We start from the raw sequence: 134,958 nt of genomic DNA, 5'->3' as shown, positions 1-134,958 counted from the left end.
TTAACACGGGCATTCTTCAAGATACTGAGAGTTTGATTTCAGTAAAATGTAATAAAGTGATTCTAGCAATAAAACAAATCACATGAATATTTTGCTTTCATAAGTTCTTATAAAAATTGTAAGCGTATTGTACTTTTTGTGACCTATAACGTAATGGTGTTCTTCCGATTTCGTGTTCTTTGTACCATTCGTTGGAGTAACAATTTCCTTCAAGAACTTTACCTTTGCTCAGACAACAGTGCAGTCTCTCTCAATCAACCGACCTAAATTTCTATTTGCGTTCGATATGCTTTTCTTTTTTCGTAAGGTCGCTATCAAACCTTGGGATTTAAAATAGACACATGGAGTTCTTTATTTCAGTTAAGAAGACAGTTGTTGATAACAAATCTATTTTTAATATAATAATAATAAACTTTAATATGTAATTTTAATATAATAATTCTTAACAGGAAATTTCCAATATTATGAGAATTAAAAATTTATTAAATATGTAAAATTTTTATAAATACCGTAATATTTTGCTGAAAGAAAAGATAAACTTGTGACACTATCAAGTTAAACAATAGGTCAGTTTAAAGAATTTTTCACTAAATGAAGAAATTTAATTCAATTACATTTACTGGACTGAAATTTACCTAAAACTGTAATGTTTCGAAAAAGTCAGATTTCTGGGGGTTATCAACATAATCAATAAACACTAATGTGCTTATTGCTTATGTTGTTATCTTCAAAGTGTTTTTCTTAATTAAAAAACACTTTTTTTCAGATTATTGCAGTTTTCCATTTATTACCTAAAATATACAAAGTGGTTTTCGTAATAGAAAAACACCTTATAGATTTGAATGAAGTTGTCGATATAAACACAAGGCTGAAACCCGGAGACAGAAACTGATACCATATTTCATGTCGGCACTTATTATTGCTAATCTGAATATCAGTTTCTGAAGTCCTTGAAAATTTCGATGAAAAATCACAGAAATTGTATAAAATCAACAGAAGATAATGAGTAGAAATAAATACTCTAATGGAATTTGAGTTTGAAATCCTACGCATTAAATTTTAAAGTGCTGTAAAAATTATAATTATGACAAAATAGTACATTTATGTATCTAGCAGAGTAACGCGATATTTAAGTTATTGGTTAAATTATTATTACAAATGCATTAAAAACCGACAGCTAAAGGTCTTAATTAATTGAAAATTAATTACATGGTATTTTCATATCCAATAGTTTATACCTCTATATTTTTTCAAAAGCTCCTTGATGTCAAGTCCACTTTCCAATTAGAAATTCCTTAAAATGAAGGAAAAAATTTTATAAAGGAAATTCCAGTACTGTGCTCGGGAAATATTAAAACAAAATCCAATTTTTTCAGTGGTTATTGCAAAGGATAGATTCCCCTTGATAAAACAATCACTTTGGTTAGTATCAGGAAGTTCCTTACTTTTCCACGAAACGTTCATGAAGGTATTTAAGCATCAATTTACGAATTATGTCACTTTTCTAAGCCACTTTAATTCAAATTAAAAATATTTAAGAACAGATTTATCTGGAACAATTTCAACTCAAATTCAAAATTTTTTAGAAAGCAACTGCAAAATGAAAGTTATTGTTTTGGAGACTAATATTTGAGTCTTGGACATAACAACAACCGTTATTAAATTCATAACAGATCTCATGAAAAAAATCTCGAAAGTTTGCATATACAGGTGCAGCAGTTTTTACTGTTAATTAATGAGTATGTTACTAATAATAACGACTATTTTATAAACTGGAAAGAAGGAGACTATAGAAAAAGCTGAACTTTCTTTTACTAATCATTTCCAACCACCGTGTTGAATCCGTTTTTATAAAATTATCTAAATTATTATGAGAACATTTATTACTGGAATTGCATATATTGAGTCAATATTATAACATATCGGTAGTGTAGCGTGTTAACAGACATAGTTATATAAGCAAAAGGCAACATTTTTGAACAACGGGTATCAGACATCATTAATGGCATACACCATATTTATGTGTACAAACCAAGAAGTTTTAATGAATTTTTTACAACTTAAGTTTAGGAGTCAGCTTATATACGAGTTCAAAATTATTTACAAAGTATGTGATCCCAAAAATGATACAATAAGTTAAATAATTGAAAAATATTGCTTTTATTTTATTTAATTCTAATGTACATGAATCACATTTCTTAATATTCATATACGACGGGGAAGTTTCCAGCAGTTTTCCAATGTGTCTACTTAATGCAACTCAAGACGAATCTCATCGTCCTCCATTTCATTATGAATATCATCCAGCTCATAGATAGTACTGTCTTCAGTTCTGTCTATGCCACTCCTTAGCAAATGGGGTAACATTTAATTTAAAGTAATAAAAAAAGTCCTTTTTTCTCCAAACATCTTTGACTACATAGCAAAAGTACATAACTGTATTTTACTAGTAAAAGCAAGAACGCAGCTAAGGAGCAAAAATCTTGTGATTGCGTGAGAATGATTACCTGAGAATCAAATTAAATATCATCACACTATTACCAGAGTGCTAAATGAAGTGCATGCTTAGAAGTTGGAAGAACTGAGAAAGACGAACTGTTGGCTCCATAAGAGTCTTTTTAACAAGGCTCACATCCTTATTTTTCGAATGGGAGCTGAAAATGAATTATCACTTACTTTCAGCTCGTCTGACAAGTCTACTTAAGTTAGATGATAAATTATTTTCATTTTCGGGGTACAGATAGTTGGATTTATAAGGTATATATATAACTGTTAGATAACAAATGAAATCGCATATACATGAAACGAAGTTACCTTTCCCAGAAATAATAAAGACAGACTCGCAGTTAAGACATGCAGTATTAAAATATAAATTCAATACATATTTTTTCTTTATAAGAAAAAAAGTTCAAAACTGTTTCCGTTAATTATTCCTCTTAAAAATGATATTATCCATTCATATCGTAAGATTCATATCATATTCTTTTTAGGTTAAAAAATATTAAATGCAATAGATATTGACGGTCAGGAATATTCTTAGAAATAAATATAACTTAACATTGAATGCTAGATCACTGCAGAATTCATTCATAAGAAAGAAAGCATAGCTACATACATTGATAAAAGTGAAAGATAATTTTATGTAACCTAAGAATAAAAACCAAACTAACATTTTTTCAACAGGAGGAAAAAAAAATAACATAGCAAAGGAGCATTTATCTCTATCTCATTTGACGACATGACTTTATTATTAATATTCCCCAAAGACGAAAGATTTTACCATTGATTAATACAATTTCTTATACTTCCCTAAAAATGAAAAACGGTTCATTTGTTACAATGGAATACTTTTATGAAAGCTGTGATATTTCAAAAGATAAGAGGTCATATAAAAAGCAACGCATATCTTTCAGAAAGGATTGATATCATTTAAAATTATCATGGAAGTAAAGAGTGATCAATTATTTAACAACTTCTGCAAATAAATTCAGAACTTTTACGAATTAATCCTCGATAATCTGGGCTAGTAAATCCATAATTACAGTTTTTGCAAACGAATCTACAGTTATATTCCTACATTTACATATTATAATCCGGAATACTAATTTTTAATGCATATATAAGTTTTGTATTTTAGTGTATTCGAATATTTAAAATAGTTTAATAATATTAGGTATAACATTATTAGAATAATTTAATAGAACTAAATATTTGACACTCCCTTGTTAAAGCGACCACCACGCTTAGCTGTAAAACATGGCAAACCTAATCGCAAAATCTGTAATGTGCAGATTTCAGATGTCTCCAATGGCTTACGCACTGGCCGTTTTAACGAGGAAATACTGAATACTTCACCAAAAAAGCAATGTTCCCTAAACCCAACAACAATAGTCTGATGATTTGGGGTCACTGATGGGAGTTCGGTGTCTTGAAATGCATAAAATCTAAAATCTGATGTATTATGGCACATGTAACATTAAAAAGAATGTTATTATGCCATTAAGCTGAAGAGTTAAATAAAAAACGTCTTTCGTGAATAAGAAAATAATGAATTTTTGTGCATTGTACAGGTTAAATCCAAGAAGAACCATCTCATTACAAATGATTATAATAATTTAATTGGGTCATATTTCCTTATCATATATTAAATTAAAATGTGACTGTACAAAATTTCTTATCCCCCATTACACATGTTTTATATCAGATCCTTTTGTCTCGTGACTCATATTAACTGCATTCAAATAATTTCAATCCGCAAACTGTGAAGCATATCGGATGTCACTAACGCGAGTGACGACGTAGATAATGCGTATTTTAAGTTCGTCGTGGTCAAATAGCAATGTCGGCACACAAATAGTACCTTTAACGTAACCTTACAGAAAAAAAAAAAGTTGTTTCTTAAATTATTCGCCAGTTTGGAACGCAGCTTTGAGCAATGTTCATTAAAACTTTCCACAAGCAGAAAATCAAAATCGCACTAAAAGTTTATTATAGAAAAAAAAGGAAACAAAAGAAACTCAGGAGCATGCTAGATTTCTAAATGCAAATTTAAACTTCAACATAGATTTCGTAAAACACAGTTAGATGTTCGCAGTAATTAATACTTGGGGGGGGGGAAGCCTTCTATGTTAACTATTGCATTAATTGAATTTATTGATACATTAGCTATGTTTGGAATTAATAACCTATCTATACACATTATGTTGCAGTGCGAAGAATGTAGTTATATAATACATAATGCAATAACATATTATTGGACACCTGTTGTTCGTGCATGATCTCTTGAATAAGCAAACTGCTAAAGAGTAAAACAATTATTTATTGGACATCCAAAGCAATCACGCAATATAATCAATGAAGAAAAACAGGTATGACTTCAATATCGCCAAAGATAGTCTCGTAAAGTCTGTCGATCAAAAAATATGAAGTCCTAGAATACATTTCCAGAACCGGAAGCATACTAAAAACGAAGTCGAATGTCAAAGGTTACATGAAAATCGCAAATTCTTTTTCGTTTATCCTAGAAATAGTTTGATTCACAGTTCAGTAAATATACTGAGATATAATATAGTAATGCGTTTCGATCGCATAATAGAGCGAATCTTTTTAGACTAGTTACAATAATGCTTTAAATTTTTTTTCATTCAAAATTTAAGTATTTAATTAAATATTTAGTTATACGATTTGGTACTTTTCAGTTTCGCCGGCGCGAATCTCACCAAGCAGACTTTATTGGCGACAACACACCGTATATACATAAAACATTTTAACAAATGTTAGCTCTAAGAAATTTTTATTTTGAAGGCATGAACATTTTAATATCGTTTAAAATTTTGTAAAAAGACAATAAATTTGTAAAAAGACATTAATTTAAGAATTTACTATACTTTCAAGGTACAACATTGGCAGTTTCTTATCACGTGACCCCAAGTGATCTCATCTCACGTAAACTACGCTACAAAAATCTAATTCTCTCAGTAATTATCTACATTAATGTCAAGTTAAATCGTAATTTGGAATATAAGTTTAAATGCAAGAATTATTTCAATTCGTACGAATAGCTTACTCCAAAATTATGCAAGACCGCAGTGCTTTACTTCGCTAGTGCATTCTCATAAGAATTGGTGAATTTAACCCTGGACTTTGCCTTTTCTATATTTTCGCCTTCGGGTGAGCGGTGTGATTGTATCCTAATTGATTTGATTACCGCGAATGGCTTTAGAGTATAAAATTGAACTATCTAGGTAAACATTCTAAGTAATTGTATACAAGTATTGAAAGAAACAGTCAATCTGATAAAAAATGGCTGGGACTTGTTTTGAAAATGAGTCGTCAGACATTATCAGCGAGGATAATTCGTTTGGTATCGGTTGTACCATTTTTGGCGACTTTATCACTTGCGCCGGCAAAATGGAAAAGTACTCACTATTTTCTATTTTAAATACGATCGTAGAAACTGAATTGCAATGAATTCCTTATAATTGTTGGATTTAAAAAAAAAAAAAAACTGCCAGCTAACAATAGAACTTCCGAGCTAAGCGTTCACCAACGCTCTAACCACTTCTCACTTTAAAATACAAGGGCTGATTTTTTGTGCATAATTATTATGAATCATTTAACAACTTTAAAGACATGGCATTAAATATTACACAAAATTACATAGCTGAAACAACTTTAGTACTTGCTGGTCCACTTTTGAGATACTTATATTTTAGTTTATGGTTTTCATTCCCCAATAGTTACGAAATTCTGCATATATGAATTCTTAGAATTCATCTCCTAAAATAAGCCATAAACTGAAATTGCTTTTAACGCTACTATTCAAGTTCTAAAACTTCTAGAGATTTAGATTTTATTTTTATTTATTGTTTGTTTCTTGTTGTTGTAAGGAATTCTTTAAAGGGGGAAAAAAAGAGTTCGTTTGGCCGCGGCAGTACAAGCCAAAGTATCTACACGATTAAATACTACTTATATTTCCAGAACAGAAACAGTTATCTATATCACACGAAAAAGCTCTTTGAATGTATCTAATTTCATTAAAAAAAAATCCTTGTCTTGCAGTTTGGGTTAAACGACGTTAAGTGCAAGAGGATGTAAATCGAAACAGCTTAGACTTACTGCATTGAATCCGTACGAGACAAGAATTTACCTGCCCACGTTAAAATCAATAGCAGAACAATGATGAAGTAATTTGAAATTTCAGGTGCTGCCATCTACTAGGCACGAAAATACTGAAGCGCACGCCATTTAAAAATACTTAGTAGAAATTGCTAAACAAATTCAATATAAGTATTCATTTCATTTAATAAATGCATAATGTAAAATTCACTTTATTACCATACACGTATTTATTAATTTGTTTAATCAAAGTTGAAGGAAATTTTTAATAGAATTATTCAATAAAATTTTAAATTAATGTTTTTAGTTTCGTGTTTTAATTTTCAAGCGATACATTTTTTTTCACTTCGCGTATTATGAATTCAACAATACGGTGATACTCCAGATACGTTTTTATTCATTTTTATTACATAATAATCATAGATAATTAATTTTTTGATTCCAAAGTGTATAAAACTACTGCCGCTTATATTTTCCGTTACCTATTTGTTATCTATCTGTCTATCTATATGTATACACGAAATTTAAAAGATTCAGCATCTCTTCCCCAAAACTGCATTTTTTAATACTATACAAACCTAGAAAAGTAAATTATAATTATATTTATTGCTGCCATCTGTATCAAAATACACTCGTGATTAAAAAAAATAACCAACAAACGATAAAAGAAAAGATATGAATGTAAAAACGGGAATTAAAACCCACAATCTACATATGAGGTAGAGGTTGCATCCCCAAATGGAAATAGGCAACTAAAATTAGCATAAAACGCAACCCCGCAGTCACACCACAACGGCTTTAAAAGGCGCATGCAAGAACTATGCGTCAATTGGTGGAGCGAAGGTTGCATACTGAGGTGCCGAGGATTCACTATTTTCGTGTGTGTTGGGCTCTGTTAAGTGCTGAAGAGTTTTTCCTGTGCGGAGTTTCCTGGTTTCCTTCAACGAATATTGACTTCAGTGAGCTGTTTCAGTTATCTGACTTTGCTGTTTGTTGCCTTAACTTCGTCTCATGTGGCCTACAAGGCGTAGGACCCTGCTGTGCTTATTTTCCTGCTTGTGGCTGCTGCTTCATGTTCCATGATAGAGCGTTTGATCAACTATATAGCGACGGAAATCACAAACCTCGAGTTACAGGCTGAGGTTTACAACAACCTTCCTGAAAACGATGCTCGCGACCTGTCCTTTGGACGAAAGTTCAGATTCGGAGAACGGTCCGAAATGGGACACTACGAAAGGTACTCGGAAACCTATTCGGAAGACTACCTCTCACATTCCACCTCCTGAGCATTCTGATTCACCGACTGCTGATCCAGCTGCTGCTGCATTCAAACTTAACGCTATGGATACCATTCCAAATGTTCAATCTGCACCGACGACACCTTCAATTAATCAGAACACCTTAGGACGAAAACCACCACCTATTTATGATGAAAGATTTACCTTCTCTCACATTAAAGCTCTGTTAATTGGATATAATCTGCAAGCTGAATGTGATTATTGGGGACAGTTAATTCAAGGTGGTTTCAAAATTAAATCAAAAACGCCTACATTATACAGAAAAATAATAAGAGCTCACAGGTGCAGGATTTCGGTACCATTGCTTTAAACTACCTGAAAACAAGCGCATTAAAACGGTAATCAAGAGTTTACCTGCTTATACACCAATTGATGAAATTACAGATGAACTTGTTGCTAAAGGATATAGTGTTACAAGAGATAATCAATTAAAATGCAGACGCAATAATGAAGTGATAAATATTCTCCTCTTTTTAGTGACGCTAGAAAGGAAAGGAAAAATGTTATGACATATTTTATGAAAAATATATGAATGGTATGAGAATTACTGTGGAGTGTTACAATGGACATGCTGGGCCCCTGCAGTGTTCCCACTGCCAGGAGTTTAACCATGCGCAATCGCAATGCAATCACGATCCGAGGTGTGTTCGATGTGGCGACTCACATGAGTCGTATAACTGCGACAAGGACAGAAATACCCCTCCTAAGTGCGCCCGACTGTCAGCAAGTGGGACAGCAGTCTGGTTTTCCTCATCTTCAAACAGCTCGCTCAAGATATGAAAAATGCATCTCAGGACGCTGCAAAAGCCAATAATAGATAAATCTTCAAAACTGAAAATTGAATATGTTTTACGATATGGATCTCACACGGGCTCCAAAATAAGAAGCAGGAACTGCAAGAATTTTTGTACGATCATGGTATAGACATAGCGATCATAATTGAATCGCACGCACAACAGCGTCATCGACTTTAACATCCCAAATTTTCATATTTATCGCTGTGATAGGACTTTCCATCGTGTCAGAGGTGTTATTGTTTATGTTAAAAAATTTACCTTCGTGCCTCGTAAAAGCATGCAGTGACTTTGGCTGTGAATTTGTGACTGTATGTATTACCCTCCCGGTGTATAAAGACTTGTATTCTAGTGCCTTTTGTAATCCAGCACAAAATAACTCTACTGGATCTACTTTTACCTCCGGATATACCTACAATACTTGCAGGCGATTTAAATGCAAAATGTATTGCTTGAAACTGTCTTCGTGGCAATTCTAATGGCAAAATTCTTCAAAATTACATTTTAAATCGTCCTGTAGCAATTTATACACCTGACGAGTATACCTATCGCCCTAGTAGAATAGAACGCTCCGATATTTTGGACATTGCTTTGTCCACAACTACAATAGCTATCACGCTAGAAGTTGTTCACGAACTTTCGTCTGATCATCTTCCATTCATCGCAACTCTGTATCTTAAAAAATGACTTCACTTCCACAAGAAAAATTACATATTGGCTTTTTTACGAAAACATCATTAATAACTCTGCTATTGATTTAAGTGATTTAAATAGTGTTAATGGCATCGACTCTGCTGTTTCATCTATCACTGATCAAATACAAAATGCTGTAGAAAAAGCAAGTGATACTATGAACAAAACATGAAGTGCTTTTTCGACTTCCCAGAAATATTCAGCAAATGATGAGACAGCGAAACTGTCTAAGAAACGTTTATCACCTCACGTGGGATCCGGTTTCCGAAAAAGCGATAAATCGCCTCAACAAGGATATCCAAAAAAGCCGCGAAACTGCATAAGGAAGAGATGTGGAACTAAAACATTTAACAACTAAGCATTCCAGATGGTTCTCTTTGGACTCTAATTAAAATCCTTAAATTAAATTATTTCTCAAATCGCCCCCTCTATCACAATCGAAAAGTACCTACTTCAAATAATGATAAAGCAGACATATTCGCCACACACATAGAAACACAATTTACGCTAAATGAATGGCCAGTTGATAGAGACTTTGAGCTTTTCACATTACTACGTGTATGTGACTGGTTTAATTTACTTTCTGTTAAAAATATTTCAAAATTTGCTTTTCCTTCTGAAGTTTCACAAATAATTAAAAAGTTGAAGCCGCATAAAGCACCGGGAAACAATGGAATAACAAACACTGCAATCAAGAACCTGCGTCCTAATATTGTTTGTAAATTGACAACCATTTTAAATTCATGTATGTTTCATTCCTACTTTGCAAAGAAATGGAAAAGGGCTAAAGTGATTCTAATCTCAAAGCCTGGTAAAGATTACACGAAATATGACGGTTATCTCCCAATGTTAAAAATAGCAGAAAAATTAGGTGTTTTACTTTTATTAACTTTAACTCATCTGACTCATGGTGCTGGACAAAACTCAACTAAAATTAAATAATCATATGAACATTGTTGTGAGGCAAGACCCGCAAGGGGTCAAGCCCCCACACTCTTTTTCTCCTTTTCCTTTTAGCTCAAAATTTCAGAGTCCGAATGAATCTAACAAGGTGCAAGCCTCCCAAAAAATATCGCTTTCTCTGCCTCTGTAAGTTCATAGGCCTACAAAAAATTCATCAAATTAAATCTTAAAAATCCCAGAATTTTACTTTATCTTTAACTGAGAAATTCCACCCCCACGACGAATCAAAAAACAGAAAAATCTGACAATGAAGCCAAACATCTGTACTTCAGAAAAAATGAGTGAACTAAACCCCCCAACTAATAAGGGGTAACTAGCGATAAGAAAGTCCAATTACCTAAGCTTACTGAAAGAAACATTGCAAATACAACAAAGCGAAAAGAAGACGATTTTCGTTACGACGCTACCAGCGAAGCAAAAGACAACAACGTAACTGCTCTCACTGTTAGTAAAAAGGCCATAAACCAATAAACTATATGGCTTTGCAATTGTTTCCTGTCTTTGTTACACTACAGTCTCAAGAACTATCAGCTAAATAAGGCTTTAACAATTTAAGAAAACTCTTTTTACTAGATTAAAATACACATGAGTACAAATAAAAACACTAGAATAATGATAACTTAAAACACATATTAATATAATTAAAGTTGGCGACATAACACTCATTAGTTTATTACCAATGCTTGGAAAAATTTCTGAAATGTTATTACTTTCCCGTGTGCAACCTTATCTTACGTCTTTACCACCGAAGCAATTTGGATTAAGAACCGAACTTTCGACTACTACACAACTAGTGAGAATTACGGTAGTTTACCGGATCTGCACTCCACAATAAATAAACAGTGTGTTGCTCTCCTCATGTTAGATATGGCGAAAGCTTTCGACCGCGTTTGGCATGAGGGGCTTATTTCTAAACTCATCTCCTGTCACTTTGACAGAGAACTGCTACTTAGGATTCACTCGTTCATCACTAACAGAACATTCAGTATTTGTGTGAACGGTGCAAACTCCTCCGAAAGATTTACTTTAAGCGATATTCCATAAGGCTCGGTCCTAGAACGAACTTTTTGTCTATTTTATGCCGCGGATTTCCCTCAAATTCAGCAAAATAATTCTATTTTAGCCTGCTATGAGGATGACACTGCCGGCGAAATCCGCAAATGTGAATCTTGCTGTCGGCAAACTTCAAAACTTCATTCCCCACATTGAAAAAGGTGTGCACAGTGGAAAGTTCAAATCAACGCGCCCAAATCACAGTTTCTGATTATTCGGAAAGAAAGGAAAGTTCCACTCAAAAACGGACTTTTTGAGCAAACAAAAACAAAAAGGAAAGTTCCGCTCAAAAACGTTTTTTAAATGAACCTATTTCTGTCGTCTATGAGCAAAATACCTTTGAATATTGTTTAACGATCGTCTCACATGGACTTACCACATTAATAACGTGCGAGACAGGACTCTAAATATCATTAAATGTCTTTATCCTATCACTGAAAAATACTCGTTTACTAGGTTTCGATAAGAGGAGACTCATTTATTTTTCTGTTATTAGGCCAATAATGACCTACGCTTCACCGGTCTGGACAACAATCAATTACCAGAAACTTAATAAATTAGAAGTGGTGCAGAACAGATACCTGCGTATCATCACGGATGCCCACTATTTTGTAAGGAGTAAGTGTCTTCATGATGACCTCAAAGTAGAAACCCTAGCGAAGTTATTACGAAAAATTAATAAGCAATTCTATCAAAATGCACAAGATTGCAGCATTATGGATCATTTCAATCTCTTCAGCTATGAAATTCTGCAAGAAGATCGGCACTGCGCCCTTTCGCAGCTTTTATATTAAACAAAAACTTAAATTTCCCTACATAAGATTTAAAATTGTTATTATAACTCCATAATGTGCGGGCATTCTAAGTTTTTTCTATTTTTTGTAGTACTTCCTGCTTTTTTAGCATGGCATATACTTGTAAATATTATGTAAATAGTGGTCTGTTTTCTGAGGAAGATATGTATTTTATGTTTTATGTACTGCCTAATTCTGTAAAATGTGTTTTTCACATCCCTCACGTGACAAAGGAATCCTCAACTTTCATCCTGTTCTCTGGACCCACTCAAGCATTTTTGTACTTGCATCGCTTCTTGAAGCACCTATGTTACGATAGCCGGTATACAGCTTATATACTTAGGAAGCTAGACGTGACGACAGCGGCAACTGGAACTGGTATGCGTCAGTTCCCCAAACACTTCGATAAACTGATTCACAACATTCAGAGTTTTCTCTCAAGCCTTGAGCACTGGCTCATTACTCGGAAAATCAAAATTAATGCCGCTAAATGTGCTGCCATGATATTCACACTCTCCCGACTCCCGTACGCTTCCATTAATTTAAAGTTCTTTGACAACTGTATTTCTTGCTCAAACTTATATAAGTATCTATAATACGTGATTCAAAATTACTCTGACATTTTCACATTTGGAATACTCTCAAAAGAAGCGAAGAGCGTCAGATCCCAACTTTAACCCCCTATTAGCTCGAAAGAGCCATCTGTCTATCAGAAACCAAACTCTTCCCTATACTTCAATTATTAGACCATTTATTATGCACGCATGTACCATTTGGGGTGCGGTTGAGAAGACTCACATAAAAAATTTAAAAGTCTTTCAAAGTAAAACCCTACGGTTAATCCTTAGTGCAGTCTGGTACGTCCATACTGATGTGATTCACTCAGACCTTAACATTAAACCAATTGATGTCGTTATTACAAAACGTAGTCAAAATTTGTTCTTCAAAATTGAGTAGATTGCTAACTGAGCACTTCAACATTTTCCTATCTACGATCCTGGTATTCCAAGTTAAAAAATTTAATGAGAGCCATCATGGGCCGAGACTACGGCATCTATCCTCCTGAAAAGAGGCGGAGACATGCCTCTCCTCTTCAGTTCTAGCCCCTCCGACGTGAAGGACAGGCGTCTCCATCTTCTAAAATTGGTATTCCTCATTGACTATGCCAAATTGCTATCTTCTACTCAAGTTCTACTAAAACTACATGGCTTAGAACCTTAGGCGTACTGCGAAATACTTAATCATTGGCATTGGCATGCGTCAGCTCCCAAGAAGCGATAGTTCCGTATAATCTGAGGTAGCCAAAGCGGATAGATGAGCCGAAGACATCATTTCCAGAAAGAAATGCGTTCGAGGGCTTTCGGGATGTTACAAGCTTTTGCAAGACAATCCACTTTTGCGAAAGAGCTGAATGTGCATAAACAGGCTGTGAAATCGTTACCAAAGATATCAAAACCCCTGTAAGAAGACTTAGGTCTGGACGTCGAGGGATTACCACAACGGCAGACAATCGTTTCCTATTTCTATCTGAAAGGCGCCGTAGATAACTAACAGCGTAACAGCTGACGTCGCATTTTTCGTTTGCTGCAGCACGGCCCATATCCCGCCAACTGTCTCGCTTGACTGCATGAAAATGGATTGTACGCCCGACGACCTATAGCTTGTGTTCCTTTGTCCCCATCGCATCTCAAAGTACGATTTAATTTCGCCCGGGAACATCACAGATGGAAACCAGAGCAGTGGGGCAATGTAATCTTTACGGATGAGTCTCTATTTAACATCCAGAACGATTCCCGAAGGGCAATGATATGGTGAGAGTCAAGGACACGTTATCGGGCGCCAAACACGGTCAAAAGAGAGCATTACAGAGGAGAAGGCTTACTTGTATGGACTGGGATAGCAACGAACGGCCTCTACGTGATTTCTGGTGGTTACATCACAGTCATCCGATATCGCGACAAAATTCTACACCCTCTTGTGCCTTTCATCGCTGCAATGGGTACCGACGCGATATGGACGATAACAGCCGCACACATAGAGCTGGAGTGATGCGGAGTTATTTGGATTCTGAAGCCATTCCACATCTGAAGTAACCTGCCAGGACCACCGAACTTGAATCTCATACAGCATGTGTGGGACATTTTGGGGCGACGAATAGTAGGTCGTAATGTGCCGCCAGGCATCCATCACAAGCTCCGATATGCATTACTACAGAAATGAGAGCTACTCGGATAACAAGCAATTAACGATTCTAATGCCAGCTTGCCTCGCCGTTGTCAAGCATGCGGAGGGTATCACACCCGTTATTAGCGTGATATTTTCATTGCACAATCTTCGGACCCATTTGGTCTTTCGCGATGTGATGGTCGTAATACGCATGTTTTTTATGTCTTTGCTTTATTGTTTGCTATGGGGTCTAGTAAATCCATACCAACTTCTTGGATCAATTTCACCGCATATCCATTAAATAGTTTTTGTGTTATTCCGTGTTTTGCTTTTGTTCCTTATTTTTTGTTCAGGAGTGCTTTATAAATTATCAGGGTAATATTCCATGCCAAATGGAGAACTCGTTTTCTTATCCCCGCTAATCATGCTACTATATATCATGCTAATCATGCTCATTGGTAAATTAATTAGTAAAATAACAAAAGGAATTGCAAAATAATAATAATAAAAAAAAGAAACGGCAACATTCGACCTGAAAATGCCGGATTAATCTATCAGCTTCAAAACGAATTCACTATTACAAATTTTTGTCATTTAATTTATCATTACATTTTTAAATAGTTTGTTTCATTTTTTTAATTAATTCCTTTAATTAAAACATTATACAAATATTTTATGTTTCTCTTAAATAAAATATCTGCTATTAATTAATACAATATCTTTTTATAAGAGTTGTGTGATTTCTGGTCATTATATCAAGAATAAAAAGGAGTAGATATCGCTCAATTAAGCATAGAATTACTTTGCATAAGAGAATGTGTAAATGAAGCAGAACTCACAATCAGAGTGATCGCTGAGTGTTCACATAAGGCAAATTATTATTGCCACTTACAAAAACTCTGTGATTATCGATATAGTTATTGAACTTCTTTCTCATCATGCCGTAAAAGAATGAATAAATATGTAATAAATACATAAATACACACACATATATATATAAACACAACACTAAGAGTAGCGTCTGTTTTGAAACACAAACAAATTACGAAAATTCTCAAATAGTTCATTACTTTTAACAATTAATTTAACAATTTGCTTTGCAACTAGTAAGTTGGACTAAGGCTCAGTTTTAATAGATGTATTTGTCTTGTTATATGTTGTACAAGATATAAAAACCTTTTCAAATGTAAAAGTTTACACAGTAAATGAATGCATTTACAGGTGACAGATAACAAACCATACAGCACTTGCTCCATACAACAAGCAGTTTATTATTCCAATGATCTGGAAAAATAAATAAATAAAATTAAATCATACAATAAACAAATGTAAAGTAAAATTCAGAAATATAAAAGATGATCTTGAGATTCAAATTTTATAAATTCTAGCTCTTTCACTAACAAATTAAGATAAACATATAACTCTGGAATGCATAACGTGTGTTTATAAAAACTGAAATTCAGTTTATGAACAAGAAACATTTATGCGTATTTACGTACGATATGCCTTCAATTTTTAGAAATTATGAGACTTCGTATCTTTCGCACATGACTGGATTTTTAAACGACAAGATTTTCCATTTGGGAATTTCTAAATCTCTTTTTCCCTCTCCTAGACCTTTCTTTGGTACCCTAACTACGTCCCTCTTGACACTCACTATCTTATCTCGAATTCCTGCTGTTTATAGAAAAGAGATTTTGAGCTCCTTTAATCAGGCTTTTAGCTATTCTTTTTGTTTCACATCTTACCATAATGCTGAAATTCCACGAAAGGCAAATAAATGAAATTTCGGAAGCTTCAATTTCAATTTTTCCTGAAGATTTTCTGAGCTTGAATTAATATTTTAATAATGTTACTTTCTGAAATTATTTTCTATAGCTAATGAGACACTAAATTACCATTTCTGTCAGTAATAAGTTACATAAACAAATAAAAGACCTAACGTAAATAAATGAAGAGTCATAAAATGGAATGAGAGTATTTTTTATGTATTCATATACGACTTAGCTTGCTTCTTTCCTGGAATCATACGCATGGGCAATTGAAATACATCAATGGTTAAATTGCTTTGCAATGTGGCAAAAATAGACATGTGATTTTTTTTTTTTTTTTTTTTTTTTTTTTTTTTTTTTTTTTGTTAATTAAAAGGCGCTACGTAATACAAGTGGACTGCTTTTTCTTCTTCCCGATTTGTAAGTACTCTGCCTATTGTCAATATGTATAGTAGATATACAGTCAGCACATATATTATGGAACGAAAATTAAGGTTCGATTTTTATCCAAATGAGAGGTATGTATATACTTATAGTGTTCTGAAAAAAATTATATGACATTGTTTCGCAAGCGCATTATTTTATACTCAACTTCAAACCAATAATCTTCATTACAGTTGTAGAGACATTTGGATAATTGGAACAGCCGGGAAGATTTAGAATGAGCAATCGCCTTCGCCGGGAATCGAACCACGGACCTCTGGAATACCGGCCCAGCGTGCATAACCACTATACCACGAAGGCACGCTAGGAAGGTTGGAGAAATACCTTATACAGTTATTTTTCCTATGCATCTCCAGCCCAAAACATTAATGATAAAGTGAAATTTAAAAGCTTGCGGGTACTTAAAAATAATTCTTGAATTCCTGCATTAAACCAAGTATATCTTGCACGATCTAAAGAAAAAGCACATAGACTATCCGGAGCTGGAAGCTCCGGATATCAAATTTTAGTGTATGTAACTATGAGCTAATTGCTATTGAGCATATTCTTATTTTTTAGCTGATTGTAAGATTTACTAAGGTCAGATTTCATAATTTTTACTAGCCTAGAAGGGCTATTAATTTCCTTTTGGCATTTTGCGTCGGTTCACTTTTCAAATTGTTGCCACAAAATATTAGAGCCCTGAGTTATATTTAAAGAAATTAAATAATGAAGAATCTGCATAAATGTATGTATGATTCTCGCATTATGATAAAACAACGGTACCTAGAGCCATCGAATTTTGAATAAGGTACGTCTAGACCCGAATATGGGCATCTGAAAACCCTAATTTGGAATCCGAAATTCGTTTTATTATCGATTTCATATATTGTTACACTTTAATGAATTTCTGATTAACAAACTCAACGATTTCAAAGCGAGCAATGGCAACCCTGTACGGGGAAAAAAAATTGTTTCTAGAGCGCGAGACTGTTTATCGGAAATTCTAAAGATATGCCCTTTTTAAAATTATTTTTTGATATTGCTGTTGAATTGAATTTTATGGTTTAAGAGCGAATAACAGGATATTTAATAAATAAAGATAACACGCAAAACGTTAAAAAAACGCAATGTAAAATCTGAGTGCTTTGAGATTTTATTTTATTTTATTTATTTTTGGGTGATGGGAGGTGATCTGTGATTTAATGTACTGAAACTATTTTTGAATTTTACTATGCTTATTTCTGCGTCTTGCAATAAATGTGTAAGAACACGCTCTTTAAGCATGTAGACACTTAAGAATTGTGATGAATTAATAACACTGAATCTTTTTCAAAGAGATGGTGTGATCACGTTTTCTAATAAATCGCAGACTTAGTCCATAATTCGCCAATATGTATGACCATTCACAGCTGGACTACAAAATAAAAATATATTCAAATACCAATAACTGATAATATGGAAATTCAGGGAGGGGAGAGTTCATTGAACTGCATTGTTTTCTCGGTCTATTTCTATTAAACATAGAAATCTTAAATCTGCTCAAGTAATTCTCACTTCAGAAAAATAGTTTATGGAATTTACGCTAATTTATTATCAGCACTTTTTGCCTTAAACCTGATAAAAGAAGCATAAAGTATCTTTATGAGCAAAGCCGTGCTTATATTGTAGGGTTTATATTTATTTTAACTAACATTTATTTTAAGTTTAAACTATCTTTCCTGTCAAGCCTTACTTTCCCCTGGAATAGCCATTGCCAGAGTATGTAAATTTTAGTCGAGCGCGCAAAGTATTCAAATTGTCAGCGGAAGTAATTTGAGTTAAATAGAGAGAAACGAGTTCGAAAGTGTGCTTTCTTGCTTCACGAGCGTGGAGGTGGCTAGGTAGTAATTGAAGAGCCGCGCGTTTCGGCCTGTGTGCTTGCCTCGGCAGACAGTTGAATCTTTCAACTTAATATTCAGAAGTTTGCTGAAATATCAGCGGTATCTTAGAACGCGGTTAGGTTAGTTACGTTTAGAGAGCCTCGTAGGTAGTAACTTGTTATTATTCAATTTTAGTTTCTTATTTTTATTTTATCGCCGGGTCGGCGTAGTTTGTGAGCGTCAAGAGCACGCATCTGTAATTTCTAAAGTTGAATAAAAAGGGATTTAAACGCTTCTCAAGACTTTGTGAACTTTCCAGTTCACAGCAGTCACCACTATTGTTGCGTGCAGGTTGGGGCCGCGCAACATTACATTGGTGCCCGACACTTGTCGAACTGAAATGGCCGAAAATTGGATGGAAGCTTCTGGACAACAACAAGAAATGGCAAGCCAATTGGAAGGATTTGGATACCTGGTCCAGACGATGAGAGGGTCAATCAAGCCAAACGTCAATTTCGATGGAAAAAATTCGGTGGCGATATTTCTAGAAGGCCTCGAAAACCACTTCCAGCTCCACCCTGTGCCTGAAAGACAAAAAGTTGCCATTGCCACATCTGCACTAAGAGGACAGGCCGCGCTATGGGGAAAGAATATAGATAAATTTTTATTAGGGGAATTCGGAGGCCAAACATATACATTTGAAAAGTTCAAAAAATCGTTATTAAAGGCCTTTCCCATAGTGAAAGACCAAGCAAGGCTAGAAGCCGAACTATATAGTTTTTATCAACGGAATATAGAAGAGTTGACGGACTTTATTCTGCGAAAAATTAAACTGACGGATATGCTGTATGGGAAGAAACCCGACGCGGAGATTATTGAAATAATCTTACCAAGATTGCTACCTGCTGTTCAAGATTACTTCCAAATTAGAAACCCAAGCACATTGCAGGAACTCTTCGAATTGGCGGTCAAGTTCCAAAATCGCAGAATAGCGGAAAATGTTAGAGGGGCATCGTATTCTCAAAGTATCCGAAGGCAATCTTCATATGAGCAGACCAGAAATGGGGGAAAGAGCTATCAAGCTAACTCATCGAAGCTCGAAGGTCAAGGCCCAAAAAGGAAATTTGAAAACAACCGTTCACGTACCCAGAAGGCAGAAGTTGAAAGGAAACCTTTAAACGAGTAGAGGGGCCTGTAAAAGCGAGGGTCCAGACCCCGGAAGTTTTGAAAAAACCCTCAAGAAGATACTTAAATAAGGTCGTCGTAAAAAACGCACAATTACCGATTATACAAGTCCTGGTTGGCGATGTACCAGTAGAAGCCCTCATCGATACAGGAGCAGAAGGTAAATTTTATGAGTGATATTTTTTTAAGAATTTTAATAGGTTACGATTATTTGAAAATAAAAACACAGAAATCATAGCAGCGCAAGGACAAACTTGTCAGTGTATTGGAAAATTATCTTTAAAAATACAGGTTCAAAACGAAAGCCTTAAAGTATTAATTTTTGTAGTAAAAAACTTGCAAAGTCCACTTATTTTAGATATGGAGATTTTAAAAGCCGCAAACGGCCTGGTAGTTGTCAAATTGTTACGCATGATATTCAGTTAACTGCCGACAAACCCTGTAGGACTAAACCTTACCGCTATGATAAACAGAAAGAAGAAATCATCGAAGAACACATTCAGGAAATGTTAAAGAACCAGATAATAACGCCCTTAAATAGTGAGTACGCGAGTCCAGCCGTACTATGTAGGAAAAAGAACGAGTTTCCTCCTTCAGATAAAAGGGCTTGGAGGTTTGCTATCGATTACAGAAAACTTAATAGTGTTACTAAATTCCCAGTTTACCCTTTGCCGGTTATAGAGGAAATTATTAGACAGATTAAGTCTACGAGATACATGACTACGTTGGACTTAACGTCTGGCTACTATCAAATAGCTATGAGACCCGAAGACATACATAAAACCGCGTTTATAACAAAATCGGGCACTTATGCATTTTTACGCATGCCCTTTGGGTTGTGTGGGGCCCCGTCAAAATTCCAGAGAGCTATGGACATTGTTCTAAAGCCTGTCCTAGGAAAATCGACTTTAATCTATCTAGATGATATAATTATAACGAGTAGTACGTTGGAACATCATGTTAAAGACCTAGAAGAAGTTTTTAAATTATTAAAAGAGGCCGGTCTTACAATTAACGCCTCAAAATGCAAGTTCGCAACTAAAGAACTTAAATATCTGGGTTATAAAATTTCGCAAAAGGGTATAGAAACACAAGATTCAAAAATAAAAGCCATCAAGAATTCCCCACCTCCCAACACCGCCAAGAAACTTTCTTTTTTATTTGGGTTATGTTCTTATTATCGGTCATTCATAAAAGATTTTGCTAATATTGTTGAAACCCTGTTAGTAATTAAAAGAAAGAAAAGTAAATTCACGTGGACAGCAGAAGCAAATACCGCATTTGGAAGTTTAAAAGAAGCGCTCATCAATGCCCCTGTTTTGAAATTCCCGGAGGGGGACGAAAACCTGGAAATTGCAGCAGATGCGTCGGACTATGCTGTAGGTGCTGTTCTCATGCAAAATGGCCATCCTTTGGCATTTTTTAGTAAAACGTTGAACCCTACACAAAGGAATTATACAGCTACAGAGAGAGAAACATTAGCCGTATTAGTGGCTGTACGCAAATTTCGAGTTTATTTCGGCAAAGCGCCAGTAACAGTCTTTTCGGATCATGCGGCTGTTGGTAGACTTTACTCGGGGAAAAACCTATCGCCCAGGTTAATAAGATGGACTTTGAAACTTCAAGAATATAATCTCATAATTAAATATAAACCGGGTAAGGAAAACAATGTAGCTGACGCACTTATCGTATAAAACTGGACGATGAAGGCAATGAACTCAAATGCGCTATGTTGACTTCAAAAATTTTAGATTCTAGAGAAACAATTATTGCTGAATTGAAAGCTGATCCTGAATTTGGAAGTATCTATGCATATTTGAAAGACCCCGAAAGCTTTGAGCACACAGATATCGATGCGATAAGAAATAGAGCAGAAAACTATGAAATAATAGATAATTTATTATTTTATACGAAAACAACAAACGAAAATCTCGAGTACAAACCAGTCATCTCAGCCTCGCTTCGATTAAGCATTTTGAAGGAATTACACGACGCGTAAGCAGCGGGTCATTTAGGGGTCTGAAAGACTTTAAAAAGGGTACGCGAGGCGGTATATTTCCCGCAATTATACAAAATAGTAACTGCGTATGTCAGGTCCTGCAATCAATGTCAGTTAATAAATGATATTAATTACAGCCCGGCCGGGTAATTAAATAGCACTCGCGCTACATTTCCGAATGAAATTTTAGGCATAGATCTTCTTGGACCTTTCCCCCAGAGTGAGTTAAATAAAATTCGTTTTCTTTTAGTAATTGTAGATCATTTTTCAAAATGGACAGAAATTGTTCCACTTAAACGCGCGTCAGCCAAAACAGTCGCAGATGCATTCTTACACAGATACATTTTAAAATACGGTGCAGCGATAAAAGTCATTAGCGATAACGGTAAACAATTCATTAGCCAAATATTTGAAAACATATGCACTGGACTTGGCGTACGCCGTATCAAAATGGTTCCGTATAGACCACAGGCAAATATAGCAGAAAGAGTTAATAAAAACATTGTAAAAATAATTCGAAGTTATGTTAGCACACATCACAAGCGCTGGGATGGCTACATAAATGAGTTAGCTTATGCTTTAAGAACGGCAAATCACGATACTACGGGAAAAACCCCAGCAGAATTATTTTTAGGACGGAAGTTAATTACGCCATTAGATAAATTATTCTTTGTGCAACAAAGAGCGGAAGAATTTAAACAGAAAGATGTTCAAACACTTATTGACCAGGCGGTTAAAAGCTCGGATACGGCAAGAAATAGACAAAAGTTATATTATGATAGAAAACGCCGTGAAGCAGATTTTAAAGTTGGGGATAAAGTGTTGAAGCGGAAATTTTCTTTATCAAGTGCCCCAGACAATTTTACTGCAAAGTTAGCTCCAAAATTTGAAGGCGCCTATGTAATTCAGGAAATCAAGGGAGTCGTATTGTACCTTAAGAACGAGAGAAGGGAAATCTGTAAAGCAAGTCCCGATCAGGTGAAAAAATATTATAATCAAAATGATTTTGAAATCCTTAAACGTTTCTTGCAGGACTCAAGCGTAAAAGAAGTGGAAGGTCAAGAAGTAACGTCACCCGCTCCACCACCCAAGACGCAGAGAACTGAAGAGAAACCTAGCCCTTCTACAAGTCATGCGACGGTACCGAAAAGAAGAAATGAAAACGTTCAGAATCCAGCATTTAAGAAATACAAGAAAGCAACGCCGCCGTGTAAAGAATCTTTGGTAAAGAGGAAAAGACCAGTTACAACGTATCGCAGTAGAAATTCTGCATCGAGGAAAACACTTCCAGGGCCAGATAGTAAGGAGCAAACAAGGCCGCCGTTCCCGAGAACGAAAAGACAGCAGGAGGAACGAAAAGACCCCCACCAACAGAAGAAATTCAAGCACGATTCCAGACCGGAAGACACCAAGACCAGCTGTCCAGGGGCAAAACGGGAAAGACAGCAACCCGACGACTACCACTCCAAAAGGCCGGCATTCAGAGGGCGAAAAAGAAAAATCAACATGGACGAAACTCGAAGGACACAAAGGAGACGACTGACTTCGATGAATTCCATATCGTGGGAGCAGTTCTGCCAGAAGAGGATGTCGGAGTTCCAATCATCGAAAACTCAGAGATAAGTTAAAACCTTCTATAAATTTTTCTTTTGTTCCGAAATGTTATGCGTAAATACGAAGTTCTATGTTTTGACGGAAGTCAATTTGTCTCGGTTGAGACTTAGTTTTGTTTTACTTTATTTAGCTAAGGCAAAAGTATTATTTTCTTTAAGTACAAAATCTAAGAACAAGCATTTTCTGTTGGTCGAAAGACTAATTCTGTTATGTTAAAGCCAAAATTTGGCCGAAGATAAAAATAACTTCGTATTCTTGTATTAATAAGAAATTTAGTTTCAGTGCCGCCAGCTTGGCGAAGAATGCGTGAAGTAAAAATTTATTTTCTCTTATTCATTTTATGGTAAATTGTAAAAATCATATGTATAAAAATTTTGTAAATATACGTAAATACTTGAAAGTTATGTAAAAGTAGAATTTAGTCTAGAAGCATAAAATTTTAGATGCTAAAGTAAATGCTCAAAAGAAATGAATTCAAATTTAAGTATTAAACTGTACATAAAATCATGCTTTAGAGCGAAAGCCTGCATGTCTAAAGATGAATGGGGAATTTAGAATGAATGTGTTTTGTAGGGTTCTCCACCTACACTTGAATTTTAAGAATGTTAAAACAGCTCATCGAGTTTTAGAATGTCGAGTAAGGTGTGTCTATTTGGTCGTTGAATTCTAACAAATTATTGTGGTTAGGGAAAGTGTTGCAATACTAAAACACGAATATTCCCGTTTGACACCACACATGGTGGAGAGCCAGGGTAAAGTTAAATTCATGTTTGAATACTTGAATGAATGTGAATTAAGCAGTAACTAAGGAAAATAAATCGATCAAAAACAAAAAATTATTCAGTGTCAAGAAAGTGTAAATTATAATGTATTTAGAAAGATACTGATACTTATTCCTTCCAGATGCTGGAAGGAAGAGAACAGAATGATTGCTGAAGTCCAGGAAAGGTTGCTGTAAGAAGAGAGGGTAAAATAATTGTCTACAGAAATTTATTCTAACTTTTGTGAGAAAACAGTTTTTTTTTTTTTTTTTTATGTAAACGAGGCTCTTAAATTTTAGTTCAGAATTATGGAAACTCTTCAACAGGTCGTTTCTAGGACCTGCTTCCAAGTTTACCAAATTCTGGCAGCGGCAAATGTAGGGTTTATATTTATTTTAACTAACATTTATTTTAAGTTTAAACTATCTTTCCTGTCAAGCCTTACTTTCCCCTGGAATTGCTAGTGTCAGAGTATGTAAATTTTAGTAGAACGCGCAAAGTATTCAAATTGTCAGCGGAAGTAATTTGGCTTAAATAGAAGGAAAACGAATTCGAAAGTGTGCTTTCTTGCTTCACGAGCGTGGAGGTGGCTAGGTAGTAATTGAAGAACCGCGCGTTTCGGCCTGTGTGCTTGCCTCGGCAGATAGTTGAATCTTTCAACTTAATATTCAGAAGTTTGCTGAAATATCAGCGGTATCTTAGAACGCGGTTAGGTTAGTTACGTTTAGAGAGCCTCGTAGGTAGTAACTTGTTATTATTCATTTTTAGTTTCTTATTTCTATTTTACCGCCGGGTCGGCGTAGTTTGTGAGCGTCAAGAGCACGCATCTGTAATTTCTAAAGTTGAATAAAAAGGGATTTAAACCCTTCTCAAGACTTTGTGTACTTTCCAGTTCATAGCAGTCACCAATATTGTTGCGTGCAGGTTGGGGCCGCGCAACATTACAATATAATTTTTCATCTGAGGAAAAGAGGAAAACGCGTGCCGCTATATACAGTGGAATTATCTAGAAGTGTAATGAACCTTTTATGATGACCGCTTCCCTCAGATTAGTCTCTGTGAAACTGGTCACTACTTCTTGGAACATAAATAATAAATATCATTACTGAACATAGCCTTTCTAAAGTTATTAGCTCTACAGATGACATCAATCATCTGGAACTATCGGTGATCATCTTAAAGAGGGTCCACAGAATATGAATATATTGTAAATTACCCAAAGACAACTATTTTAAATTATAAATGTTATAATAATTTTTATTAGCAACTTCATATATTCAGAAAAATTGTGTATGATTCTTAAAAATAAATAAAATGTGTAAAAATAACTTTTTTGTTAAATGATAACGATACCAACTGTTGACTTATCCTGATGTTTATTACCTTTTTTTTCTATTTTAATGCATTTCTTTGTTTGTTTAAATCAGTAAACAAAAAGGAATACGAGAGTTGTCTTCCTAAAGAAAAAAGCCTTTTTAGAGAAAATTGCAAAACAAACAAGTTCGTATTTACATTACACATGGAGAAAACTACGAAGACATCCATGTAGCCAATCCATTCATCGAGATTCGGGCCGAGGTTAATCCCTCTAGTAAGTAGACAATTACAATTTTTGATTGAAAGACTTCATTTACGCCTTTCGCTTTTTAAAGTATTAAATTCCATGCAGCTAGTTATAGGTAAAACTTTAAAACGGGTTTGCTTCAGGATACTATTATTTCCTGCCAATTGCAATGATTTAGCTTTCGACACTTTGATGCAATGTATATTAAAGTTAATATAAAATACATATTTATTAAATATTGAGTAATAATATAACGAATCAAAAATTATATAAAATATGCGATATTGGTTTTAATGTCTCATTTAATTTATATTTCATTTGATCTCGTTAAATGATTAAAACAAAAACGAAGGTAATCTTCCTATAGAAAGGAAGACTTTCGAAGATGAACTAATTCATTTTTGCGTTACATGTGAATTAATTTTGTTTATCAGATTATGGCAAAGGACACTAGGCTTTGTGCCTGGGGGGAGAGATGCGGTCTTACAGGAATCTCTGAGGGGAACTGTTTCGTAGTCCTAATGTAGATAAGGAAAATCACAAAACCTTTCTAGCTGGCCAACCTGCTAGCAGGATTTGAACGCATGTCAACTACCAATATTCGAGCATTTTATCCACTCGGGCGCTGGTGGATAAATAGGTATAAATATTTAATAAATAATAGAACTAATAAATAACGGTTGGCAAATAAGTTACAATTTTATTTCCTAAAAACCTTTCCTATTGCCGAGTAGTACCGACGGTAATACTAAACGTACTTTTTAAACGTAAGTTATATTTTAATAAAAATTGTTAATAAAGAAAATCCTTTGTTTTTATTATAGTGATGCCTCTAGAATAATGTTTATTTGGATCTACTGTTATCAGCAATTTTATCCAATATTAGGAATGCTTTTTCGCGATATCTTTGGTATTAACGAAAATCAGCATTGCTGCAGCTTTTTATATCACTTATAATAGAATTAGTATGAGGGGCTTGTTTTAATTCTCCCACAATAAAATTCAGAATTTTAAACCTTCCTTTTTATTTTTTTGCTATTAGTCAAGTCATTTTATTATAATAATGTAAACACTAGAACGCTTTGAAAAGGAGAATCATGCTTACCTACTCTCTTTACTATCCAGTCATCGCAAAAAATAAAACTGAGATGCCGGTTTCTAGTAATAAGTGCAGCTATTTCGAGAATAACCGTTATTGAAATAAATTACGAAGCTCTGAGACAAAATGAACGTGAATACAACAGGGTGAAAACCCTAAGAAAAATGTCCAGTTCAACGACAGACTTTATGACAAAAAATAGATAAAAACTCTTAATGAGATATATTTCATTTTCAAAAAACTTTATTTAATCTCCTGATGCAATTCTCATGATATTTAATACATTAGATCTTGCTGAAGTAAACTCTAAGGCAGCGTCACGCCATTCTGAGCTCAGTTTGGGGAGTTAGAAAACATGTTATGGCAAAATTGTTCTAGCTTTCGCTTAATGGGATTTCTTGCAGTGAAAACTTCAGTAAAAGTTAGAAGTAAATAGCAGCACTGAAATGGGTGGCATTTCCGAGGTTTCTGTCTGGATTTTTAAAGCATTCGTGTATCTGTAAAGCATTCGTGTAAGCGATCTGTGTATTTCATTAAACATAAACCAATGTCAGTACGTTTGTTTTATTAATAAATTTTAACATTAGAATATAGGGTGTACATCTCTATAAAACCCAGATCTGAGAATAAACAAATTCATTAGTTCTTCTCAGAAAGTTTTACTGAGCTATTTATAATACAAAAGTTTTCTTGACATTTTGTCATGAATTTATGAAAACAATCGAAAGAAAAATATCTATTATAGAAATCAGCCTTCATTAAAGTCAAAAAGTTAGTTCATGTTGAACATGATTTTGTTGCTTATTACGTTGACACTATGCTGCGTCAAGAGATGCTATCCTGATTTAGATGACTGCGAAAAATGAGTTTAGAAATGGAACATTCAGCTACATAGCAAGACAATGAATGTAGTATCAATAATATACTTTTTTCAACTATCGTAAATAGTCTTAATGAAGTTTTTTGGCTGTTGTTGCTTGTTTGAAACGTACTATTTTGAAACAGTGCTTCTTAATGCGTTTCAATGCTGTGTGTTTTAATGAAATTCAAACATTTCTAGCTAATTTGTCTCCCTTTTTAGCAATTCACCTCAGGCAATCAGCCTCCCCCTTGTCTCGGCTTTGTTTATGAGATTATTTATGTTGTCTGCTGTTGTATGTAAGGGTGAAACTTTTTATCACAATATACTGCTAATAACAGAACTGAAGGGAACACCACCAGCGGAATATTAAAACAATACCTACCTCACACGTTCACGGCATTTCCCAGGCTGCACTTCAATTATTTCAAATCATCTAAATCAAAGGCAATTTAACAATGCATTTACTTAATGACAATTTAATATTTATGCATGCAATGAAAAGGGCTCCATTGCGGTTAAAAGCAAATGAATGGAACCTCCTTATTTGTCTGGTCGGTCGTATTCTTCCACAGACTATAAAGCGCATATTTATACATAGAAATAAGAATACTGAAAACTCAAACTCACTAATTTATTACAATTATTAACAATGGACACTAATTTATTATGTGCATTCCAAATATATGCTTAAGACAACACAGTTACCCTTTGTTTTTTATTTATTAATGTATTGTGCTAGAGCTTTCAGTCATTATAAATTTTCCTGCATTTCCAGGAACTTTAGTAGTCTTAATAACTTATGATTCATTGCATTGGAAACAAATATCAGTGACTACAGATAGATATTTTAGCGATATAGCAAGTTGCATTTTTCATGCATTTTTATATCAATCACAGTCCTGTGTTAACACTATTGTAATTTTTCGATATTATTAACAACATTATATTATTCCAGTTAATTTTTCAATCTTGTATTGCAAAAGCCAGTGAAGTCAGTGAACATTATCATTTCGCAAATTTTATTACTCAAGTTTCTTAACACTGTCTGTACTGTGTATTTATTCTGTTACTGTATTAATGTATTAGAGTAGCGATTCTCAACCTTTTGACTAACGCGTACCATCTAAGCAAAAATTGAAAACCTTTAGTACCACCACTACAAAGTACTACTACCACCACCTCTCTTGAGCAAAGCTCAGATCGCATAAATTTACTTGTGTTAGAGAAAAGAACTCAATCAGGATGTTGGGCTTTTTTAATTTTTGAATTTAATAGTTAAAAATACTTTACTTCTTTGCGCACCACGTATTTTTCTCTTGTGTACCACCGGTTGAGAACCTCTGTATTAGAGAATTAAATGCATTGGTGTACTCAGCATTAATATCATTAATATTATAATATTAGATTATTAATTTTATACTCACATGTTAAGGACATATTTCATTTCCAGTTACACAGTTAAGGCAAGAGACTTATTTTGAATTATTAGGTCCCTTGTATTTTTTAATTATTTCTAGTGTATCTTTTTATCGTAAGTATATCCAAGATTTAGTATTTCCATATTGCAAACTGTAACACTCATGCATTTAATATTTTATTATCGTATTGTGAGAACTGTAACTGTAACTAAGATTATGTAAGTGCGCCATGTAGATTAGGGTGTGGTCAGATGAGATGAGACGTGAACGATAGTGAGGACAGGCGTGTCCGAAGTGTTTTGACGATTATTCTTTTTACTTTTCTTTTCATTCTAATGTAAATAAATAAATCCTAGTTTAACTTCACGAGTTGCAGTTATGCTTATCATCAATCCTTCCCCATATTTTGGTGTCAGAAGTTTCGATTCCATGCTCATAGTTGGATTGTGCCATCTGGATTAGTAAAGTTCACCTAAAAGGATCACAGGTGAGCAATTAACATTTATCAATTTCATTTTAACTGTATAATTGTTTCCAAGTAATAAAAATGTCTTCAGAAGAAAATTTTGAAAAATTAAAACGAAAGCGTAGTATTGAAAGAAGCAGTACTACGAAACTAATTTCAAGAATCGATGTTGCCTTAGCAGATGAAAATGTTACATGTGATATCTTAGACGAATATCTAGAAGTTTTAATAGAGAAAATGAATAAACTTAAGTCCTTAGATAGTCAAATTAAACATTTCATTGATGTAAACTTAATTGAGGAAGAAGTAAACACTAGTACTGATTACCAAGAAAAATGTCTCAGGTATACTAACAAACTTAAACGCTTATTGAAACAGAGTCTTTTTCTAACTCGTCGACATCTGAAAAACTGTTAAGTACTCCGAATTTACCCTCTTCAATTAAACTTCCTAAGTTAACAATCAAATCGTATTCAGAAGATCCGAAATTGTAGAATGAATTCTGGAATTCGTTCGAAACCACTATCGATCGAAATGATTCACTTTCGAAAATTGAAAGGCTTGCCTATTTAAAAACATACTTGACTGGATGAGCTTTAAGTGTAGTATCTGGTTTTCAGCTAACTGATAAAAATTACGAAAACTGTGTTACTTAAAGATCGTTTTGGTCAAAAACGATCATCATTGATTCTTTTCTGAGTAAACTTTTAAACTTGCAAAGTATTAAAAAATCTTCAAATGTTCCAACTTTGAGAAAGTTATATGATGAGCTCGATATCGCTATACGAAATTTAGATTCACTGCAAGAGCATTCAAAATCCTATGGTCCACTTTTGATTTCAATTGCTCTAAATTTATTGCCAGAAAATATTGTTTTAGATTTTAAGCAAAACACATATTCAAAATGCGATGTAACAATTTAACTTTACGTGACAGAAAAGATTTATCAGCAAATTCCAGTAATTACCAGTCATCTAAATGTTATAATTGTAATGGATTTGGTCATTTATCTAAATTTTGTCCCGACCAACACCACGAACTTAAATGTTTATCTTGTGGAAATATCGGTCATAAATCCTTTACCTGTGTTAAGAAAACTCCGAAGCAAATTGACAAAAACAACAGTCCAATATCTGAAAAAACGAATGCTCTGTCACACCAATCAACTTTCATGCGCCGAACCTACTCCATAAAGTAATAAAAATTAATGGTATATCACTCACCGCTATCATTGATACAGGAAGCGAAGCAACGGTTCTGTCTACCGACTTTTATAAACAAATCGGGAATTCCTTTTTAAGTGTGTTTCATAATATGTTCACTGGCTTTGGTAATGACAAAATTAAACCAATGGGTTATTAATTGGGCTGACATTTTAATAGATACGGAATTATTTACGACTAATGCTCATGTAGTAGACAGTAATGTAATGCCATTTGACGCTATAATTGGCATGGATATTCTTAAACAGTGTGAAGTTAACATAAACAAAGATGGTGTTCATATTTCTAAGCATGTTGTTAAACAAAATGTTCCGGAAGATGTGTACATCAATAACATTTCCCTTAATCAAACATTTGAACTAGAAATAGGTCCTACTGCTACAAAAGAACAAGTTAGAATTATTAAAAATTTTGTATCCGATTACAGATCTCTTAAAACCAAAACTACGAACAATGCGATGACTATTCAAGTAAAAGATAAAACACCTATTTTTCACAGACCTCGACGATTACCTTTTGTCGAAAGACACATTTAGACAAGCAAATTCAAACTTGGTTAACCGACGGCATAATTGAACCTTGTTCTTCGGAATATTCTAGTCAAGTTGTAGTATTATGGGGAAAAAAAAAAAAAACACGGCAACCCTAGAGTTTGTATTGACTATCGGAAATTAAACAAGAAAATAATTAAAGATCGGTATCCCTTACCCTTAATAGAAGACTTATTGGATAAACTACAAGATGCTCGTACATTCACGACAATTGATTTAAAAAATGCTTTCTTCCAGGTTAATGTCGACAAAAACAGCCGACATTACACTTCGTTTGTCACACATAATGAACAATATCAGTTTCTACGTGTACCTTTCAGTCTGTACTTCTCCTTCTGTATTTCAAAGATTTGTAAATTCCGTTTTCAAGGAGTTAATCTTGCAAGGTCATGTTTTACTGTATCTTGATGATATCATAATTCCTGCTAAAGATGAAGATGAAGGGATTCAGCGTTTGAAATCCGTTTTCTCAGTTGCATCTGCTTATGGACTCGAAATTAATTTTAAGAAATCTAAATTTTAAATTTTTAAGTCGTAGAATTGAATTTCTTGGTCATGTCATCGAAAATGGTCAACTGTTCCCATCTCCTCTTAAAACAGCCGCTGTTATTAATTATCCTGAACCTAAAAGTCACAAAGACTTACAAAGTTTCCTTGGTCTTGCCGGATGTTTCCGTAAATTTATTCTCAATTTTTCCATAATTGCTCAACCATTAACTGATCTCCTTAAAAAGGATAACGACTTCCACTTTGGTGACAACGAAAGAAAAGCTTTCAATCTTTTGAAACAACGTTTATGTGGAAAACCCGTACTCAACATCTATAATCAGCACAGCGATACTGAAATACACACTGATGCCAGTATCAATGGTTATGGTTGTATACTCATGCAAAGGTCTATAATTGATAATTGCCTACATCCTGTTTATTACATGAACAAAAAGACATCTGACGCGGAAAAGAAATTTACCAGTTACGAACTTGAGATATTGGGTGTAATTCAAATTGAGAGTTTATCTTTTAGGAAAACACTTCAAAATTATTACTGACTGTAATGCATTCAAAATGACGATGAACGCATCAAACAAAAATTTTATATTCCTAAACTTAAAAATAAAATTGACAACTGTATTGCTAATTGTGTTCCTTGCATACTAATTAATCGTGAATGTGGTAAACAAGAAGGTGTGTTGCATTCCATATCCAAACAAGATGTACCATTTCACACATATCACATTGATCATTTAGGACCACTCAAGAGTACTTATAAAAATTACAAGTATATATTTGCTGTTATTGACTCTTTCACAAAGTTTGTATGGCTTTACCCGACAAAATCTACTGATAGCGCCGAAGTAATATCTAAACTGGAAAATCAAAAATTTGTCTTTGGAAATCCTTCGCGTATAATTTCAGATAAAGGCTCAGTATTTACATCAAAAGATTTTCAAGATTATTGTTCAACCAACAATGTACAGCACATTCTAATTGCTACAGGACTTCTTCGTGCAGATGGACAAACTGAGAGATTGAATTCTGTCATAATTTGTGTTCTTTCCAAATTATCGATTCAAAATCCGTCAAAATGATATACACACGTCGGTGAAGTTTAGCAAGTGATAAACTCAACATACCAACGGAGTATCAATACAACCCCATTCGAACTCATATTTGGAACTAAAATGAAATCTGCTAATCATGATAAAACTACAGAGCTGTTAAATGCAGAGATCCAGTCAGATTTCGTCAACGCTCGTGACGATCTTCGCAAGGAAGCTAAACAACAGATTTTGAAAATCCAGGCTGAAAATCGTAAAACTTAGAATCTGCGACGCAAACCATCCCGTAAATTCCAGCTTCATGATCTAGTGGCAATCAAGCGTACACAATATGAACCTGGTCTTAAACTGAAACCCAAGTTTCTTGGACCCTATAAAATCGTGAAAATCAAACCAAATGACACTTATGATGTTGAAACATGTGGTTCCTTCGATGGACCCTTGAAAACTAGTACTTGCGCCGAATTTATGAAACCTTGTACTTCATCAGAACATATTACTTAAACTTTAGTGTTTTATGGACAGTTACTCATATGAACTACTCTACATCTTTGGACTTTAAATCCTATCCATATTTTCTTTGATTATGATTACTAACCATTATTTTTTTATTTTTCTAGGTGCTGTTATTAGAAAATCCAGATAGAATATTATTTCCATTTATCTGTATTAATTTAGTATTTTCATTTATAGTTTAACAGTATTAGTATTTTTTCTTTTTACTTTTTACTTTTCTTAATTAGTAACTAAGTTCTTTTAAAGTCTTTTGCAATTACATACTTAACCGTGTAATATTAAGTATATCTGTATAATCATGTAACATTTTTAACTGCTATGCAATTGAACAATCGCCAAATACCTCATCAAAAATCTATTCAGTTTAGATAAACAAATACTGTCCGCATTGGTAGTCCGTCTCTAACAGGAGTTTAGGAATTACTAGATATGCTCGGTGGAGAGAGCTAAAAACATGCTTTGTTCACATCCGTGGTCATGAACTATCTTCATTGTTTGCTATTACTACATTTTAAATGCAAGTAGACGAATTTTATCTTGGACTCAAAACAAGGAAATAATTTATCTTAGTAACACACTTTTTTTATTATAAGTATTTATAGGAACATAGAAACAACCAACCATTCCAACCATTTATAGAAATAACCAACCATTTCGTGCATCTTGGAGCAGGAGAAGAAAGAGGTAAGCCATTTTGCCATATCTGAAAAATGCTGCGAAATGTTCGTTTTCTAAAAATAGTAGTTATCTGGCTTCACCAGTTAATGCAATCTTCGCAACCTATCGAAGCTACAGAGCAAACACTTGTACTCCTGTCGCAATTTCAAACAACTGTTTATCTATGAATTTTATTTGGGATTAACTACGTTAAGAATTTACATTTGCTAAATCATTTGCGAGTGTTGTAATACAACGAATCAGTCAATAAATGAATGAAGTATTTTCTGACATAACTGAAAGCAAACCTAAAAATTGTAATTTTTTGACTGGTCAATATTAGGAAAAATTGATAAAAAGACGAGCTTTTTAACAGTAGTGCAATATAAAAAAATAAAAGAAATTTTACTCTATTGGTTACATTTTATTTTAAAATTTGCGAAAAGATAATTTCTATATAACACATATTTTATAAGAAAGCTACTTATGAAAGGGAAACACATCAACCATCTTTGTATGAAAATAGTCCACATGTATATTAAATGAGTATATAAAACATTACTTACTCCTCCAGCTAATGTTGTCGTATAATGAGGCTCGAGAGTAACATGTCCTTTATTCCTGTTAATCACATTGGAAACTAGGCCTACCCCAGAAGCGAAATAAAGCACACAGTACACAGCATAATAGCCTATTTCCTACAAATTTGTAAACTGAAGTATAATTACAACACATAACGCATTTACGTACTAATTTAATCTAAAAAGTAAAATATATATGAAATTTTAGGCCATGCACTTTTATTAAATGCATAAAAGATAAACACATTTTTTTAGTTGCCATAATAATCTTTGTTATTTGTGACTGAAACATAAAACCGTGGGCTACTAACAGTCGCAAATTTTAAATTAAAATTATCAAGGTCAATTGAATGAAATCATTCTTATAAACGTTATGTCTGTTCTAATCTGTTAATTCTGAAAATTCTATTAATGTCTAATTCAATTTATACAGCACCCAATCATTTTATTTTTAATCACATGAACAAAAATATGATGGTTAAAAAATTATTTTATAACTTTTAGCATATTTAAAAATGGTTTAACCCCAAACTTTTTTATGTATTTTATTTTACGCTGTTTAGAAAATGCAGAAAAGTAATAATTAAAGAAAATCACCTGCTTTGAATGTAGGAAAATTATTCCTTCTAATGATAATAGCGAAGAAGTAAGCGCATCGTTTATTCAAGGTATTCCGATAGCGGAGCTTTACATTCAATTGATTCAAATTTCTGTATGCTTTAAGAATCATATCTCATTGTCACTTAGAGTACAATTAACAATCAAGTTTAAAATCATTTCATTTAAAAATCCATCACTGTGAGCAGCTGCATGATAATTAAAAAATTAGAATAATTACTGGGAATTCAACTAATTACTAGTCTGAAAAATTGCTTTAGAAATTGAGGATATTTAAAACTTAGTACATTTTTTAGAAATTTCTAAAATTTCCATTTAGAAGTAGATTGTTTTTCGATCAATTCGTAAAAAATGGAAATTCTACAGTTAAACGTTTGATCGTTAAAATGAGAATATCGAAACATCCAACGCTAAATAAATAAATAATAAAAAAAATTTAACTAATTTTGAAAACATTCCTCAGTAATCTTCTACTGTCATCGCAAAAAGCTTTGAAGAGAATTATGTCGGTAGATGAAGATCAAATTTTATTTTTAAGATTTGACCCAAACGAAAAAAACGGAGAAAAAACAAATAAAGCTGAGTAAAAAAGCAGTGGTTAAGCTAAGTGCTCATTTATGATTTTAGTTGCTCTGTATCTTAAAAATGGAAATGCACACTGCTTTAAAAAAAAAAAAAAAAAAAAAAAAAAAAGGACAGTTCTATATCTTTCGGGTACTTTTCCGTTTTGCCGGCGCAAGCGATAAAATCGCCAATAATGGGACAACCGATGCCAAACGGAATGTTCTCGCTGGTAACCTTTTACGCCTCATTTTCAAAACAAGTCGCAGCTTTTTCTTATCAGACTGATTGTTTCTTTCAATACTGGCATATCATTACATAGAATTTTTATCAGATAGTTCAGTTTTATGTCTAAGGCAATTTTCGGTAATTAAGTCAATTAGGATGCAATCACAGCGTTTACCCGAAGCCGAAAATATAGAAAAGGTAATGTCAAGGGTTAAATTCATCAATTCTAATGAGAATGCATTAGCGAAGTAAAGCACTGCAGTTTTACATAATTTCTGAGTAAGTTATTCGTACGAAATTGAAATATTTCTTGCATTCCAAATTAAGATTTAACAGGAAATTAATGTAGATAATTACTGAGAGCATTAGATTTTTGTAGAGTAGTTTACGTGACATGAGATCGCTTTGGGTCACGTGATATGAACCGGCGAATCAGGATGTTGAACCATGAAAGCATAGTAAATTCTTAAATTAATGTCTTTTTACAAATTTCTTGTCTTTATTTATTGGCTTTTTATAAAATTTTAAGCGATATTAAAATGTTTATGCCTTCTTTTTTAAAAAGAATTCTTAGAACTAACATTTTTTAAATATTTTTTACGTGTATACTGTATGTTGTCGCCAATAAAGTCTGCTTGGCGAGATTTGCGCCGGCGAAACGGAAAAGTACCATCTTTCGTTATACTGGGCTGATTGACAAAATTCAAATTGCGTTTTTCATGTTCCTAAAGCGCGACTTAGGATATATATTAGATATATATATATAGCATTCTTCTAACATAGGTATTTTGACACAAAATCGGACTTTTTCTGAAATAACATACCAATTTTTGGTACTATTCCGTTTTGAGGACCGTAAAAAATTGCAGCGAAAATATATGCGCAAAAGCGCCAAATCTAGCAAACGCGCCCATTTAACAGCGCGCCAAATCTAGCGTACCCGCTGATTTCAGATTGCGTAAGTTTATATAGTTCTATATTTCTTAAGACGCCATTGAAATACTAGTTTAATTTTTAAATCCTTTTTTTTTTTATTTTAAATCCTTTTTTAATATCTTATGGATTTAACAATTTGGGAATTGCCCATGACGAAAAGTCGGCAATAGAATTTTGGGCAAAGTGCAGAATCACCCACTGTTTGACGCGTTTTTAAGAATTGCACATACTCGGTATCCATGTACACATCAACCTATTTTCACTTAAAAAAAACATCCCAGAATTGCACAAAAATGGCATTGTGCATTCCTTTGACTTTATCCATGTACACATCGACCTATTTTCACTTGAAATGTCAAAGAAAATTGACAAAAATCCAATTGTTTTTAGCCTTGTAAAAAGCGGCAAACAAATAAGTGGGCGATTCTGCACTTTAACGAGAATATTTTCAAAGAAAAGGCATTATTCATCATAGAGAATTACGTTTGAAAAACCAACGAGATGAAATTATGCTTTAGCGATAAGTCGGTAGCGAAATAGCGATGCAGACATTCATTCAGTTATGTTTAGCAATTCTTATATAAATTATAAATAAATTATAATAATGATCTGAAATAGTTATTTACACTTTTGCTTCCATTCAGTCATGTTTAGCCTTTTTTATATAAATTATAATAACAAAAAAGTATTATATAAAATTAACCTTTCATTCTAAATTAAAACATCAATCTTAGATAGTTATTTACTATTATACTTCCTTTCTTGCCGCAATTATTTTTGGCAGCTTTGGCATCAACAATAGTTTGGCGATTTTTACGGCCCTCGAAACCGAATAGTACCCAATATTTTTCCATATTTCGATTCTACGACTCAAATTATGCCTAGATATTAAATTTTGTAAAATTTGGTGTGAAACTTACGGAAAAATTAAAAATTTACATTGGCGCAATTTTTTCAGTTTGCGCCAAGAATAATTCACTTGGCGCACTTTTTAATATATGGCAACCAATTTTCCTTTCTCTTCCATTATGCCGGAGCGGAAAAAAAGGCAGTTCGTTTCTACCTTTTTGCATTGTGCATGAGCGGAAGTCACATCGTTCTTAATTTACAATAATGTCTAAACCCCATTTGATGTTTTATCACTTTCAACAAATATGCCAAATTTCAAAATGTGCTAATATATAAATTCACGTATATCTTCGGAAATTTTGAGTAAAAAAAACTTTAATTTTTTGCAAGTATGCTTAGAAATACGACTACTTTAGGATAATGGTAAAAATTTTATAGATTATAATTCAAAATTTTTTTCAGAAAAGTTTTTTAAATTATTAAAAATACGAATCTTAAAAATAAATCATAAAAAATGGGTAAATTTTATTTGGAATGAACCTAAATTCCAAAATGTGAAAGGAAGAGTCAAATAACTTTAATAAAAAAGAGAGATTATTAAATATATATCAAACTCAATTAACACTGAGGAGCTAAAATTTTAAGAGCTAATTTCTTAAGAACTACTCGTGCGATTTTTACAAAACTTGGTAGTTTGGCGTAATTTGAGTCGTAGAATCGAAATAGGGAAAACAATTGATATGTTATTTCAGAAAAAGTCCGATTTTGAGTCAAAATACCTATACGAGAACAATGCTATATATAAATCTAATACATATCCTAAGTCGCGCTTTCGAGGCATGACTACTGGGCCGATTGAATTTCGTCAATCGGCTCAGTAGAAGAGCAGATATAGAACTGTCCCCCCTTTTTTTCGCGGTGTATAGTAATACAATTTTCGGTATTGATGTAGTATGCGTTCTACAGATTTATTTAACTATTTGTTCCTTAGATGCTATTTTTAAATGGGAAAATTAGTATAAATATTTAAGAATGCATAAATGAAAATAATTCCATTAACTGATTTAATAACTCATTTAATTTTTAAATCATTTAAATTTAAATTTTAGCGGCTTCAAAACTCAATAATAACAGCTATATAAAACAAAAATTCATTAGCTTTCATATTCGAATGCTCAATAAAAGGTGGCGGAAAAACTGATGAAAACTACAATTAATTTTTTAGGAGCCATTTAAGCAATAAATAACTAACTAAAAGCGGTAAATCGCACACTATATCAATAACTAATGTTTTCAACAAAAGGTTATATTGAAAACATAGTTAGTTTTACCAAAACTTTTCTAGGTATGTTGGAAAGAATTATACGTCATAAAACGGATTAAAATTTATTAATGTTAAGTAAAAAACTGATTTTTAATACTTATGTATTAAGTGATACTCATATTATGCCAATTGTCACTGACGACAAATTTTCTTTAAATATATGTCTCACTGGCGTTTGGTTATGAATATTCCAATGAAACTTCGATAGATTCAGGAAAGCAATTTAAAATAATTCAAGACTTTCTTCATAAAACAATGATTTCGCATGATAGTAATAATACTAATAAGAAGAGATATTTATACTTTAAAACTATTACTTACATATGATGTATTATAGAGCACTTGGTTGGTTTTGCTTGATAGCACACAACAAAAGACGAGAAGAGTAGCATTAGTAAAGGAACTACAAGCGACAACAAACAGGAATGTATCCGCCGGATAACACAAGAAATATTCTGGTAACTTTCGAGTTGTATACAACTGGCAGGCAACAGAGATCATTATAAGAATTATTAGATTTAATACCTAAAGAAGAAAAAAATTGATGAAATAATATAATCATTCTGTTACAGTCAACTTGGCTACTAAATGCCGGCCAGAAATGACTGATTTTAATAACTGAAAATATTGCTCAACTCTTAATGGTAACTATTATGCTACCGGTGCTTCTCTACTTACATCTTTTCAAATCAACAGCCTTCAGATTTATGAACAAACTTTTCTGCACGGTCAAGTTACGAAAACTACACTAATTCAGAGAAATAACTTCTCCTGGCTTTCTAAGTTTAGTAGAAACTCACGTATATTACTGACATCGGTCATGCAAAGTAGTGACAAGATATTTCTTCTTCAGTTGGCAAAATGCTAAATTCATGCCCCTGTAGGAAGTGGAAGTTAATTAAGTCTGAAACTTTCATATCCAACAGCAGTAATTACAGTCACCTTCAGATTAACCAGCTGAGGATTAACCAAATGCGGAGCCTTTTCTAAAAAATTCTGATGTGGACATCCTATGACTTCCTTTCACGGCCTATTAAATATTCTTTTTAGAACAATAATAAACTGGGATTAAATATTGTTAGATTTTTTACAGCAATAATCTGATATTAAGTAGTGTTAGACTAGCTAAATATATTGTATCATTAAATATATGTTTTCGTTCTTTGCCAAAATACGAGTATAATATATTTCTGGATATATATATTTCTGGATAGCCGTTATTTGCCAAAATATAATATGTTTTCGTTATTTGGCAAATTTTTTTTTTTAATTTGACGTTGCCAAATTATGAATATTTTCGGCATTTAAAACACTAATACAATCGGAAGCGTATGCCTAGGACCAACGAATGCAAAAATAAAGGACATTTAAGCTAAGTAAGGGGTTATATATATATATATATATATATCTGGGTACTTTTCCGTTTCGCCGGCGCAAACCTCGCCATTTCCCTTTCTCCGGCGCAAATCTCGCCAAGCAGACTTTATTGGCGACAACACACAGTATACACATAAAAAAATGTTAACAAATGTTAATTCTAAGAATTTTTTTATTATTTTTTTATTTTGGAGGCATAAATATTTTAATATCGTTTAGAATTTTTTCAAATGGGTCTTTTGTGTCCTTTCGCCACATAAATTCGGCGAGGTAACTTTCCAGATGATGCCGAGCAGTTCTTCTGTGTTTCTTATTCCGCCATTTTGCCTTCCCCATAGTCTTTCAATTTTTTGCGTGTGCGTCAAAGTTTCCGGATCTACAAAATTGATTCTCTTTCCTCTTCCTAATATTTTTCAGTGCAATATTATTTCCATAAATCGGAATACATTGTAGTTCCTTTTTCGATGTTTTCATTTATTGCCTCTGATACTCATGGATCTCATACTCATGGATCAGTTTGGAACCATCACAAGGAAACATTCGTTTGTTTCACGACAAACTCCACCAAAGATCCACTGTTGTGGTAAAATCCGTCCCGTGTTGTTTTTGCGCTTCGTGAACATACTTTCATTCACTTCAACGATCATACCAGGTCCTCCTATTTTGCGTTGTTGACGTTTAACTAAAGAATCCACACAAACCTCTCGCATGTAGTTATTCCAATCCACAGCTGTTCCTTGACTGATTTCCAACTGCTTTTCACACCATTTAACTGAAGTTAATTCTTCACTCCAACCATAAATGAATCTTAAACACTTCAAGAAACTCAATCTCGATGATTCAAACCATGTGCCTTTCCGTATACTTCTTTTACTGCGGCAAGTTAAAAGGTTGCAACGCCATTGAATTTTGTCTCCGAAATATAATTTCATTTCATGATTATTTTCACAAATAAGCAATGTTAGGCAAAACGCCTTTCGCTTGAAAGAATCTGACGGATTCTTCCTCTGTCCTGGGCAAATCCCGAATTTTCATTGGTTTTTCATCCATTTTTGACATATTTGTAAAAGACGTTAATTTAAGAATTTAAAGACGTTAAATTAGATTTACTATGCTTTCATGGTATAACCTCTTGATTCGCCGGTTAATATCACGTGATCCCAAACGATCTCATCTCACGTAAAATACGCTACAAAAATCTGATTCTCTCAGGAATTATCTACATTAATTTCAAGTTAAATCTCAGTATGGAATACGAGTTTAAATGCAAGAATTATTTCAATATTATAATTAAAAAAATTCTATGTAATTGTATGTCAATATTGAAAAAAAAAAAAGGTAAATCTGATAATAAATCTCAGCGACTTGTTTTGAAAAAGTGCCGCGAAAGGTTATCAGCGAAGATATTCGCTCTGGCATCAGTTCTACCATTTTCGGCGACTTTATCGCTTGCGCCGGCGGAATGGGAAATTGCGCCGGCCAAACGGAAAAGTACCTATATCTGTGTGTGTACTGTAAAGAAATATAAGAAAATATACATATATATTATAAAGAAATATAAGAATATATATATTATAAAGAAATATAAGAATAAAACACCTTCAAAATTTTAAAGGAATTTCAAAATTTTTACAATTTATTACACTTTTACTATCTATCTATCTATCTATCTATACATATATATATGTTACTGTGAAAGAACGAAACTGGAGACTGTCAGCATATGCCAAATACGTCGGTGAAAGACCGAACATTTGGTTATATTCTTATACATTCGGACCATCACAGATATACTGTGGTGGAGATTGAAAAGATAAATCGAGTTCAACAGAGGGGCGATTGTCTGCCGCCAAATGCTTTGCTCTGCTGCGATTGAAGTTATGTAGCATGTACGAGTACTATTTGTTACACTCTGGAACACTGTTTGTCAGTCTTATGCTAGGTTTGATGGTACGCGCAACGTTTTCTTCTTCTTCTTCTTCTTTTTAATCCAATACCCTAATTTATGTTGAATGGATACTGCAGTGAATCATGAACTTTTCCTTGAAAAGTTAAATGCATTAATTGCGAGTAAACGCGAAGCCAACTGTTTTTATTTTTCAAACACATCTCTTCTCCTCACCGGGATTGATTACTCCTTATGAAACTATGTTTGGCATTAAACCAAGAGGCATAGCATTTTTTTTTCTTGGCGAACAAATTGCAAATATTGAAACCGAAGAACAACTCTTAATAAATTGCTAACACTTTTGAAACCGAAGAACAGCTTGAAGAAACTGTTAATACTTTTGAAGAAAATCTGAGCAGTGGCCATACCGAAAACCATATTTCAAAGAAAAATATTGAGGAGGACCTGCAACCTACCACATCTTCGTATCAAGCCTGGACTGAACAACACGAGTTAATTTCTATAAAAATATCGGCCGCGAAAGAGAATCTTTTACTGCAAGCAAGCAAAATGTTACAAACCTCAAAAAAATTTTTCTCCAGCTCAAATTGGTGATTCTGTACGAATACAAGTCTCTGATTTCGACCGTGGTCGTACAGATGGCCGAAATGTGTTGGCAGTTGTTGATGGAATAAGACTCCGGCTTTTATAAACTAGATAATAAAAATGACATCTTCAAGCAGCTTTATACCCGTAATTTGTAAAGAAAGTTACTTTCCGTAGATGAGATTCCTTCTCAAGTAATGTCGCTGAGAGAAGCAGCTGCAGCTAATTCTAGAAGTAGAAGGCAAGGCTACACACGCTGTCACTGCAAAAGAAAGTGTTCCACAACTAAATGCAGTTGTAAAAGCAAGGGACTCTTGTGCAATTTAAAATGCCATAAAAGTTTATGATGTTGCCATAAATAAGATTTCAGTCACATAATTACGAGGGGTGATCCAAAAAAGGTTTACAAGGCAAATGAAAAAGTATTTATTAATAATAGAAACAAGATACAAATTGGAATCAAGAGACACATCTGGCCTTCACTTTTCCACATAGTCGCCAAACCTGTTTAGGCATTTGTCAGAACGTTCGACCAACTTGTTTATCCCGTCTTGGTAGTAATCAGGGCCCTGCTCATTGAGCTATTTCTCGGCAGCTGTTTTCACTGCATCGTCTGAGGTGAACCGTGTTCTGGATAAGTATCGCTTCAACGCCAGAAAAATGAAATAGTCACTTGGAGCCAAATGGGGCTGTATGGGGTGTGATTCCAGACCTCCCACCTGAACCTTTGCAGCAATTCCTGAGTCTGGTGAGCTGTATGGGGCCTGGCATTGTCATGCAGAAGAATAACGCCTTTGCTCAGTAATCCAGGCCGTTTGCGTCGGATGGCAATTTCGTTAAGATGGCACAATAACGATCGGCCTTAATGGTATGGCCACGCTCCAAATACTCGATTAGGATAACACCAGTCGTATCCCAGAAAACGGTTGCCATCACTTTACCGGCAGAGGGTGTGACCTTAAACTTCTTCCTCGTCGGTGATCCAGCGTGTTTCCACTCCATCGTGGCTCTTTTGGATGTGGGGGTGAAGTGATGAAGCCATGTTTCATCACCGCTAACGATGCGATCAATGAAGTGTTGGCAGTCTGAATGGTATCGCTGAAGAAATGTGAGGCTGCACATCATTCGAGTGGCCTTATGCTCCGCGGACAACGCACGTGGTGCCCAGCGGGCACAAACTTTGGAATATTGCAACTCATCGGTTACGATACGCTGAACGTTACCATAGCTCAGGTCCATCTCACGCAGGGTTACTTGTCGATCCCTTTGGATGATTTCTTCAACACGTGCCGTGTTGATATCCGTCCTTGAAGAACTTGGACGGCCGCTCGCTTCCATATTGCGGTTTTCCACATGCTCCCTGCCCACTTGATAAGAACGACACCATTTTGCTACTTGTTGTCCAGTCATTGGTTTGTCCCCGTATACCTCAACGATTTGTCTGTGAATTTCGGATGCGGCCACATTCTTGGCCCATAAGAATCGAATTGCGGCTCGCACCTCTATGCGAGACCAGTTTTCTAGACTTCGCGCCATTACTGTCGCTCTTAAATGTCTGCGTACTGACGCTACTTACTCGTAGAACCGCTGTAGGACAACTAGCGCCATCTGTCTACCACCCTGGGTGGAAACATTCGCTTTAGAATTATTACGTTTCAAATGCTTCTGCTTGTAAACCTTTTTTGGATCAGCCTTCGTAAGTTTTATTTTGTATTATTTTCTTTTCTCATTTAGAATGTATTGTTCAAAAGTTTATTTACATGTGCTGTTACTTAAGCTTTTTCATATTTTGACATATACGGTATAAATGCAAAAGTAAAAAAAAAGTTCTTTATTGACTAAATCTAAAACTAAATGCTTAACATTTATCCAAGCACGACTGCTGTCATTAAGAAGACAAGTAATATCGAGTAGCCCTTCTCGCGTTAGAATCAAAAGCGACATGTCACGCAGTGAAAACGCCTCTATATAGTTACAAACAACTCTTCTCACCAGGGACTGGTTACTCCTCTCAGCAAGACAGGCGAAAACGTTACGTCACCCTCGAAGTTTTATGGCGCCTGAAATACGGAGAACAAAATTGAAATTTCAATTAGTATTCAACATTCACCATTAGTGCATGGTGAATGTCGGTTATGTCAGAAATAAGGATATTTGGTAAATATTTTGGACATGCACCGAGCGACTATGTGAATGTTGACAATCACCGGTGAATGTCGGCATTCTCCAAATCTCGGTCTTTCATAGTACCATGTATATACATATATATATATATATATATATAAACACACCTTTAATGCCTATTATATATACGTTTGGTACTGCTGATTGCAATAAAAAAGGAGGAGCACAACTAGAGGTTATAGTCTCATATACAAAATTTCAATGTTCTACGACTAATCGCTTTTAAGTTATGCGAGATACATGCATATATACGTACACTGAGCCAAAAAAAGGGGGGATAGTTCTATATATCTCGTTTATTAGGCGATTGACGAAATTCAAATTGCGTTTTTCATGTCTCGAAAGCGCGACTTAGGATATATATTAGATTTATATATAGCATCATTCAAACTTGGGTATTTTGACGTAAAATCGGACTTTTTCTGAAATGACATGCAGTTGTTTTCCATATTTCGGTTCTACGATTCAACTTATGCCTAAATATTAAATTTTGTAAAATTTTGTGCGGAATTTACGGAGAAATTCCAAAATTTATCTTGGCGTATTTTTTCAGTTTTCGCCAAGAAATATTTACTTGGTGAACTTTTAATTTATAGCAAACTATTTTCCCTTAATTTTTTTTTCATTGTAGACGAGCGGAAAAAAGCCATCGTTCATCTTTGCAAGTAATTGTAACAAAGTGCGTATTATCGTTTGACGTTACTATCGCTCAAAAAAAAAAAAAAATGCCAAATTTCAAAACCCTCCAGTATGTAAATTCATGTGTATCTTAGAACATTTTAAGTAAAAAAGTATAATTTTTGGCAGATGTACCTAGAAATACATCTACTTTAAGATGATGTTAAAAATTTTATAAGTTATAATACAAAATGTTTTTCGAAAAATTTATAAAAATATTTAAAAATAAATCATAAAAAATATGCGAATTAAATTTGGATTAAGCCTAAGTTTCGAATTCTGGAAGAAGGAATCAAGTAAGTTTAGTATAAAAGAGATATTAACAAATATATATCAAATTGAATTAACATTGAGGAGCTAAAATTTTGAGAGCTAATTTTTTTTAAAATCTACTCGTGCGATTTGTACAAAACTTGGCAGTTTGGCGTAATCTGAGTCGTACAAACCAAATATAGGAAAAAATTGGCATGTCATTTCAGGATAAGTCCGATTTTGTGTCAAAATACCTATATTAGAACAAGGCTATACATAAATCTAATACATATACTAAGTCGCGCTTTCGAGACATGAAAAACGCAATTTGAATTTTGTCAATTGGCTCAATGGAATGGGAGATATAGAACTGCCCCCCTTTTTTCGCCCAGTGTACGTACGTTCGTAAGTACTTAAAAGACGTCACAAAAGTCCCTTTTAAATACGCCCACCAGCAGCCGAGCGGTAACTTCGCTGAACACTGGTACTTCGGTCCGAGGTTCGAATCCTCATACATACATAATCCTATATACATACATAATAAGAGTTTATATGTAAGGTTTTACTTCAATTTTATAATAGTTATTTTTATTTTGGAACCAGCCTTTCCTTTAGCTTCTATTTTTATACCTAGGTTTCATTGTCAGAATAGGTTTTCAGGATTACGATTTAGGCAAATAGGGCAGAAACGAGTATTTAAGTTGAAGTCTGTGTTACTTCAGCAGGACAGCGTGTTCTACCTTTCGGCCACGTTACTGCTATTAGATTAAGCTTGCTATTCCACGGCCGTACATTAAACATGCCTGCTAGTATACGCCGGTAATCCTTTAATAAGCGCCAACTACGCGAGTTGATTCTGTGCCGCTTGTGCTGATTAATTTTATTTAGATGTAGATTAGTTTATATTTTTTATTTTGAGCTAGGCTTCTTTTACGCCCGACAGGGGCAAATTGTTAATTCATTTTGAGTTAGAATAAAGAGTATTTCAACCCTTGTTGGACATGTTACTTACGGTACAAGAACTCAGGGAATAGTTGCTACATAGTTTGTGAATATTCTATCTTCCAGAGAACTCTAGTCTAGCTAGGATACTACACACATATATATATAATTAGTCTAACAATAAATATCTGACAATATTTAATATCAGTTTATTGCTGTTCTAAAAAGAATATTTAATAGGCTGTACAAAGCAGTTTTGTGGTGTTTACACTTTTATATCTAAAAATGATAAAGGTTTATAATTCCGAAATCAAAAACCTAAAAATTATTTTTAATTATAATTATTTCAATTATTTTTAATAATTTCGTTAATTAAGAAGATATAAAATTAATAAGTCAGAGAAATGAATAATAAGAGCTTTTTCAACTCGATTATCATTAGCCATTTCTGTAAGAAAAAACAACAATAAAAGTAATCATGCAATGTAAATTGAAAGGCTCAATGGGGAAAAAAACTCCACAAATTTATGAGAGAATGAAATGCATGAAAATCTCCTTCTCGGCTAGAATATTGATGCCTCACAGTAATTATTAAAAGTCACTTAAAATTATATTACATTCCTGAGTGCAGTGTTTAAATAGTAGAGATAAATGATCGAAAGTCAGTAAATGTTGGCAATAAATGTTAGCGAAAATAATACGTATAAACGAAGTTAGGGTGTATATCGTTTAGGCGCCTAACATATCTATGGAAAAATACTTCAAGAATCCGAGTTAAATTCAGTATTAAAAATAGTTGTATATAAATGTTGCTTGATTGGGAAGTCATCAGTTTTTCCTAATGTTTTTACATTACAAAGGATATATGGATTTTAACTGGGAGACATGTTGGGAATTTTCATTCTGCCCTAGTGTGCGTGCAACTTGTATCTATTTTGCGTCTTTTGTTTATTTTTAGGGAATGAGATTATACTATGATTGAAATTCTAATAATAGATGTTCCAAACTGCGTCATTGTGTAACACAGTTTAAAAACCTAGAACATAAGAATATACCATCGTTTACACTGGCCCTTGAACTATTATATTTCAATAACCTGTTCAACACATTTCAAGACCACGGAATTTTAAACTTTGTAGCTGAAGATATTGGAAAATATAAATGTTGTTTCAGAACTATTATTCAGAAATGTCCATCAAAGTCCGGAACATGATAACAGGAAATAATCATACAGGAACATACGGACGCATGCGCAAACCCGACTCGTAAGAAGGCCTGAATGTCAGAGCTGAACTATTTTTTTTTCGGAGGCTACATGAAAATCCTAGTACACGAAAACTTTGTGGAATCGAATATGAACTTAGTGGCACATACCAGTGCTAAAAACGCTAATGTTGTTGACTCGTCTAGCATACTTAGAAACGTTCATCGATCGATGTCCCTTCGTTGAGAAGCGATACCTGTATCTATCAAGAGGAGCGATACATTACATCTGCAGGCCTCAGCTTCGGATACCTGCTTTAACAATTGGTTTCAATCAATATGTTTTGCATATACTTCTTTGCGTAATAAATCCTCTTTATTTATGACATGTTTTGCGTCTTTGTGAGAGTGTAGCACGTCGGAATTGCACATACGCCCCTATGTTTCTATATGATTATTGCCTGTTTTCTGTTCCAGACCTCACGCACATTTTTGAACAATAATTTTCAAACACTTTGTGTTAGATAGAACATATTCGAGATTAAAAAAACCTACCGAATACCTCTACAACATTATAAAATGGAAGATCGACATCAAAGTTTGCACCAGAGAATGAAGGGGGAAGAGGTTTGAAGCCTAAATAGGCCTTGTGTCCATTTCCACATTCAAATGACCTAAGTCTAGCAATGCTAGCTGTTATAGCGTTGGGTCTGGGTTCGAATCCTCAACTATTGTTCAGAAGGTATATATATATATATATATGTTTGCAAATGCAAAGTGCCTGCACGACAGCTACTTAAAATACTGGAGACCTGAAATTCTCTTCAAATAGTTTGGTGGTAGGAGAAGAAGAGTGGAAAACTCTTGGATCCGTCTATCGGGGTATTCGCCATCAGAACTGGTGTAGATTTAGTTCGGTGGGTCTATTCCTGTACGACTAGTGATAACATTTTGGTGTCCCAAACCCTACTAAGTCTACCTGTAACTTATACTCTTCTATGAATTTTAAACTATAGTGTTGTTTAAAAATGCATCTTACTGATTTTAAGGAACATTGCTTATTTGGTCCCATTATCAAGACTTGAAGTTACAAATTGTACCTTTTAAGTAGTGCACACGATAAGAGAATGCCGTTTCTAATATTATCGATTTTTAACCTGTCATGTTTGTAATAATTGTCATCAACCTGCATACTTCCCCGAAACGTTTATATCTACTCATTATTAGTTCATTGAATAATAGGTATAGAGATCTGAGTTCCTTTCAAAAGAGTGAAAGCAATTATTATATTTATATTAGAGATTTAAGAAGCTTGAAGGAAAAATAACATTTTGATGTTTTCTACTCTTATACTTTTCTCAACTGCAGCATCAGTTTTAGAAGCATAACTAATCTTCGCATCTGAATCTCAAATGAAAATACAATTACTTTATAATTAAAACTATAAGAACAAGTTATGGTCATAATAAACAAGTTATGAACAATCATTTGTTAGCGTGATTGCATTTAATTTAATAAAGAATGATGAACTTCAAGTTATTGCCTCGAGTAAGAGGTTGGGATAACATTTCTTACGAGAGTTATAACGTTGATGATTCCTCGTGTATGTTTGAAGTAATTCGGATTCCAGTCAAAAAGATCTCTAACTGACAAGGTAGATTCCAGTTCGTTGTTTTCAAGCCCGGATGGACCTGTATTTGCAGATTCAGCATCACTACGTCTCTCTGAGTATTTACTGCTCGATTCCTGCTTGTTTTCTGATGCCGTATCTTCTGCCATGGCTAAAGTTTAAGTCTTCATGTCAGATCTAGAAGAAAGAGAATCAGATCTTTACACACTCTACATTACACAAACCATTACTTTACACATCATACTCTTTACACAAAAGAGAAAGAAAGTTTAAAAAGAAAGAAAATTTGAATTATTCCAGAATAAATTGAACTCGTTAAAACAGCAAATATCATGTAATGTTCTTCGTCATAAATTCGTAAAGGTATTAACATATAAAAAATCCCTCCGTAGTTTGGTAATAAAGTATATATATATATAAGATAAATGTTTTTAATAGAAATATTTTATATAGTAGATCACTTATGTAACTTGACTTATTATAGTCTTGGCTACGATTTCATTTCTTCCAATTATTTTTAGGCATTGAGATATATAAATAACTATTTAAAAATGACTCAAATGTTGATATTTTTAAATTACAGCAATACTGCCGTTTAGAAATATTTATGAAATTTCTGGTGTTAAAGCCATTTTATTACTAATCATCTTGTTAACGAGAATTATGAATATTTTGTTGCACTTATAAACAACATGCTATTAGAATTTGTAAATTGAAGATTCCACTAAAGTGGTAATGGATCTTTCATTTTCGTTACCACCTTCTCCTCTTCCATGATGGAAAAATTTATAGTGATGATTTTAAACTAAGCATTTTATATATTAGCTATTTATATAAGTTCGTGAATTAGATCTATAGAACTTCGTTTCTGAAGAGCAAAAACATGAAATTTACACTATTATCTGTTGCATAACTGCATTCGCATTCGCAGTGGACATGACGAGAAGTGCATACCAGAATCTGTACGCAATCGTTTACAAATCTGAAAGAGAACGATTTTTTAAAATTTCATTTAAGTGAAATTACAGTTCTGAAGGACATTAATCTGGATGTTTAACCGTTTAAGTTAATTTCTATCTTTACAACTTACTTCAGGCTTAAGGTTTGTATGTATTTTAAGGTGTTACTGGTATTTGCTTAATATCGCGGCTCTTTTATGTGAACTTACTTACGTTACTTGTGCATATATACGTAAGTTATAAAATGTGTAAGTCAAAATTATAAGTTAAAAAATATGTAAATCAAATTTATAATTTAAATTAGCAACAGTCCTTAATTCCCCCTCTCTATTCTTAAAATCGTAACAACTTTGTTGGACTACGTCATTTCTAGATCATTCCATCTCGTATGGCTTGTGTAATGTCAATGACGTAGCTAATTCAGAACCTAATACAAAATTTCGAGAACTGAAACCTTTCTCTTAATAAACAACCTAAACCAAAACTTACTCTTGGTGAGCTTCCATACTGGATAACTACGCACTTTAGCTTCAGCTATCTTGCATTCGAAACGCTATTTTCCTCGCTGACGTTACGCTCAACCTCTGCTAGCTATTGTTCATGGTTCTAAAAATATAACCTGTATAAAACTGTGGGGTGTATAGCGCACCCCACAATGATGATGTGCAATGAAAAGAATATGCATCCTAAGAATTAGTTATCAAGGAATAAAATTACGTATGGAATTTATGGCTACGGCTGTCTTCGAGTGTCATCTTTCTAATTACGCAGCCTCTACAAGTTATAACCGCAGAGAACCGTCACCAGTCCGTGCAGCTTTCTTTAAGTCATCTTATTACATATCTACATATGTGTGTGTGTAATAATTTTGCGAAGATTCAGAAGAAAATTTAGACACATAACATGACATAACAGTGACATACTTGGCCGAAACAACACATTAATTTATTCTTGGACATTCTTGATAATGCATAAACATGTTCACACATCGTTTTGAGTCCTATAAGCAACCTCCATAATTTTATATAACTGATCACATCGCTAGATTATGTAAAAAATGCGCGTTAGCACAGCGAGATGAATGCAGATGCAAAGTCAATGCGCATTTCAGCAAGGGGTATTTATAATAGAGTTGGCTTCTTTGCTTAAATTTCAGACTGTGAATGAATAAGAGCTATCCGCATTTCAGGATTAATACGATAATATAATGCGGATTAGTATTCCTGATGACCCACTTTAGATTCCAGGAAGGGCACATAGCCACAAATGAGGAGTCAAGGACCATAAATGAGAATAAAATAAGGAATTAAATGATTGTTGCTAAATTAACGATACTAGTTTTCTTTCATATTTTATATCTTACATATCTCCCCTTCAAAGAGAAAAAAGTTTGGTTATAGAAAAACCTTTCTAGAAATAAGCATTAGAGAGTTAGCAAATGAAGACAAATTTTGTGCTATATATACGTATTCTCGTATATATAGGATATGTTTTTCTTTAACGAGAAAGGAAATGATCTTCTCCAATGATACAACCTGTATGTTTACTGTGTTCCGTCATTTTGTTCCTGAACTTTCTCATATTTTAGCATACAAAACGGCACATAAAAATGTAATTCGAAAATATTTAAAAACAAAACCCTATATAATATCCAGATTAAATGCACAGTCCAATTTTAAAAGTTTGTAACTCCTTTTCTCTAAAAATATCTAAGTTTTTAATATTCTTAAAATTTTCTTTCCAAGTATTATAAAAAATTTTCTAAATTCGAATTTTTTTAAGATATAATCGTGAAAATTCACAGTTCTTGAAAATCTTTGTTAGAGTGTCATTAATATAATTTTCACAGTCCTTGTCGTGAAAGTCTTCTATAAAAAACCGTTATAGTCAATATACACCCAATATATTTCCTTTACAATATTCATGAAATTTTATTAAAATGAATTTATTCCTTAGATAGAATTCCACATTTTCTAATCATAAAGCGATGAAAATTCAGCTGTAGACATTTATAAACATACAAAAGTAACAGAATACTATACAAACAATAAAATAATCTTTGATGAAAAATGGGCAGGTACTCTACAAGCGAATCAGCGTAATTACTTGCTGATAGCTGTGGGATGTTTGCGGAATAATATGAATATAATACTTTTTAGTAGAATTTTAATAGTTTAAACTACTGACCATATCAACAGATAACAATCAAAAGGTTTACTTACAGATGGGGGTACTTGTATTAAACTAAATCTCTTTTGTTTACTTTTCTTATTAAATTGACATACTTCACAATGTTTACGATCATGTCTAATATCTTGTATTACTCCAGCTCAATAGTATTGGGATTAATGATAATATTGAAGAGGTAACAAATTTAGCACTTAGGCTGCACCAATATAACCAGTATTCGGTATGAGCTTCTTCAAGTAATTTAGTACGAAGAGATATTGGTGCTACAATTTTATAAAATCTTTCTTTCTTTATAGTAAACACATTATTAATTTTCTTAAACTTGGGGCTATAAACTTTATCCAAGTTTTGATGGTTTTCAATTTCTTTTATTGATAATAAATTAGTCTGAACACACAAATGTTAACAAACAGGATTTTTAGTTAATATATCAGCTTCAACATTAGTAGAACCTTTCTTGTGTTTTGTATCAAAGTCATACATATATAATTTTAAAGACCATCGGAATAATCTACCTATAAGACTTTTTATATTCTTAAGCCAAACTAAAATAGCATGGTCAGTATGTACAGTAAAATGACCTCCATGTAAATAATAATAAAATTATCTATAGTATCTACAATGGTTAAACATTCCAATTCAGTAATTGCATAATTTTTCTCATAAGATCTTAATTTTCGAGAATGGTGAGCTATATGGTGTAAATTCCCATACTCTTGTTTCAAAACTACATCTACAGCTTCTCTAGATGCGTCTACAAATACGACACGGATATTTTGAATTAAATAGTGTTAAAATTGGTCTGGAAATTAAAGCATCTATTAAATTTTGAAATATTGTCTAACGTTTAGTTGCCCATTTAGACTAAGACTGGTGGTCCATTTAGACTAATTTTAAAGACTAAAACTGGTTGTAAATGCAATTGTTTTAATATTTTTTTCATTTAATTTTATAAGCCAATAACCAGATGCTAGATCTAACGCACAAAAAATTTTGCATTCGTTATTTGGTTTGTACTGCATCTCTTCTAGGTCTACTATTTTTGAGTAAATTTATTAGAGGGGTTCTAATTTTTGCATAATTTGGAACAAATTTATAATGCACATTAATGTTTCCAAGAAAGCTTTGTGATTCTTTAACATTTTTAAGGGGTTGTAATTTTTTAATAACTTGGGAAGATTTCTGTCTTTTAATTTACAGCTAAATTGAGGATAGCTTTAGTTCAGTATACAGAGAACAGAACTAGAGAAGTCTTAAATACCCTTTATTATTATTTCCAATTCCTTATTTAAAGTTCACAGACAATTCGTTTTTGAAGTTTTACAATAAAGCCTCCACTCAGGAAACTTTAAAATAAAGTTTAACTAATCTTAACTAAAAATGATATAGTAGAAGCTATCAAGATTCTAACAGAGTTGGCCCCTTAACACTAACTAACGGCGAAGCTATTTTCTTTTCCATATATGTCAAATATTATTTTAAGATGTTCTAAATGCTCCTCGAGATAGTGATTAGTGACTCTGACTGCCGTACCGAAGGGTCCGGGCTCGAATTCCGGAGAAAGCACGGATGTTTGTAAATGTTTAGTGTCTGTGCGTGTGTGACATGGGGACACTCAAACTATGGAGCGAGCCGAAAGCACTCTCGATAGGCTGGTGGTAAGGGAATAGGGGTGGGAGAACCTCCTTCAAAATGTGGGGAGAGAAAGTGAGCAAAGTCGTACTCACACTTGTACCGTGTTTAAGGCTCTTGCCAAAGGCAGACGCAATCTTGTCTCCTTGCCATGATAAATTTCGCGGCATTGTTCCGATATCAGACAAGAGGGATTAGTCACAACAACAACAAATGTTGTTGAAAATTTTCAAAAGATACTGCGATGTCATCCAAATAATTTAAAGCAAGCTGAATTTGATATTTATTTAAAATTTGCCTAAGAGCTCTTTGAAAAACAGCTGGGGAGTTTCTCCAGGCATGAATTTTAAAGACTAAAACTGGTTTTAAATGCAATTGTTTCAGTATTTTTTTTTTCATTTAACTTTATAAGCCAATAACCAGATATTAGATCTAACGCACAAAACATTTTGCATTCGTTATTTGGTTTGTAGTGCATCTCTTCTAGGTATCGGTTCGAAATCTGTTTAACTAATTGTATAAAGTTTCCTGTAATCATTACATAACTTAGTTTTAGCCTTTTCATCTCTTTGATGGGCTAAAGCTACACGAGCAGTGTACAGGTTAGATGGTGTGTTTATGATACCTGCAATAATTGTATTTGTTTTCTAATTTGATCATTATCTTTAGGGTATAGTCTGTATGGTCAATAAATTACACGAAGTTCTGAAGTCAGTAATACTCTTGGATTTTTAATACACCGCCATAATGCTTACTTTTTGTAAATATATGACTTTAATTATTTAATAATTCTTTCAGCTGGCTATTTACGGAAGAATTTCCACTCAGCATTTTCTATGAAAATAGTTCTTTCATTCTCAGTATTTTCACATAACTTTCAGAAATAGCTCTTAAAAAGTATACTTAGACATATATATTTGTTTATACTTCTATAAAACTGATAAACCTCATAATCAGTGAAACTCAGTTGCAATGTAAACAAACGAACAAGGGATGATGACAATGATAAATAATTTAAATGAGAATTTACAACATTAAATTTAAAATGTTACATCTTTTTACTCTTCCAGTCTTGCATGACAATTTAATTTATTTAGTGACAGGAAACCCTCTAAATAGGTAATAGCTTTCTTGAGTTTCAAACCCGAGAGTTTCAAAATTGTCAAGACAACTTAAAGTACTTTCAGAAATTACATTTCAGACTACATGTATCTATAACAGCAAGGGAGTCTTTATTCCCTACCTTAACATTAATTTTAAAATATTGTTGAATATATGAGACAGAAAATATATAAATCAAAAAATTATAATATAAATTAGAAATAACCCTTTTATTCTTCATTTTAGTTGCAGGACTTCCCCTCTCTATTCTAAAAATAGTGATATATTTTTCTTGACTGCGTCACATCTAGATTAATCAATATCATACAGTATCATATGAGTTTTACATAGCGATGATGATGTAGCTAATTCGGAACTCAAAATTCCGGGAACCGAAACCTTTCACTTAATAAGCTTCCACATTTGATAACAACGCACTTTACTTCTATCTCTGTCGCCGCTAACACACTGCCGCACTGTTTTCATCCTATCTCAATCATATCAAAAATGTAAATATTCTAGAAATAGTTACCATTAGAGAGCCAAGTAAACTGCGGCCAACCAGAATATTAGCCAACCAATTTGATTCATTTCATCTTCTGAGCTACCATTAAGGTTAAAATGCGGTTTAGCCCACTGGTTGGCGATTGTTTTTCAATGGGCAATAAACGCGCCAACATGGCTAACCCGATGTTTTGAAGCTGTGTTGTTATTCTGTTGCCACTAAATGTTATCGCCCTGTGTTATATTTAAAGAAATTAAATATTAAAAAATCTGCATAAATGTTTCTCGCATTGTGATAAAACAACGGTACCTAGAGCCATCAAATTTTGAATAACATACGTTTCCAACCTAATATGGGCATCTGGAAGCCCAAACTTGGAATTTTTTTAATTATCTGATTGATATTTTGTAAAACTTGAACGAAATTTTTATTAGCAAACTGAAAGATTTCAAAGCGAGCAACTGCAACACAGTACGGGAAAAAAAAAAAAAAAAATTACGTGCAGAGCGCAAAACTGTGTATCAGAAATTCTAAAGATATGCTCATTTTAAAATTATTTTACGATATTGCTGTTGAACTGAATTTTATGGTTTAAGTGTAAAAAACATTATATGATAAAGAAATGTAACACGCAAAACGTTAAAAAAACGCCCTTTGGGCGTAATGTAAAATCTAAAAGCTTTCATTTCTTTATTTTATTTATTTATTTATTTATTTACTTGTTAATTCTGTTGCGTTTTGAATGTTCTTATGTGGTTTCTTTTTTTAATCGAGTGTTTCCCCCCCTGTGGGTTTTAGCATTTCTTCTGCATATATTACGGAAACGGCGTATAAACGTTTGTAAATTTATTTAAAGATGAGGGGGGATCCAAAAGGGTTTCCCCCTGATATAAATTCATATATAAAACCCCTCAAAAAGACTTTACATTTTTCTTGAAAAGTAAGTGAAAAAATTTTTCTTGTATGTTTCGTTTTAAAGTTGCTTATTTTAATATTTTGTATTTCTTTTTGGCTCAATCCTAGAAGATTGGAAAAGCTAACGTTGTGCAATTCTCTGATTTTTTTTAATGAAAATAGATCGATATGTACATGGGCAAAGCCAATGCAGTGCGCAATGCCGACGTTGTGCGCGATGCCGAGTTTGTGCAATTCTGGGATTTTTTTTAAGTGAAAATAGATCGATGTGCACATGGGCAAAGCCAATGTGGTGCGCAATGCCGAGTTTGTGCAATTCTGGGATTTTTTTAAGTGAAAATAGATCGATGTGCACATGGGCAAAGCCAATGTGGTGCGCAATGCCGAGGTTGTGCGCAATGCCGAGTTTGTGCAATTATGAGATTTTTTGAAGTGAAAATAGATCGATGTGCACATGGGCAAAGCCAATGTGGTGCGCTATGACGAGTTTGAGCAATTCTGGGATGTTTTTTAAGTGCAAATAGATCGATGTGTACATGGGAAAAGCCGATGTAGCCAATGTTTCAAATTGTGGCCAACAAATATTATCGCCCTGTATTATATTTAAAGGAATTAAACGATTAAAAATCTTCATAAATGTATGTATGTTTCCCGCATTTTGATAAAACAACGGTACCTAGAAACATCAAATTTAGAATAACGTCATCCTCCTGCGAATATGGGCATCTGGCAGCCAAATTTGAAATTTGGAATTTGTTTTATTATCGTTTTCATATTTTGTAAAATTTTAACGAATTTTTGATTAACATACTGAGGAATTTTAAAGCAAGCAATGACAATGCTCTACAGATAAAAACATTTTTATCTCCAGCGCGCGAGACTGTGTATCGGAAAATCTAAAGATATGGTTATTTTAAAATTATTTTGTGATATTGCTGTTGAACTGAATTTTACGGTTTAAGTGCGAAGGACATGGTATTTAATTAATAAAGGTAACACGCAAAGTTTTAAAAAAACGCACCTTTGGGGCGTAATGTAAAATCTTAAATTTCAGATTTTATTTTGTTTTTTAATTTCATTATATTTGTTGTCTTTTTTATAATTTCCTATCGTTGACAATATTACCTATCGTAGCTTTAGATATCGAAAAGCCATGGCTTTCACAGCGTTTTTTAATAACTAGATACGAATAAATTTCTTCGGAAAGAGCACAAATGTCCGAAGACAAATTGTCAAGTAGCAGACGATAATTTATGCTTTCCAAACTATACTTGTAGTTAAAAAGAATTTCCAAGCAGACGATTTCTTTTGGAATTTTTACTTCGTAATTTCAGCAGTTAATTCATTTGCCGTTTGAATGTTCTTATGTGGTAGTTATCAATCGAGTGGATTTATCTGTGTGTTTTTGCCATTTTTCTGCATATATTTCGTTAAATAAATAATCGCTATGGATTTATCTGTGATGCTGAGAGAGGTGAGTGAATGTACATGTAAATTTATTACTTTATTAGAAATGCAAGGGAAACGTGCCGTCATTGTCAAAAAGACTTTTTATTTTCCTGAAAAGGGTAAGTGAAAATATTTTTTCTTTTTAAAATTGCTTATTTTTAATATTTTCTTATTTTCTTTCATTGTGAGAAATTAGATATTTAAATTTATTATTGTGTAGAATTCTAATACGAAAGTATAGAACGTGGTTTAGGAATTTAAGAAACATGGAAATGAAAGCTGTGTTTGATGTTGATATTCAATAATAAATATTTTTCCTTTTTTTATTAATATAAAGCTTAAAAATTTTTAGAAAATTATGAAGATTGTTTACTTACTAGTATGTAAGAGATGGTGTCGTTACGTAGCAATAAGGTAATTTTGTAAAGATGATAAAGTTAAAATGTTCCGCAATATGAAATTAAAATTTAAAAATATCTGTTTTTATTTGTATAAATACTAAAGCTTAAAAATATTCGCACTGTATGAGAGACTGCGACGTTGTTTACAGTTTTAATAACTGTTACAATTAACTTACCGTATTTAATAGTTTGAAATACAAAAAATTTAGTATACTTATTTCTACATCTGTAGAGAATACATTGTGACGTCACAATCTTAGTCCCACCCATTTATGAACGTCACATAGCTCCGCCTTCGCAACTTTGTTTATACAACGTTTACTGGCGATTTTCAAAAAATCGCCAAGCAGTGGGCTAAAGCACATTTTCACCGAAATTAAATTATAAGGTATTTTTTCCCTCCTTCCAGTATGCCTTTGTGATGTAACGGTAGCACACTCAGCCTGTGTTCGGGGAGGTCCAAGTTTCAGTTTCGTCGAGGGCATTTCTCAGTTTTCATGTACTGCTTGCAGCTCAAAAAACCTAATGGCTCTACAAAATATTTGGAAGAAATTATCTGGGAAAGGTAATCATACAATCTATGGTTAACCTAAAGAAATTATTAAATACACTACGTTATGATTTTGCATAACTTTAGTTTCGTAAATCATTCATAGCTGAAAACAAATCATTGTTTATTTTGCTCTAATAAAATTTTTTGATTCAGCTCTTGACACAGATTTTAAGAAAAAGTTAGTGAATATAAATATTTATAGACAGTAAGTGAAAGAACACATTTCTTACCTATAATAGTATCGGTTTTCTGTGCATTCTAACATCAGTTAAATATTAAAAACCCGTCAAAATATAAATACCTCGTTTTACGTATCATGTTTGCAAACACAGTGATATAACATTTACATTCGAAACCGATTTATTTGGTTTTTTGTAAGCAAATCCCTTAAACATAGTTCAAATAAAACCTGGAAAACTCTGCGTTGCAGCAACTTCACATGCATCCACGTGACTTTGTTTATACTCGTGTTTCTCAAACAAAATTTTAAAATATGTGGCTATATCGTGGATATTGTAATACTAACAGATGGAGCGTGTTAACCTGTCCAAGCATATATTTTTGATTCCAATAAATGTCTGTGGCATTTAGTAAATTGAAATAAATGTGTACTTTCTAATTATCTGCTCCACGGTTTCAACATTCGTCGGAACTCCTCTATTTTTTATGTATTTTCGTGTTTAAAACCTGCATATTAAGTCAGGAAGTTAAGAAATTAGAGTTAAGGAGTAGTTGAGTTTCCGTCTTTCCTCCATGGTACACAAGAGACTACAGACAACCCCAGACGCGCCTACCTTACACGTATCTGAATGCATATACAATTGTATGCTTTATATTTAACTGCACAATATCTACCACTGTAAAAATACAAATATCCGGCGTAGAATTATTTTGAATCAAGCTTAATTTTTTATATTAAGGTCAACTGTGAATTAGAGTTAAGGAGTAGTTGAGTTTCCGTCTTTCCTCCATGGTACACAAGAGACTACAGACAACCCCAGACGCGCCTACCTTACACGTATCTGAATGCATATACAATTGTATGCTTTATATTTAACTGCACAATATCTACCACTGTAAAAATACAAATATCCGGCGTAGAATTATTTTGAATCAAGCTTAATTTTTTATATTAAGGTCAACTGTGATGTACATAAAAAAATTCTTGTTATTTTTTCTGTATGATAAACAAACAATTTTTAAACAATATACTGATAGTCAGTATGAGCCGGAAACATTGCGTAAAAGCAGCAATATGCTGGCAATATTGATGATGATGATGACTTAATTTTTTATAAAATTATTTTCATTATTTATGAATAAAATATAAATTATACGACGTAAAGATAGCTCAACAAATATTTCTTACTAATTCATAAAGTCGCCAATGAAATGAAAACGTTTCGTGGGGCGCAAGAAATTAGGCAATGCCATTAAAGGTATAAGAATTATCTGAAATTTCTTTAAATTTGGAATTTAAAGAAATCTCAAAATTATAATTTAAACTAGTACTAGCCCTTAATTCCCCCTCTCTATTATAAAAATAATAACAACTTTCCTGGACTGAGCCATTTATAGATCAGTCTGTGTCACATGACTTTCGTAACGCTTATGACGTAGCTAATTCGGAACCTGAACGCAAAATTTTGAGAACTGAAACTTTCTCTCAATAAGCAACCTAAACCAAAATCTTCTTTTGGCGAGCTTTCCTGTTAGATAACTGCGCACTTCTACTTCAGCTCTCTTCCCGTAACGATGTTATTTCACTCCTTTAGCCTCTGCTATTAATTGTCCTTTGTTCTAAAATTATAATTTGTATAAAATTGTGGGAAACATAGCGCAGTTATCAAGGAATAAAATTATGTGTACAATTTACGGCTACGTCTGTCTTCGAATGTCATCTTTCAAACTAAACAGTAAAGCCTCTATAAGCTGTAACGCAGAGAACTATTGCCAATCTGTTAAAGTTTTCTCTACTTATAATATTGCATATATATATATATATATGCAAATATATATATATATAAAGCAAGATAAATAATGCGTTTTAGGAAAAGAGAAAATAAGAACAAGGAGGCAAAATATGCTAAAACAAAAAATGATATAAGAAATATATATCTCTTTTGTTGCATCGTCATCAGGGATTATAAATCCTAGAATTTCTTCTAAGATTATAATGTCTCCAAAAATAACTGCCATAAAATTAAATTCAAGTTAATCCATGTTATTTGATGTTTTTTCCTTCCATTTTTACTACATTATACTTTATAAAATCAGTTTAAAATACTTAATTTTATTAAATCAGTTTAAAATTCGTAGTTTATCTAAATTTATTACTTTGCGTATTTTAAGCTTAGCAGCAGTATTTGCTACTAACAGGTCGAATATATTTTTTCTTTCAAAATTTTTATTACTCTCATGTCACAGACTTTAAGCATTCTCTTTTTATTTATTATTATTTTATTGTTTTTATTTTATACTTGTTAGGTCGAGTTTTCATTTATTACTTTTTTATGTGTTGGATTACTTCTGTTTTACGTGTTTTTTGGACTCCTAGTTTAACTGAAAAATTTTAGATTTTTAAACTGTACTGCTTGCTTATGATTTTGATCCTTTAATTTTTTTTTAATTTGTCCCAGCCGGTACAGGACGAAGTAAGCAGTGTAAAATTTGATCAAAAAAATTCCAACTCATTTTTCTTTTTATTTTTTTCACGTATTGGATTGCTTCTATTTGCATGTTTGGTTTTTTCGACTCGGTCTTCTCAAAATAATATTTTTATATATATTTTTAATTTGTTTATATTTTTATGCTATAATTTTATTTTTACACTGCTTCAGCCTGTAGTGGTTGGTTTGGTAAATATTCAAATTACTTTGATAGTTTTCCTGAGATCATTATTTTAAGTTTTAAACTTAAGTTTGTGTCCTTGTTGATTCAGAAACAAACTGATTTATTTATTTATTTTGTTGCACAAACCTCCTGATGACGACGCAGCGAAAGATGTAAAATTTTCATATCATTTTTGACTTTGGTATATTTTGGCACCTTTTTCTTATAAGATATTTCTCTCGCCTTCTTGGCATGCCTTCGTGACGTGATGGTCTGCACGCCGGGCGCGTATTCAAGAGGTCCGTGGCTCGATTCCCGGCGAGGGCATTGCTCATTCTTCACGTCTCTTGCTTTGAAATAACCTAATGTCACTACACTGGCGCCCGAACTAAAAGGGTGGTGGATGATGAATCTCCACACCCAGGAGTTGGCGTTTGGGTCCCCTAAAACCCCAGTCGCATTTTATAAGGTTACAGCCGAAAACATCGCGGACGAAAACGTCGCGGAGAAAACAACCCAAGGCGAAAACGTCGTGCTACAAAACATCGTGGGAGAAAACATCGTAAAGAGAAAACATCGTGGTACAAAATATCGTCGTCTAAAATAAAGCGATTCAAAAACTTCGCAGTTTAAAAACATTTTCGTCGAAAATATCATGGTAAAAAAAAAAGTATCTATAAATGATCGCATGACGGTAACATCGCAGACACCCTTTTTTCAGGTTTAATAACTGTAAATGGATATTCCCATAATGATTTGTGAGCACAAGATGGAAAGAAGAATAATTTTATTTTCATATTTTTATTAACTAATAAATTTTTGCTGATAAAGTAAGAAGGAAACTTTAAAAAAAATTAATTCAACTTATAGCACTTAATGGAATTTTAAACCGACATAGTTAACTAACAAAGGCCAGTAATAAATCGTTTTTTATAAAGTTTTTACTGGTAATTTTTCTTAAAAAGTACAATCTAAAAAAGATTAGAGAAAAGAAGGCAAATAACTACATGACTTTATCTATAAAAAAAATTGCTTCTGTAAAAAATAAAAAAAATTTATAAGCAAAAATTTATTAGTTAATAATAAATATATATGAAAAAAAATTATCCTTCTTTCCATCTTGTTCACACAAATTATTATGGGAATATCCATTTACAATTATTAAAGCCTGAAAAAAGCCACTTGTCTGCGATGTTATCGTCCTGCGATGATTTGTAGATATTTTATTTTTTACCACGATATTTTCGACGACGATGTTTTTAAACTGCGAAGTTTTTGAACCGATTTATTTTCGACGACGATATTTTGAACCATGATGTTTTAGAAGTGCGATGTTTTCATCCACGATGTTTTGTAGCACGACGTTTTCGCTTTGCGTTGTTTTCTCCGCGACGTTTTCGTCCGCGAATTTTTTGCCGCGATGTTATCGGCGGATACCAATATATAAGGTATTTCTCCCGCCTTCTTGGCATGCCTTCGTGTTGTGGTAGTATGCACGCTGGGTGAGAATTTCAGAGGTCCGCGGTTCAATTCCCGGCGAAGGCGTTGCTAATTTTTCTTCTTGCCTGCTTCCAAAAAATACCAAATGTCTCTACATTCCTGAGTTTGTCACTGTGCTGCTGGCTTTTCATTATTGCATATGGTTTATTCCGACCTGAATATGGGATGAATTTTAAATGTATTTATTTTATATTATTGCCATCACTTGTTGATGCTTCCAGCTCGCAAATGGATTAGGTTTTAGACTAATTTTTACTGTATTTATTTTCTATCTTACCACACGCACACATATATATATGTGTATGAATATTTAAGATAAAAATATGTAAAATATTATAACTTAAATTAGAAAAAGCTCCTTAATTCTTCCTTTTAGTTGGGGTATTTCCCCTCCCTTTTCTGAGAATATTAATAATTTTTTCTGGACTGCGTCATTTCTATAATTTTCCATATCATATGTCTTTTATATAACGATGATGACGTAGCTAATTCGGAACTTAAACCCAACCTTTCTTTTAATGATTGCAGCCGAAAACATCGCAGACAAAAACGTCGGGGAGAAAACAACACAAGGCGAAAAGTCGTCGTACAAAACATCGTGGCAGAAAAAAAAGCCCCCCCCCCAAAAAAAAAATCGTAGTTGTAAAACATTGTGGTACAAAATTTTACCCTAGCCAAAAAAAAATGGTTCAAAAACTTCGCAGTTTAAAACCATCATCATCGAAAATATAGTGGTAAAAAATAAAGCAGTTACAAATTCTCGTATGACAATAAAACGTCGCAGACGTGCGTTTTCCAGGTTTCAAAAGTTGCAAATGCATATTTACAACTTTAAATAAAGAAACTGTTACGATTTTAAATTTTATAAAGGAGCATGAGTTTGCCTTACTGAAAACTGAAATATAAGTCTACATTTTAGCAATCACCAAACTGTCAAATAATAAATTCAGTTTGCTTTATCATTTACAAAATATTTTTATTATGCGTTTTTGAAGACAATAAAAAAATATCCGCAGTAATAATTTGATTTCTGAAAGTGCCATAATGCAATAGCAAGAACGTGGCAATAATATGGCAAAGTACCGAACAGGAAAATTATATATATATATATATATATACAAATTTCCCACTGATAATTCCCGTATGCTTTGCTTAATTAAGCCACCAAGGAGTCAGTTAAATTTACAGAAATTTTCTTGCTCCCATTTATTTTTAATTAAATCTTTTGAAAATGTACTATTTTATTAAATACATTATGTTACAAAATTTGCTTTAATTTTCCTTAGATATTTAATTTATACTGATTACGAAAAACAAAATACGTTCCTTTTTTAAATTTTAAACTGAATATTTCATTGCCTCTTATACTATTTGAAATAGCAATAAAGATATAATTATTTTATAAACATGTATGCTTACCTGAAAAATATCCAGTAGTCCTTTTACAATCAATGTAAAAATTGCTTGTAAACTTTTTCTAGCGTTAACGAAACGTCCCATAAGAAAACCTACAGTATGAATCTCGCGTCAACATAGTTAAGTCGAGATATCTTCAAAATTCAGGTTACATTTCTATTTCCGTTAACCAAGGATGTGACTTGATTCACGTGACCTTGGGAGTGGCTAAAGTAAAACTTTTATCATATTCCAGATACATAAATGCTGTTGTTGTTGTTTACTCTGAATCATTGAAAGCAGACTATCGTAAATAATAATGACAGGGAAGAGAGTACATCTATTTTGCTCTCATATCTTGAGTGATATAAGTTTTGTACAAATCCATCTAAATTCTGATAGAGAATAATATGGAGGACAGAAAGTCTAGTATTCTTCTCTGCCACTGATCTCCCAAGAAACTTTCAGAAAGACTAATTTTATGCTTTCGTATGCTGTACAGATTAGGGGTTCTTTGCCTCATGCTAACGTTTCGCCACTGCTAAACGTTAACCCCGTCCTTGTTTCCAGAATTCTAAAAATACATATACATTTATGATAAATATCAAAATCCTAATATAAGTAGTTTTATATTCTTAACTAAAACTAAATATAAAAGGCTGACTACATTTCCTTCTTATAAGCTATTAAATTAAACCCATGAGGGAGTTCTCCCCTCCTGGTTGAAAACTCTTGGTATAGACAATAGTATAGTCACAAAAAGCTTTAACTGTATTTCATACATAAAACCCTTAAAGGGGGAAGCTGCACTGGTTGATCACTAGACGAATTAGAGAACAAAAATGCCATAAATGATATGAAAGCTGGATCAAGAATATTGTTGCTGAGGCTTAATACTATAGGTTACCTAGAACCTAAAATTTCATGCAATTAACAACTAGCCAAAAATTGCGATTAAAGTAGAAGTATTAGCTGCATGGATTATTGTCTATTTATAAGAAATTATCACCTTTTCCCCGACATCCTTTCGTAGTATAATTGGTAACACTTCTAAATTGCATCGGAAGAATCGTGGTGGAAATCCCAGATAGTTGATTTTTCACGTTACTCCGAATAACCTAATAGCTCTAGTAGACGGAGAGTTCAAGTAGTTTCATATCTAAAGCATTGAATTCTGCTCTTAATTCTAGTGAAATATATGGAATACCCTCAAGAGAGCTGAAGCTTTTTACCGTAAAGCACATATTTCTTAAAGAAAAATATTTCCTGTTTATAATTCATTTTCCTTGAAACAAAATGATCCATTCATCGTTTTGATAATTTTTATATATATTCTGACTTTCATTTTACATGCAAAATTCTTGCCATCAGTTCTACTTCATAAAATCCACAAGTGCCTGAGTGGATAAAACCATTTGGCACTTGCATTTGGTATTCAGCGAAAGGGTTGCTAATATCGAATTCCAGTGGATTTCTCCGCGTGTAATGCGAATATGAAAATCTTCCACAAAGACATCCTTCCTAAGCTAAATAGACCACCCTACCCGTGTTTTCCCATAATTACAATCACGCAACTTTCTGAAATGCGTATGGTTTATACTGAAATGCATTTTTAAGCATAGCATCTATGTGATACATGTGACTTTTCGTAAAGTTTCATTGCCAGAAAGTTGATTCAGTCTGCTATGCATTCATTTCTGTTTACGTTTGATTATTTTTAAAGCTTCTTTGCTATTAATAGGAAACAAGAAAAAACCTACAGAGAACGGCGGGACAAAATTAAGAGGCGAAAGGTGTTTTTTACAGTCATAAAAAGATGACATTTTATATGTGTATTTTTCCCTCTATTGGATTATGCTGAGAAATGCGAAGAATAAGCAAGATTTTTTATGTATAAACGTTATTCAAACAAAATGCCAGTAAAATTGCTAAAAATAATAACTGCATAAGAAATAATTTAAATAACATTTGGACAGGGAAACTATTAGATTATTTGCTTCACTAATAAACGATGCAAAGCTGTTTCTGTATGTTAATGTCCAAAATAAAAAAATCTGTTGTGGACACCACAAGACTTCTTTTATACGGCCTATTAAACTATGCAATTTTTTCCCACACTTCATTTAAACTTATTTCCTCGAATTTTTCTAACTTAACTAACCGAACCGATCCCTCAAGGCAAATTGAAAGTGATATAAAAAATTGCAAAGTTTGAAATTGAATATCATGGTTAATATTTTCATAAAGGGAAGTCCACAAATAGATGTTATAGCAATCCCATATATGTACTTTCAGCGTTCTACGGATAATCATTTTTCTGTTATGTGAGATACATACATACATTCATAAGTAGAGACTTCACGCAAAAGAATCGTCCAAATGGATTCGGGAATGGTAAAAATAAGTATTTCCATTGTAATATGATACCCGAAATTTTTCGCGATTACAGTACTTCTTTTGCTCCGTACAAGGTAGTAAAAATGAAATTTAAATATTACTTAAAATATTTATTATGCAGCAGAAACAAAATTGTCCTGGATTTGAGATCTAATTTTGTTGCTGCTGTCATGAGAAGAAAAAAAAACTTGAACTGTATCTGAGGATTCTCTAAAATTTAACCCAATAACTTAAAAAGCAAAGTAATTAAGTTAAAATTAAATAAAATCATGCCTGGAAAATGTTTTACAGAAATATTTATTAATAATGTGTGTTTCTTCGGTAACTATATTCTTTTATTTCATTTTTACTTACACACAAGTAAAAAGACACTTTAGTGGAAATATTCTCGGTTTACATTGACCCCTTTTATAAATTTAAAATAATGACCAAATGATAAATTTTATAAATTTAAAATAATGACCAAATGATAAATTTTATAAATTTAAAATAATGACCAAATGATACACTGCTTATAAATCATATTTTATTTCAAAATAAATTCATCATTGACAAGTTTTCAAGCTCTGACAGAGATGAAAGAATTCTACTTCCATGGATCAGTCATGTCTGATAAATAAGCTCCAAGGTTCTAACAAAATATTTTATTTTAAAGCACATTAGTTACATGGGTTCTCATATAACTGATCGAAATATGGCTTCAAATAATAGTGTTGATAAGCATACTTGAATTACGTACTTGGAAATTCTAAATGAACGTTATAAATTTCCTAACAAACCAAAACATAAAAATTTAATTCAATTTCTTTTATAAATATATAATTTTATATCTCAATCGCATAGTTCTTGTATAATACTGAAATGAAACTGTTAATAGAAAAGCACAATTAAGTACATCGAAATTCTAAAAACATTTAAGTTCACAAAAATGATAGATCATAATGGAAGTATAAAAATTACATTCATAAATAAATCTGAATATAATAACGATTTTTATAAATTATGATATATGAGGTTTAAGTACGCTAAGCATTATTGCGTAAGCAAAATGAAGAAATGAAGGTTTCAGAGAAAATTAAAAGAAATAGAACTTTGGGTGAATATCTTAACAGAAAAATATAGTATATACATTTGAGAAATTATAACATTTATTGAATATTCTTTCACAATATCAAATGCTAATAGTCCTTGTGAAAAGAAATCCTCAACAATCACAGTACATTTAACTCTGGAAACGATTAACACTTCTTAGGCCATCTGCTTCTGAGACTGATATGAAAAATAAGTACTAACGCCATACAAGATACTGTTTATCAAACCCATTACCTGAAAAAGAAACAGTTTAGGTGAGAAAAAACAATCACGTTCAATAGAAGAAATTAAGTGTTGCATAGCATCAAAATAACTACAATTTCTGCATAATCTTCCTGTAAAAAAATTGGAAGGAAAGTCTATTTTCAAATAATAATAACAATAATAATTAATTAATTAATTAATTTAATTTAATTTCAAAAATAATTAAATTAATAAACATACGATCAGAGAATTCTGTAATTGCCAACAGTAGTGACATGGTTACAGAACAAGACAAAAACTAATACAGAAAACTCATCACAACACATATATAACATCTTCTTATAATATAAAATAAATTATAACTGATTATTCATTTCTGCAAACACATCCAAAACAAGGGAGATTAAACTTCGTCTCCAGAATCTAAAGAAGGAATCTAAATTCATACGAAATGTAGACCATGCAAATTCAACTAACACAAGTCATACAGCACTAATACATGTCCTCTAGGCTGCATTCATACAATAGTATAAGTATTACAAATGCAGGAAATGAAATAGGCAAAATTTCGTTGTTAAGCAACTAAATGGAGTTGGACCATAAACTGATTAGGTTATTTGAATATGGCAATAGTAGGTTATTTGAGTGCAAATATATATGGATTCGTCTGGAATCGAACCCTGGTCGAACTATCAAAAATCCCCGATCTTAGCCACTCGGCCAATAATGAGACCAATGTGATTAAACTTAACGGCGCAAGAATTCAAAATTTTCAAATTTATTCCTCTTATGGCAAGAACTGGCATAATTTAGGTAGGTTCAACCAATTACGATGAAGACTAACTTCACTTTTGAAAAGAACGAAATATTTTCGGAAATTGATGCATTAAGTTTGCCAAATTTCGAAGCTTTTTAAAATGCAGCCTAGAATCTTTACATTTTTAGTCCAAAGGAAGGATTTTGAATAACATTCTTTTGAGAGCACAAGAAGTTCTAGATTTTGTCTCCAGTTGGGCGATTTCTCATAAACTCACTTTCAATCCTTCAAAAAGTAAAGCTATGTTTGTTCCCAGTACGTTTGATGAACAAAATGTTGCTTTTTGATGCTCGATAATTCTGCGTTGGAATTTGTAGAAAATGTTAAATATCTTGGTGTCATTCTTGACCAAAAATTAACATGAAAAAAGCACATTGAATTTCTTTCTGCTAAATGTGAAAAAATTATTAATGGCTTTCACCGAATTGCCAAAAATACTTTTGGAGTAAGCTACTAGGTTAAGAAACTCAAGTATAAGCAGTTTATTGTACCTTTCATTTCGTACGGCTGTCATGCTTGGGGACATGTTCTTGCCAAGAAGGTTAACAAAAGAAATTTAAGAAAGATTCAACAGAGAATTCTTCTTGCATTATTAGTGGTTATAGAACCTTAAGCTATGAGGCTACTTTTGTTCTTGCAGGAGTTCCGCCTATTGATTTTGAAATTGCATATAAGAATAATATTTTTGAGTCATTGGCAACTCATGCTGCGGAAGACTGTATTAATGGAAGTGTCCCCTTCACTGATCTTCCTCATCCCGCTTCTTTAGAACCCATAAATTTCTGCGATTATAAAGAAACTGCTGAAATAAGTTTTCATATGGTTTTCTTTACAGATGGCAACAAGATGAACAACAAGGTTGGCCTTGCATTTGTTCTTTTTGAAGGCCATTCCGAGATTTGTTTTCTTAGACACCGTATACGGAATGAATGTACAGTTTTTCAAGCAGAACTTCTGTGCATTTATATTGCCGTCAAATGGATCCAGGATCATAGGACAACATCCTCAAAGTACCTTATTTGTTCTGATTCTCTTTCTTCTCTTCAACTTTTGAATAGTATTACCAGCTGCGATAAATTAGTTATCGAAACCCTAGTAACTGTTAGTTCACTTAGAATTAGAGGTATTGATATCTGCTTTGCTTATGTGCGTGCTCATCATGGTTTCTACGGAAATGAAAGAGCTGATTTCTTAGCTAAAGATGCCTTAAATTTACCCATTGATATCAACATTAGCATTCCAAAGAGTTATTGGAAGTCCTTTCATTATAAAAAGCTTTTAGCTATGTGGAATGAGGAATACATTTCATCTTGTAATGCTGAAGTCACCAAAAGGTTCCTTCCTTCTATTTACCATAGACTGAATTCGAGTCTTTCCTCTCGTTAAATTTTAAAGTGTCTCAGTTTTTATCTGGTCACGGTAAATTTGCAAGTTATCTGTTTCGTTTTAATCTACGATCAAACAATTTATGTGAATGTTCAAAAAGAGTTCCTCAGGATGTGGAACATTTGATATTCTCGTGTCCTACATTTGATGGCCCTAGATTATGCTTACAGAACGATTTGAAAATGTTCGGAGTGACTTGGCCAGTGAACTTATCTGTTTTCGTGAAGTCCAGACTGCTGTTCTCTGCTTTTGTTCGCTTAATTTATGCATGTAATTTTTAATGTTTATTTATACATGTAACCTTTAATATTCTAGTTAACTTACTTCTGTAAGCCCCGTGTTGTACATATGTGGTGCACGGGGAGTCTGTATGTTCTCAAAAGGAAAAAAAAAAGGGGGGGCTTTATCCCTGAAGGACTATTGTTTTCGTTTTGCTATTTTGCGTTGGTTCCCTATTAATGTCCGTTTCACTTTTCAAACTGTTTCAACCAACTGTTAGAGTCCTGCATTATATTTGAAGAAATTATTAATGAAAAATCTGCATAAATGTAAGTATAGTTCTCGCATTGTGATAAAACAACGGTACATAGAGCCATCGAATTTTGAATAACGTAATAATACTGCGAATATGGGCATGTGGAAGCCCAAATTTGAAATTCGAAATTTGTTTTATTATCGATTTCCTATTTTGTAAAACTTTAACGAATTTTTGGTTAACAAATTCAAGGATTTCAAAGCGAGCAATGACAACGTTGTACAGAAATAAACATTTTCATCTCCAGCGCGCGAGTGTATATCGGAAATTCTAAAGATATGCTCAATTTAAAACTATTTTTCGATATTGCTCTTGAATTTCATTTTATGGTTTAAGTGCGAAGAACGTGATATTTAATAAATAAAGGTAACAGAAAAATGGTAAAAAAACGCACCTTTGGACGTAATTTAAAATTTGAAACCTTTCAGATCTTCTTCTTTCTTTTTTTTTTTTTTTTTTACTTTCTTTTAATCTCTATTATTAAAAATGAAGAATCTATTGGTGAATTCGTCGCATTGCTGAAAGTTGATGGCATCTAGAGGCCCCAAATTTTAAAAGCACCTGCATCTTGTGTGTGTGTGTGTGTGATTATGGCAAAGCCTCGAGGTCTATCTGCCTAAAGAGAGGAATGTCTTCGTTGAGGACTTTCTAAGGAAAACTGGCTATATACGTTACACATGGGAAAACCACGAAAACTCCCATGCAGACAGCCCGTTTGCGGGATTCGAACCTCGGACCGAACTACCAATGTTCAGCGATTTTACCGCTCGGCCGCTGCTAGGCACCTGCATCTTGAAGCCAAAATTTTGAAATTGTTATTCATTTATTTTACGTTCTAGGCGAGTTTAGTGAATTTGTGATAAACCAATTCAGTAATTTATAAACTAATGCATTGGCACTGCTCAAAATAAAACCTTTCTCTCTTCCTCACACCAGTGTGTTGCATTAAAAAAATCGTTAAGATATATATCCTTCATATTTAATTAACGAATTTAATGACTTTAAAGCAATGTGTTGCCACTGCTCAAATAAAATATTTTTGCTTTCCCCGAGCCACTGAGTTGCCATTCAGCAAAGCGTAAGATGTTTAATTTATCTGTTTCTGATTAACAAATTAAGTTATTTAAATGCAATAAACGCAGTTAATAATATTTTAAAACGTTTCTAATAAAGTATTTGAGTTATTTACATAAAATGCATGATGTTTGTGATATACATAATTAGTAATTTTTACGAAAATTTTGCAGTGGGATTTTTTTAATTTATAGCAGAATTTTTAAGGCCACGTGATATGCAATTCATACAAAATACTCTCTTTTATATTTAATTCGTTTAGTCTATCATTTATCTTATGATAATAACATTAAGCTTTATCTTAATTTTTGCCGATGTCCTTTTGAAAAGGATTCACCAGATTTCTTCGCGTAGACACAAAAAAGGAATTCCACTACATAAATATTATATATCCTGATTGCTAGAGAAAGAATATTGTGTCCCTTGTCACATAAATCTTCAATAATAACAACAGAGGCAGAAAAGTTAGCATTAAAATTGTTAATATTTACAAAAAAGTGCAATAATATATCAAAAATATCATATCTTATTAATTCACGTAATTTTTCCTCTTTTTTTACCAATTGTTGTATGAAAGGCGAGAGGGGAAAATTATGCGAATAAGCTAACTTCAGAAGGATGCGGTTACAATAAGAATATAAAAAATCTGATGTGTACACCACATGACTTCCTAACTTAAACCTATTGGATTTAATTATATCTACTTCGCCGACAGCGCATAAACCACAATAGAATAAGTGCATTCTTTAAAATTCACTCTATTTGTTTACCATAGCGACACTCTGGCGCTAGGTTCACTTAACAGTATTATATTTCCTTCATAGTATAACTCAGAATACACAAAATTTGTATCATTTAAAGAATTATCTAATCGTTGCCCCATGTTCTGTTCAAGTACTATAATAAAGCTAGAACGATGTATAAAAGAAATTAAGCAAACAAAACAAAAAAGAAACAGTTTTTCACAGACGATTGAGTATTTCTCATTCAATTAATTCAGTTCTCACTTCGCGACAAGGCAAAAATACATAAAAACTCAAAATATGTCTACTAAAAATTACTAATTATTAAAAATTAAGTAAATCTTAAACACTTATTTCCTCGAAAAAATTCCAGAAAGGATTAAGCATGATTTAAATCGCAATAATAAATGAAGGCGTTTATCTTTGTTGTTGCGAAGCTACGTTTCTCTAGATTGGCAACAAATTCACTACTCAGCTGTTTCAAATGTAAACAAGCAATGGCCGCCATCAAAATAGGCTTAGCGGCACTTAAACAACTTTCAAATTGTTTATAATTCTAAACGTATTGCATATAGATTTACTAAAGGCATAAAACCCTTAACAGGAAGATAAAAACAACATAATTCAATCATTTTTAAAGAACAAAATGTACAATTTACAAACATATAAGAGTAAAGAAACTGAGATCACTGAGCAGAGTAACAGAGTGCTTATATTTATAAATATATTTATATACGTTTGGCGCGGCCGATTGAAACCAAAATACGAGGTGCACATCTACATGTTATAGTAGTCCTATATACAAAATTTCAACGTTCTGAGGTTACTCGTTTTTGAGTTATGCGAGATACGTACGTACGTTCGTACGCACGTACGTACATACATTCGTACAGACGCCACGAAAAATTCTCTTCAGAATTCATTTTAAAGCAGCTTTTTAGTTTTTTACAGATATCACGCAAAAACATCGTTAAATTGCTTTCGAATGCGGTCAAAGTGGATATTTTCGTTGAAATATGCTGCCTGAAGCTTTTCGCGATTACAATACTTCCTTTTTACTTCGTACAAGGAAGTAAAAATGAAAAGTATTTAGTGAAAAACTACTGGTAATTATCATAATATTATTTCTTTAAAAGAAATTTACATTCCAATAAGAATGGATAGTGGTATTGACATTACAATGTCTAATAAGCTACTTTTATTTCTACTTCTTTGTATGTTGAATCTTGCCCACTATTATTGTTGTCCCTTGTTACTTCCTAGGCCTTAAATTATTCGATGCTGCTGTCAGTGTCGTCTACTGTATCTTACAAGTCGTTGCCATCTTCATTGTTGTTAATATCTTTGTCAACGTTCAGTCCGTTTTCCTCTGAGGCAATGTTTTTCAGAACTATCAAGACATCCCTATTTTCTTGAAGCTTCTCCCTATAGTTTTTTCATCAGTCGAAACCTATACACCTCAAATCTGCGAGAAATCAATTAGACGAAAACAGCCATTTCGTGGACAAATCCATTAGCCTTGAGGAAAGGCGAAATTACGTTCAGATTTCAAAAATTTTCAGAACCTTTAGCTAAAACGCTAGTGTGAAAAGTACATGAGTAAATACAGTAAATATAGTTAAGAAGACCTGACAGAAATAAACTCGTTGATCATATTCTGTATTTCATTGATGAATAATAAGACGCTCTTATCCACTGAAAAATAAAATATTTTATTTAAAATATTTTTCTTCAGTCCTTTTTGGAGCATAATTAAAAGTAACTATCTTATTTGAAAAATTATACGAGAAATTATACAATATGTGTAATGCATTAAAGTCCAATCTCTTCGGATTAGAATAACTAATTAAATTAGTTTATTCAATAAAAAATTACTTTTACTTTCTTAAATGCTTAGGACATTAGGTGGACTCATTAAAATCATTACTTATTTTACCTCTATTTCAGGCTGGCGTGTAAGAGGCCAGTAATTAAACAGTGAAGAATCTGAGTTCGTTTCACTGTGGAAAAACGTGGCATCTACAGCCATAAAATTTTAAACACACGTACTCCTGCACCTGAACATGTGCAACTCAAAGACTAAATTCTAAGTTCCATATTTGCTTTTTATTTATTCCAGGTTTTGTACGAATTTATGAATTTCTTTATTAATAAACTCAACGATTTAAAGGCAACTTACAGTCACCTCGAAATAAAATACCTTTACTTTATCCATGCCTTGTGTGTTGCCATTTGGCAAAGCGGAAACGATTGCTTTCAAATTTAATATGCCTATTATTGGTTAAAAAACTAACCGATTTAAAAGCAAATCGCTTATATAAACGCATCTCTTTATAATACCTTTTGCATTTAATTTATGATACTTCTAATTAATAATTTTTAAGAACTTTTTCTTTCGTGATGGTGGGATAACGTAATTTATATAAGATTCTCTAAATCTATAAGTTACGTAATTGATGCAGAATACTGTAGGCCGTTTTACACTTTTTAAAGGCAAACTTGTTTTCGAGTGGTTATATTGTAATCTAAAGATTTGTATTCTGAGATGAAATTGTCTTGTATAGAAGGATCTATGCTAATAAATTTTACAGAAATTCTTCATTATTCCTCACGTTTAATCTATCCAGTCTATTCTATATTTTATTACAGATAAGCTAGCTCCATCTTGGACTTTTTTCCACGTTCTCTGAGAATGATTCACCACTCTTCATTGCATACGTACAGATAAAAATTAGAAGCTTGGTTTTGTTTAGTTTGTTTGATTACGTCAAAGCAAGGGAGGGCTATATTTCTAAGATGAGGAATGCCTTTGTGTACTTTTTTCTCCGAAGTCAAAAATTTTCTATCTATGAAGGTCAAAGAAAAATGAAACCTTAGTATAACAATAATACGTACAATGATTTCTACAGAACGACTATTGTGTGCCCTTCATCAAATTTTTCAATTTTAGAAAATCGATATTTAAGCTAACATCACTATCGATAATATATAATGCAAAATAGAGTACAATATAAAAATTTATCTGGAAAAATGATCCACATTTCCTTCTTCATGTTTAATTATTAAATAAAAATGTTTTTATGTAGTGAAAAGTAAAATGCTTTTAAAATATTTTTCTTCCTTCTAGTCCTTTTCATCCTTTCCTATTCTAGTCCATAATTAAAAGTAGTTGTCATATTAAAGAAATTATAGAATGAACTGTAGTGTTACCACAGCTGTATAATTTCTATTGCATCTAAATCGTAGAATTGTTGAAACTGTTGGATTGATTAAATTAGTGAATTAAAAAAAAGGAATGCTTTTGATTACCTATTAAAAATCATAACAATTTTTTATGAAATAGCAGTAACTCATTAAAATTCATTGTATATATTTTCTTTGTTATAATAATTATTTTAAGCAATTTCAGCAAGCGGCTAAATGGGATAAATAATGCTCGAGCTTTCAGACTCGATAAAATCTCGATAAAATGATAAAATCTCGAGCTTTCAGACTGCTGTTGTGGTAATAATATCGTATTTTCGGCTTTCCCAATAAATACAGAAAAAATAGAAACGTAAGTTTCATGGAAGAAGGACAATACCCCATAGATTTGGTCTAGTGTCATGTATGCGATGATTTCTTATGGCTTAAATCTTAAATTTCTCGAGCTTTTGCATGCATGCACGCTTCTTACGACACCTGGAACTTAATTCTAAGACAACAGCGATATTAAACCATTGTTTGAATCCACTCTTTACAATTTGCTTTGTTTGCTCTACCGGAATTTTCATACTGGTTTGTTTCGCTGACAATTCTCGCATAGCAGTGAGTAGGCGGAACACATACTTCCTTATAAGGTGTTTCGTAATCAGTGCTACTGCGCATAAGGGGTATAGATGTATATTCATCTGATACGAAAATCATCAAAGGGCAAAATACCTATTACTCTTTTGTGCTTTAACACTGAAGCTGTCTTTACAGTTTTCTGAAGTTCAGTTTTAATATGGAGATACTAAAGTCCAAATTTTTATGGTATCGTATCATGATAATACTCATTTTATAGAGACTCATTTTGTTTGACTCATATTATACAGATATAAAGTATAATCTTAAAGACTGTACAACTAAGTAATTTTATAATTAAAAAGAGGGAAACTGAAAAGAACCTCCTGCTAGCTGACTTGCGCTCCAGCGCAAATTAATTTATTCTTAAATGACATAAAGTCATACTTTGCTGACTCTTTCTTGAGATACGGTGCAAACTCGCAACATGGATGAATAGACTAATGCTGAGTTTTCGAATATGCACCTCATGAAAATAGATTCACTTTGTTCTCATAAATATGTCTGTGGCATTAGTATTTAATAATTTAGTGTGTAATATCCGTTAGATACACTACTGTAATTTTGTTTAGCATTATTGTGATCCTCTCTGTCATTCCGTTCTTTAATGCTATATGTTTTTCTGCATCTATCTGTTCTCTTTTTTTGGGGGGAGTATTATATCATTCATTGAACATCATATGTGAAATTTTTAATTACTGCGATTTTGTTTTGTCATTTTTGGATATATTTCCCTGCTGTGCAATCGCATTATATTGTATATGCACATTTCTAAATTTATCCCTACATTTATTATAATTCAATAAGGTCTCATTTAATTCATCTGCTTGAGTCTTTGAAAGTATAATGTCTTATTATCTGCCAGGTTTATAATATAATCACTTGTGTGCCTTATTAATAGAGTTTTTATCATTGCATATTGTTTAATTACTAACAATATGACACAACCTCATTATTGTGTATTTATGTAACTGCACTGTTGTATGAACAAATTAATTTATTTTATGATACTTATTTAATTATTCATCTTTTGTTTTATTTAATTTTTATTTATTTATGCATTTATTTATTTATTGCAGTTTCATTTTCTCATCCACCTTTTCCAGTAATTCATTATTTGATATTTTGTTTATTTGTTACTCGTTTAGTCGCCTACTTTATCTTCACAGTTGGAGCATATGCAGGATGTCCCAAAAGGTCGTTTGCAAACATTACGTGCGTGTCTACCAGACCATGACGAACAAGTTTTACATAGAACGTTGTGTTCAAAACCGTGACTAGTCGCCTCTAGAAAGCCATGCCATGTTTGCAGGCATATTGAAAAGTAGTAACTGAGATCATTTCAGGCAAGGATGTTGCAGGATAAGAATGTTTCGGTTCAGTAACGAGAAATTGGCTGATGTATATTATGTTATATATGGCTGATATATATTACATTATGAGGACGTAGACGGAAATGGAGAAACCGTGAGACGCATGTACAGCACTTCCCAAATAGACGACTGCCAAGTCATCCATTGTTTGGATAACTGCACTGCATATTAAGCGAAGCTGGAGATTTTCAAGAAAGCAGCCATGTACTACACACACACCTACCGTACAGGAATAAGAGTTCTCTGACCCGAAAGTGGCTGAGTTATTATAAGTGCTGTGGTTTGGCAAGGAGTAGTTATTTTCCGTTGGGGTGGCAACAAATTCTTTTCAGTTTTTCAAAGAGGGCATAAGCTATCTCGGAGATGTTTAGGCGTTCAGAAATTTCGTGGACTGATATTGTTTCTTTCCATCTGGTAACATTCTTGCGATGTCAAAGGATGAAAGGCACAACACAATTGTTTTTTTATTTCAGTATAAGTTTTGGTTTTGTAAGATGTGTAAACAGCAAAATACGTTTTTATAAACGTTTTTCTTTGTGTTTCTGAATAGTCTAGACGGCCAGCAATATGTTATTGAAGTAATGCTCTATCGTAAAATTTCTCATCGAACTTGAGTAGAATGGAGCCGAAATTCATAAAATGTTAGTTTATTTGAATACGACAAGCACAGGATGTTTAACTGCCTAAGATTAGGAATGGTTTCATGGGAGACTATCTAAGGAAAAGTAGCTCTTATTTACGTTATACATGAGGAAAACCACGAAACCCAACCATGCAGCCAATCCGTTCGTCTGAGTTCGAACCTAAGTCAAACTACCGAATTCAATAATCTTAACCACCTGACTACTGGTGGTCATATAAAACGTTGACTACGATGAGACTACGATGCACTGTTCAGTATAATTCCCATGGATTAAATGTTTCCAAAAAGAGCGAAAAAATATAAGCGACGGTATGACAGGAAGATAGATTTCAAACACATTTATTGACAAATAGCTCACATTTACAAGTACATGCAACATGATTATTTATTTACAAGTTATTTGCAACAATTTAGAAAAAACGACTGTTCACACACTTTAAGTCGATGAATTGGAAATGAAAAAACTGCTTGCAAACATCGCCCTAACATAAAAACAAATTGAAATAAAAGTTCTATAAACACTGGTTCAAATCATGACGGTTATGATGCAGTGAGTACTAGTGACGTGGGCTGCCAACACTATTTGACCTTAAAGCTGCACAGCAAAGAGTGGGAGATGCAAGGAAAAGCACGAATAGAAGCATCTTGAAGACGAAGATAAAAAAATAAAAATCATCTGCATTATGTTTTTTCTAATTGTAGAACTGTACATCACTAATTCGTTCCTGAAAGGCAACATATAAATGTAGCTTATTATGTCAATACGCTGAGATTCCTAAGAGGTCGTGTGTAATTTTTGCTACACACAGAGAAGTTTTACTTCACGAGTATTGCGTCTTCGCATACAGCATTAGTTGCTCATCAATTTCTAGCCCAAAATTCAATCACTGTGTCCAAGCATCCCTCTCATTCGAATGCTCTAGCTATCTATTGTTTTACAGTTTCTAAAATATCTGATGTGAAAGCCATTTGACCTCCTTGTAAAACCTATTAAATTAAACACATGTTTGCTGCACTTCATTTAAACTTATTTCTTCGCATTAGTCAAACTTCTTATAATTTTATTTTTTCATAACGAGTATAAGATCCTCCCAAATATAATTATAGGAACTAATAGACCACATTAAAAGTTAGATTTCATTACTTGAAGAAAACTATTTTTTGAATAAGAAGATTTTCATATTTAAAACACTTTTGCAACTGAAAGTATATAACTATGATCAACGATTGCGAAAATAAAGGCTTGGTACGGACTTTAAAGCCGGGGAAGGGGTGGTTATATGTATATATACGTATGGTACAGACGATTGCAATAAAAAATAGAGGTGCATAGCTAGAGGTTACAGCAGTCTCATTTAAAAAATTCCAATTTTCTACAGCTATTCGTTTTGGATTATGCGCCACCAAGATTTTATATAGATATTTTAGCCACCACGATAGTGTGGCGATAAGAAAGAGGGCGGCCCATTACAAACTAATAGATGGTCTATTATTTTATACAAAAACTACGAATTCCAACAACGAATTTCCACCTGTTATCCCAGCTAGTCTTAAATTAAATATACTGCAGGAGTTACACGACTTCCCTTTAGCTTCTTATGCTGGTATTCGAAAAACTATCCAACGCGTACGCGAAGCAGTTTATTTTCCTGAGCTGCAAAAGTTAACAAGGACATATGTCCAGTCCTGCCCAACATGTCAAGCAGTTAATTATATTAATTTCCGCCCGGCCGGGTTTCTAAATAGCATTAAATCGGAATTTCCAAATGAAATAATTGGCATCGATTTATTGGGCCCTTTCCCAAAAAGTCAGTTAAATAAAAGTCGGTATCTCCTTGTTATGGTTGATCATTTTAGTAAGTGGGCCGAAATTGTTCCCTTAAAACGAGCCTCCGCGAAATTAGTTACTGATTCTATTTTAAATAAATATATTTTAAAATACGGGGCGCGCCTAAAAGTTATATCGGATAATGGTCCTCAATTTGTAAGTAATATATTTGAAGACGTGTGCCAAAAACTGGGCATACGTCATTTAAAAATGGTCCCGTATCGGCCGCAATCAAATATAGCGGAACGATTCAATAGAAATATAGTGAAAATTATCCGTAGTTATGTTAAAAATTTTCATAAAAGCTGGGATAACTATGTCAATGAATTAGCTTTCGCCCTTAGGACCGCAAAATATGATACGACGGGCAAAACTCCTGCTGAGTTATTTTTAGGCAGAAAGATTATAACGCCGTTAGATAAATTATTTTATGTTCAACAAAGAGCCCCTGAATTTAAAATGGGCGATATAGAAAAATTAATTAAAGAAGCAAAAAAGAACACTGAAGTAGCATAAAGAAAACAGAAGCTTTATTACGATATGAAACGACAGGGAGTAACTTATAAAGTAGGGGATGAAGTGTTAAAAATTAAGCATTCACTTTCTTCAGCACCAGAAGATAAAACTGCCAAATTTTATCCACGATTTGAAGGACCATATGTCATAGAAAAGATAACTCAGGCTGTAGTGGTGTTAAAAGCCAGGAATGGTGAAACCTGCACCGCAAATGTTGACCAGATAAAACCATTATATAATCGTAATAAAATGCCAATATTTCAAGATCTTTTGCAGGATCCGGCACGGCAGGCACAAGCTCCAGAGGTGGAACAACGACAATCACAAGGGCAAGCCATTACTAGACAGGAGCAATTGAAAAGAAAGTTCCCCCGTTGGAAAACTGAAGGTAACAAGAAAAAGAAGCCGTTCCACCGACCAGAAAAGAGAGGGCACGACCACCCCCAGAATGAAGAAGGGAGAAGTACGACTAATGCAAAGAGAGCCAGGAGAAATGACAGCAACTATAGCACGGCTCCAAAACGGAAGATCTACCCTTCGGATAGGAGTCTACGCAGCAAATGTCGACGAATTGATGAAGGAAGATCAGCTGCAGAGGCAAAGAAGCAAGAAAAATTTTAACAGCCAGCAACGAGATCCAGGCAAGAACGAGAGACAGTTGTCCCGGTTCCGCCAAGACCAGCTGCCATCAAACGGCCGAGACCACAGGCAGAAGCTAAAAAGAAGGTCTTCAAGGGTGACCGAACTGGAAGGAAAAGAAAGCTCATGGAGGAAGGAACCGAAGGGCGAACCCGTACAAGACGGAAGATCAACTAGACTGTAGTCTTCGCCACTTTCCAAGCCTGGGCAGAAAAAAGGATGTCTGAATATCACAAAGATAGGTAAAACTTTATGTTACTTTGAAACCTTAAGTTAATTTTTCATTCTTACTGCAAGTGGCAGAATTCAAGAAGTTTTACCTCATGTGAGGCCTACCTTTATCGCCAAAAAGGCGAGAAATGAGTTGTTACCTATTTTGATATTGTTTTTCAATTACTCGCGAGTAAAACTAAAATTAATGTATAATAGGAATGTGTAAATACTTGAATATTGTAAAAGCATTGATAATCTTTGAGAAAAGTACCTTAAGAAAATTGTAAAAATTATTGTATAAAATTTTATTTAAAAGATTCTGGCAAGAAAGAAGTTTTAGTCTGAAAGACTTTTGAAATGTAGTATTTCAATGTAGAAGAATTGGCACTTGCTTGGAAAAGAATAGAAGTTAACAATGTGAAGTTAACAATGTACTACTAATGTATGTTTTAAAATGCGTAAAATTAACGGCATGTTAATATGTTCTTATATACAACGTGAACTGTTATCTCAAAAGTTAAGAAATACTGTGATATGTTAAAAGTGAAAATACTAGAGTAATGCAAAAAATTTTAACTTATTGGTGTGACTTTAAAAAGAGCAAACTATTGTAAATATGTGTTAAAAGTTGAATGAATGTAGTTAGGCTCTCTGACGCTAGACGTCAGAGTTAGCCACTTTTCAGAATAGTACCTCAGGGTTTAGAGATGAATATAAGTTGTGTTCTGAGGTCTTGTTATGTTGAATTTTAACAGGTTAGTGTTTTGATTGCAGGCGGTAGTGTAGAACACTTGTACATAGACACGCTCGTGTTTGTGTTTTCCTTTACAACACATGTCAGAGAGCACGGGGATATAATTAAATAACGTCATGAATGAATTAAGAATGTTAAAAGAGAAATATAACTATTCATGTTACTTGCCATTTAATTGTGTAACAGTTCATTAAACTAGTTTTCCTTCCAGATCTCTGGAAGGAAATAGATTTCAACTAAGAAACTCCTGTTTATAGATCAGTACAGATGAAAAATCTTGTCCATGGAGTTGATAATGTAAAAACGACTTTTTTTAATTTTTAGTTTCTAGTGAGAAATGTTTGTAAGAGATTGGCCTCGCGTTAGATTCTAGAGCTAAAAGTTTTCAAAAAGGTCGTTTTAGACCTCAGTTTCAAACTAATTAATTCTGGCGGGAAGTATGTAAGGATCCTAAGTTTTACTAACGTTTATTTTATTTTAAATCTTTACTATCACTTCTTATTTTCTACTTCCGGCCAGAGTTAAAAGCTTTAACTTATTTATGCAAATTTGTCTTGCTAACGCCAAGTACTTAAGTTGTGGCTTTTTGCCAAGCAAGAGCGAGGAAGGAGTTATTAGAAGCAGGCCGCTTGCCATAGTAGTTTTACTCGGTTGCTGATTGCCTTCAAGGCCAGAGGTTTAGTCCTCTTGATAAGTTCAAACGTATCGTACTTTTAGCAGCTCTCTGTACTACATACGGATTTTTGTTAAATAACGGCCAATCTTAAAGTTAGGTAAAGTTAGTTGTATATTAATCCAAAGTTAGTTTTAGTTAGAATTTTAGTTAGCAGTTTTATATTCTTACGTTCAGACCACAAGTGGTTGGTCTCTGTATTCCGAAGTTCCGGAAACCTCTGTAAAGATAGAAAAATAAAGGGTTTCGTTTGTATTTTTTAATTGTGAAGTAGACAATATACGCTTCCTGTGTGTATTGTCTACTTCACAATTTATTGAACATAGCTTGAGTAAGCTCCCTGTTCCGAGTCAGGACAGTTCATGTTTCCAAAGCAAGTAAAGAGGAACACAAGTCCTGATAATATGATTCCTGAAATTTTCCGCAATTACAATATTTTCTTTATTTCGCACAAGAAAATAAAAATCAAAATAGTATTACGCAGACAGAATTTGAGAAATGGAAACGCATCAAGACTGGAATAACGAAACCAATGAAGATCTGTCAAAAAACAGACTTGCAGCACTGCTTGAAAATTCTCCTAGTCAGATTGCATTAATACGGAGGAGATTATTCCAAAAGTGACTACGTTCATATACCTGAATAAAGTCAACTAAGGTTTTTGTACTTCGTCCATGAATTGTTTGGTCACACTATGTATAACAATGAGTTGTTATTTTAAGTTTTTCTTTGATAATTTTAATTTAAATCCCTGATTATGAACAAATTCGTGATTTTAGTTTTAGCTATATATGACTAAAGCTGTTATGATAACTAAATTTTCTAACAGTCTAAATTTTTTAAAAAATCATACATTCCCTTTATTATTATTAATTTACATGCGTTTAAGTTGATTTTACTTATGTTTCCCTTTCGTAAATATTTTTAATTTCTATTAGATCAAACCACTTACAATGACCTTTGTCTTTTAGTGAATCTATAAAGACTTTTGGGGGGGAATAGAAGAATATACCTGCAGGATTTGATATTTTCTAAATTTTAGAGACCTCCAAGGTTTGTCTTCAGTGTTCAATGTTAGTATAATTGGAAGAGAAATACACCAATACAAAATTTTAAATTAGGCAAAAAAGCAATATTAGTTTGGCATAGATTTTGAATTAAAACTGAAATTCAAAATCTAAGCCAAACTAAGCTGTCGTTTTTTTTTATCTAATTTTAAACACACAGATATTTTTATAGACAAAATTAAATACAAATATTTTACTTGTTGATACTTAAATGACAAAGAATTATATGGAAATATTAATGCGTTAACTGAAATTACTGTCACATAATACACAACACTCGTCCGTTTCCGTTTTCACATAAATGATTATCATCATTCACGTCATACATAATATATTATACATTTTCCCCCTCGGCGACTATTTTCTAGGAAATGTATACTAGTGACAAGTCATTTCGGGAGCATCTGCTGTATTTTGCTGTCAGTGTCTTCAAAATTATTAATTAAGCAATTTGAGTTAATGGTTGCAGCGCATGGCATAGCCTATCCTTTCTTTTTGAACACGAGCTACTTCATAATATTGTGATATAACTAGTGTTTAAGAAATTACTTCAAAGTTAGAGATGAATTTAATTGATTTTTTTTCTGTCATGTGAGATGTCATTAGAATGCATACGCATTTCACAACGTCCTTACGCGGTCTTTATTTTATCACGCGTTGGTCTTAGACATATACTTCACTTAAAATAATATTTTAATGACGCAAATATTCATGTTTTGTTATTTTTAAATTTTAAAAAAAAATCAATTTTATAAAAAATTACGGAATCTAATTTCGCCAGTCTGAGAGCAATCGTTTTAATACAACAAACATTTGGAATCATTGTTCCCGGCGCAGCATTTCTCGCATGGATCGTTTCGAGGGAAAAAAATTGAGAAGTGCATATTTATTATTTACTGTCAAACTGGCAATGCAATAATACCTTGCATGTCATCCTCAACTTCTTAGCAACGTTATTAGTGTCAATTTCAAATGTCATTTCGTTTCAAATTGTAAAAAGTTTATTTTCGTCAGTTTAATCCTGATATTTTGTAGCGATTTTAAGGTTAATTTTCAGTCCGAGTCTATAGGGAGTGAAGAACAGAACCAGCAGGCTACATCAAGACTTACTATGCGTTACATAAACTTAAAGCGTTTTCCTATGCGTAAAGCAGATGCGTAAAACTATTTTTAATCCCGAAAGATCGTTATTTCCCGATGATGTAAAATGCAAAATACGACTTTTTTTGCTAAAATATTGTTTCTTATTGCAATGTATTCATGTTAAAAATAATAAATATTGTTTATAATCAGTACATTAATTGTTTACAGTGTTAATAATTTCTCAGTTTAATTGCTTTATTACATTTTAGCGTTTACTTTTTTTTCCTTCTATCCAACTCCCTCCCCCTCCAAAAAAGAACGAGGTTCTAATGTATACCCATTTAATTTTTCAGTAATTAATTAAACAAGAATTATAAGTATTTTGAACTACTGGGAACTGAATTCAGCTCCACTATTTAAGAAATTATTCACGGTTTCAGATTTTCCCTTTTATCAAGCAATGCTCTTTAATCCAGTGTCTTTTAGCGTTTATAGTTTTTAAACCGAACAGGAAAATTAAAATAGCATTGTATCCCTAATTTAACATTAAAATCTGTCTACTCTTATATGATCTATAGCAGTGTATTTTTATGTTTCTGCTGTATATGTACTTAACGCAGGCATATTGCATTATATGTAGTGGCAAATTTTACACAAAGTATTTAAGGGAATGCGAAATTCCGCCCCTTTTCGTGCATATATTTTCATTCTTATTATGTGGTACAACATTTTAAAAATTTGAGATCCCCTTACTTAGCGTATGGCGGGTTCAGTAATTATAGAAAATTTTTACTTCAGTTTTTAGCACGTGTGTCTTAATCCTATATAGATGGACAGAGGCCGTTGAACAAATACGAAGGATGATGCTAGGGGAAGGAAATCTTCGACACAGGTTGAAAAAGTGTTTTCAATATTAAGAGTCAGTAGACTCGGTACTGACCCCCTGGGGGTCCACAAAATTTCAATAGGGGTTAAATGATGATTAAGGAGTCAATTGCCGGTCGGTAATCAATTAGGAGTCGATAGCCGATGAAATTTGAAAGAGGGTTAATGATAATCAAGGGGTCAATTAAGGATTGATATCAATTCAAAGTTGATTACCGGCCAATGATCGGAATAATCAAGATCTCATTGATAGCAAAAATATATTACTAAAATTAATAATTAATTGTTTGTTAATTATTATATATATCAAGTCTTCAAATCACGTGGGTGTGGTAGGTTTCGAAATTTAAAAGTCATCCGAGAGAAATATCCCAAAATAAAAATTGTTATCGATTATTGATTTTTCCCTCTTCTTACCTAGTGGACACGGGATATAGTCAAGTTAATACGGAAACTAAAATGCATGTTGAATATTTTTGAAAGCAGTTGAGTAGTTTTATGCCAAATTTTAAAAAAATTGCATCAGTGCATCAAGCATAACTTTCATATTAATTAAAATCAAATTTTTGTGAAATTAGAAGCTGTAACTTTATTCCTAAAAACTTGTTTATATTTATAAAATAAAAAATAATAATATGAAAAATAATAAATTTCATATTTTAGTCTATTACTATCTTTATGTTATTTGTGTGCAATTATTTGCATTAGGATTATGTTTCATAAAGAAAAATGCAAGGGACTCGATGAAGAAAACCATTCTTCTAAATAGGTCGATGTAATAAATGAGTTGGAAATCCCTAATCTAGATAAATGATTCTTGGAACTATAATATATTATTTATGGATAACGACGATGAGAAACACACAGAAGCACATAAGCTAAAATTTTGTTGAATTAAGCATATGCATAAAAAGCAAAGAAAACAACAAAAAAAAATTACAATGAATATTCTAGTCGCGATCGCCTTCCTTCTCTGAGGCGACCACCTCCACAGAATAAGAAAATCATCTGATGTGTCCTTATAGAGGGTACTGCATCTGTTTGTTTTTTTCCTTTGTAAAAAAAATACTATGAGCTCTTTTGAAAGTCTCCATCGTAATTTTCTATGCTCCTGGTAGGCGATATCACGATTCTCACCTTTGTTATGAAATGCATTTATCTAAGAAAGAAGATAAGTAGCAACGAGTTTGATTTTAAATCTCCGTGAATGGCAGATTGCTGTAAGATCTATATTAAACTAAAGATAACATAACTGTAAATCCTCTTCTGAATTAAATTGATATTTTGGAATAGCGGCTCAATATATTTTTAATCCAAAGGAAATTTTATGAATGAACTACAGGTATTTATCATAAATTAATTTGCAATATATTGCCATGACTAAAAAAACAAACGCGATGTAGTGCTACTTTAAACAATGTAAAATACTGAACTTGTTTCAAAGAAAAGAAAATTAAAGTAAAAAGAAAGATTACTTGGATATCCTAAAGCAAAAAAAAAAAAAAAAAATTAATTTTCAAACTAATAAGTTGCTGACTCGTATTATGACAAAGACAGAAATTTTTCATGGTTGCCCAACAAAATGGAACTCATGAAATCTAAAAGCGTAGTTCTTAATTAGGTTGTATTTTGAACAAGACAGTTTATCGATTTGAACTCGATAACAAGCAGAAAGAAAATTAAATAATTTATAACATCCTAAATAATTTGGTAGTTCTTGAGGACTAGAATATTGAAGAACTGTGTAGCGACTTATTGCAGAGTCGCTACACAGGCAAATGGCAAGTCCAGAGAAGGGATAAATTACCTTTTATTCCAGCTCAAACTATATGACAGACGGCCCCTTCTCGGGCTTACAATAAATCTCCACTTGGGCTTTAACTCAAGAATTAAAAGAAGAAACTAGTCTAACACTAACTAAACTAAAACTAGCCGAAACTGCACAGAAATAACTACCAGAGATGTCCCTTATTTAAGATCTCAGGCGAATACTAACAGGCACGTAACAATACAGCCGAATAGGAGTAAGATTAGATTTTTAGCAACAACTTGGCCGGAAGGCAGAACATGCTGTACTGGGATCTTCTAATGAAGTGATCCAGACTTCAATTTAAATACTTGTTTCTACCTCATTTACATAAAACGTAATCCTAAAACCTCATTCTGACACAGAATCATAGGTGAGAAACGAGAGAGCAAAGGAAAGGCTTGTTCCAAAATGACTATTAGAAGATTAAAATAAACCTCTACAGATTAACTAACGAAAAACAAATACACGAAGAAAAAGCAACAGCATAATAGTCCAACTCGGTCAGATTTTACTACTTAGAAGAGGAAAACTTATACGTAAAAGAGATGTTGTGGTATATATAATATGACAGTCATCCCTAAAAATTATTTTTTCAGTTTATATAGGTATAATTTTGCAGCTAATAGTTTAGTAAATTACTTTACATATATATATTTTAAACTCTGGATTATCCATACATTGTAGTGAAAACATTTTGAGAGCGTTATTTAAAATAATGAAAAAACTTATGTGTTTATTGAGAAAACTGAAAACTTTTTGGCTCAGTAAATTTCATTGCTAAATATTAGACATAGATTTAAATATTCAAACTTTGAAAGAAAGAGAACTTAAATATCGAAAGTTTTGTTGGTGAACAGATAACTGTTTAAAGCATTTCTGGTGTTTTAAGCTGTTCATACAGCAAAAATGAGAGAATGGCTGCAGGAAGACCAAAAATATGAAAGTTAGACGGTTTTGCTAGACCAAAATATTCTGGATCTAGAGACTTAGGTGACTATAAAAGAACCGATATTAGAACATAAGAGTAAAAAAGCGAATATGAGCTACGATGAGCGAGAATATAATATGGTGGAACACAGGCAGTATTTAAATTCAGTCGGAACCCACCAGAGCTGCTGATGCTAATGCTCTGACATTTATCAGTTCTAAGTGAAATCGTTACTCCATCTAGAGACCCCAAAAAGATGAGATCTGTTATTTTAAATTATTATTTAATTACTTAACATTAATTTAACTTAGTTAATTTATCAGTTCTAATGAAAGCGTTACTTCATCTAGAGACCCAAAGAAGATGAGATCTGTTTTTTTTATTATTATTTAATTATTTAACATTAATTTAATTAATTATTTTAATTCCTCTTAACATCTTGTTTCCTTTTAATTATTAGCGCAAAGGGGCTTTGTCTCTGGGGACTATTGTTTTCGTTTCTTCATTTTGCGATTTTGCGTTGCAAACTTTAAAAGGCTGTATCACTTTTCAAATCGTTGCCACCAAATACTATCGCTCTGTATTATATTTGAAGTAATTAAATAATGAAGATAATGAAGAATCTGCATAAATGTATGTTTCTCGCATTGTGATAAAACAACGGTACCTAGAGTCAGTCCCGGATCTAGGGGGGGGGGGGCAAGCCTGGGTCTGTGCCCAGGGCGGCAACTTTTTCGGACGGCAAATTCAAGCATGGCGCTAGATCGTATTTGGAATGTTGTGAAATTTTAATAAAACTAGGTGGACCGGGCTGCGCCCTAACAAAACAAGAAACAACATTAGTAGTTTTAAAGCCAGGTTTAAAACCTCTTTTAAGAATATTTATAATTAATTACTCGGAAACCTTTTAATGGAACAAACAATTAAAAGTAAGCTAAGTACAGCCGAATACGACTCTAAAGATCATAGAGAGAAAAATAGAGAGACTCCAGACGTCACTCAGAACGTCAGACGACCCTGTTCCTCTGCCAACCCAACATGTAATTTTATTGCAAAGGTACTCCGTAAACTCCTTGATCTTTTGTCCCTGTAAGTGACCCCTGAGTCTCCTTGTTATCCTCTCTCTCTAGGCAGGGATATTCAAATGAGAAACAGAACGATAGCATAGAGGGTCTTGTTTTCATACCGACACCTTTTGCGAAATAAATGGGGAAGCATTGTAAATTGCAACTCTTTCCTAATACCCAATACAAATTAACCTTGGACCAATGAAATAATTCAAATTAATGTACGTCGAGAATATACAACAGAAATGAAGTAAGGTATTTTGATTTTTTGCAGCTAGTCGGAAACATAAGTTTTAAAAATGGGTTTATTACTTTTATAGTTTTTAAAGTTTTTTTTAATTTGGAGGAGGGGGTTTCTGTTCTCTCATTTTCTTTTAAAATGCCTGCTTCCAGTATTCCTAACCATATTTAGCGAGACGCAATCATTTAGTTAGCGCGAGCGTCCGCGAAGCGGCCCTAAGACTGTTGAGTGTAATTACGTCAATTTTTAGCTTTTCTTATTAAGGTAATTTGTACTGTATATTATTTAGGGTAAAAGAAATCATGAAAGCGTCTAGAAAAAACTCTCAGAGGCAGAATATAGAAAAAGAGCAAAAGATAGGGCTGAACAGAGAAAACAAATTGCAGCTAAAATGAAAAAAAGGCTTCACAGAAAAGGCGAACCGTGAGACCCTGCCGCAACTTCCGATGGTGCCGAGATTCTAAAGGATTTTTGATATTTCTTACAATTTGAATGGCCAAGATGAAGAATCTTCATGTAATATCCTCAAATAGACTACATTCCAGCAAGAGAGAGCAACCTTCTTCATCGACCTCAAACGAACATCTAGAGAACATAAAATTAGGATATAAAGTATTTTCTCATTTAGGTGCGTGTGGACAGCAGAAAGAAAACTTAAAAACTTTTGATTTGTCGGACCCAGGTAGTTGCCCAATTACAGAAAAAAAATTAACGATTTGCAACGATCTTTCTTAAGCAGTCAAGCTGTATTATTAGCCGAAAATCACCCAGAAAACGTAGACCTGAGGTCCGCTGAAAGTGCTGGAAGACATCTCTCATCTTCATTGCGGCACAGGAAAAGTTTAACAGATCTTGGCTTATATATTATAAGGTATTTCTCCCGTTTTCCTAGCGTGGCTTCGTGGTGTAGCGGTTCTGCACACTGGTCCGATATTCCAGAGGTCCGTGGTTCGATTCCCGGCGAAGGCGTTGCTTATTTTTCATCTTGCCTGCTTCCAAAAAAAACCCTAATGTCTCTACAGTGGCGCCCGAGCTAAAAGGGTGTTGGATGAGGATTCTCCACACACAGGATTTGGCGATTGGGTATCCTAAAAAAAACCTCAGTCGCCCTTTAAAAAGGGGAGTATATAAGGTATTTTTCCCGCTTTCTTAGAGTGCCTTCGTGGTGTAGTGGTTCTGCACGCTGGGCCGGTATTCTAGAGGTCAGTGGTTCCATTCCCGGTGAATGCGGTTGCTCATTTTTCATCTCTCCGGCTTTTCCAATTAACCTAATGTCTCTACAATATTCTAAACTTAAAAATGCAATTTTTGTAAACGCTGTGAGATTTACCAGAAACATGCCGCTGCCGCTATATCAGCATTGTGTACTACAGGGTTCATTAACTGGAAAAAAGCTTCAGAAAGGTTAATTGAGCACGAAGCATCTGAAATCCACAGAAATTGCATGATTAAGTGGAAAATTTGACAATAACTAACGAAACAATGTCAAGGCATCGATCATGACATTAAGCGACTAATTCACACAGAGAAAGAAAAATGGACAGAGATCCTACGAGTAGTTATAGATGCTGTATTGTATCGTTCAACAAACTGTCTTTCTTTCCGTGGGTGTGATGAAACCCCTAGCAGTCTATTCACAAAGTGTCCTCGGCCTAGTCAAGGCAATTTTTTGAATTTAATGACTCTGCTGGCCAAACATAACTCAATTCTTAAGTACCAGTTAGAACACCTAAAAAAGGTACAAGTACCATATTTAACAAAGATAATTCAAAATGAAATTACTGACATAATGGCGAAAACAGTTCGCAATAGCATTTTAAATTAAATTAAAGAAGCCAAATATTATACATTAATGTTCGATTGCATTCCAGATGTGTTGCATACAGAACAAATGAGCCAGGTGATTCGATACGTAAAAAATACGTGGTGATGTATGTGAAATAAAGGAGAGCTTTATTGATTTCATAGAAGTTGGTGGAAAGACAGGAGAATGTATTTCTCAACGGATTGTGGGAAAACTGACTCTTGATTGTTTGGATATTGGATAATGTGGTGGTCAGTCTGACGATAACGGATCTAATATGGCCGGTACTTATAACGGAGTACAAGCCAGGATTACAGAAATGAATAAGCTGGCCGAATATGTGCGCTGTTTCGCTTAATCTTTGAATCTTATCGGTGTGCATTTTGCCTCATCTTGCCCCGAAGCAGTTAACTTATTTGAAATTATCCAGGAGATATTTAGCTTTTTTGTCGGATCCACTATTCGATGGGATATTACGAAAAGATGTACAAAAACCAACATAAAAGGAAGCAGCCAGATGAGATAGTCGGCAAAATATGTGGCTGTGAGAGCTCTTCTAATGAATTTACCTGAAGTAGTAAAATCCTTGAAAGAAATTGATTATCTTTTTTTTTAGTGCGGAATCAAAGTACTAAGCAGGACATCTGCTACATGTTGTAAAACATTTTGAATTTATTATCAACCTGACAATTTGGGCTAATAGGTTTTGAGAAATCAATCGAATAAATATTGAAATTCAAAAGGAAGATACTGTTCTTGCGCGTTCCATCGCATTAATGGAATGTCTGACCAAAACTTTGCAAAAAATAAGAGAAATTCCTATGGCATATTGGAAAGAAGAATCTAAAGCAGCAGCCGAAAAAATTGAGGTTGAACCTATTTTGACAAATAAATTAATTCTAAAGCGCAAAAAGCAGTTTGATGAATTGCACGGGGACGAATGATGACTACTTCATTCTGTTCAGCTATGTTCTAATGCAATAAAAATTGTATTTGATCGAATCTTATCAGAAATTAAAACGAAGGTAAATAGCGCTAAAACACTAAATTCAATTTCCGTATTTCTCAATGGTCGTGAAATATTGAATATGTCAACTGAAGAACTGCAAAAGAATGGAGCAGATCTTGCACGAAAATATGAGCGAGATCTAAACGCATTTGAGTTCTGCCAGGAACTTGCCGTTTTTAAACAACAAGCCTCGATGTTATTCATCGACATAAAAAAGACTAGAGTTTTTTATCTTGCGACAAATCTACACCTATAATTTTCAGGATCTCTTTTACAATATTTATATTGCTCTGCAGATTTACTCTATGCTTCCAACTACATCCGCAAATATGCGAAGTTTTAGCAAATTACTAAAAACTAATTAAAAACTATCTGAGATCATCGATGAATCAGGAGCGTTTAACAAGTCACGCAGTTCTGGCAATCGAAAATCAAACAGTACATGAAGTTAATTATGATTATGACGAGGCCACAGATTTATTTGCAGAACAAAAGGCTCGCAGAGTAAAATTTTAATTTCGTAATAGTTTAAGAGCATTAGGTAAGAACTTAAAATTATTAATGAAATAAGAATTATGAAAAAAAGTAAAAATGCTAACCTTTTCCTTTCAGCAGTAGCCCGTATTGTTGTTATGTACACCTAATGAAAGTTAATTAATTAATGAATCAGCTCATCGATTGTCCCAACTTATGTTATATATTGTTTGTAACTAAAGATTATTTTTATTACAAATGCATATTTGATTTAACGTTGGGACTTACTTATTTAAGTATGTTATTGAAAAAAAAGGAATTTGATTATTCATTGCGTTAGTGATTTGTAACTTATATATATTCGTTTAAGCTACTATTAGTAATGTGCCATTTCTATTTTTCGTACTATGCGGAACTGCTTTAGTATTTAGTACTGAATTACTTTCCATTAGTACGGCTAGTTATTGTTGCAAACATTGCAAAACTGCATATTTCGGAGGAAACGTAAATTTAATTATTACAGTGCAAAAAAAGTCTTTTGTATGAATATGTAAATATTTATTATGTTATCGGGCTGTGTGAGGACGATAGTACAGTTCTTGAGTAGCCTACATAAAGAATGAAATGAATTTTTAACGTGCTGGGTTAAAGTTACCGTTAGTATCGAGAAATTGGTATAAAATTATTGAATCCATTGCATTAGTTATTTGTAATTTGCTTATATTTGTTTAAATATTGTTTTTTATTATTTAGTAGTGTGTGATTTCCATTTTTGTGCTGAACTATTTTAGTATTTAGTACTGAATCATTTTCTATTAGTATCATTTATTAGTATGAGTAGGTATTGTTGCACATATTAGTAAAAATCCCTATTTCAAGGAAAATGTAAATTTGATTATTTCAATGCACCGGAGAAGCAACTGCATTAGGAGGGTTCGCACGGATTATTAATTATGTAACTTTTGGTATGTATGTCGGACCACCAGCGGCTCAGAGGTCTGAACACTAGCAATTCGGTCGGGGGTTAGAATCAAGAGAATTAGCGGACTGCATGGGCGTCGTTTCGCTCATACAGAAATTGCCATATGAGCCAATTACTCTTAGAAAGTCCTCAGCGATTTCTCCTCTTAGGCACGTGCTTTGCCATAAGTAAAGAAACTAAATCATTTGTTACGTATATTTTTTTATAACAAAAATGGCACATAAAGAATTTCTTATTATAAAATGGATTTTACATTTTATCTCAAACCCTACATATTTCTATGTTTATTTAAAGAATTAATATTTGTTAGAGAAACTTAAAGGAAGATGCGTGAGGGCGGCAGTTTTAAGATTTTGCCCCGCCTAGGAAAAATGCTAAATCCGACAATGCCTAGAGTCATAAAATTTATGAATGACATAATCCTGCTGCGAATATGGGCATCTGGAAGACCAAATTTGGAATTTGTTTTATTATCGATTTCATATTTTGTAAAACTTTAACGAATTTTTGATTAACAAACTCAAACATGAAATCTTTCAGATTTTCTTTCCTTTCTACTTTATTTGTTTAATTTTAATAATATTTCTTATAGTTCACGTTTTCTGACTCCGTTGTCATTGCTTTTATAGGGCTCCGGCATTTCTAAATTTAGAAGTTAAGCTCTGAACACTGGGATCTAAAGACAGTTCAGTATAAAATTTTATATCAGTCTATAAATTGAATTGAAATTTTGCAACGTCATAGCCTTGTGTTGTATTTGTTATATATAGTATCAATGTATGCGAACAGGGCTTGAAAGCAGAGGTTCTTAAGTAATAAACTATAAAAAAACCTATGTCTTCATTATTTTTTTAATTATTAATTATATTTTATTTTAAATAGCACACTGAAAATTTTTCCTTTAAAGACTTGTAAGAATTTCTTTTTTATGAATACAGAGTCATCTTTGCATTTAGACTTATTTTCCAGTTATCAGCCCTCCATTAATTCGAAAGAACAACGAGGAGTTCAAAGCACTTTAAAGTGAGATAAAAGTGTACCAGAAATAGGTTGACAGTACTGAAAGTCTTAATTTTATATATTTTATATTGATCGCATAGTCTTTTATACAGTCAGAAAATTTCGTAAAAGTAAATACCGTATTTACGCGAGTGTAATGCGCATCGTTTTTGGCCAAATGTAATATTCAAAATTGGGGTGCGCATTAGATTCGAGTGCAAAGCTCGCCGATGACGTCCACCAAATTTAAATCGTAACAATGGATTACTGTATTTGTCGACTAGATTTACCGTTACATTTATCGTTGACACATTATTGCATAGAGGATACAAACTGCAGAGTACGTAGTCACGAAAGGGAGGGCAAACAGAGGAGAATGTCATATGACGCTACTTTCAAACGTAAAGTAATTCTTTATGCTGAAAAAAAAATGGCAATAGAAAGGCAGGGGAGAGTTCAACGTAGCTGAGAGCAGTGTTCGCTTGTGGCGGCAAGAGAAATTGGCACTGTTTGCAACTAAAGCTAGTAGAAAGAAATTCACTGGCTCTCGCAAAGGAAGACACCCTAAAATTGAAGAAAAAGTTTTGGAATTTGTACGTGAAAGGAAGAAAAATGAACAACCTGTGACTAGTGACACCATAAGAAATAAAGCAAAAGAGAAGGCTGAAGTTCTTGGAATACCGAAACAAGAGTTTAAGGCTAGCCGTGGATGGGTGGATCGGTTTATGAAGCGGATGGGCTTATCTCTAAGACGCCGTACAACAATATGCCAAAAGCTTCCTGCAGATTTTGAGGGAAAACTACTAACATTTCAGCGGTATGTCATCACACTTCGGAAGGAAAAGAATTTTTCAATGGAGCAAATTGGCAACGCTGACGAGACGCCAATTTGGTTTGATATGCCTCATAACTACACCATTACGGAGAAGGGGACTAAGGAAGTTATCATTAAAACTTGGGAATGTGTAAAACAACGCGTAACAGTGATGCTGGCAATAACAGCAGACGGGTGCAAACTTCCCCCTTTCTTAATCTTCAAACGGAAAACAAGCCTTAAAACCCCTAAGAATGAAAAGCTGTTCCCAGATGATGTCCTGATTCGAAACCAAGAGAAGGTGTGGATGACGAAATCATTAATGCTTGATTGGCTCCGAAATGTATGAGAACGCCGTCCCGGTCGGCTCTTCAATCCACCATCAGTGCTTTGTCTGGACGCATTTCGTGGTTATCTCACCGACGACGTAAAAAAGAACACGCGCAGCCTAGGCAGTGATCTTGTAATCATTCCTGGAGGGATGACGTCTGTGTTATACAACCACTGGACGTTAGTATAAATAAACCTTTTAAGAGGTACGTTCAGGCGGAGTACGAAAAATAGTTTTGTGATCCAAACCGTGAATTGACCCCGATAGGAAAAATTAAGCGTACTGCACCGCACATTGTTGCACAATGGGTTTCTGCTGCCTGGAAAAGCATCGAAGATCCAATGATTGCAAAATCTTTCAAGAAATGCTGCATTTCAAATTCATTGAATGGCAGTGAAGATGACGTGCTCTGGAACGCCGAGGATGACGATGAGAAAAGAAGAAATGAATCTGCTTCTGACGAAGAGAGCTGCGAAGATTCCAGCGATGAAAACATTAGTGAATAAAGACGATTACTATTAATCACGGTTTGTAGAAACTGTTAGCTATAGAAATGTTACGATTTATTTCATGTTCATATTTTACGATAGGTACCGTATATACGGTAGTGGTAATGAACAATGATTGTTTCACATAACAATAGCCCACTAATAGGTTAATTCTATGTTGTGCTACTTTATGTATAAATCCATTGTTGTATAAAATATGGTATCTAAATTATCATACCATTGATTGATAGTTTATATACAAATCCATATTTGTATAAAATAAGATTCAATAAATTCCTCATACCATTGATGCGCATTACATTCGCCGACAAACATTTTTTTATTATTTAAAGTTTTAAAATGGGGATGCGCATTAGATTCGCATAAATACGGTATAACATCGACTCGTTTTCATAATTATTCTTGCATTTTTATCTTTTGTGCGCATCAATCAAATTGTGTAAAAGTGATACCAGTGAATTGATTAATACTTACCGACACAGATACTTTTGCTTCAAATGCAGGTTCTCTGTAAGAAGCATTGCCTTTGTCTTTGATAACCAACGACAGCAATAAAATAAGACTTGAAGATAGGTACGTGATGCAGGCAACAAGATGATATGCGAATTCCTGGGATAAGAAATTTAAAAATATAGACCAAATCATATTTCAAAATCTTTTAATATTTGATACTAAAAAAGGTCCCACTATTATGTAATATTCCTTTCAACACTTTTTAACATAAAACATAAACATTTTACCAAGTTACACCTGTTAACAAACCCCAATATACAATCAGATCTTTGGCATCAATGCCTAACAAAATCTCCCTTAAATCTTTTCATGTCTAATGTTAATGTTGTTTGATAAGAAAAAGAATTTATACATTTTTCTCTTTCTCCTCTCTCAAAGCATTCCGTAAAATAAAAAGACTGAGCATTATTAAATGAAAAGCAATTTACCCTACTTGTAAATTAATATGGTTTCTCTTTGTTTAAAACACTTCGAAGTTTTCAGATAAGCATATATAAATGTTATATTTTAAAACGTTTAAAATTTTAACTTTAAATTTTTAAATTATGCAAAGATGAAAATTTGCATTTAGGTCTTCAGTAAAAATTCATATACCCAGATTGAATGGAAAAAAAATGTTGATTTGTCAAAAAATATTATTTGTCATTGTTTTTAATTTGCTCTGAAAAACAAGATTTATTTTTATTGATATTTCTAATTAATAGTTTTACTCAGAGGTAAATATGGTCGAAAAAATATTGAATTCAGTTAAAAGCAATATGTTAGATCTTATTGTGGAGGAAATGTTAGAATCACGCCATGGAAAAGCTTTCAATATATTAAAACAACGAACATAAATGTAAACAGTAATTACCTTTGAGATTAATCAGAATTTTCATATAGATGACTTTTGTAAAATGAATCAGAAACAATACGAATTTATAAATTGATATCTTTTACCACATACACAGAATCAGGAGCAATAATTACTTAACATTTATCTCCATATACAGGATGTGTCATACTCGGACTTAAAATGCTTGAGAAATAAAGAGATTGCATCTTTCCGATACCTACACCATACCAGTGTATTACCTCACGATGGAAATATTAAAGCGGAAAGACGAATGTCAGAATTTCATTCTTTTTGCTTTAAACCATCAAAAACTGACTATTTTCTAATTTATCACTCTAACGATAAGCTTGAAATGGGGGTAAAACAATATTGACGAATAACTGTATTAATTTACTAAAACAATTCACTGGTGATTAATGATAGCATTCACTTCCCATAACAGCTGCATAAAAGCCCATAAAAGCAAACATTTTAATGATTAAACTGGAGTATTTTGCATTTTTTTATTAATTGTGTAGAGACATTAAGTATTTTTTTTGGAAGCACACAAGATAAAAATTAGCAACGCATTCGCCGGGAATCGAACTGCGGACCTCTGCGGAAGCTGTGAAATTCAGACTTTTCTATATAATATTTATTTTTAACGAAGCTTTCACATGTATATTTACTCAACGATCGAACCTATTACAGCAGGATTTCAGTCTTGCACTTTCAGATAGATCGGAAAATTATCTTCCAGATAAATTCTGAACTTATTAGAATAACTTTTTCAAGAATGCCAATTTTGAAGTCTTCCGTTTGAGAACAAGCAGATACATTACTACTCGAGGTGGATTAGATAATGTTATGCCAACGTACTTCCAGAAGACAGCAGCGCAATTGTCTTTCTTTCTGCCCGCCAACGGCAGCCCAATCCGAATTCAAATCTTACGGGGAAGAAAGTAAAGTCTCTCTGGTATTTTCAACCTCAGAATGATAGGAGAAAAATTAACAGTTTTTTGCTTAGCCTCCCCCTCTGGCTCCTACATCGTCCCGACGAGGAACTAGCGAAAACGTTAATGAGGTGATGAATATGAGTTAAGGCAAGGTCTTAACGTCGAGAGGAATGATACACACCTAACGGAGTATCTGGTTCACTTAGGTTTGAAACTTCATAGGTAGTCGGTTAATAAAGTAGCGGCCGTCTCGACGAGGCGCGTTTTCTGTTCAACGGATTTATTCACAGAGCGCTTGAAATTACAAATTCGATTTGCAGTTTTAAATTGGTATCCAAGTATCCGGCATCAGTATACTATTTTCGATACTCTTGTTTTTTTTAACCAGGTCGTTTACCTAGTGAACTTGTGGTGGCAAATCTCTTCAAATAACAAGTAATTTCTGCTACAAAATTATGATTGGAAATAACATGCCTAAGATCTTACGTAACATCGTTCGGCGTATGTAGCTCTCTTCCAAACTGGAAATCAGCGGGAATTTGGCCGGTGGTTTCGTCTTTACGAGTACTCATTGCGAAACGAATTGTCGGAAGTTTACCTGCCCAAGAAAAATGTTTGTCGCCCACAAATATGGCCAACCAATGTTTCAAATCCCTCTCTCTATCGGATTTGTTTGACGGTGACATTGGCCTGAACACTTGGCTAATGTAAAACAGAAAACATACTTAACTGCATGACAGTGCGAACGAACTACTGAGTTCCATTATCACTGATTAGATTTCGAGGCAATCCGCATCGTATGGAAACGACATCTGTTACTGTTATTGCACATTCCTTCGCAGTAGTAGTGAGTAAAGCGAACAGCTCCACTCATTTCGTGTTACAATCTTCAACAATAAAAATCAATTTTTTCCCACTGTTACTTTCAGGTAGCGGACCAAAAAAATTATTAGGAAGCGTTTTGAAGCGTTAATTATATATTAATGTTTGGAGCAAGCCGGATGGTTTCTGGTTTGAAGGTTTATAGCGATTACCCTTATCACAGTTTTTATGTAATCTGCAATGTATTCGAGCATTCCTGTGAAATAATACCTTTGGAAAATCCTATGGTATGTTCCTTCAGAAACATGATGTTCTGCTGTAAGAGCACCATGATACTGCTTAAGAATTCTTTTCTCGCTCATATATTGGTACTACTAGTTGAGCTTCTTCTGATTCAGTTTGGGGAATAACGACACAGAATTGCTTTAATCATAACATAATCTCGTCGTAAAAGTTCATCTTTTACTTCGTTTTCGAAAGATTCAATGATATGTATTCTTTAGCTATTCTCCAGATTTATGCTGCACTTCTGTTTAGCATATCAATGGTTATCGTACAAACTTCGCAAGATTCTTTTTCATGGTTGCACACAGCGCATGGCAACATGTCAGTTACAAAATTGGCTTTTCCAGGGATTTCCATTTTCAAATTATAGAAATGTCATGTAGGATTATTATAAAAATGGCAACGTGTCAGTTATCTAAATGGAATGATGTTAATTATAGAAATGGCAACGTCAGTTACAAAATTGGCTTTTCCAGGGATATATTCCATTTTCAAATTATAGAAATCTAATTGAGTGGTCCACCTAGCAAGTCTACCCATAGGTTACTTTAAGCTTAAAATTCCATTTCAATTGCTGGTGGTCAGATGGCTCTTGGCCATCAATACAGCCACGGAATTTATTCAAGGTCCATGCAACAGCAAGAGCTTCTTGTTCTGTTGTAATGTTCTGTTGTTCTGTAGAGTAATTTCTTTCAGCGGCTAACATATTCAATTGGAAATTCTTCTGAGCCTTTTCCTTGTACTAACACAACACCCAAAGCATAGTTACAAGCATCCATTCGAATAATGTGAGGCTCTGTTTTATCATTTTGCTTTAAGATGGGAGAGCTAACGAGAAATGTCTACAAAGAATTTTCTTCCTCTGGTCCCCAAGTCGAGCTCCTATTTTTCTTTGTTACATTATTCAGAAATCTAGCTGTTTCTGAAAATTTCAGTATTAATCTTCTATAGCAGGAACAGATCTCCAAGAAAGATTGCACTTGTTTCATGTTTCTTGGAGCAGGCATCTTCTGCACAAGTTATCATAGCTTTTCTTCTGAATCAACCTCTACTTCACAGTAATCCAGTGACCAAGATATTTTACTTTATTACTAGTAAAACTGCATTTCTCGCTATTTGCATTAAATTTAAATTGCAAAAAGCTGTCTAAAACTGCTTTTAGATCGGCTACATGTTTCTTGAAAGTCTCTAATAGTATTATAATATCATTTGAGTTAGACAGAAGGAGCATATCTTTCAAGCTGCTTTAGAATTTATCATTTAATCTCCGAAAAATCAGTTTTATGTCCGAAGGGTATTCGAACGAAAGTTCCAAAATGGTAAACAAATGCTGTTTTATCTCCGGCTGTAGTAATAGTATCAGTATATGGCAACATACACAATGTTGCGACAACCACTGATACAATGTGCGACAACCAAATAGTATCAGTGGTCGTCGCACATTGTGTATGTTTAGCAGCATGCAGTAAGTCACCCATCCTAGGTAATGGATATGAATCTGCCTTCGAAACAGCATCCAATCCTCGATAATAGACACAAAGCCAGACTTTTCTGCTTAGTCTGGGTATAAGAACCACAAGCACAGAGTATGCAGACACACATTCTTGTATTATTTTCTTTTCCACCATATAATCAAACTCTTTCTTTAAAATATACTTCATGGCTGGAGACATCCAATATGAGGATACTGAAACTGAAGGTTTATTGCCGGTATTTATGTGATGTTCAAGATAGGCAGTTGGCTTCTTCTGGCTGCAACACAGTCTCGTATTTCGTTAACAGAGTACTAAGTTTTTCCCTTTGGATTTTAGTTAAATTTCTTCCTTCACATTCTCTTAATCGAAACGGTTAAATTCTTCATAATCATTAGGTTCGGGTAGTTAAACATCATCATTAATGCTAAATTTCTGTTTAAGGTTGTCATGATAATACTACCTACTATTTCCAGCGTTACGTAAAAAATCAGTTCCTAAAAGCGTTCTGTTATCGTTTGTTGCAGGTAATGTAAATAACATTATTCGGAACGATCTTCTTCAATTTCAATATCTACTTGAATCATATAACCTTCTGTTTCCTTCTGAAGACCATCGGCGAGTGTAACATTCATGCTGGTTTTCCCAAATTCCATTCCTCTTTCTTTCGAAGGACAATATACCGTTTCTCCCGTTGTAGTGTGGCTAACTCCAGTGTCAGCACATACAATTCCGGTTAACCCGTTTAAATTTACTCTCAAAATAGTCGTCTGAGGTTCCTCGACAGAGAATGCCCAAAGGTGTACAGCTCTGAAATCAGTGTTTGCTTCTTAAGAGAGAGGGAGAGAGCAGACTGGGCATTTAGCCTCAGCCCCCTGACCAGCAAGGCCATACATATACAGCAAAGGATATTTTTGTGATGTCTGTAAGAACCTATACACACGTGCATCTTAAAATATGTCCAAGAAATTTAGGCAATATATAAAAGTACATAAATCCAGATATAAAGTACCTGATTCCCCACAGCCATAGCAACTAATAGTTGTTCGATCTTCATTTTTCCATTATGTTTTTGCATTCTCATTTCTTAGAATATTGGAAGTTTTAATTATCAAAATTATGCTATTTTAGTTACACAAATAAAATTTTCAGATGATGTAAATCATCGTAAATTTCAAAATGTTGTGTTCAGTTTTCCTTATTTCCATAAGAAATTAATTGTATAATATATTTATTGACATTCTCGTTGTAATGCATACTGTTTACATTCATTTAAAGATCACCAGACTTAATACTGTTTAAATACCATATTTAACTTTAAGTAATAAAAACAAAAAAAGAACCTCTTTCTTACAAAAGCAGTTTTGGGCAAAAATGAGGCAGTGCAGTAAGACAAGACGCTCGACACGAGAAGTACCAATGACGTCACAAAGCAGGCATATGATACGAGAAGGAAATAGGCGGCGCTCTTACTGCAGAGAAGTCCCAAAGCACTTCCGGTTAATGGATGAAACAGCTGAGAATAGTGTGCTATCACAGAGAGACAGATCAAACCAAGTACCTAGAAAAATAAACATTATCGGTTATTCAGAAATTAAAGCAGAGTGGAAATGATAAAATGTTTTTCCTATGAGATTCTGTGAATACCGATATCACAGCGGTCGATACTTTATTTAAGTAAACATTATTGCAGTTATGTTATGTTTTATGTTATGCAGCATTTTATGTTGTGTTTTTATAGATAGGGTTTTAAAAAAATGTGGAATAAAACTTCTAAAAAAACTATGTGATATGATTAATTCCAGATTATTTCTAACTTTCAAATAAAATTTTGTATTCTGAAGTTTTGCCTTTTGGAAAAAAAAAATTATTTATTGATTCGATAAACGCAATACAATTACCAAAGAAATCTATCTTTTGCATATAAGTGTGATTTTCTGTGAGATTAAGAATTTCGATAATGTATATTTCTAATAAGAAATATATATAATACTCAGAGAGTTATGCTTTTCCGCTTAAGTTGTCTGATACAAATACATGGATCAAAATATAAAAGTTATGAATGTTACGTTGTTATATTGTAATTTTGTAAAGTTATGTTGTAATACTGCAGTGTCGTAATGTTGCAGTTATTATGAGTTACATATTGTAATACTACGAGCAATATGCTGTAATACAGTAAAATAATACCATATTGCAAGCAGATGAAAAATTTACTTATCTCCAAACATATTGCATGTTTCTTTCTCGAAAATTAGTGTGTAATAAATAAATTATCATATAATAAATATATTTCCTACGTGAATTATCACATAACTTTATTTTTAAAGCTTCAAATCGACACTTAAAGTGCAATAAGCAATAATAGAACAAAACACATAGTAGAACATAATAATGTTCCAATAATGTTGAAGCCTACCGGCGGCCCAGCGGAAAGTCGCTGAACACTGCTAATGCAGTCCGTGATTCGAATCTCGGCAAATGCGCTGGTTGCATGGGCGTTTTTCTGATTTTTGCGATGTGTAACCTGTATACGAGCCAGTTTCTCCTAGAGAGTCCTCCAAGAAGGCTTCCCTTCCCTTAGTCAGATAGCCCTCGAGTGCTTTGTCATAGATAAATAAACCAAACCAATACTGTTGAAGATACGTCTGGAAAATCTTCCTTAAAAGAAGAAAAAATTAAAATTTTTGTCCAAAATAAAAAGTTTCAAGTCAGGACTCTAAGGACAATCGAAAACGAATGCTTAAAGCTCTCAATGCTTACTGATAAAGCACAATAAAGTCTCAAATGAAGTTGATTTCAGTTGCTGATCAGTGCACAGTGGAAAAATAAGGGTTTTCGTTGGATAGCATAAAAATGCTTTTGCTCCCAAACTAGTAATTCTATCTGTACTAAGTGAAAGGATGGTTTCGCTCTTCTTCCTCGTGTATCCTAACTCTTTTGATGAGTGCTCGCATGGCCGACCGATTAAGCCTAGCGGTTCGTGGCCAGTTAAGCGTTAATACCTTCTTACCTTGTATTATGAAGAAAGCTGTCTTTAGAAGGGAAGCTGTGATCTCAAGGAACGTATCTCGATTGACATGCTGCTTTTTATCATCAATTAGTGGGTTCCACCTGTTGGATATAGGACTTCTGGCCTAATCTTGCTAATTGCATTGTCATCGTTTTCCCACTGATGTTGATCCTCGCCTTCTACTGCATCATCCTTCGAATCATCAAGTTCGGAAGCCTTGACCTTTAGTCTTGCCCTGCAACCGGGAGCGTAGTGAATCGTTGCAGCTGAAGAATCTTTATTCCTTGGCGGACGCTTGCTTGAAATCTCCGATGGAACCTAGGCACCGCATTCAATAAACAGATAAGTCGCTCTAATTTATTCCTCCTACTATTAAGTAAAGGACTGTTGATATTAACTGGCTTTAGCACTAAAGTAACCTTATTGAAGGAATTTACCTAATAGAATTCTAATGTAATTTTCTGAAAAATTCAGCTGTTTTCTTTCCTTGTTTTTACTGGAGACTTAATTTTTGGCTGAGGAGCTAATAATTAATAATTAAAAATGTAAAATTTCTCTGAATTAATTGTCCGTCCTACTAATAATGCATACTTAACACCTGAAGGTGAAAAAAAATGTAATAACCTATCTTCGGCTTTATAGCTTATTTGAACAGTGTTAAATATGACCTGTCTGTAATCTTATACCAAAATTATGAATTAAGTTAATATAAAAAATTTACTGGGTAGTCCATAACTATGTAAATTATGATAAAAAGACAATTCTGTGAATATTCCTTTTAGATCTGAGAATACTAAATAAACCAGAATTAATATTGAATTTTATGTTATGTTTTTATTTGTGAATTACATTTATTTTCTTGTCCGATTCTTACCTAGCTCGGTCTCGGAATGGTTAGAACACAACGCAACTTATTTCCCATTAATTACGATCACGCAAAAATGTTGAAATAACAAGCGCTTATGAGTTTATTTCAGGTTTGGCTAGTTTAATTAGTATAAGGTTTAATGAGTTATTTAACTTATTTACGGCTTCACCAAATAATAATGTAATAACAAAAGAATCACGATATTACATTGGTGCCGTTTGTTAGTTACGGTTTCACCTGTCAGTTCTGTGTCGGTATTTTATTCAGATACCGTCCAGAAACTAGGTTAATAGTTCTTGTTCTCTTCAATTATTCGCAATATTTATTCATTTCCGATCATAGCGTAAAACAAAGTAAACATCCAAAGTACTACTTTGAAGGTCAGCAACCCTTATCAATGAAATGTTCAATACGAAATAGTGTTTTGCTTTCGTTTGCGTTTTCAGAGCTCTTCTCATTGAAAGAATGGAACATTATGAAAACTGATGTTGAAGTGCTAATTAAGTTTCAGTTACAAAACCAATTTTTTTCATCGAGTTAATTAAGTTTTAAAATAATTTTGCATTTATAAGTTATTCTATTGTTTTATGATACTATATTTTGTTTAAATCATTAATGTTAATATTTTGTTTAAATCATTTTAAGATGAAAATCAATAATTTAAAAAATTTTATGATTTACTTATAATGTAGTTTCGTATATTTATTTGACTTCAAAAAGTGCTGAATTTGATAAAAATTAAGTAAAGCATTTTTAAGATTTTACTTTGTGAAGGCTCCTAATATGATTAATATTTTTATATTATTGTTTAAAGAGCCTCTGAATTTATATTTTTGAATTTTTGCTATATTTTAAAAATGGAATTATTGCTTGAAAATTTTAAATTATACGAAATTCTTTAGTATTTTCAAAATAAACGTTGAAGGCTCTCACCTTATGAAAAAAAAAATTTTTAATTGAAATATTTTTATTTTTTTTCATGTACTAAAGCGTGTTTTCAATTTATTTTTTTTATAATGGAATGATAGAATAGTTTAAAAAGGCCAGTTGCCTCTATCCAAGGAACGGAGGCCTTTTATATAGTAACTGCGAATTTAGCACACTTTTGGCCACCGGTGCAGAATAAACACACAAATTCGATATGCTAATTTGATAAATATGTTAGTATTTAGAGAATGCTGTGGAGTCTTCAGGTTTTGTAGAGAATAAGTAAATTATAAATATTTTAATAATATTAAAAAACATAATATCAATAAAATATTTCAAATTATGCTACATCGAATGGAAATTTTAGAATTTTGTTGTGTTTATGAATGATGTATTCAAATTTTTTATATTTTATTTATATATATTTATACACATATTTATATACTTTTGTTGCGGCTGACTGCAACAAAAAGGGAGGTGCTCAACTATATGTTATAGCAGTCTCATACACAAAATTTCACCGTTCTGAGACTATTCGTTTTTGAGTTATGCGAGATTCATACATAAGTACGTACTTACAGGCGTCACGAAAAATATCTCTTCTGAATACATTTTAAATCCATTTTTCAATCCGTTTTGGGAAAAAGAGTCCTTTATTCTGTCTTTACGTACAGATGTCACGCAAAAACATCATTCAAATGGATTCGAGAGCAGTCAAAATGGATATTTTCGTTGAAATAGTATGACACTCGTAATTTTTCGCGATTACAATACTTTATTTACTTCAGTAATTATAAGCAAACAAAACTTTTATCGGCCGTACAATACATGATAACAGGAATTTATATCTACTAAGTCTTGTAAGAAAAATGCCTGTCTTGAAGAAAATGATACAAAATACAATATTAATCCAGAAAGAAGTTGATTAGTCTCTTCTCTTAATATAGGCGGTTATGCTATTAAATCTAAAGTATTAGATTATCCAAAAAAGCGTAAAAGAATGTCGAACTTTGGATTACAAGTGGCCCTCGAAGGTTATGCTTCTAGTCTTCCTATATTTCCAAATAATAAATTTCAATCTAACGCCGCACTATAGCTGAAATCACAGTTTCGTAATCACAAATGTCAATCGTCAATCACTTTTTCTTCGATTATTAATTTACATTCTTATATAAATCATATGATTTACGTTTTTCACAGTTTTTTATAAAATTTATTACCAATTATAGTACTTACGGGATTCACAATCTAATCTAGCAGAAAAGAAGGGTTTTAAAACACTATAGGACTATTATGCTTCTTACCAATATAGTATTCAAACATAGAATGTGCAAAAATGGGCAAAAACCGGCAGACTCGTCCATCTCTCCATCTCATTAATGCGAATATCAACTATTAAAAACTTTTCTTCTATTAACTTAATTATTTAATACCAGTATAGAATTAAACGAGTTTGAATTAACTGTATTCCAAAAATATAAGTATTTTGATAGTAATATAGGCTAAAAAAATATAAATATTGATATTATAAATTTGAAAATAAATTTATAAATTTGAAATATATATAAATTTATTTTTTAAATATATATATATATTTGAAAACATTTTCAGAAACATTACTTAAATTAATTTCTGTTCTGGTGCAAGCTGATGAAAGCAGAAGCATAGAATAGCCAAAATGGTAAGATAGCTCTTTCATCAAAACAAAATCTTTCAAATATCCTCATCAAATATCCTAAATAGTAGTCAACCTCAACAAATAATCCTAAATAGTCATTCAATTTAAGGAAATGAGGTAAATTTTTAAAAAATGTGAATTTTTTATTAGACAGTTGGCAAGAAAATTCATTACACATAACTTGATGGCATATAATGTTCGGCGAGGTTTGATATCATATTTGTTTTACAAAAAATCTTATCAATCATTTTTATCTACTTGCTTATTTTTATTTTCTGTTCTTATGAAATGCTTTACTTATTTAAGATTATTGTAAAATATAAACTAATTTTCAATCTCAGATTCTATTCTAAACAAACTTCTTTCATGTGGCTTTACATTATGTATTTTTTTAATTCAAGCCTAGAAAAACTGTTAAAAAACTGTTAAGAGTTTTGCATTACAGTTATTCATCAAATTACATACTACACTTTGTTCTTTGTTCGAATGCATTAAATTCTTTAGTTTCAAATACTGTTGCTTTGTTTGTTTTTCTTAGTATATGATATCCTTTCTATGGACATTGAGCCTTGACCTGGTACATAAATATTGCTTTCATCAAAGCAAAATTAAATGCTTATAATTGAATTCTATGCAATTTTGAACCACATACATAAATGTTAAAACAAACTACAATGGTAAAAATAAAATTTTAAACTTTTATCATGTCAGCATCTAAAAACCATAAATTTTGAAAAATATTCCCCATAAAATACTTTTAATTGTTTGTAGAGTCAATAGGTTTTTTTTTTTTTTTTTTTTTTAAGCAGGACACATGAAAAATGGACAATGCACTCGCCAGGACTCTAACCCTGGACCTCTCGGATACGTGTCGAATATGCTTCCAATTATACCACGAAGGCTTGCGGAAAGGAGGGAGAAAATACTTTATTTACTTCCCCTTTTAAAGAGCGACTGGGCATGAAAGGGTCCATCACCAAATCCTTGTGGTGACGAATTATCGTTCACCACCTTTTAGTTCGAGCGCTACTTGTAGAATTTTTTCGAATCAGGAAATTGAAGAAATCCCGAATGCCCTCGCTGGGACTCGAGCCCTGCACCTCTTGAATATGTGTCGAGTATGCTTTCAATTACACCACGAAGGCATGCGGAAAATTGGGAGGAAATACCTTTTATGTATGTTGACTTATGAAAAACGATGAAATTACTCACAATTTTATTTTATAAAAACATGAATAAATAATATAATAGATATTTAAAAGAAATCTATAAACTATAATGTTTTCGCAAAATACAAATGTATGTAAAAAACGTACTCAAATCAATGCATAATCACTTATAAATATTATCATTAAATCACTTAAATATTATCATTTAAATGTCTTGACCAGTTAAAGCAATATAAATTAAAATTTGAAATTAATTTCAACTAAAATGCTGTCAGTATTCATTATCATTCAAATATCTTTATTAACAAATTAAAAATTTAATATATTTCGAACAAAAGCAAGGAAGTAAAAGTTTGAAATCTGATTCTCGATGTATTGCACATTAGAATTATCATAGATTTATAACGTCAAGTAACGAATACATCAGAAATCAAATTTTTCGAGCCAACTTGTTAACATCAGCTAACAGAGTAGCAGTGTTTCAATATTATTTCATTTCATCATAAACAGGCTTCTGTTCAATAATGGATACTCGTTAATTAATTAGGAAAATATTGGGTTACATCAACTGAAATGTCCTACAGGCCCTTGAAAGGCTAAATACATGAAATCAAGTCAAGTAGTGCCCTTTCGTCATTCATACTCTTCTGTCGTCGCTCTACTAACGACTAGATCTTTTAACCACTGAAGTCAGGAGTCTGTAATTGGAAGCTATCAACTTCTTTACCATCAGCAAAATGTTTTGTAGCTAAGAAGTGGTGGATGGCAGAAGAGGTGATAATTAGTGAATGATGAGAATATGAGAATGATGAGTAGAATATATTAGGAGAAGGATGTCGTATTGCAATTAACTGAAATTTTGTATCCGAAGCAATTTAACACGGCTCGCCAATACATTTCAACTATGTATTTATTATACTCCCTCCTTTCTGCATGCCTTCGTTGTGTAACGGTTAGCCCACTAGGCGCGTATTCGAGAGGTTCAGGTATGACTCCCGGCGAGAGCATTGCTCATTTTTAATGTACTCCTGTTTCAGAAATACCTAATGTCTCTACAGTGGCGCCCAAACTAAAAGGTGGTGGATGATGATTCTTCACCATCAGGATTTGGCGACTGGGTCTCCTAATCCCCAGTCGCCCCTTAAAAGGGACAGTATATTTTCTCCCTCCTTTCTGCATGCCTTCGTGGGGTAACGGTTAGCACACTCGGCGCGTATTCGAGAGGTCCAGGTTCGAGTCTCGGCGAGGGCACTGCTCATTTTTCACATTTCCAGCTTCAAAATAGCATAATGATTTTACATACTTAGTTTTAGACACATAGAAAGTGAACTTATATACACGAGTGCTGAAGATTGGAAGATTCAATTAATTTTAATTGTACGGGTCAAAAGAGTTACGAAAAACCGCAAAGAGAACCTTCGGATTAAAGAGACCTTCAGTGAGGAATTTTTGTAATAAGAATAATAGCTTTGTTTGTAAGTATATTTATGTCTCAGTAGGTTTTTTTTTTTTTTTTTTTTTCAGTTGAAGATTAATTAATCCAGAGAAGAAATAATTTGATTGACCGATAAACATTGACAATAGTTTCTGGTAATTTCTCCAAGAGCATTTTCTCACTTTCCTCTTTTATGAAAATCGCAATGCCGTCAAGTATCAGGTTGTCCATCGAAATAAATTAATTACATGCAAATTGCATGTAATTAATTTAAACTAATTACATGCAGATGTATACATACTTTCTTAATGTGACGGAAAACGAACGAAAGGCAATCATAAACACGCTGTAATATCTTGTTATTTAATAAATGTATTTATTATTTAATTACTTTATTGTTGAAGTGGCAACGCCATATTTGTATTATGTAACCGTTGCTCAGCAACGTGAGAAATTGTTTTAAAAATTAGTTTTCAGAAGTTTTTACCAGCTAGTAGTAGTATGAAAGTTTTGCCACTAAAGAATCTCTTCAAATTATCTATCTCCGTGAACAAAAAAATAAAATTTACGTTCTAATAAGAAGATTGCCTGTTTTGTGAATTACTGCAAAATACATTACAGTCTTAATTAATTGGAGGTTCCACCGAGATACTGGAAATTAGGAGTGCAGTTATCAATTTTGATGGTGCTGGTCTCCTAATCCCAGAAATTTGCTGAATTTTTTAGAACAAGTTTGCTAATACCAATTGCCGAGTTTGTTTATTTCAAGGAGAAATGGATGTAAGAAGTCTGCTTTTCTTTATTATTATTATTATTATTATTATTAAAGAAACACAATAAGTTTCCCCATGTACCATATATTATCACATGGGGCTTACAGAAGTAAGTATGAAACACAATACAAAATAAACAGAAAAAAAAACTGAAATAAAATTAAGGATGATTACAAAGTTTCACAATAAATTGACAAAAAGTGTTAAAAGCACTTCTCTCGAAAATAAATTGATAAAATTCTGGAGGCCAGTTAATATTTAAGTTTTTCAGTTCCAGTTTCAAGACTTTTCTTTCGTTCTTACATTTAGAACATAAAAGAAGCACATGTTCAACATTCTCCTCTCCACCGAGGCTACAATCACAGACATACTCGGAGCTCAAATCTATTCAAATAACTTTTGAAATTTCCATGGCCAGTAAGAAATTGGGTTAATTTATAGTCTGTGAAGAAGTGATGACATAACAATCTCATCTTGATAGAAGGGAAAAATCTCTTTGTTAAGCTCCCTTTATTTGAATTAATGAATTCGTAGTTCCACGACTCCACAGTACGTTCATACATGACCTTCTTATAAAAAGAATTAGGAATATTGACAAAAGTGTCAATTTCCCGCTTAGTCGCAGCCTTAGCAAGGAAATCGGCTTGTTCGTTCCCAACAACACCTGTATGACCACGAACAAATGAAAATGCAACCGAAATATTTTTTCTAGGTTTTTCAGTTTTTTTTAATCTCGATAATGATATTATTAGAAGAAGAAATACATTTTAAGATCTCCAAGGATGAAAGGGAATCAGTACAAATAAGATAGTCTGAAACAGCACTATTTTGTTCAGAGACCCATTTGATGGCGAAATTTAAGCACAAAAGTTCAGCTATAAGAACGGTAGATTCATCTCTAATTCTAAATTGAAAGTGTTCAAATTCAAGACCATTTTTGAAGATAACAAATGCGAGACCAACCTTGTCATCAATTTTGTGGCCATCAGTATAGCAAGTTACAGGCGAATCATCTACGATTTTATTGCTAAACTGAATAAAATTAACAGCATTTCTTTCTGAAGGATGAGGAAGATCAGATGGAGGTAAAATACAATCATACTAAGAGACAGCAGAAGCAGAAATATGTAAAGCCAGATTTGAAGCGGATCATTCAAAGGTTATCTTCTGTGCTTCTATAACTTGCGTCCGAAAAGAAATTGTCAAAAACAGGATACTGCTGATCTCTGAAGATAAGATTAACTTTTGGTTTTCTTAAAAAAGCTTTTATTGAATTTTAATACTTTGTTTCAGAATTATAGTTATATCGTGTAAGATTTTATTTAAAATAACTGACACTAAAAATATTCAGCTTAAATTTATAATTGATATTTGTGGTAGAAAAGTATTTTAAATTATTATTTAGCCTTTACTGTTATTTGTATTGCATTTTTTTGTTGATAATTGATATATATACGCCATCCCGGCATTTATAAAAAAAAGATCTGCTAGCTGAGTTTTTGAATTTGTTGCCAAGCAGGCGCGTGGAAAATAAGTAGTAACGTCAAACTGACGTAGTGTGACTTAATTATACTGCAGAATTGGCAAAAGTTTCTTCTTAGTTCTCGCCATCCAGGCGTGTAGTAGATAGTAACGTCATCCCGACGTATTACAGATTGTATATTGCAAAAATTGATTTTGTTATCGCCAACCAGGCGTGGAGATAAATAGTAAAATCGTCAAATTGACGTGTATAAAATTCCATTGTACTGCCTAACTGCCAAAGGTATTTATATAGTTATTGTTAACTTCCTTTTGTAGTTAAATTAATCACTCATAAAATGGTTGTAAAAGACAAACAAACATTTATTTAAAGATAAATCTTAATAACCTACACGTAACGTTTTCGTAAACGTACATAACATAACAAGCGTACTTAGTGCATCGTACCGTTAAACATTTTTAAGCGTACATCATCTGAATATCTTTTTTAAAATTATAAATAGAACGACATCCAGAAATTAGCTGTTGCCATTTTCTCAATAGATATTTTGTCTAATAACAATTAAATAATTTACAATCGTGCTTACATTCGATCATCCTGACTTTTCAATTGTCCTCAATTGAACCAAATCTTGTCATACATTAAAACGACAAATAAACAACAACAAAAATATAATAATAGGTAGGAAAAAAATGAAATATAATTTTTTTAAAAAAATCTATAAGTCCTATACAAAGTTTCTATAGCGCAATGGTTGACGCACTGTTCTCTTGGGTCTTTTAAGTTCGTCGTCAACCTCGTCATTATCGTCTTCTGTATTTTCTGGAAATGATAGCCTCCGAAGATCTGTTTTTAGCAAGTGAATCAGCTTGGTGGGGCTTTCGACAACCCATTTTTGATCTGTATTGTGGATAAGATCTAGAGCCTTGACCGCGTGGCTGCTGTTCTTCGTCATTTGCTTCAGTATCCTTACTAGTTGCTTCTCGTTCCATTCTACTTTGACTGCATTCGGTGTCATTCCTATGATAGTGGATTTTGCTTTTAAAGCACTTTTGATAAAATCGTCTAGGATTCCAGTGATTGTCTCTTCCACCTCCTGAAACTCTTTCTTCGTTTTTTCTTTCATTTTGTTCATCTTCACTTCCATCACGTCCAACGTTTCGTGGAAGTCCTATGGATACATAACTACAATATTGCCTGAAGTAAGGATGACGTAATTGCCTTCGTACGGGCCTTTGAGGTTGTAGTTGCTGCTTATCATCTGCATTCTCTTGGCTCTGACTACTTTTTACATTGATATTGTACTATTGGACTTGTTTTATGTAGTATATTTATAACTGCAATTTCATTATGTACCAATTGCACGTTGTATTATAATCGTCAGAGAATCTCAGTATTTGCTATCATATGTACTAATGCCTGGACGGTTGGGTGAGCGTTGTATGGAGGGCGCTTTTGGTCAGTTTGACTGCCCTCTGGATGGTCCGAGCGTTGGGCCTCGGCTTTTGGTGCTGGGCGCAAATGTGGCTCCTACACATTGGCTCTAGACAGTGGTGGGCACAGTGCAATACCGATTAACCATTATGGTAAAGGGACAGTGCCCGTGCTCCCCGTTACCTACCTACCTACCTACCATCACTTTCGTCATTCTGTCTTTGCCTTGGCATGAAGTGGTGTTTAGAGAACAGTTGGCCACAGTGTCGATTTCTATTTGCAGCATAAGGACTATTTTTCACCGAAGTGCGATTCAGTCCAATCAGATTTGCAGCTTCATCCCCCTTCTCTCGAACAACAACTTCAAATGCACCTAATTCACCATATCCTACACTTCGAACGGCATTTTTGTATTGTTTTTCTTTACTGGAGTTTGGTGAACGAATATATCTTCTTTAGTGTCCATTTTTATGAATTCAGTGCACCTGAGTTCTGAAATATTTAGTGGGAAGCTATGTCTGTATTCATTCGAAAGACGTAATAATTCTTGCTGATGATTAGCGTCGAGATCCGAGCCAATTTTAACTTGGCTTAAACTTATAGGAACTTTTATGTTGTTAATATTTTCCGTTTTTGTTAAGTTCGAGCTCAATTCAGAAATTTCAGTATTTAAACATAGTTCAACTTCTTCTGCTCTCCTAATGCATTGATCTTTTTGGAGCTTAATACTTCTATCGCCAACGTTAATCACTGGTATACAAGTTTCGCCATTTTTAATTTCTAATAAACAGCCGATACCTTCGGAAGGATTTTCTATCATAATTAATCCATTATCTACAGAATCTGTATGAGAACTGACAAGATTGATCGTATTTTTCTCTAATTCATTTTCCTCAAGAGCTTTAAGGCAGACTCGATTTATTTTTTCATCAATCTGGAGGTTACTAAATAGTTCATCTTCCCTATACCCAAAGTGAAATCTTTTTCCTATTCTGACATAAGCGATGTGAGGTAGATCAAGCCATGTCCGTCCGATGATTAGATCAACTGGCTGTGCATTATCAGGTACAAGGTATATATTTATGCCTTGGCCTTTTACATTATTAACTTCAATATCGGCTTTAATCATTCCTATAGAGGTTACTGCAGGCACCTTTTGATTTCCAAAACCGTACAATTCATTCACAATTGGTTCTGGTTTCACTTTAAGTTTCTGAGCAACTGAAGTCCTTAAGAGACAACAAGAACTCCCCGTATCAATTAAAGCCTGTACTTCTTCAGAATTATTCAGTTTTGCGTTCTTCAAATATGAATTGCTCTCTTCTAAATTTTCGCCATCTTGCTCAACAAAATAATTTTTATCATTTGAATGATTATTTTCAGCTTTAGTAACACAATTTTTAGCTTTATGACCTGTTTTATTACATTTTCGGCATGTTACTACTGGTTTGGGCAGCGGACAGTCCCTTGAGATGTATCCAAAATTATTACAGCTGAAGCATTTTGGTTCACCTTTTTCACTATGTGTGATACCGTAGAGTTTTTTCTTTTCGTTGATTGTAGCAACTGTACCATCTTTAAAGGAGTTTCGTTTGTCGTAAGACCCTTCTTTACGCGGTTGTTTATTGTTGGAAGTTGACTTCAAGGTATCATAATCATCTAGTTTTTCAACTAAATCAAGTGGTGAAATCAACTCAGACCATATGTCAACAAAATGATCTTTTACTTCTGGAGACACTTTACGTTTTATCTGATCCCCTACAATAAGGTCGCTAAGTTTCTCAAAAGTATCTACTTTAACTCCGCTTATCCACTCATTAAAAAAATTTCTTAACTCATACGCAAAATTCTTCCATGTGTTTCCTACATTCTTACTGTGCGTAAAATATTTTTAGCGAAATTTTTCAGGTGTCATCTTGTACCGTTTTAATAAGATCCTTTTAACTTCTTTATAATCGTTTGCAATCTCATCGGTTTCTCTGGCGATTAACTAAGCAATATCATACGTCAATAAGCCAAACAAATGAGTAACCCATGTATTTTCTGGTATTTCAACTTGTTTAGCCAAACGTTCAAACATGATTAAATATAAACTGATATCATTCTCGTCAGGTTTAAATTTTTGCATCAAACGATGAAGCTCTAACTTTGGATTCATGTGCGTACCACTAGCATTTTCATTGGTGCCAGAATTTGTAGATCTACATTCTGCTGAAATACATAGTTTTTGCAGTTCAAATTCCATTTCATACTTTCGTTTTCTTTCTTCATATTCGTCCTTTCGCCTACGTTCTTCAATTTCTTCTTGACGTTTTCGTTCTTCAATTTCTTCTTTTCGACTACGTTCTTCATCTTGACGTTTTCGTTCTTCAATTTCTTCTTTTTCTTTTCTTTCATTTATTATAATGTTTAACAATTCTTTGACGCATTCTTCATCGTACTCTTTGCTAGCCAAAATTATCTTTTTCAAATCGCTCATTTTATGACTCTCATTTACATCTTCTCCCAGTTCTTCAGCTAATATTCTTAAATCGTATTTCTTTGCCTTACCGAAAAAAGACATTTTCGTACTCATTAAAATTCAAATTATATAGATATGCTATTATTATTAACTTCCAATTAGACAACTTAGTAGAACACAGTTATTGGTATTTTATAAGTTTGTTTGACGTTCTAAATATATTTCAAAATTTTAAGAAATGAAAAAAAAAAAAAAACTCTCTTTCCAAAATGATAAAAAATAACAAAATTAAATTCTATAATAAATATGTTACATCAATTAATGCACATACCTTGAAACTCAAATTCTTCTCAATTTATTTACGTATAGCAAATTCTTGTAGCTTTAGGCTTAGGTTTCAAAATAATCCCGCTTCTGATTTATGTTAACTTCCTTTTGTAGTTAAATTAATCACTCATAAAATGGTTGTAAAAGACAAACAAACATTTATTTAAAGATAAATCTTAATAACCTACACGTAACGTTTTCGTAAACGTACATAACATGACAAACGTACTTACTGCATCGTACCGTTAAACATTTTTAAGCGTACATCATCTGAATATCTTTTTTAAAATTATAAATAGAACGACATCCAGAAATTAGCTGTTGCCATTTTCTCAATAGATATTTTGTCTAATAACAATTAAATAATTTACAATCGTGCTTACATTATATAGCTAACAAGGCTTGTGAATAGTGAGTTAAAACGTCAACCCGACGAAGTATTATACTATTGTGTGCCAACCTGGCAAAGTTACTTAAATATTTCTCTCCAATTGATTACTGTGAATTTCGTATTTGAGATATTAAGTCTCGCCAGAAATTATACATTTTTAATACAAGTACAATCTTTTAGATTCAATTTCAAAAGGAAGCCTAATAAAGGTAACTTGTATCAACATGTCATTCTTAGCTAGGAGTAAAAAGCAGGATTTAAAAGTACTAGCAGAAGGGTTAGGTTTAACCGTAAAACCTGAATTTAAGATTGCTCAGTTGCATAAATTGATTACTGAAAGTCCCGGTTATGATGAGGAGTTTACTTGAGAACTACTGGCTGCAATTAGAGAAGAAAGGGAAAGAAAAGAAGAACGCGAAAGAGAAGAAAGAGAAAAAGAATGCGAAAGAGAAGAAAGAGAAAGAAAAGAAGAACGCGAAAGAGAAGAAAGAGAAAGAAGAGAAGAACGCGAAAGGGAAGAAAGAGAAAAGGAAAGCGAAAGAGAAGAAAGAGAAAAAGAAAGCGAAAGAGAAAGAAGAGAAGAACGCGAAAGGGAAGAAAGAGAAAAGGAACACGAAAGAGAAGAAAGAAAAAGAAGAGAAGAACGCGAAAGAGAAGAAAGAAAAGAAGAGCTTGAAAGAGAAGAGCGAATTAGAGCCTTTGAGCTACAGAAACTTCAGTTGGAAGCAATGGCTGCAAGAGCACAGCCGGTAGAAACTACGCAGTTACCTGAGCAGCCTTTAAAAATCAGAATTCACGATGTCATGCCACGTTTAAACCCTAAAGAAGATGAAATAAGTTTATTTCTGATGTTATTTGAGCGTCAAGCTAAAATAATGAATATACCTGCTGGAAATCAAGTGACTCAACTTATTTCATTACTGCCTCTTGGCATTGTTCAGCTTATTGCTAGAGAACCAGAAGAGGACGCGAAACAGTATGAATGCGTAAAAACTTTACTGTTACAACGATTTAAATTGAGTGCGGAAAAATTTCGACAACTATTTAATAAACACCAAAAATCTACTGAAAGTACTTGGTATGATTTCTACTATGAATTAAAGAATTATTTAGAAGGATGGTTTAACGGATTTAACATTAAAACTTTTGAACAGCTAGAAGATCTCATGCTGGTTGATCAAATTAAAAAGCGTACTTCTCCTGATTTCAAAGAACATTTTATGGATCAATGGACAACCATCATTTCACCTACTGAAATGGTTAAGAAAATTGAAAATTTTGAAGATGTGAGAAAAACAATAAAACCGAAATTTTCTGCCAATTAGACTGAGAAAATTAACAAAGGATCATTTAAACCGCATTATGATAATTTTGTGAAAACAATAGAGCATCCGCCTCATTTTAAGCATTCTGATAAATGGGATGATTCTAAATACCAAAAAGATCACCGACAAAGAAGTCAATTTCAAAACAAGAACCAAGAAAATTTATATGACAAAAGATATCGACCACGTTGTTTCGAGTGTGGATCATACGAACATTTTAAATTTTAAGCCTCAGTATCCTCGCTTAAAACCAAATGAAAAGGTAAATTGCGTATCTTCGAATGATGATTTGTTAGAGACATATATAATTAACGGTTTAGTTAATGGTATGAAATGCTATTTTTCGAGACACAGGAGCCATTGTTGATGTTATTTCTCGGAAATACATAGATAATGCAAAAATGACTGGAGAACATGTCTGGGTACAATATCTTTTAAATTGCCATTTAGTGTGTCTACCGTTAGCGGAAGTTGAAATTAATTGCGAACTTGGTCATATAAAGACAAAGGCAGCTGTTTTTACAAATGATCCCGGCAGATATATATTAGGTAACAAAACTGCCCAATTGTTCAGAAATAAATCATTCTTAAATTTAGAAAAAATAAATGCGGTTTTGACACGATCTCAAGTAAAAAGATCTCATGAAGAAGATGATCATGAAGTAAAAAGATCTCATGAAGTAGAGAAACCGAAATGGAGAAACTAGAAGAACTGACGTTTATTGAGTCTGACGAAGATATTTTACCGCAAGCTGATGAGGAAAACAAAGAAATTAAGAAAATAATTAATGTTAATTCAGAGGAATTAATTGAATCTCAGCATCAAAGCAGAGATCTAGCCTCATTGCTTAGCGAAGCTAAAAGTGAAAATTTCGGAAATGATTTCAGAGTAAAGGAGAACGGGCTGTTGATGAAAAAGAAATTAGATAAAAATGGAAATGAAAGGGAATTAATTGTTATTCGTGAAAAATATAGGGATCAAATGCAGAACTAACAAATAATAGTGCTAAAACTCAGGGTAATTTGGTCAATACTCACCCTCCTAAGAGTCAAGCCTCTGTCAATACTTCACAGAAATCAGATAAACAATCTAAGCGTTCATCTACTGATGAGAAAACTGAAGTTATTAATATGGAAGTTAACACACCTTATTTGTTTCGTGATTCATCTTCAATAGATAGTGTGAGTGATTATTCCCCTACAAGTTCCCCAATTCCTTATTCTCCAAAAAGCAAAGATGTGTTTGACAGTTTGTTAGCAGCAGATCAAAGAACTTCTTATAAAAGAACTCATGAAGGCGCTTCTAAAGCTGAGAAATTAAAAATACATTCAGAATCTAAGCTAGCGTCAGAAAACTTAGCAAAGAGGCATAAACATGATAAAGGATGCTCAAAGTTGGCTATATTCAATGAGAATGCAAGTAATAGATAAGAACAAAGGTTCATCTCGCAATGAGCAAAAACTATCTGAAAAGAAAGAACTGACAAAATTAAACGATTCTCAGTTAAAAGTACTAGATGAATTGCCAAGTTCTGGAATTGATATGCAAGTCACGGAGTTTTCAAACAGACAAGAGAGAGTTGTTCAAGAAGTAAAATTGCCGCCAAAGCCTCTGTTACACTCACCTGATTTCAATAAGGAGTTTGTTATGCAAATTGATGCTTCAAACTCTGGTATGGGTGGGTATCATTTTAGCTCAAAATGAAGAACCAGACAATGAACATCCAGTATGATACCTCAGTAAGAAGTTTACAGAAACTGAAAAAAAAGTACTCTACCACAGAAAAGGAATGCGCCGCCATAATATTTGCTGTAAAGAAACTTCAATGTTATTTAGACGGGCATACTAAATGCCTCATCATGACCGATCATAATCCCTTAGTTTGGCTCAAAAATAATGTGAGTCTAAATCCACGACTTATGAGATTGGCACTAGTACTACAACCCTACAATTACACGGTCATCATCAACCATAAAAGTGTAGACGCATTAAGTCGTACTCGCTGGCCTGATTAAATAATTTGTTTCTCCATATAGATAAAAAAATAGTTTGTTCCTTCCTCTCTTCCTCAGTGTATGTTATTATGTTATTTCTTGTTTAATTCTTCTTTAAATTCTTGTGTTTCAATTCTGTATTGTGACAATTCTATATTCTGTATTGTTGTTTTGAAAAAAAAAACCGTAAACTTTAATTTATAAAAATATAAATTAAAGTTTATCTGGAGGGGGAGAGGTTGTAATATCTTGTTATTTAATAAATTTATTTATTATTTAATTACTTTATTGTTGAAGTGGCAACGCCATATTTGTATTATGTAACCGTTGCTCAGCAACGTGAGAAATTGTTTTAAAAATTAGTTTTCTGAAGTTTTTACCAGCTAGTAGTAGTATGAATCTAAAAAGAATCTTTGCCACTAAAAAGAATCTCTTCAAATTGTCTATCTCCGTGAACAAAGAAATAAAATTTATGTTCTAATAAGAAGATTGCCTGTTTTGTCAATTACTGCAATATACATTACAACGCTCACTTTTGACTTTATTTTGAAGAATTTTGCGAATAAACGATAATAAACAATAAATTACAGAATAATAAATGATAGCAAATATTCAATGCAATAATGTATCTGAAATAAGTATAATAAGAAGTAAAAATACAATAACAAGTAGCTAAAATAAATGCAATAATACAGTCGAAATTGACGACAGTTTGTTCGTGCGGCAAAAAAACAAAGCTGTTGTGCTACTGAATATCCGCTGTTGTGCTTCCACAACAGCGGATATTCAGTAGGTTATGACATAAAAGTCACGAGTTCTTTCTTGTTCAGGTTACAAATCGGTAAGCAAGCACCTGATATCAACTATTGTAAACCATGTAGTGCAATGATCGACAATATATTCATATTGTAGGCAAGTCTATGAAACAGGTGAGCTTGAAACAATATGAAACTAACTTTGAATCACGCATTTAATTTTATTGATCCAACAGTAGGTGCACCCAAAATTTGGAAAATTTGTGAGGCTGTGTTAAACAGCGAAACAAAACGCAAAGGAGTGGCTCGATGACATCTTAAGTCGTAACTTTCGGAATTCATGTCGTGGATGTCCTGTGGGGAAAATAAACTTCTGATGTCATATAAAAAGCAATCGCGGAGATATGGTAGCCACATACTATATGCGAGTAGTTTAAACTTGGCGATAATTTTGCTGCCGTTTTAATAACGGGGGCCGCGAATATCAAGTAGTAACATTCCAATATTAGAATTTTTTTTAATAAATGTGTCTGAAAATTTAAGATTTAGCTGGCAATACGTTTGAATTACAAACTGTTACCAACAAAAATTTCTTGCAGGTACCAGTGATTTCAGACTGAAAATAAAAAAATCTGAAAGCTTTCAGATTTTACACTACGCGCAAAGGAGGGTTTTCTTAACATTTCGTGTAATTTAACATTTCGTGTTTCGAATTTTTTCCTCGTAAAAAATTCCAGAAAGGATTAAGCATGATTTAATTCGCAATAATAAATGAAGGGGTTATCTTTGTTGTTGCGAAACTAAGTTTCTCTAGATTGGCAACAAATCCACTATCCTGCTGTTTCAAACGTAAACAAGCAATGGCCGCCATCAAAAAAATTATTAGGCTTAGCGGCACTTAAACAACTTTAAAATTGTTGATAATTCTAAAAATATTGCATACAGATTTACTAAAGGCATAAAAACCTTAGCCGGAAGATAAGAACAACATAATTCAATCATTTTTAAAGCAAAAAATGTACTATTTACAAACATATAAGAGTAAAGAACCTGAGATCACTGAGCCGGGTAACAGAGTGGATGTATATATACGTTTGGTGCGGCCGATTGCAACCAAAATACGAGGTGCACATCTCCATGTTATAACAGTACTATATACAAAATTTCAACGTTCTGAGGCTACTCGTTTTTGAATTATGCGAGATGCGTACGTACGTACGTACATACGTTCGTACAGGCGCCACGAAAAATTCTCTTCAGAATTCATTTTAAAGCAGTTATATATATATATATACAGAATGAAATATACAGGACAGAATGAAATACTCTTTTCCTCCCCCCCAATATATATATTGGGGGGGGGAGGAAAAGAGTATTTCATTCTGTCCTTACGTACAGATATCACGCAAAAGCATCGTTAAATTGCATTCGATAGCGGTCAAAATGGATATTTTAGTTGAAATATGCTGCCTGAAACTTTTCGCGATTACAATACTTCCTTTTTACTTCGTACAAGGAAGTAAAAATTCATTAAAGTTTTTACAAAATATGAAATAGGTAATAAAACAAATTTCAAATTCGGGCGTTTTTGTACTTTCAATTGCATTTCATACTTTTTTCAGCCATCTAGAAAAGTACTGTGCTATCTTCTGTAATCACGATAATGCATGCTTTCCATACTTCTATCTTACTTTCTGGTAGTTCGTCTGTATTTCCTCCTTCCTTACTGCATGCCTTCGTGATGTAAAGATAGAAAGCACGTCCTTCTGACAGCCAGAAGGCCAGAAGTGCTGGATCCAGAGTTCGAATGTCGGTAACATGGAGGTAAAACTTACTTCCTACCTCCATGGTCGGTAAGGAAACTGTTGATTCTTCATGTTTCCTGGCCGCAAAAAAAAATTTTAAATTATTCTACATGGCTGTTTAGCGTTCTAATCTGGTGCTAAATTTCGCGTTTAATTTGGTCATGCAGTATTAATGTCGTAAAGTCATTAGGTTATTTTGAAAATGGGAACGTGAAAAATGTGCAATCCCTCGCCGGGACTTGAACGTGGACCTCTCAAATACCCGTCGAGTGTGCTACCGTTACATCGCAAAGGCATCCTGGAAGGCAACTGGGGATTAGGGGACCCAATCGCCAAATCGTGGTGGTGATCAATTATTGTCCACCTTCTTTTAATTCGGGCGCCAATGTAGAGTCTTAGGTTTTTTCCTGAAGCAAGAGACGTCAAAAATTTACAATGCTCTCGCTGAGATTCGAATCCATACCTCTCGAATACACGTCGAGTGTGCTACCGTTACACGAGTTAATTTAGAGAAGACTGTGTATCAAACCTTTTCACTTATTCACCAGTCTCTGAAATTAGACCTTCTATATTAGGGTTCACCGGTACAGAGAACCAACAACTTTCAGTGCTTCGGTGTCGTTTTCAACCGAAAACTGAATTGGAAGCAGCATGTTGAAATCATTTTAGAACGCGTTACTAAGAGGCTAGCTTTACGAAGAGAAGTGCTGTATCTAAATGGAGTTGTTCTAGAACCACTCTTTTAGCTTTGACATACAGCTCCTATATTCTACCTCTGTTGCGAGCCTATTATGGCGGCATTTAATCAAGTGATCGATTCACTCGAAAAATTTCACTACCCAGCTCTTCGACTTAGTTGATGCACTTTTACCTACACACCATATGTGCATTAAATTCAATACGGAAGACACAGCTCTAATCCTAAGGGACAAAATTTAAGAGAACCAAACTGCTTTTCCCTGCAGAATACTTGCCTTTTACCGACAGAGAGAAAACTCAAGACTCATAATGGTTTTCTTCAAGCAGTCTTTCCGTCACAGATCAGCTAAACCTTAGATAGGAAGCTGAAAATTTTGTGAAATCACGATGTCCAACTGATATAAGAAAATATGTAGTCAATTAATTTGTTACACGAAACTTTCAAAAAAAGAAACAAATGACCACGTTTAAAAATCTGGTCCTTGGAAACCATTAATACTTTATATTCTGAGAGTGAATGGAACATGTGTTTACGGATGGCTCTGTGTTGGCTGGCACTATTAAAACAAGCGCTGGCGTCTTTTTCAAATTATTTTCATTTTATAATCTTGTTGGAAGGAATAGGACTGCTTTCGGACGCTGAGATCACGGCCATACGCTTGGCCTTATCTCAACTCCAATGTCAACTTGAACATTTTTCAAAGGTTGTCAAACTCTTTGACTCTACAGCTGCTCTTCTAGCCATATCTTCTTTGGAATCACCACTGTCTGTTGGTGTTTTAAAATGTCAGCCGCATCTAAACAAATTTATTTCAGGTGGACAAAGAAGTTGCCATGCAATGGGTACCCTTACACTATGGCCTTCATAGAAATGATAAGGGAGATTTTTTGGCAGTGAAAGGGGCCAGTATTCTCCAAGTAACTGACAACCACATTCCATTTTTTTTACACTGCCAAAATAGTAATAGAAAATTACTACAGAAAAGCTTTTTAGAAAGACGTTACAGAAAGGAACAGTCATAAAGTATGGATTAACAGAATTTTTGACCCTCCTTTATGACCCAGGAAGAAATCTATTGATATCTTTCGTCTTGTTACTAGCTACGATTGCCTTTTCAAAACATCTGAATCAAATAAACATTATCCCAATCCCAATTTGTAAATTGTGCAAACTTCATGAGGAAGCAAATGCCTCACATCTGACTCGTTGCCTTGCGCTTTTCTGGATCACTCTGCGAGAAGTACTGGGAGGCGAAACATAAAATAGATTCATATATTATACTGTGTACTTTTTTTTTTTTTTCTAGTTTTGCTGTTTTCTTCCATCCTTTTTGTTCTGTCTACAATTGTCTTTGTAATCTGCCATAAGAAATAAAAAAAAAAAGTATTAACATTCACTGTATGTTGTACTGCAGGTGACAAATAACGAAGACGGGAACACCAATACTTTATCGTCAACTTTGACAATTGGACAGGTGTAGTCCCACGCTCCCTGCTGTGCTAAAATCCTCTTCACAGTAAAACTGCGTCAAAAAAAGGAAGTAATGTTATATTACAGAAATGTAACATATCACTAATACACGAGGTGATACAAATCGTTGTGAGCCAACACCTAGTTACGCATGAAATTGCATAACAAGTGGCGGGTAATCAAAGTTAAGACACATAATATATTTTACCAGAATGTCCATAATACTTAACTTATTGGAGGAGTTCCGACCATAATTTAAAAAAAATTGAAGTGATTACACTAAAAATATTTTTAAAAAATCTTTTAATTATTATTATATAGTATTATGAATCCATTTTTATTACTACGGAAATTATAAATTAATTTTTCGGGAAAATATTTGCAATCTGATGAGAATTAGTAAATTGCTCAGTCTTAAATGTATTAAGTGTCTCAATTATCCGATCTTCGTTTATCCGACATACCAGGAAAATTATTAACAGAAACAATTATGTGTTCATTATTAATTACTTTAATATCAATTGTACTGATACTCTAAATTATTGCATTATTATTATTATTATCATCAACATCATAACACTCACTATAACCTTTCTTGAGGTAGTGTATCGCCTGCACTGCCTTCCTGATGAATCTTTTTCCTCAGGTAACAACACTTTCCATTACACCCTTTTTTTCACGAAGTAACTTCCTTCTGTTTTATATTGTACCAAAGTTTGTAACATAATGCTTTCTTCTTTCCAGCTGGTTTGCTTCCTCATCTTTTTTTTTTCGGGGGGGATAACCGAGAGGTTTCTGCATGAGCTTAATTTCCTCTCATCCAATTGTTTCCTCCACCTGCTCATCCAATTTTAATTTTTTGGTGGAGGGGGGGGGGGAAGGGAAGACGTAATGATAAATTAAATATTCCAAATATCTTTTCCCTAGAAATAATCGTTTCAAATACTTTGCAGTAAGATTTTGAATTATTTTTGTGTCAAAAGTATTATTAATAATATGTTTCAGAATTTTACTAATCAGATTTTTGATTTAAAAACATTCCATAAATTCACCTCTCAAAAGCAGCAGAGGATTAAAAAAAGAATAAAATTGTAAAAGAACTGGAAACAATTCGTAATTATCTTAGATAGCACATAGTACCAATAATTTAATCGAAAAATTTATTTTCCCGATTATTACGTATTATTGTTTTCTCTTAAATAATCCTAATAAAACTACAATTTTTTTAACATTTCATATAAATTTTTATAATATATTATTTCTTATATATTAAAAATATATCATACTGTCAATTATAATAGTTTAGAACAAAAAATATAACTTACAGTATGTGCAATTTTGAAAATGCCAGGAACACTTTGCAGGAAGGAAAGGTTGAAATCCAAAGCAATCGCTGGCAGTTTACTTCTGAAAAAAGAGCAGCATCCTGAAGTGGTAACGTTCAGTGCATTCTGCATTCTATTTATTCCTCTTGTGTCACATGGGAAATATATGGCCCGAATTATCACTAACATCAAGAAAATTTCATCGCCACTTGGGAGTTCTTTACGGCTGAGATCCGAATTGCATCCTCAAACAATTACACACGGTTCACTATAGGCATAAAAGCAAAAAAATGACGAGAAGTGGCATTACAAACGCGAACGGCGCGCAGACGATAAACAAGGCCTGCTGTGTTTTGTCACTTCCGGCGAGCTTAAGCCTTACGCAGGACGTTGCGTCACGAGGAAAAGAATTGCGGGCGGTTAGCCTTATTTCGTTTCCTCGACGCCATGTAAATAGCATTAGCTGCTGGGAGTCGCTATCTTTTTTTCATTACAAAAATAAGACTGTTTTTGCTGTCATTTTTTTTTCCCTCCTCTCTCCTTCATTATATAACGGTGTGGGAGATTTCATTTCCTTATTAACATTCTTCTAATAGTATTCTGGAAGCAAATTTATTTATTTATTATGTTTTCATGTTCTGTGTACCTAAAGCGATTTTTCAAATTTTAATGAACACTTTTTTCTTTAAAAATGCAAGGGAAAAAAGTAATGCAGATTACCCCGACCTTTAAAACAATTTCCAAGCTTTTGAAATACAAAAGAATACAAATCGGGCAATGAAATGTTCTGTTCTGTACAAAAAGGAATAACAAGAAGCATAAATTTAATAATTAATGCACATATAAAAAAAACTGATATGGAAACCATATAACTTTCCTGTACGGCCTATTAAATTATACACACTTTTTGCTACACTTCATTTAAACTTATTTTCTCGAATTATTCTTCCTTAACTGATTTCTTAAGGCAAGTTGAAAATGACATCAAAAATTGCAAATTGTTAAATCAAATATCCCGATCAATTTTTCGTAAGGGAGTCAAACTTCTTATAACTTTATTTTTTCAAAAGGAGTTAAAAATTTTCCCAGGCTTAAGTACAAGAACTGGAAGATAGTATTAAAAGTTAAATTTCTTCATTTGTGGAAAATATTTTTTTTTTATTTGACATTCCCCCAACTTGAAAATTTTTGTTATTTAAAACAAAAGTTTAGTTCTGCCTATTGCAATAAAAAAGGAGATGTTATAGCTGTCCTACATACAAAATTTCAACGCTCTAGGGCTAATCGTTTTTGAGTTATGCGAGATACATACATAAATATTTATGTACGTACCTATAAATAGACGTCACTAAAAATCCCTTTTGAATCAATTTTAAGTCCATTTTACAATCCGTTTTGGAAGCAAAAGTCCTTTATTCTGTGTGTATATGCAGTTCGGTCGAAATATGATTCCCGAAACTTTCCGCGATTTCAATACTTCCTTTACTTCGTGCAAGAAAGTAAACACATACGAGAACTGTTGAAGTTTATAATATACTCTTTTGCAAAAAAAATCGAAGCACCAAGAAGGACTTTTGCGATTGTGACGAAATTTAGGATGCAAAAACATCTTGATCGAACATGCAAATGATCAAAGTTGAAAGGCAAATGAACGGGAATTGCGATCATAGCGCGCATTTCTAGTGCGAAATTCGAAAAGTATAAAACCATTAACAGAGGCGGCAAATTTATCTTTTTTTTTTTTTTTTTTTTTTTTTTTTTTTTTTTTTTTTTTGTTGTTGTTGTTGTTGTTGTTGTTGTTGTTGTTGTTGTTTTTGTTGCTGCCATTGCAGTTCCTTAAAGAAGCAACTAAAGATGCCATTACGACGATATCGAAGACTTTACAAAATACTAAACGACTTCAAACGTGGTCACATTGTAGGGTTGCGTGGTCATACCGAGCAATGGGCCGCCATCTGCAGCGTACAGACACTTTTGTGCAAAGATACTGGCAGCAATAGTTGCTACAAGGAAATTGTTGACGAAATAAAGGCTCTGGAAGGCCAAAGAGCACAAATGCAAGGCAAGATAGGATGGTTGTTCGCCAGGCCCAAACCGCCCCAACGGTATCATTGTCGACTATTCAACACACTACAGCCACGTTTATACCTCCCGTGGTACCGTCCACAATCTCACAGCGCTTGTCTGAAGCGGAGTTACGTTCACAGAAGCCTTTAAGACGTTTGCCTTTGACCGCACAACATTCGGGGATGTCGTCTGGAGTGGTATCGCAGCCGATCATCATGACTGCCATCAGACTGGCATCGTATAGTGTTCAGCGATGAATCCCGCTTCACTCCTGAAGCAGATGACCACCGTGTTCGTGTCTGGAGAGGACGGGGCCAGCGATCCTCATCAGCCTTTGTTTTACAAAGGCATACAGCTATAACCCCTAATGTGATGGTGCAGGGCGCTATTTCTTATGACAGCAGATCATCTTTAGTCATCCTCCGTATATCTTTCAGAGCTCAACGATATGGTGATACCATCCGGCAGCCGGTTGGATTAACCTTCATGGCATGGCATCCTGGGGCTATTTTTCAACAAGATAATGCCAGGTCACATACCGCTCGCATATCTCTGGACTATCCCCTTGCGGTTGATACTCTTCCCTGACCAGCAAGGTCACCAGAACTTTCACCAATCAAACATATCTGGGACATAGTAGGGCACATTCATAGTAGGGACATAATAGGACATAGTAGGACAGATTCGGGCACCTCAAAATATCGCAAATCTGGAGCGACAACTGAGGAATGCCTGGCAGAATGTGTGGCAGGATGACAGTAGTAGCTTCTACCAGTCCTTGCCTCGACGAATTCAAGCGTGCATTGCCGCCAGGGGTGGTTCGACCAACTACTAATTTGAACACTCAATGGGTGATTGTGAGCCGTGAACAGGTACTATCACCTTGATTTTTTAATCATTTCATTATCTGTGTATGAGCTATACACATATTCAGTTTCATCAAAAACAACTACTTCCTTCATGGTGCTTCAATTTTTTTGAAAAAGAGTGTATATTAACCATATGTTTTCGCTTCAAATGGGGTAATTCAACAATTTAAAAAAAAAGTGTCTAAGTCCATGGTTATTACATTATTTTTAACTTACGATGGTTATTAAGACCTGATCTAGTAGATCAAAAAGTTTGTTTCTTATATTTCAACTCTACTGAAACAGCATAATTTTTAAAATGTATATAGGAATTATAAATTTTTAAAGTTAATTTGATACTGAATTCGAATCTTCTTACAAAAATGGAAGACCACTTACAATAACACAATTATGAGCAAAAACATCCAATTTAAGAAACTTAAATACTATTCTTAAAGTTACTCAAAAATACATAATAGAAGACTTTCACATAATGGAGGAATTTGTTGAACGAAATATTCCAGTGGTACCTCGGTAATACGTTATTAATCCATTCACATCCTCTGTCGCATACATACCAAATTTTCCACTAAGAAAGAAAGACGAATATTTAATCCGTTCTTATTAAAAAAAAATTCTATTGTTATCATTATAACAGTTTAATACGAATAAAAAAATGCAGTGAATGAAACAGTGACGTAGCGAGGGGGCAAGGGGATGCATGATGCCCCGGGCGCCGCTCGTAGTGGGGCGCCAAATGGTTTCCAAACAAGATTTTCCGGAAAATTTCAGTTTTTATTTTGATCGATTTCTGGAAAATATATTTAAAATTAATAACTATTGTAATATAAATTAATTATTTATTTATTTGATTTGCCTGATAAAATGTGTAATAAAATGTTTGCAGTACATCAACCAAAACGTTCTTTCTGACCACTTTATTTCTCCAAAGTAGAGATATATTTGTATTTTTTTAAACGAAATGCACGTATATGTCCCGCTTTTTATTTTAAAACGATAACACGACCTTGTCCCGAATTTCTCAAACATATCCAGTTTCCAAAATCCGATTCCATAATGTGGAAACGACATTTTGGGGAAATCCTAACGCTTTCGCTACAATGGATTGCGTTTGACTCTCCTGTAAACGACTGATGACCCTCCTGGCTACCGATTCAACTAAGTCATCTTGCTGAGACATCGTATATTCACTGCTACGAAGCATTCAACGCATGTCAATTGTAGGGTTTTAATGTCCTATTACAAAAGGAATACTGCAGGTCGCTCCTTACGCCTTATCTAAATCGCATAGTTTTCGACTTCACAGACTTAATTTGCATATTCCCAACTTTGTAAACGTTATAATTTTTCTTTATAATCTCTTCTATTTGCTTTTGTTCAAAAAGGTTATCGATTATATGGTTATTTCATACCTAACCCCCAATATCTCCTAATTGTTTTCAGCAGTGAATGTGACTGCATGACGTTACTCCGCAGTAGAAAAGAAACGGAACCTAAAACTCAGTTACACATCTATAGAGAAAATGTTTTTCCAAACCTAAGAGTCGCACTTCAGATACTACTTACTATTTCATTTTTCCAAACCTAAGAGTCGCACTTCAAATACTACTTACTATTTCATTATCAAATGCTAGTTATGAACGTTCGTTCAGCAAATTAAAATAAATTTTCAGATATTTACAATCAACGATGGGACAAGATCCCCTAAATCATCTAGCATTTAAAGTAAATGATAAATGTGCTTCATCCAAGGTAAAAAAAAAATGTATACATAGTAATTAATTGTATTCATGTATTATATTATTATTAATAAAAATAAGTGCCCGACCAACTCGAGGTGCACGTGATTGAAGCGAGATGAGGGAAAATTAAAATTTTTAAGTTGGCTAGTGGTGTGTCTGACAATTTTTGATCTTTGGCACTCCAAGCACGAACGTGTCTAGTTGGTTATGTCCTTTTGCATGCTAGGCCATACGAAACGTTGCTGTATCAGTTTCCTCGAAACTTTGATGCCAGGATGTGATAGACGATGTAACTGACTAAAAATGACATGGCGAAACCCGGAGGGAACATAAGGTCGAAATCTTGAATCCCGAACATCACAATAAAGTGATTTTCCAAGTGACAGCTGCATAGGCTGCAAGCTGAGATTGGTGGAAGATTTGCTTTTCAAGAGCGTTTGTAGTTCTGAATCACGGTGTAGTTCATCCGCAAGGGCAGCAAAGTTTTTTGGCGAAGGAACGGCTAGTTCTTCAATACGAGACAAGGTGTCTGCAACAATGTTCTACGAACCCTCAATATAACGGATATCTGTTAAAAATTGCCTTATGAAGTCTAGGTCTCTCATTTGACGAGGAGAAGCTTTATCCGAACGCTGTTGAAAAGCATAGGTTAAGGGTTTGTGATCTGTGAAGATCATGAAAACGCGTCCTTCTAGCATATGTCGAAAATATTTGACAGCTTCATAAATTCCTAATAATTCGCGATCGTAAGTGCTGTATCTGGTCTGCGCTGGTGAGAGTTTTTTAGAAAAATATGAAAGTAGTCTCCATAATTCTTGATCTTTCTGTTGTAAAACTGCTCCTATACTTGTTGTTCATGCGTCAACGTGTAGAGAAATTAGGCTATTTTTTGGAAGCAGAAGAGATGAAAAATATGCAACGCCTTCGCCGGGAATCGAACCGCGGACCTCTGGAGTACCGGCCGAGCGTGCAGAACCACTACATCACGAAGGCACGCTAGGAAACCTGGAGAAATACCTTACATACTCCCCTTTTTAAAGTGCGACTGGGGTTTCTAGGGGACCCAGTCGCCAAATCCTGGTTGTAGAGAATCCTCATCCAACACCCCTTTTAGTTCGGGCGCCACTGTAGAGATATTAGGATATTTGGAAGCAAGAAATATTGAAAAATTAGCAACCGCCTTCGCCAGGAATCGCCTTCGCTGTCCTCTGGAGTACCAGCCCAGGGTGCAGAACCACTACACCACGAAGGCACGTTAGGAAAGCGGGAGAAATACCTTATAAACGTAAAGTGATAATGGTTTCGATGCGGAAGGATACTGCCAATTTGTTGCCGAAATTAAATCATATTTGTATTTTTGGAACGCTTCGGAAGATTCTGTGGTCCAGGTTATAACACGTTTATCGTTTTTCTTGCTTCTAGCCAAAAAAGAATTTAGAGGTGCTTGTATGGTTGCTGCATGAGGTAAGAAACGTTGATAAAAATTGAGCATAGCAAGAAATCTTAAGTTCTTCACTGCAGATGGATTGGGCATATCGCGAATAGCGGTAACTCTATCTGGAAGGGGTCGAACGCCATCAGCGGAAATTTCATGACCAAGAAAGGATACTTTTGGTTGGTTAAAACGCATTTGGAAGGATTAAGACTGACACCGTAGATTTGAAAACGTTCAAAAACTGTTCTCAAATATGATAGATCTTCTTGCTCTGAACAGGAGGCGATTAAGACGTCATCAAAATAATATACACAAAAGTCGAGGCCTTTTAACACCTGATTCATGATGCGTTGGAACGTTTGAGCAGCATTGCATAAGTCGAAAGTCATGACCGGAAACTCAAATAGTCCAAAAGGCGTAATAACCGCAGATTTTGGAATATCAGCTGGGTTAACGGGCACTTGGAGATGCGCCAGCTCAAGATCAAGGATTGTAAAAATAGCTTTTCCCTCTAAAACTAGCATATAGTTTTGAATTTGCGGGACTGGGTAACGATCAGGAATTGTAGCTGCATTTAATCAGTGATAATCGCCACTTACCATTTCGTTTCCGAACTAGATGGAGCGGACTGGCCCATGAACGTTTTGAAGAACGGCAAATTCCCTGTTCCATCATGTATTGAAATTCCTCTTTGGCGGTTTTATGCATGTCCGGAGGTAAGCGTCTTGGTTTAGC

General features: G+C 33.5%; 2 protein-coding genes across 2 annotated transcripts; both read right to left on the bottom strand.

Annotated features, from left to right (window-relative positions):
• Nucleotides 1-15,502: 15,502 nt before the first annotated feature.
• LOC118194539 (uncharacterized) lies at nt 15,503-65,382 on the bottom strand. Its single transcript, XM_085822054.1, has 5 exons — nt 65,224-65,382; nt 49,713-49,944; nt 39,329-39,532; nt 34,477-34,608; nt 15,503-15,663 (listed from the first exon to the last, which is right to left on the bottom strand). The coding sequence occupies exons 2-5, from the start codon at nt 49,914-49,916 to the stop codon at nt 15,595-15,597; spliced, it is 609 nt and encodes a 202-aa protein (XP_085678180.1). The 5' UTR covers nt 49,917-49,944; nt 65,224-65,382; the 3' UTR covers nt 15,503-15,594.
• Nucleotides 65,383-68,102: 2,720 nt separating this feature from the next.
• Nucleotides 68,103-128,456, bottom strand: LOC118191635 (uncharacterized). Its single transcript, XM_035362462.2, has 4 exons — nt 128,111-128,456; nt 104,131-104,337; nt 98,389-98,523; nt 68,103-68,922 (listed from the first exon to the last, which is right to left on the bottom strand). Exons 1-4 carry the CDS (start codon nt 128,297-128,299, stop codon nt 68,845-68,847), a joined length of 609 nt encoding a protein of 202 aa, XP_035218353.1. The 5' UTR covers nt 128,300-128,456; the 3' UTR covers nt 68,103-68,844.
• Nucleotides 128,457-134,958: the final 6,502 nt, after the last annotated feature.

Source organism: Stegodyphus dumicola, chromosome 8 (genome assembly GCF_044657685.1).
Source record: "Stegodyphus dumicola isolate Sdum_Otavi_A_Nest chromosome 8, ASM4465768v1".
NCBI classification, from domain to species: domain Eukaryota; kingdom Metazoa; phylum Arthropoda; class Arachnida; order Araneae; family Eresidae; genus Stegodyphus; species Stegodyphus dumicola.
The sequence above is the reverse complement of the archived record's forward strand: the minus strand, read 5'-3'. Positions and strand labels throughout refer to the sequence as shown.

Bases quoted from the DNA above. Each gene is read 5' to 3' on its own strand.
- LOC118194539 (XM_085822054.1), bottom strand. From the start codon at position 49,916: ATGGCAGAAGATACGGCATCAGAAAACAAGCAGGAATCGAGCAGTAAA. The intron at 39,533-49,712 runs GTAAGAAATGTT...TTTCTTCTTTAG, and splicing joins TCATCAACGTTATAACTCTC to GTATTAAATCTAATAATTCT. The intron at 15,664-34,476 runs GTAAGTAATGTT...TTATTTTTCCAG, and splicing joins CGACAACATTAGCTGGAGGA to ATCATTGGAATAATAAACTG.
- LOC118191635 (XM_035362462.2), bottom strand. From the start codon at position 128,299: ATGTTAGTGATAATTCGGGCCATATATTTCCCATGTGACACAAGAGGA. The intron at 104,338-128,110 runs GTAAGTTATATT...TTATTTTTCTAG, and splicing joins TTTTCAAAATTGCACATACT to GTACTTGGTTTGATCTGTCT. The intron at 68,923-98,388 runs GTAAGTATTAAT...TTTCTTTTTCAG, and splicing joins AAGCAAAAGTATCTGTGTCG to GTAATGGGTTTGATAAACAG.